The sequence below is a fragment of the Scyliorhinus canicula genome, chromosome 21, assembly GCF_902713615.1.
Source record: "Scyliorhinus canicula chromosome 21, sScyCan1.1, whole genome shotgun sequence".
NCBI classification, from domain to species: Eukaryota; Metazoa; Chordata; class Chondrichthyes; order Carcharhiniformes; family Scyliorhinidae; genus Scyliorhinus; species Scyliorhinus canicula.
This window is the reverse complement of record NC_052166.1, coordinates 12,081,672-12,205,378: the sequence shown is the minus strand read 5'-3', so window position 1 is coordinate 12,205,378 and position 123,707 is coordinate 12,081,672. Positions and strand designations below refer to the sequence as shown.

Sequence of the window (123,707 nt, the reverse complement as noted above, 5' to 3'; positions counted from 1 at the left end):
ATTGGTTTGGATAAGGCAGCACCAAACGGGGAAGGAGGACGGGCAGGCGGGTACTCCACCAAGCATTACGCCCGGCCCGACACCCTCACCAGTAGCACAGGGGGCAAAGCTGCTAACAGCCAAACTTGGGGACAGGGCGCAACACGGCATCGGACCAATCAACCCAAGGCCCATATTGGTGTGGCATGCCTTCCAGCCACAGAGGGAACAGCTGGGTGGGAACCTCGGACGACGTCCGCCTCAATGTCCCATAACTCCCAAACGCCGCTTAATTTAAATTAACAATTGGCCACTCTAAATTCTACCTAAAAATAAAGCAGCTACCAAAATGCCCAGGGAGCTGTCGCCCCGCCATTCTTACAGTAGCTCTACACAGGCAATAAAATAAACAGTAGGGCTCTGTGCAAGCTGCCACAGGACCAGAAGTCACATATAGAATGTCCAGTCAACTCAACACCAGAATCTCGAGGCACAAAACCTGCAGTCATACAATAACTGTCAGCTTGCAGGCGAAACATCACTGTTGTGAATCCCACAGTCCAAACAGAACAAAGAACAAAGAAAAGTACAGCATGGGAACAGGCCCTTCGGCCCTCCAAGCCTGTGCCAACCATGCTGCCCGTCTGAACTAAAATCTTCTACACTTCCTGTGTCTGTATCCCTCTATTCCCATCCTATTCACGTATTTGTTAAGATGCCCCTTAAATGTTATCATGCATGCTTCCACCACCTCCTCTGGCAGCGAGTTCCAGACATCCACGACCCCCTGTGTAAAAAACTTGACTCGTACATCGCCTCTACACTTTGCCATTCGCACCTTAAACCTATGCCCCCTAGTAATTGACCCCTCTACCCTTGGAAAAAGCCTCTGACGATCCACTCTGTCTATGCCCCTCATTTTGTGGACCGCCCCTCAACCTCCGTCGTTCCAGTGAGAACAAACCGAGTTTATTCAACCGCTCTCCATTGCTAATGCCCTCCATACCAGGCAATGTCCTGGTAAATCTCTTCTGTACTCTCTCTACAGCCTCCACATCCTTCTGGTAGTGTGACAACCAGAATTGAAGACTATACTCCAATTCTCCGCAAATGCGGCGAGTCGTAAAGGCTGCCATGAAACTGGCTGTGTTTCACGGCAGCCTCCGCGCCCCCTCCCGGGACCCGATTCTCCCCTCCGGGCGGGGCTAGCTGCGCGGCCCCGTGAAGCACGGCATCGCGGGCTTAGCGACCGTCGCTAAGCCCGCGCGCCAAGCGTTACGGCGGCTGACGCGCACGATGATGTCAGCCGCGCATGCGCGGGTTGGACGGCTCCAACCTGCGCATGCACGGATGACGTCATCGCGCATATGCATCAAACCCGCGCGTGCGCGGGCCGTCATGCCCTTCAGCCGCCCTGTGGGGCGGCAGAGGAACAAATAGTGCGCGGGTATTGGACCCGCTGCCCGCGATCGGTGCCCACCGATCGCAAGCCTATGCCACCCTTGGCACGGCCGTGGTGCGGCCGTGCCAATCGGTGCCATGGTTGTCCGGGACGGCACTTTGCGGCCGTTTTCACGAACGGTGAGAGCAGGTGTGTTTGCGTTCGTGAAAACGGCCGTAAAGGCCTGGGAACTCGGCTCATCGGCCTGGGGAGAATCGCTGTTCGCCGTAAAAAACGGCGAGCAGCGATTCGTGTCGTGGGGCGACGGGGGGGGGGGGGGGGGGGGGGGGGGGGGGTGGGAGAATAGCGGGAGGTCGGGAAAAATGTCGGGAAGGCCCTCCCGCTATTCACCGACCCGTCGTGGGCAGCGGAGAATCGCACCCCAAGTGTGGCCTAACTAAGGTTCTATACAGCTGCAACATGACTTGCCAATTTTTATACTCTATGCCAATGAAGGCAAGCATGCCGTATGCCTTCTTGACTACCTTCTCCACCTGTGGTGCCCCTTTTCAGTGACCTGTGGACTTGTACACCTAGATCTCTCTGACTGTCAATACTCCTGAGGGTTTTACCATTCACTGTATATTCCCTACCTGCATTAGACCTTCCAAAATGCATTACCCCACATTTGTCCGGATTAAACTCAATCTGCCATCTCTCTGCCCACGTCTTCAAACGATCTAAATCCTGTTGTATCCTCTCTGACAGTCCTCACTCTATCCACAATTCCACCAACTTTTGTGTTGTCTGCAAACTTACTAATCAGACCAGTTATATTTTCCTCCAAATCATTTATATATACTACGAACAGCAAAGGTCCCAGCACTGATCCTGCGGAACACCAGTAGTCACAGCCCTCCAATTAGAAAAGCACTCTTCCATTGCAATTCTCTGCCTTCTATGACCTAGCCAGTTCTGTATCCATCTTGCCAGCTCACCCCTGATTCCGTGTGACTTCACCTTTTGTACCAGTCTACCATGAGGGACCTTGTCAAAGGCCTTACTGAAGTCCATATAGACAACATCCACTGCCCTACCTGGATCAATCATCTTTGAGACCTAGAACATAGAACAGTACAGCACAGAACAGGCCCTTCGGCCCTCGATGTTGTGCCGAGCAATGATCACCCTACTTAAACCCACGTAACCCGTATACCCGTAACCCAACAATCCCCCCATTAACCTTACACTACGGGCAATTTAGCATGGCCAATCCACCTAACCCGCACATCTTTAGACTGTGGGAGGAAACCGGAGCACCCGGAGGAAACCCACACACACACAGGGAGGATGTGCAGACTCCACACAGACAGTGACCCAGCCGGGAATCGAACCTGGGACCCTGGAGCTGTGAAGCATTGATGCTAACCACCATGCTACCGTGAGGCCCCAGAAGAGACCTCTTCGAAAAACTCTATCAACTTAGTGAGACACGAACTCCCCTTCACAAAACCGTGCTGCCTCTCGCTAATACATCCATTTGCTTCCAAATGGAAGTAGATCCTGTCTGGAAGAATTCTCTCCAGTAATTTCCCTACCACTGACAGAAGGCTCACCGGCCTGTACTTCCCTGGATTATCCTTGCTACCCTTCTTAAACAAAGGAACAACACTGGCTATTCTCCAGTCCTCCGGGACATCATCTGAGGATCCAAAGATTTCTGTCAAAGCCTCAGCAATTTCCTCTCTAGCATCCTTCAGTATTCTGGGGTAGACCCCATCAGGCCCTGGGGACTTATCTACCTTAATATTTTTCAAGACTCCCAACACTTCGTCTTTTTGGATCTCAATGTGACCCAGGCTATCTACACACCCTTCTCCAGACTCAACATCCACCAATTCCTTCTCTTTGGTGAATACTGATGCAAAGTATTCATTTAGTTCCTCGCCCATTTCCTCTGGCTGTACACATAGATTCCCTTGCCTGTCCTTCAGTGGGCCAACCCTTTCCCTGCTACCCTCTTGCTTTTTATGTACGTGTAAAAGCCTTGGGATTTTCCTTAAACCTATTTGCCAATGACTTTTTGTGACCACTTTTAACCCTCCTGACTCCTTGCTCAAGTTCCTTCCTACTTTCCTTATATTCCACACAGGCTTCGTCTGTTCCCAGCCGTCTCGCCCTGACAAATGCCTCCTTTTTGTTTTTGACCAGCCTACAATATCTCTCGTTATCCAAGGTTCCCGAAATTTGCCGTATTTATCCTTCTTCCGCACAGGAACATGCTGGTCCTGAATTCCTTTCAACTGACATTTGAAAGCCTCCCACATGTCAGACTTTGATTTACCCTGGGTTCTTCAGTTGTCGCCTAATATTGTTATAATTAGCTGTCCCCCAATTTAGCACATTCACCCGAGGACCACTATTATCCTTGTCCACCAGAACTTTAAAACTTACTGAATTGTGGTCACGTTCCTGAAATGCTCCCTACTAAAACCTGGTTGCGCTCCCACCTGGCCAGGCTCATTCCACAATACCAGGTCCAGTATTCTCCCTAACCAGTAGCGCAACTCCGCCACCCCTTTTACATCCTCCTCTATCCCGCCTGAAACATCTAAATCCTGGAACATTTAGTTGCCAATCCTGTCCTTCCCTCAACCAGGTCTCTGTAATGGCAACAACATCATAGTTCCAAGTACTAATCCAAGCTCTAAGTTCATCTGCCTTACCCGTTATACTTGCATTAAAACATATGCACTTCAGGCCACCAGACCCGTTGTTTTCAGCAACATCTCCCTGTCTGCTGTTCCTCAGAACCATAGAGGCCCTATTCCCTAGTTCTCCTTCAATGTTTTCACCTTCTGACCTATTGCTCCGGTACCCACCCCCCTGCCCACCCGTTTGACACTAGCAAACCTCGCGGCCAGGATATTTATGCCTCTCCAGTTTAGAGGCAACCCGTCCTTCTTATACAGGTCACACCTGCCCCGGAAGAGCACCCAGTGGTCCAGATAATGGAAACCCTCCCTCCTACACCAGCTGTTCAGCCACGTGTTTAGCTGCTCTATCTTCTTATTTCTAGCCTCATTGGCATGTGGCACAGGGAGTAATCCCGAGATTGCATCCTGTCTTTTAACTTTCTACCTAGCTCCCTGAACTCCTGCTGCAGGACCTCATGCCCCTTCCTGCCTATGTCGTTAGTACCAATATGTACAACAATATATACTCAGGAATAAGGTGGGTGAACTTAATGCATGGATCGGTACTTGGGACTACGATGTGGTGGCCATCACGGAAACTTGGATAGAAATGGGGCAGAAATGGTTGTTGGAGGTCCCTGGTTATAGATGTTTCAACAAGATTAGGGAGGATGGTAAAAGAGGTGGGGGGGGGGGTGGCATTGTTAATTAGAGATAGTATAACAGCTGCAGAAAGGCAGTTCAAGGGGGATCTGCCGACTGAGGTAATATGGTTGAGGTCAGAAATAGGAAAGGAGCAGTCACCTTGTTGGGAGTTTTCTATAGGCCCCCCAATAGCATCAGAGATGTGGAGGAGCAGATTGGGAAACAGATTTTGGAAAGGTGCAGAAGTCACATGGGTGACTTCAACTTCCCAAACATTGAGTGGAAACTCTTTAGATCAAATAGTTTGGATGGGGTGGTGTTTGTGCAGTGTGTCCAGGAAGCTTTTCTAACATAGTATGGAGATTGTCCGACCAGAGGGGTGGCCATATTGGATTTGGTACTTGGTAATGAACCAGGACAGGTGATAGATTTGTTAGTGGGGAAGCATTTTGGAGGTAGTGACCACAATTCTGTGACTTTCACTTTAGTAATGGAGAGGGATAGGTGCGTGCAACAGGGCAAAGTTTACAATTGGGGGAAGGGTAAATACAATGCTGTCAGACAAGAATTGAAGTGCATAAATTGGGAACATAGGCTGTCAGGGAAGGACACAAGTGAAATATGGAACTTGTTCAAGGAACAGGTACTGCGTGTTTTTAATATGTATGTCCCTGTCAGGCAGGGAAGAGATGGTCGAGTGAGGGAACCATGGTTGACAAAAGAGGTTGAATGTCTTGTTAAGAGGAAGAAGGAGACTTATGTAAGGCTGAGGAAACAAGGTTCAGACAGGGCGCTGGAGGGATACAAGATAGCCAGGAGGTAACTGAAGAAAGGGATTAGGAGAGCTAAGAGAGGGCATGAAAAATCTTTGGCGGGTAGGATCAAGGAAAACCCCAAGGCCTTTCACACATATGTGAGAAATATGAGAATGACTAGAGCAAGGGTGGGTCTGATCAAGGACAGTAGCGGGAGATTGTGTATTGAGTCAGAAGAGATAAGAGAGGTCTTGAACGAGTACTTTTCTTCAGTATTTATGAATGAGAGGGGCCATATTGTTGGAGAGGACAATATGAAACAGACTGGGAAGCTCGAGGAGATACTTGTTAGGAAGGAAGATGTGTTGGCCGTTTTGAAAAACTTGAGGATAGACAAGTCCCCCAGGCCTGACGGGATATATCCAAGGATTCTATGGGAAGCAAGAGATTAAATTGCAGAGCCGTTGGCAATGATCTTTTCGTCCTCGCTGTCAACAGGGGTGGTACCAGAGGATTGGAGAGTGGTGAATGTCGTGCCCCTATTCAAAAAAAGGAATAGGGATAACCCTGGGAATTACAGTCTTACTTTGGTGGTAGGCAAAGTAATGGAAAGGGTTCTGAGGGATAGGATTTCTGAGCATGTGGAAAGACACTGCTTGATTAGGGATAGTCAGCACGGATTTGTGAGGGTGGGTCTTGCCTTACAAGTCTTATTGACTTATTTGAGGAGGTGACCAAGCATGTGGATGAAGGTAAAGCAGTGGATGTAGTGTACCTGGATTTTAGTAAGGCATTTGGTAAGGTTCCCCATAGTAGGCTTATGCAGAAAGTAAGGTGGCATGGGATAGTGGGAAATTTGGCCAGTTGGATAACGAACTGGCTAACCGATAGTAGACAGAGAGTGCTGGTGGATGGCAAATATTCAGCCTGGAGCCCAGTTACCAGTGGCGTACCGCAGGGAGTTGAATGGTGGGTCAGTAAATTTGCAGATGATACGAAGATTGGTGGAGTTGTGGATAGTGAGGAGGGCAGTTGTCGGCTTCAAAGAGACATAGATAGGATGCAGAGCTGGGCTGAGAAGTGGCAGATGGAGTTTAACCCTGACAAGTGTGAGGTTGTCCATTTTGGAAGGACAAATATGAATGCGGAATACAGGGTTAACGGTAGGGTTCTTGGAAATGTAGAGGAGCAGAGAGATCTTGGGGTCTATGTTCATAGATCTTTGAAAGTTGCCACTGAAGTGGATAGAGCTGTGAAGAAGGCCTATGGTGTGCTAGCGTTCATTAGCAGAGGGATTGAATTTAAGAGCCATGAGGTGGTGATGCAGCTGTACAAAACCTTGGTCAGGCCACATTTGGAGTACTGTGTGCAGTTCTGGTCACCTCATTTTAGGAAGGATGTGGAAGCTTTGGAAAAGGTGCAACGGAGATTTACCAGGATGTTGCCTGGAATGGAGAGTAGGTCTTACGAGGAAAGGTTGAGGGTGCTAGGTCTTTTCTCATTAGAATGGAGAAGGATGAGGGGCGACTTGATAGAGGTTTATAAGATGATCAGGGGAATAGATAGAGTAGACAGTCAGAGACTTTTCCCCCAGGTGGAACAAACCATTAAAATGGGACATAAAGTTAAGGTAAATGGTGGAAGATGTAGGGGGGATGTCAGAGGTAGGTTCTTTACCCAGAGAGTAGTGGGGGCATGGAATGCACTGCCTGTGGAAGTGGTTGAGTCGGAAACGTTAGGGACCTTCAAGCGGCTATTGGATAGGTACATGGATTATTGTAGAATAATGGAGTGTAGATTAATTTCTTCTGAAGGGCAGCACGGTAGCATTGTAGATAGCACAATTGCTTCACAGCTCCAGGGTCCCAGGTTCGATTTCGGCTTGGGTCACTGTCTGTGTGGAGTCTGCACATCCTCCCCGTGTGTGCATGGGTTTCCTCCGGGTACTCCGGTTTCCTCCCACAGTCCAAAGATGTGCAGGTTGGGTGCATTGGCCATGATAAATTGCCCTTAGTGTCCAAAATTCTATGATTAACCAAGGACAAAAGTTCGGTATAACATCGTGGGCCGAAGGGCCTGTTCTGTGCTGTATTTCTCTAAAAAAAAACCTCTGCCTGTTTGCCGTCCCCTTTCAGGATGTCTGCTACCCGTTCGTAGATATCCTGGCCCCTGGCACTAGGGAGGCAACATACCATCCTGGAGTCTCTTTCACGTCCACAGAAGCGTCTATCTGCCCCTGACTATTGCTCTTCTGCACTTTGACCCTCCCTGCTGAACATCAGAGCCAGCCGTGGTGCCACTGCTCTGCCTGCTGCTGTTTTCCCCTGATAGGCTATTCCCCCCAACAGTATCCAAAGCGGTATATCTGTTCGAGAGGGGGACAACCACAGGGGATTCCTGCACTGATTGCCTGCCCCTTCTGGTGGTCACCCATCTCTCTGCCTGCACCTTGGGTGTGAGCATGTCTCTATAACTCCTATCTATGATGCTTTCCGCCACCTGCATGCTCCTAAGTGCATCAAATTGCTGCTCCAACCGAACCACGTCGTCTATGAGGAGCTGTTATTGGTTACACTTGCTGCAGATGTTATCAACCGGAATGCTGGAAGCGTCACAGATCTGTGACATCTCACAATTGGAGCACTGCACCCCGCTGAGTGACATTTAAGCACTAATTAATTAATTTAAAATAAGCACTTGAATTATTGTTAGATTGAGTTACAATCGACTATGTGGCCCTGACGCTAGATGATTTTTACTGAAAAATTAAATGCTAAATACGGATCTCTGCCCTCAGGTTTAGTTACTCCACTATCTAGTTAATCAATTAGATTTGTTTGGCAAAATTTTTTTTTTAAATTTAACAGATTCCCAACCAGCCAATCAGATCACAGCTTTACTGTGATGTCACTTCAGTCCCCCCCCCCCCCCCCCACACACAATTTGAAAAGGTAATAAAAATCACTTACCTTCCCAGGATGCTTTCTGGTTCTCTCCCTGCAGATTAAGTTACAAGCCAGAAGAAAGAAAACAAAATAGTAGGCAAAAAGAACCTTCTCCCACTCTGCACTGAATTGAAATGAAATTAAATGAGAATCGCTTATTGTCACAAGTAGGCTTCAATACAATTACTGTGAAAAGCCCCTAGTCGCCACATTCCAGCACCTGTTCAGGGAGGCTGGTACGGGAACTGAATCGCGCTGCTGGCCTGCTTTAAAAGCCAGCGTTTAGCCCAGTGAGCTAAACCAGCCCCGTCACTGCACCAAATTACCAACTTCCAATTCCCACTAAGGATGCGTCTCCTTCACCTGCGCAAAGCTTAACGAGTGCGTCTTCTGTGTCTTTTATACAGACCTCAGCTAACCAGGGTGACTCAAACTACTTAAGCTTCAAACAGAAGAATACAATGTACACCCTTGTGATACTAAACAGGCCTCAGGTGACTGACAGATAACTGCCTCTCAGCAATTAGCCGGAGATTAGTTTTCCAAACACACCTCCACACTCGCAATCAGAATGACGTTCCAAAATGGTGGCGGCAACTCGAGAACGGAGGACCATTCTGCCAGCATCAGGAAACAACAGCAGGCAGAGACAGATGAAATGCTGCGCAACTCATACCAGACGTCGCTCAGAAGATAATGCATCTGGCACTGCCCGACACGTCAGACTCCAGATCATTCCCAGCGGACAACTTCATAAGCCGGCAGCAAAAAAAAACTCGACCCAGCGCTCACATTCCATGACATTACAGGCGCCGGAAAAAAAACACCACAGAAACAAACTCTGTACTGCAGTCCGCTCTTTAAAAAAAAAATTCCAGGGAGGTAGATCAGCCGAACAAGCAGCACACCGACAGCTCTAATTAATCCTCTTTGCCAATGTGGTAAAGCCAGGGGAGTCCAATGAGCTTTTTATAAGTCCTTTATTTCTGCAACTGCATCATACATTCACAGGGCCCGGTTACCCTTCACCAGGAGTATACACATCACCAGACCATCCAAGAAGTGAACGAAGGGGGAATGAGTCAGCAAAACTAGCTGACAAGATCACACGGAGGAACCATAGGAGAGACAATGGAAATGGTAATGAGTTTTCCCCCAGCTATGTAGGATAATGCCTCCACTTTAGTATTCCCACAAACCACCTTGGGACACTTTGCAACACCTCCCAAAATATTTTGGGCTCTTTGCCATTGAAACTGATCAATATCAGTTTCATCCTGGATGTGGTTCATCCATTTGTCTGAAACTGACCGATGGGAGGAGTCAGCTAATTTGAGTCAGGTAAACTGCCTTTAAAATATGGAACTCTGGCCAAGGGAGAAGAGTTGATTTCCAGCAGTTAATTCAGAGGCAGTCCACTGGAAAGTTCTTTGAAGGAGCAGCCTGAGTGGATGCGAGTCAATTTCAAGTTAATTCCAGGGCAGTGAATTCGGAGAGCAGTTAATTCAGCAGTTTAACACAGAAAGGAGTTGTGTGAGGAGTTCAGTTCGGTGCAGGAGAGGTGTGTAAAGTCGGAAATCAGTGTCCAGCCAGACAACTACTTTGTGGGCAGAGGAAGAAACAAGGCAGATCCAGCAGCAAAACTAAGAGACAGCAGCAAGCAAGACAGATCAACTATTTTTCTCAGCAGCAGCAAAGACCTTTGTTTTTAAAACGGTCTGAGGAGTGGTAGAACATAGAACAGTACAGCACAGAACAGGCCCTTCGGCCCTCGATGTTGTGCCGAGCAATGATCACCCTACTCAAACCCACGTATCCACCCTGTACCCGTAACCCAACAACCCCCCGTTAACCTTACTTTTTAGGACACTACGGGCAATTTAGCATGGCCAATCCACCTAACCCGCACATCTTTGGACTGTGGGAGGAAACCGGAGCACCCGGAGGAAACCCACGCACACACGGGGAGGACGTGCAGACTCCGCACAGACAGTGACCCAGCCGGGAACCGAACCTGGGACCCTGGAGCTGTGAAGCATTTATGCTAACCACCATGCTACCGTGCTGCCCACGGTGACGATATTCTCTCAGCCTTCAGAAATCCATAATTAGCTGGAGATTGAGGAGGGGTCCAGGATCTTTGTAAATTGTGTAATCGTGACTTCACATTGTGCCGTTATAGTTTCTTTCCACAACAGAGTATTGTGGTGTCTGTTTTATTGACTGAGTTCAGTTCAATTTATTCTTGAATAAATTATATTTAAATTAACTTTGACGAAGCACACATAAGCATATATCCCAGGGGATTGGGAATTGTTGCTCCAGTACACAAAAAGCTGAGAGTAGTGAGGTCATGAGTAAGGTTTCAAAGTTGCAGGAGTGTACCTGCAGGAAGGAAGGTGGTTTAAAGTGCATCTACTTCAACGCCAGGAGCATCCGGAATAAGGTGGGTGAGCTTGCGGCATGGGTTAGTACCTGGGACTTCGATTTTGTGGCCATTTCGGAGACATGGATAGCGCAGGGCGAGGAATGATTGTTGCAGGTGTCGGGGTTTAGATATTTCAGTAAGCTCAGGGAAGGTGGCTGAGAGGACATTTGATGAGGACTCGAATACTGAGGTAGTATGGGCTGAGTTAAGAAACAGGAAAGTAGAGGTCACCCTGTTAGGGCTTTTCTATAGGCCTCCGAAAAGTTCCAGAGATGTAGAGGAAAGGATTGCAAAGATGATTCTGGATAGGAGCGAAAATAACAGGGTAGTTGTTATGGGGGACTTTAACTTTCCAAATATTGACTGGAAACACTATAGTTCGAGTACTTTAGATGGGTCCGTTTTTGTCCAATGTGTGCAGGAGGGTTTCCTGATGCAGTATGTAGATAGGCCAACAAGAGGCTAGGCCGTATTGGATTTAGTACTGGGTAATGAACCAGGACAGGTGTTAGATTTGGAGGTAGGTGAGCATTTTGGTGATAGTGACCACAATTCAATTACGTTTACTTTAGCGATTGAAAGGGATAGGTATACACCACAGGGCAAGAGTTATAGCTGGGGGAAAGGCAATTATGATGCGATGAAGCAAGGCTTAGGATGCATCGACTGGACAGGAAAACTGCAGGGGATGGACACAATGGAAATGTGGAGCATGTTCAAGGAACAGCTACTGCATGTCCTTGATAAGTATATACCTGTTAGGCAGGGAGGAAGTCGTCGAGCGAGGGAACCATGGGTTACTAAAGCAGTTGAAACACTTGTCAAGAGGAAGAAGGAGGCTTATGTGAAGATGAGACGTGATGGTTCAGTTGGATCGGAAGGCTCGAAAGAGAGAGCTAAGAAGAGCCAAGCGAGGATATGAGAAGTCTTTGGCAGGTAGGATCAAGGATAACCCTAAAGCTTTCTACAGGTATGTCAGGAAAGGAGTGTTTTTCGTCTGTATTCACACAGGAAACAGACAAAGTTGTCAAGGAGAATACTGAGATGAGGCTACTAGACTAGAAGGGATTGAGGTTCATAAGGAGGAGGTGTTAGCGATTCTGGAAAGTGTGAAAATAGATAAGTCCCCTGGGCCAGATGGGATTTATCCTCGAATTCTCTGGGAAGCTAGGGAGGAGATTGGTGAGCCTTTGGCTTTGATCTTTAAGTCATCTTTGTCCACAGGAATAGTGCCAGAGGACTGGAGGATAGCAAATGTTGTCCCCTTGTTCAAGAAGGGAAGTAGAGATAACACCGGTAACTATAGACCAGTGAGCCTTACTTCTGTTGTGGGAAAAGTCTTGGAAAGGTTTTAAGAGATAGGATGTATAATCATCTGGAAAGGAATAATTTGATTAGATAGTCAACATGGTTTTGTGAAGGGTAGGTCATGCCTCACAAACCTCATTGAGTTCTTTGAGAAGGTGACCAAACAGGTGAATGAGGGTAAAGCAGTTGATGTGGTGTATATGGATTTCAGTAAAGCGTTTGATAAGGTTCCCCACGGTAGGCTATTGCAGAAAATACAGAGGCATGGGATTCAGGGTGATTTAGCAGTTTGGATCAGTTTTGGTTGATGGGAAATGTTCTGACTGGTGTCCAGTTACTAGTGGTGTTCCACAAGGATCTGTTTTGGGGCCGCTGCTGTTTGTCATTTTTATTAATGAGCTGGAGGAGGGCGTAGAAGGATGGGTGAGTAAATTTGCAGATGACACTAAAGTTGGTTGAGTTGTGGACAGTGCATAAAAGTGAGAGGTAATTCATTTTGGAAGGAATAACAGGAAGACAGAGTACTGGGCTAATGGTAAGATTTGTGGTAGTGTGGACGAGCAGAGAGATCTCGGTGTCCATGTCCATAGATCCCTGAAAGTTGCCACCCAGGTTGAGAGGGTTGTTAAGAAGGCGGACGGTGTGTTAGCTTTTATTGGTAGAGGAATTGAGGTTCGGAGCCATGAGGTCATGTTGCAGTTGTACAAAACTCTGGTGCGCCCGCATTTGGAGTATTGCGTGCAGTTCTGGTCGCCACATTATAGGAAGGATGTGGAAGCATTGGAAAGGGTACAGAGGGTACAAGGATGTTGCCTGGTATGGAGAGAAGATCATATGAGGAAAGACTGAAGGACTTGAGGCTGTTTTTGTTAAGAGAGAAGGTTAAGAAGTGACTTAATTGAGGCATACAAGATGATCAGAGGATTAGATAGGGTGGACATTGAGAGCCTTTTTCCTAGGATGGTGATGTCCAGCACGAGGGGACATAGCTTTAAATTGAGGGGAGATAGATATAGGACAGATGTCAGAGGTAGGTTCTTTACTCAGAGAGTAGTAAGGGCTTGGAATGCCCTGCCTGCAACAGTAGTGGACTCGCCAACACTAAACGCATTCAAATGGTCATTGGATAGGCATATGGACGATAAGGGAATAGCGTAGAGGCACTTTAGAGGGGATTCACAGGACGGCGCAACATCGAGGGCCGAAGGGCCTGTACTGCGCTGTAATGTTCTATGTTCTATAAGATCTAGGCAACTTAAAACTGATAAAGCTTTGGAGCAATATCGGGAAAGTACGACAAATCTCAAACACGCAATAAATAGGGCTAAAAGGGGTCATGAAATATCTTTGGCTAACAGAGTTAAGGAAAATCCCAAAGTCTTTTATTCGTATATAAAGAGCAAGAGGGTAACTAGGGAAAAGATTGGATAGTAGTGGAAAGTTGTGTGTGGAATCAGAGGAGATAGGGGAAGCGTTAAATGGATATTTTTCGTCAGTATTTACACTGGGGAAAGACAATGTTGAGAATACTCAGGTACAGTCAACCAGGCTAGATGGGATTGAGGTTCACAAGGAGGTGTTAGCAATTTTGGAAAGTGTAAAAATAATAGATAAGTCCCCTGGGCCAGATGGGATTTATCCTAGGATTCTCTGGGAAGCCAGGGAGGAGATTGTAGAGCCTTTGTCCTTGATCTTTATGTTGTCTTTGTCGACAGGAATAGTGCCGGAAGACTGGAGGATAGCAAATGTTGTCCCCTTGTTCAAGAAGGGGAGTAGAGACAACCCTGGTAATTATAGACCTGTGAGCCTTACCTCGGTTGTGGGTAAAATGTTGGAAAAGGTTACAAGAGATAGGGTTTATAATCATCTTGAAAAGAACAAGTTGATTAGCGATACTCAACACGGTTTTGTGAAGGGTAGGTTATGCCTCACAAACCTTATTGAGTTTTTTGAGGTGACCAAACAGGTGGATGAGGGTAAAGCGGTTGATGTGGTGTGTATGAATTTCAGTAAGGCGTTTGATAAGGTTCCCCACGGTAGGCTATTGCAGAAAATACGGAAGTATGGGATTGAAGGTGATTTAGCGGTTTGGATCAGTAATTGGCTAGCTGAAAGAAGACAGAGGGTGGTGGTTGATGGCAAATGTTCATCCTGGAGTTCGGTTACTAGTGGTGTACCGCAAGGATGTTTTGGGGCCACTGCTGTTTGTCATTTTTATAAATGACCTGGAAGAGGGTGCAGAAGGATGGGTTAGCAAATTTGCAGATGGCACGAAGGGCGGTGGAGTTGTGGATAGTGCTGAAGGATGTTACAGGTTACAGAGGGACATAGATAAGCTGCAGAGCTGGGCTGAGAGGTGGCAGATGGAGTTTAATGCGGAAAAGTGTGAGGTGGTTCACTTTGGAAGGGGTAACAGGAATGCAGAGTACTGGGCTAATGGCAAGATTCTTGGTAGTGTAGATGAACAGAGAGATCTCGGCATCCAGGTACATAAATCCCTGAAAGTTGCCACCCAGGTTAATATGGCTGTTAAGAAGGCATATGGTGTGCTAGCCTTTATCAGTAGGGGGATTGACTTTCGGAGCCACGAGGTCACGCTGCAGCTGTACAAAACTCTGGTGCGGCCGCACCTGGAGTACTGCGTGCAGTTCTGGTCACCACATTATAGGAAGGATGTGGAAGCTTTGGAAAGGGTTCAGAGATTTACTAGGATGTTGCCTGGTAGGGAGGGAAGGTCTTACGAGGAAAGGCTTAGGGACTTGAGGTTGTTTTTGTTAGAGAGGAGAAGGCTGAGAGGTGACTTAATAGAGACATATAAGATAATCAGAGGGTTAGATCGGGTGGACAGTGAGAGTCTTTTTCCTCAGATGGTGATGACCAACACGAGGGGACATAGCTTTAAATTGAGGGGTGGTAGATATAGGACAGATATCAGAGGCAGTTTCTTTACTCCGAGAGTAGTAGGGCTGTGGAACGCCCTGCCTGCAACAGTAGTAGACTCGCCAAATTTAAGGGCATTTAAGTGGTCACTGGATAGACATATGGATGAAAATGGAAGTGTAGGTCAGATAGGCTTCAGATGGTTTCACGGGTTAGCGCAACATCGAGGGCCGAAGGGCCTGTACTGCGCTGTAATGTTCTATGTTCACTCAAAAATCAAAAGTGGGAATTTATGCGTGGAGTCAGAGGAAATGGGTGAGATTCTTGATGAGTATTTTGCATCGGTATTTACCAAGGAGAGGGACATGACGGATATTGAGGTTAGGGATGGATGTTTAAATACTCTAGGTCAAGTCGGCATCAGAGGGAAGTTTTGAGTATTCTAAAAGGCATTAAGGTGGACAAGTCCCCAGGTCCGGATGGGATCTATCCCAGGTTGCTGAGGGAAAAGAGGGACGAAATAGCTGGAGTCTTAACAGATATCTTTGCAGCATCCTTGAGCACGGGTGAGGTCCCGGAGGACTGGAGAATTGCTAACGTTGTCCCTTTGTTTAAGAAGGGTAGCAGGGATAATCCAGGGAATTATAGAACTCTGAGCTTGACGTAAGTGGTAGGCAAATTGTTGGAGAAGATACTGAGGGATAATATCTATTCACATTTGGAAGAAAATAGACTTATCAGTGATAGGCAGCATGGTTTTGTGCAGGGAAGGTCATGTCTTACAAACCTAATAGAATTCTTTGAGGAAGTGACAAAGTTAATTGATGAGGGAAGGGCTGTAGATGTCATGTACATGGACTTCAGTAAGGCGTTTGATAAAGTTTCCCATGGCAGGTTGATGGAAAAAGTGAAATCGTATGGCGTTCAGGGTGTACTAGCTAGATGGATAAAGAACTGGCTGGGCAACAGGAGACGGAGAGTAGTGGTGGAAGGGAGTGTCTCAAAATGTAGAAAGATGACTAGTGGTGTTCCACAGGGATCTGTGCTCGGACCACTGTTTGTGATCTACATAAATGATCTGGAGGAAGGTATAGTCTGATTAGCAAGTTTGCAGATGATACTAAGGTTGGCGGAGTTGCAGACAGCGAGGGGGACTGTCAGAGAATGCAGCAAAATATAGATAGATTGGAGAGTTGGGCAGAGAAATGGCAGATGGAGTTCAATCCAGGCAAATGCAAGATGATGCATTTTGGAAGATCCAATTCAAGGACGGACTATACGGTCAATGGAAGAGTCCTGGGGAAAATTGATGTACAGAAAGATCTAGGAGTTCAGGTCAATTGTACTCTGAAGGTGGCAACACAGGTCGATAGAGTGGTCATAGAGGCATACAGCATGCTTGCCTTCATCGGAATGGTTATTGAGTACAAGAGTCGGCAGGTCATGTTACAGTTGTGTAGGACTTTGGTTAGGCCACATTTGGAATACTGCGTGCAGTTCTGGTCGCCATATTACCAGAAGGATGTGTATGCTTTAGAGAGGGTGCAGAGGAGGTTCACCAGGATGTTGCCTGTTATGGAGGATGCTAGCTATGAAGAAAGGTTGAGTCGATTAGGATTGTTTTCGTTGGAAAGACGGAGGTTGAGGGAGGACCTGATTGAGGTCTACAAAATCATGAGAGGTATGGACCGGGTGGATAGCAACAAGCTTTTTCCAAGAGTGGGGGTGTCAATTACAAAGGGTCACGATTTCAAGGTGAGGGGGAAAATTTAAGGGAGATGCGCGTGGAAAGTTTTTTACGCAGAGGGTGGTGCGTGACTGGATCGCTTTGCCAGCGGACATGGGAGAGGCGGGCACGATAGCATCATTTAAGATGCATCTGGACAGATATATACGGGCGGGGAACAGAGGGAAGTAAATCCTTGGAAAATAGGCAACAGGTTTAGATAAAGAATCTGGATCGGTGCAGGCTGGGACGGCCGAAGGGCCTGTTCCTGTGCTGTAATTTTCTTTGTTCTTTTCTTTGAGTCTCTCTCTCTCTCTCATCTTCCATACTGGTGAGTCACTAAAAAGCCAGAACATAATTCCGGGGTACAGAACCGTAAAGGGTCCAAGCACTTCAAAAACGTTAATTCAAGGGGGTCTACTGGTTAGCAATAAACAGTGGTCCCTCTCCCTCTTGTGAAGCTGTCCCATTGTGGCACTTCTGGGTTGTATTTTACTGCCTACAAGAGAGAGACTCACATGGTCGTGGGTAGCAGCCAGGGTAACTCATGTGGCATAAGGGCAAGCTCACCGATCAAAAATAAACAGCAGGTCTTTCTCTCTTTCTCTTGCAAAGCTGTCCTAGCGCGACACTTCCTGGTTGTGGTTTCAACATCTGCAGGAGAGGCACCCACAGTTATCAGTGGCATCCGAAACCAGTCTGTCATGTGTAAAAGAAGTTTTACACCCCGTGCTGTACCTGTCCTGGGAGTGTTTGATGGAGACAGTAAAGAGGGAGCTTTACTCTATATCTAACCCATGTTGTATCTGTCCTGGGAGTTTTTGATGGGAGCTTTCCCCTTTATGTAACCTCATGCTGTCCCTGTCCTTGAATTGTTTGAAGGGGACAATGTGTGCCCACCCAAGGCCATTACCACCCATTGTGCCTTGCTATTTCTGTTAATAGTTTGATTTCATAATTATTTGAATTATCTCAGAGATTATAAAACTGGGAAGAGATATGACACTGGGTGTTATGGCTGAACAATTTCAATACAACCTGACAGTGAGGAAAAGCTGTGTTGGTTTTGACTCGATCAGCTTGCTTGGATTAACACTCAGCCTCTCACTTCAAAATGTCATTTTCAAATGCCAAAGAAAATATTCTGCATTTTTATTATAATTTGTGACATGAGGGAATTGTTTAAATATCTTCTGCTCTTTGCCCACTCTCCCTGCTTTGCACCCGTCTCGAGCTTGGCATTAAACACCCACAATGTCTGTCCACCAGTCAATCTTGTTCTGGAAGATGAGGGGAGTCAACAAGCTCTGGTTCCCTCTCTCCCCCACTTCCCCTGCTGTGAGAGACGTTTCCCAAGTCCTCTGTGCAAGTCCCAGTGACAATGGAGAGAGGCTGCCTTCCCCAGTGGTCATACCCCTTCACCGCCCTGGAATCTCAGCTTCACACAATGACTCGGGAAGCTGCAGACAAAGGGATAGGGGAAGAGGCACATTCCAATCACGAGCAGCAGAACACAAAACATTGCTTCTTGCTGGTGTGCCTGGAAGTGGAAACCCCAACGAAGCCTGCTCCAGGGGAGGGGCACAGAGGATACAGAGGAAGGTGATGGCAGCAGGAGGTTAGGCGATAGGAATAAAGACTTTGTTTGGAATTTGGGAATGGTTTAAACCGAGCTAAAGGAAGTGAGCAGAGGTCCAGCGGGAACAAGCGTGCAATGATTTTCTGGCGGACTGCACACCCTCCACAGTCCATTCACCAGCACAGTTGCCCTAGCAGCCATGGGGTCTTCACTGCTCGTTGCTCCCACTCTGCTTCTAGCTCTTGTCCTGTCCTTGCTTGTGTTGGATGTGGCCTTTACTGATCAGCTCTGGGATCTCCACAGCGAGCCATGGTCCTAACTGTGAGGGAAACAAAGAAACAATTGTAAGTACAACCCTAACAGCCAGAACCTATCCTACTCTCCCCACAGCCTGAACAAACCTGGCCTGACTGTAATGGCATGCAGCTTCAAACCTGGACAGCCAGCCCACAAGCAGGCACATGATTTACCGAGAAGGGGAACTGGGTCCAATTTCAGAATAAATGGATAGCGGAATTCCAGTGATGGGGATATTCTGAGTAGGAGCACATCAGGTGGCTCACGTTCTCTGAAAATAGGCTCTTTTCCTCAAAATGGCCTGCTGAAACAGGAAAGTATCCCCATATTAACAACAATATGAACAACAGCAACTCCAGAGGCCGTAAACAGACGAGAAATGGAGCAGCCAAGAGAAGCAAGTTGCAGAGCTAGCTGACGCACAAAGCGCTGGCCATGCCAGAACGAGAAGGACTGGCTCACCGCACATCACCTTCCTCACCAGAGGGTGGATCGAGGATGTTTCTCTCCAAGGGTCTAAGAGAGCTAGGAGACAAAGACTGATATCCAGGCTGCGGTCAGGGTGGCAATCGTGGCGACCATGCAGGTGGCCCTGGACAAGGCAGAGAGGCGATTGGAGGCCCAGGGGAACACCATCAAAGAATTAGAAAAACCTCAACAGACCAGAGCGACTGGATCGCCGCCCTGGGGAAGGAAATTGCGAGGTTGATCGCAATGCAGGGGAGTCCGAAGAGAAGATAGAGGATCAGAAGAACCAGTCACGGTGGTGGAACTTACGGATAGTGGGCCGCCCGGAAGCGATCAAAGGCAGGGACCCCACGGACAATGTGGCCCAGATGCTGGGCAATCTGGTGGGAAGGGATAGCTTCCCCAAACCGGCAGAAGTAGACAGAGCTCATCGGTCGCTCTGCCTAAGACCCAAGGCTGGAGAGCAGCCGAGGGCGATAATCGCCAAAATGCACCAGAACCAAGACAGTGAAAGAATCCTGTGCTGGGCAAGACAGACAACAAACTGCATCTGGGAAGGTCAGTGGATGAGAATCTCCTCAGACATTTAGCCTGATCTGGCCTAGCATTGGGCAGAGTTCAACAGAGGCAACCCTGTACAAAACCAAGATAAAATTTGAGATGCTGTACCTGGCCAAACTCTGGGTCACATTTCAGAGCAAGGAACAGTTCTTCACGGCCCCTGCGGATGTGGGCAAATTTGTCCTGAAGAACGGGCTGGAAAAACAGCAGCAGGGTCAGTGCTGAGGAAACTTTATTTATATGACCACCTCGAAAGACACTTTGCGTAGGACTGCGTGGCCTTGCTTCTGAGGACGGGAGCGACAGCGTAGGAGGGAAGGGGGTGAGGGCAACAGAACGCAGGAAAGGATAAAGATTAGCCATTATCTCATTGAAGGGTGGAGCAGGCTCGAGGGGCCATATGGCCTACTCCTACTCCTAGTTCTTATGTCCTTTATGTCTTATGAGGAGAACGGCAGGAGGGGAAGATAGCGGGCGAAGGGTACATAAATAGCCAACCCCGGGAGGGGTACCACCACACTAGCGGGAAAGTTAACACCAGGAAGCACGAGCAGGAGGGGGGCCGAAGTGCATTTCCCGCAAGGATACGCATCACTAACGGAGGACAGCTAGGGGAAGTAACGGGGGGGGGGGGGGGGGGGGCACACACATGGGTGGAGGGGGAGCAACAGGAAAGGGAGCAATGACTTCAACTGTGTACAGGACCCAGGTCGAACCCCGAAACGGAGAAGACCTCTAACATGGCGAAATAATTCAGCATATTCATTGAGCAGATGGAACTAGTGAACCCATGGCAGTTCACCCAGCCAGGGGAGAAGGAATTTTCCTTCTTCTCCAAGGTACACAACGTATACACACGGATCGACTTCTTTGTAGTGGGGGAAATCAGTGCTTCCAGAGATAATAAGAGCGGAATATTCAGCAATTATAATCTCCAACCACGCTCCACATTGGAGACGGGTGTGCCCAACGCCTCACATGGAACACCGCCCTCCTGGCCGATAAGGCTTTCGGCAAGAAAATATCACAGGCCATAGATGACCTGCTGGATGACCAGCTCCTCTACATCTTGGACCTGCAAAGCAGCATGGAGGGAATCATGGCCCTCTTGAAAGAGTTTGGAACTTTCTCGGGCTGCAAACTCAACCTGAGCAAAAGTGAGATTTTCCTGGTGAACCCGCAGGGGGAGGGACAGAGCTGGAGGGGCTGCCACTCAAACGGGCCTGACACAAATTCTGCTACCTGGGGATCCAAATTGGCCTTGACTGGACAGGGATCCACAAGTGGAACCTGACCAGTCTGGTGGAAGACGTTAAAAAGGACCCGCAGGACTTCCGGGTGTGCATTATGGAGTGAGTGTGCACACAGAGGCAGCTCCTGCCTGAGATTGCAGAAAAGAGCTCTTTTTTGGGCAGCACGGGTTGGAATTTCGATGAAAAGGCGTGGGGGAAGGTTCAAGGAGTATTTCCCCCCAGGAATAGGATGTTTCTTGGTTATCAGACCCTTAGAAACAGTGCAGGATTTGTCTGAACAGCAACAAACAAAAGCAAGCATGCTAGCGGGGGAAGGGCCAGCTTATAGGTCTCAAGCTGACCTGAGGGCCTTTATGAAAGCTGAATTCCAGCAGCAGAGGGAAGAACTGTGAAAAGATCTCACCAAGGCCATTAAAGAAGCGGAGACGGACTTCCGGTAGCGGTGATGCGGAGCTAAGCCGCACGTTCAGTGGCTCCCACTATTTTCGGACTTTGGGGCTCTTTTAAGGGCTCGCAGCGGTGCTGTTTGGGCTTTTCCCCGTGGGGGAACACTCCTTCTCAGATTCTCCACCGGTGGATGGCCTGAACTAGGAGTGGAGCGGTCAGAAAATCGGCTTTGTAGGTGCGGCACCGCAGCTCCCGCTACTTAAGGACTTTTGGGCCGATTTGAGGGCCTCAAACAGTGCTGTCGCAACGAATCCCGGTGGGGGAAGGTGTCTAGAGGCGCATTCCCCATAATTTATGGTGCTCACCCGGAGTGGGGCAAAGGAAAAAGCTGCAGCAGCTCCCCAAGAAAAGCGGAGGAAGCAGGACAAAATGGTGGCCGGCGGAACACCCAAGGACTGGTGGAAGTGGGCGCAGGAGCAGCAGGCCTCTCTTCTGCGCTGTTTTGCGGAGCTGAAGGCTGAGTTGCTGGACTCCCTGAATGCGACTACCAACAAGCTGCTTGGGACCCAGGCGGCCCAGGAGGCGTCTATTCGGGAATTGCAGCAGCAGGCCGCTGAGAGGGAGGAGGAGGCCGTGGTCCTCGCGGGGAAAGTGGAGTTGCACGAGGCACTTCACAAAAAGTGGCAAGACCGCTTGGAGGAGCTGGACGTTCGCACGAGGCGAAAGAATTTGAGGATCCTGGGCCTGGCGGAGGGGCTGGAAGGGTCGGATCTCCCGTCGTACGTGACCACGATGTTGAGCTCGTTGATGGGAGCGGGGTCCTTCCATTTGCCCCTGGAGCTGGAGGGAGCTCACAGAGTGCTGGCCAGGAGGCCTAAGGCAAATGAACCCCCGCGGGCGGTGCTGGTGCGGTTCCATCGGTTTAGTGACCGGGAGTGTGTGCTGCGCTGGGCCAAGAAAGAGAGGAGCAGCAAGTGGGAGAATTCGATAGTGCGAATCTACCAGGACTGGAGTGCGGAGGTGGCAAAGCGGCGGGCCGGGTTCAACCGGACGAAGGCGGTGCTGCATGCCAAGCAGGTCAGATTTGGAATGCTGCAGCCTGCGCGTCTGTGGGTGACATATAAGGACCGGCACCACTACTTCGAGTCCCCGGAGGAGGCGTGGGCCTTTGTACAGGCGGAGAAGCTGGACTCGAACTAGGGTCTGGGGACACGCTATGGCCGTTGCTGTTTTTGCTGTTGCTGTTCTTCAATTTTGACACGTGTTTTTTTTATGCTGGTTTTCTTTTTGCTCTGTTTCCGGGTGGGTTTGTCTGTTGGGTATGGGTGTGGGGTAAGTGGGGAACATTGGGGGCATGTGCTTTATATGTTCTCTTCGGTACGGGGCTGGGGGTTGGGGTGAAACTGGATTTTGAGGAGCTGCGTCAGAAGGGTGGGGTGTGGCAGTGTGAAAGCGCGGGCTTTCCTCTGGTTGTCCGCGCTGCGGGGCAGGGGGGGCGGAGCTGGAGGTGGGGGCGTGGCCTCTACTGGTTTTCTTTCCCGCGCTGAAGCGGGGCCAAGGAGGTGTGGCAAGAGGGGGATGACCCCATGCCGGGAGGAGATGGGTTTTGGCAGGAGCAGCCGGGTCAGCAGAAGTCAGCTGACTCACGGAAGTACCATGGAGGGTGCGTCGCGGCTAGGAGGGGTCCTAGCCTGGGGGGGTGGGGGGGGATACCGGGTTGCTGCTGGAATGGCCAGGAAGGAGCTGGCATGGGCCGGGGGGGGTAGAGGAGAGGCGTTATCGCCATGGGGAACGGGTCAGGCGGGGCGAGCTGGCCTGGGACGAGCAGTCGATAAGCTATGGCTAGCCGGCGGGGGAGAGGGGCAGGTTGCCCTCTGATCCGTCTGATTACCTGGAACGTGAGGGGGCTGAATGGGCCGGTTAAGAGAACTAGGGTAATTTCTCATCTGAAGGGGCTGAAGGCGGACGTGGCTATGCTCCAGGAGACCCACTTGAAGGTGGCGGACCAGGTTCGTCTGAGGAAGGGGTGGGTGGGGCAGGTTTTTCACTCAGGATTGGACGCGAAGAACCGGGGGGTGGCGATTCTGGTGGGGAAGAGGGTGGCGTTCGAGGCGGCTGAGGTGGTGTCGGACAAGGAGGGCAGATATATTATGGTGAAGGGTAGGCTGCAGGGAGAGAAGGTGGTGCTGGTTAATGTATATGCCCCGAATTGGGATGATGCCGGCTTCATGAGGCGCTTGTTGGGCCGCATTCCGGACCTAGAGGCAGGGGGCCTGATCATGGGGGGAGACTTTAACACAGTGCTGGATCCCCCACTGGACCGGTCCAGTTCAAGGACGGGTAGGAGACCGGCGGCGGCCAAAGTACTGAGGGGGTTTATGGACCAGATGGGAGGGGTGGATCCCTGGAGGTTTGGGAGGCCGAGAGCGCGGGAGTATTCCTTTTTCTCCCATATCCATAGGGTCTATTCCCGAATAGATTTTTTCATCCTGAGCAGGGGATTGATCCCGAAGGTGCAGGATGCAGAGTATTCGGCCATAGCAATTTCAGACCATGCTCCGCACTGGGTTGATCTGGAGATGGGGGAGGCGCGGGACCAGCGCCCGCTCTGGCGCCTGGATGTGGGGCTGCTGGCTGATGAGGAGGTGTGTAGGAGGGTCCGGGGAAGTATTGAGGGGTATCTTGATACCAACGACACGGGGGAGGTCCGGGTGGGGATGGTCTGGGAGGCTCTGAAAGCAGTGATCCGGGGGGAGCTGATCTCCATACGGACCCATAGGGAAAGGAGGGAGAGGAAGGAGAGGGAGAGACTGGTGAGGGAGCTCCTGGATGTGGACAGGAGATACGCGGAGGCACCGGAGGAGGGGTTGCTGGGGGAACGGCGTAGTTTGCAGGCCAAATTTGACTTGTTGACCACCAGAAAGGCAGAGACACAGTGGAGGAGGTCGCAGGGCGCGGTATATGAGTATGGGGAGAAGGCGAGCAGGATGTTGGCGCATCAGCTCCGCAGGCGGGATGCGGCTAGGGAAATTGGTGGTGTGACGGATAGGGGTGGGAATGTAATGCAGAAGGGGACAGAAGTAAATGGGGTCTTTAGGGACTTCTACGAGGAACTGTACCGGTCAGAACCTCCGATGGGGAGAGGGGGGATGGAGAGCTTCATGAACAGGCTATGCTTCCCAAGGGTTCAAGAGGAGCTGGTAGAGGGGCTGGGGGCGCCGATAGAGTTGGAGGAGCTAGTCAGGTAAGGCGCCGGGGCCGGACGGGTTCCCGGTGGAATTTTATAAAAAGTATGCGGATCTGGTGGGCCCCCTGTTGTTGCGAGCCTTCAATGAGGCATGGGAGGGGGGGGGGCTTTGCCCCCGACGATGTCGCGGGCACTGATCTCTCTGATCCTGAAGCGGGATAAGGACCCCTTGCAGTGTGGATCATACAGGCCTATCTCGCTCCTCAATGTTGACGCTAAGTTGCTGGCGAAGATCCTGGCCACCAGGATAGAGGACTGTGTGCCAGGGGTGATACATGAGGATCAGACAGGATTTGTCAAGGGACGGCAGCTCAACACGAATGTGCGGAGACTACTAAATGTTATTATGATGCCGGCAGTGGAGGGGGAGGCTGAGATAGTGGTGGCGCTGGATGCGGAGAAAGCATTTGATAGAGTTGAGTGGGGGTACCTGTGGGAGGTGCTGGAGCGGTTCGGATTCGGGGAGGGATTCATCAAATGGGTGAGGCTGCTCTACGCGGCTCCGATGGCGAGTGTAGTTACCAATGGAAGGAGATCGGAGTACTTTAGGCTCTACCGTGGGACCAGGCAGATTGCACTGGCGATTGAACCTTTGGCTATGGCGTTGAGGGAGTCAGGGAGATGGAGGGGTCTGGTGCGGGGTGGGGAGGAACATCGTGTATCGCTGTATGCGGACGACCTGCTGTTGTATGTGGCGGATCCAGAAGGGGGAATGCCGGGGGTGATGGAGCTGTTAGCGGAATTTGGGGGCTTCTCGGGCTATAAGTTAAATTTAGGCAAGAGTAAGGTATTTGTAGTACACCCGGGTGATCAGGAGGAGGGAATCGGGAGACTCCCACTTAAGAGGGCAGTGAAGAGTTTCAGATACCTGGGGGTGCAGGCTTAATTTTACCAGGCTGGTGGAGCAGATGGAAGAGGAATTTAAAAGGTGGGACATGGTGCCGCTATCGTTGGCGGGTAGAGTGCAGTCCGTCAAAATGACGGTTCTCCCGAGGTTCTTGTTCCTTTTTCAGTGTTTGCCCATCTTTATCCCTAGGGCCTTTTTTAGAAGGGTGACTAGCAGCATCATGAGCTTTGTTTGGGCGCATGGGACCCCGAGAGTGAAGAGGGTCTTCTTGGAGCGGGGTAGAGATGGTGGGGGGCTGGCGTTACCCAATCTCTCGGGGTATTATTGGGCGGCCAATGTGTCGATGGTGCGCAAGTGGGTAATGGAGGGGGAGGGGGCAGCATGGAAACGGATGGAGAGGGCGTCCTGTGGCGATACAAGCCTGGGGGCCCTGGTAACGGCGCCGTGGCCGTTCCCTCCTACGAGGTATACCACAAGTCCGGTGGTGGCGGCTACCCTCAAGATTTGGGGGCAGTGGAGGCGACATAGGGGAGAAGTGGGGGGCTCGATGGAGGCTCCGTTAAGGGGAAACCATAGGTTCGTCCCGGGGAACATTGATGGGGGATTTCAGGGTTGGCACAGAGCGGGCATCAGACAGCTGAGGGACCTGTTTATTGATGGGAGGTTTGCGAGCCTGGGGGAGTTGGAGGAGAAATTTGGGCTCGCCCCGGGGAACATGTTCAGGTATCTGCAGGTAAAGGCATTTGCTAGGCGGCAGGTGGAGTGATTCCCTTCGCTTCCCGCGAGGGGGGTGAGCGACAGGGTGCTTTCGGGGGTCTGGGTCGGAGAGGGGAAGATATCTGATATCTACAAGGTTATGCAGGAGGCGGAGGAGGCGTCAGTAGAGGAGCTGAAAACGAAGTGGGAGGGGGAACTGGGGGAACAGATCGAAGACGGGACATGGGCTGATGCCCTGGAGAGGGTTAATTCTTCCTCCTCGTGTGCGCGGCTTAGGCTCATCCAATTCAAGGTGCTGCACCGGACCCACATGACTGGGACGAGGATGAGTAGGTTCTTTGGGGGTGAGGACAGGTGTGCCAGGTGCTCGGGGAGTCCAGCGAACCATGCCCATATGTTCTGGGCATGCCCGGCACTGGAGGAGTTCTGGAAGGGGGTGGCGAGGACGGTGTCGAGGGTGGTGGGATCCAGAGTCAAGCCAGGATGGGGACTCGCGATTTTTGGGGTTGGGGTGGAGCCGGGAGTGCAGGAGGCGAAAGAGGCCGGTGTGCTGGCTTTTGCGTCCCTAGCAGCCCGGCGAAGGATCTTGCTACAATGGAAGGATGCGAGGCCCCCAAGCGTGGAGACCTGGATCAATGACATGGCGGGTTTCATTAAGCTAGAGAAGGTCAAATTCGCCCTGAGAGGGTCGGTACAGGGGTTCTTTAGGCGGTGGCAGCCTTTTCTCGACTTTCTGGCTCAACGATAGGGTACGGGGACAGCAGCAGCAGCAACCCGGGGAAAAGGGGAGGGAAAAGGGGGGGGGCCGACAATGACTATGTTTGTTTATTTAATTTTAATATTTTTAAAGTTCTTTTGTTGTTCATTAGGGTTGGGGGGGGGGGGGGTGGGGGGATGTGATACATGCGCCGATACGGTCTGGGGGTGTCACAGTTATTATGGGTTATTTTGTTGCATTTCATTGTTTGTCGTTATGTTTTATATTTTCTGTAAAAAATTCCAATAAAAATTATATTAAAAAAAAAAGGACCCGCAGAAGTGGGAAACTCTCCCACTCTCCCTGACAGGGAGAGTGCAGATGACCGAGATGAACGCACTGCTCAGGTTCCTCTTCCGTTCAGATCCAGACCGTCTTTACATCCCTAAGGCCTTTTTCAACTCAGTGGGAAAATTGATCATGGCATTTGAGTGTTGGGGGGGTGGGGGTGGATCCTAGGATCCCCCAAAAAGTCCTGTAGTGAACGAGAAGCATGGGGGGCCCTCCCAAACTACAATATTACCATCGGGCAGCAACAGCGGCAAGGGGTAAAAGGGTGGATAAAGGAACCAGAAGCTGAATGGGTGAGAATGGAGGAGGGCTCACGTACGGGACCTCCCTCCTGGCCCTGGCTACGGCAGCGCTCCCATCCTCATTGACCAAACACTCAACGAGCCCAGTCATGACAGCCACATTATGGTCGTGGAACCAACTACGACAGCACTTTGGTTTAACCAAAATTTCCATTAAGGCCCACATCGGCAACAACCACAGGTTCGAGCAAACCAAAATGGACGTCACCTTCAAAAGGTGGAGACAGGATGGGGGTGGGGGCAACAGTTAGGGACTGACAACATTAGAGGAACTGACAGAGAAGGGGGAACGAGCTAAGATACATGCAGGTCAAAAAACATCTTACACAGGGAAACAAGGACATACGCATAACTATCGCTGTTAAGAGGACATCTGAGGGAGATGGAACTGCAGCGACCTGTACTGGCAACTACTGGGAAGGACACACACCATCTGACAAGACAAGAGAGCAAGTGGGAGGAAGACCTTGGGTTTGGAATAGGTTGGGAACTCTGGAACGAAGCACTGCACATGATCAACTCCACCTCCACTTGCGCAAGGCTAAGCCTAATGCAGCTGAAAGTGGTACACAGAGCTCACTTATCCAGAACCCGAATGAGCAGGTTTTCCCGAAGGTCGAGGACAAATGTGAACGGTGCCAAAGAGGCCTGGCCAACCATGCCCACATGTTCTGGTCTTGCCCCAGACTAGTCGGGTACTGGACAGCCTTCTTCAAGGCAATGCCCAAAGTGGTGGGGATGAGGGTGGAGCCATGCCGAAGAGCGGCAGTCTTTGGGGTATCAGAACAGCCAGATCTCTTCATGGGAAGGAGGGCGGATGCCCGCTGGAGAATTCTGCTCGGCTGGCGGTCAGCAGCACCGCCTAAAGCTGCAGACTGGCTGTCCGACCTATCGGCATTTCTCCAGATGGAGAAAATTAAATTCCCCATCCGGGGGTCATAAAAGGGCCTCCACAAAACGTCGTAGCCATTCACCCAATTGTTCAAAGACCTGTTTTTATCCAATCGCTCATAAGCCAGAGGGACGAAGGGGGGAGCCACAGTAAAACAATGGGCACAAATTGAAATAAAGTGGGGCGGTGGAGAAGAGGAGGGGGGAAGGGGGGATAAATAGGCATGGAGCCAACCATGCTCAACACATAAAAAGGTACATGCCACCCCAACAGGAACAGGTTAAAAGACCCAATGAGGGAGAGGGCATGCCAGATGCCTAGAAAGGGTGGGGGGGGGATCAGGAGGATAGGGGGCAGAGGGAAGCAGGGGATCCAAATAAAACTAAGCATTGTAACCAAGGTAAATAACCATGATGTGGAGATGCCAGCGTTGGACTGGGGTGAGGACAGTAAGAAGTCTTACATCACCAGGTTAAAGTCCAACAGGTTTGTTTCAAATCACTAGCTTTCAGAGCACAGCTCCTTCCTCAAGTGAATGAAGAGGTGGGTTCCAAAAACATAAAGGTAAATAACGATAGACAACCGATGTATATTATTTCTGTATATGTTCACGCTCATCTTTGCCCTGCATAATATGACAAACCCCTTAATTAAAACATTTAAAGAAAAAGAATAAATGGATGGCCTTTCATCATCATTGTAGCTCACACAACCGGCTTGATTGAGATAGTTTGCCACAACGGGAGGTGCTTTTGGCTATTTGGCACCCAGCTATCAGCAGGCAGAGCATTCACATTGCCAGATAACACAGGGTTAGACAGAGAATAAAGCTCCCTCTACATTGTCCCCATTAAACACTCCCAGGACAGGGTTAGATAGAGAATAAAGCTCCCTCTACACTGTCCCCATCAAACACTCCCAGGAAAGGTACAGCACCGGGTTAGATAGATAACAAAACTCCATCTACACTGTCCCCATCAAACACTCCAAGGACAGGGTACAGCACAGGGTTAGATACAGAGTAAAGCTCCCTCTACACTGTCCCCATCAAACACTCCAAGGACAGGGTACAGCACAGGGTTAGATACAGAGTAAAGCTCCATCTACACTGTCCCCATCAAACACTCCAAGGACAGGGTACAGCACAGGGTTAGATACAGAATAAAGCTGGCTCTACACGGTCCCCAACAAACACTAAAATATTGGTGAAGACAATGTCGGTCCTTTACAGTCAGAAACAGGGGAATGTATAATAGGGGACAAGGGAATGACTGAGCAACTAGACCATAGAATAGAACCATAGAATCCCTACATGCAGAAGGCAGCCATTCAGTCCACTGTGTACCCCACCCTATTCCTATAACCCTTTAACCTAACCGACACAAAGGGGTACTTCAGCATGGCCAATCCACCTAACCTGCACACCTTTGGACTGTGGGAGGAAACCGGAGCACCTGGAGGCGACTAATGCAAACACGGGGAGAAAATGGAAACTCCATAAAGTCAGCCAAGCCGGAATTGAACCAGGGTCCCTGGCGCTGTGAGGCAGCAATGCTAACCATTGATTCTGCCTTCACAAATGAGAACACAGATAAGATACCAGAAATGTTGGGGATCGCAAGGTCTATTGATAGGGAGGAACTGAAGGAGATCAATATTAGTAAAGAAATGTTGTTGGGGAAATTGATGGTATTGAAGGTTGTTAATTCCCAAGACCTGATAATCTACATTCAAGAGTGCTTAAGGATGTGGTTCTAGAAATAGTGGATGCATTGGTAATCATCTTCCAGGATTCTATAGACTCTGGAACAGTTCCTGGCAGGTAGCTAATGTAACTCTACTATTTAAAAACAGAGGTAGAGAGAAAACAGGGAATTATAGACCAGTAAGCCTGACATCAGCAGTGGGGAAAATTCTAGAATCTATTATCAAAACATTTATAGCAAAGCACTTAGAAAGCAGTGGCAGGATCTGACAGAGTCAGCATGGATTTATGAAGGGGAAATCCTCCTTGACAAATTTATTGGAATTGTTCGAGGATGTAACGAGTAACGTTGATGAGGGTTTGTTGGGACTTTCAGAAGGCTTTTAAGTCTCCCACGAGAAATTAGAGTGCAAAATGAAAGTGAATGATATTAGGGGTAGTGCATCGAGATGGATAGAAAACTGGTTGGCAGGGGATGTGCTTGAGAGCTTTGTTGCTGGCACCTCTTGCCGTTCACGCCGGCCAACTATTCCATTAATCCAGTAGTGGTGTTGGCTCCGAGTGTGTGGGGGGGCAGTGTAGGCAGCACTCAGGGTTAGAACATAATAAGAACTAGGAGCAGGAGTAGGCCATCTGGCCCCTAGAGCCTGCTCCGCCATTCAATGAGATCATGGCTGATCTTTTGTGGACTCAGCTCCACTTTCCGGCCCGAACACCATAACCCTTAATCCCTTTATTCTTCAAAAAACTACCTATCTTTACCTTAAAAACATGTAATGAAGGAGCCTCAACTGCTTCACTGGGCAAGGAATTCCATAGATTCACAACCCTTTGGGTGAAGAAGTTCCTCCTAAACTCAGTCCTAAATCTACTTCCCCTTATTTTGAGGCTATGCCCCCAAGTTCTGCTTTCACCCGCCAGTGGAAACAACCTGCCTGCATTTATCCTATCTATTCCCTTCATAATTTTAAATGTTTCGATAAGATCTCCCCCTCATCCTTCTAAATTCCAACGAGTACAGTCCCAGTCTACTCAACCTCTCCTTGTAATCCAACCCCTTCAGCTCTGGGATTAACCTTGTGAATCTCCTCTGCACACCCTCCAGCGCCAGTATGTCCTTTCTCAAGTAAGGAGACCAAAACTGAACACAATACTCCAGGTGTGGCCTCACGAACACCTTATACAATTGCAGCATAACCTCCCTAGTCTTAAATTCCATCCCTCTAGCAATGAAGGACAAAATTCCATTTGCCTTCTTAATCACCTGTTGCACCTGTAAACCAACTTTCTGTGACTCATGCACTAGCACACCCAGGTCTCTCTGCACAGCAGCATGCTTTAATATTTTATTGTTTAAATAATAATCCCGTTTGCTGTTATTTCTACCAAAATGGATAACCTCACATTTGTCAACATTATATTCCATTTGCCAGACCCTAGCCCATTCACTTAACCTATCCAAATCCCTCTGCAGACTTCCAGTGTCCTCTGCACTTTTCGCTTTATCACTTATCTTAGTGTCATCTGCAAACTTGGACACATTGCCCTTGGTCCCCAACTCCAAATCATCTATGTAGATTGTGAACAATTGTGGGCCCAACACGGATCCCTGAGGGACACCACTAGCTACTGATCGCCAACCAGAGAAGCACCCATTAATCCCCACTCTTTGCTTTCTATTAATTAACCAATCCTCTATCCATGCTACTACTTTACCCTTAATGCCATGCATCTTTATCTTATGCAGCAGCCTTTTGTGTGGCACCTTGTCAAAAGCTTTCTGGAAATCCAGATATACCACATCTATTGGCTCCCCGTTATCCACTGCACTGGTAATGTCCTCAAAAAATTCCACTAAATTAGTTAGGCACGACCTGCCCTTTATGAACCCATGCTGCGTCTGCCCAATGGGACAATTTCTATCCAGATGCCTCGCTATTTCTTCCTTGATGATAGATTCCAGCATCTTCCCTACTACCGACGTTAAGCTCACTGGCCTATAATTTCCTGCTCTCTGCCTACCTCCTTTTTTAAACAGTGGTGTCACGTTTGCTAATTTCCAATCCACCGGGACCACCCCAGAGTCTAGTGAATTTTGGTAAATCATCACTAGAGCATCTGCAATTTCCCTAGCACTCTTTGAGCACTCTGGGATGCAGTCCATCAGGGCCAGGAGACTTGTCTACCTTTAGCCCCATTAGCTTGCCCATCACTACCTCCTTAGTGATAACAATCCTTGGAGGGCATGTCGTTGTCGGTATCAATCTGCAATAACCATAGGTTTGGCCGGCAAGGCTGAATGCCAGGTCCCGGAGGTGGCAGCGGGCAGGGGTTGAGTGCTTTAGGGACCTGTTTATAGAGCTGGAGGAATTGTTTGAGTTACCCAAGGGGTTTTGTGAGGAGAGAAGTGTCTTTCTCAGGGATGCCGCTTCCCGTGCTACAACATAAGCTTCTGTCAGAGGGTTTGAATATTTCTAAGGAACTGATGGAGTGGAGGGAGTGCCCAGGTGGAGAATGTCAAGTGCAAGTGGAAGGAGGAGTTAGGAGAGGAACTGGGGGCTGGGGCATGGCCTGACGCTTTATGGAGGATAAATGTGCCCTCGTCGTGTGAAGGCTTAAGCCTAATCTAGTTTAAAATGCCAGTGGCGAGGATGAGCAGACGTTTTGAGGGTGTGGAGGATAGGTGTGGGTGGTGCACTGGGGGGAGGGGACAGAGGGGGGCACGAATCATGTCCACATGTTTTGGGCCTGTCCAAGTCTGAGGGGGTTCTGGCAGGGGTTTTTGGATGTTATGACTGAGGTTCTTTGGGTGAGGGTGGCCCCAAGTCCCGAGGTGCCGATATTTGGGAAATCGAAAGACCCGGGAGTGGGGGTTGGTGGGGAGGGTCAAGTTTGCTCTGTGGGGGTCGGGAGAAGGGTTCACTTGAATGTGGAACCATCAAGGAGGATTGAGTGGTCAGCATGGGGAAGGCGGGACGTTGGGGGTCGGTGTTAGAAGGGCTCCAGGGTTGGAGTTGTTGGGTGGGTTTTTGGGCCCTGGAGAGTGTCGTGATCTCTGTATATGTATATACATGTAGTTAGTACAGACAGATGATCACTCGAGGGCAACACGAACAGGGAGCATAAATACAAGCTCAATCTGCTTTCCCGCTCTCTTCGGGTGTGTTGTGGCTAGAGAACAGAAGTACAGTTAGCTCAGAGTGCAAAGAATATTATTCATAGTTAATCTAATTCTATCTTGTTTAATTTGACTACTAGTAAAAGTATTGAAGAATCAAAATCACAAGTTAATTGATTAGTTACTCAATAAATTATTTGTTATCACTGGAGGACCTTGAGTATTCAACATCATCAAAGTTTTTTTTTAATAAAGGTTTTTATTGGGTTTTTTTGAGCAAGGTATAATTACCGTTATGTACAAAGAATAAGAAACACACATATATATACACACATTTAGAGGAGAAGGGCACACCCCAACATAAAAAAAAATACAATAACATATGCAATGGAATAACTGGTGGGGCATTGTGCACCAGCTCGACAGCGGCATCTCTGTACATCTGTCAAAATTACCCACCCCACAGAAGTAGGCGACTGCCTGCGGGGGGGGGGGGGGGGCAGGGACTGGGGGGGGCAAGCACACCTTTGGGTGCCGGGGAGAAAATCACAGCGTGCGATATTTGGCTGTGCTGTGTGTTGCTGTCGCCTGCCCTTCCCGGACGAGTCTCGCTGCCGTCCCACGCTCGCCCCCGTCCTCCATCTCTAGTTTCCTCGTTCCCCGCTCCTGGAGATGTCACGCACGTTTTGGCATCCCATGTCATCCCTCCGGCTCCCGCTTCCCTGCACCCCCCCCCCTCCATGGTTCGCCTCCCTCTCCCCAGGTTTAGCTATCTTCCCCCCTCCCTCCTCAGGTTTAGCCGTCCCAGTCCACCCCCTCCCAGTCGATCTCTCCCCTCCATGCCCCGGCTACCTTCTCCCGATTCCCGTCCATTTTCCCCTGATTCTTGGCCACCCGACTATTCTTCCTCTTGTTCGTTGGCCACAAACAGGTCCCGGAACAGTTCCATGAATGGCTCCCACGTTCTGTGGAAGCCGTCGTCTGACCCTCGGATGGCGAATTTGATTTTCTCCATTTGGAGAGATTCCGAGAGGTCGGACAGCCACTCTGCAGCTCTGGGTGGTGTTGCTGACCGCCAGCCAAACAGGATTCTATTACGGGCGATCAGGGAGGCAAAGGCAAGGGCGTCCGCCCTCCTCTCCAGGAATAGATCTGGCTGGTCTGAAACCCCGAAGACCGCCACAATCGGGCATGGCTCCACCCTCACCACTTTGGACATAGCCTCGAAGAAGGCTGTCCAGTACTCCACAAGTCTGGGGCAAGACCAGAACATGTGGGCGTGGTTGGCCAGGCCTCTTTGGCACCGTTCACATCTGTCCTCCACCTACGGGAAGAACCTACTCATAGGGGTTTTTGTTAAGTGGGCTCTATGTACCACTTTTAGTTGCGTCAGGCTGAGCCTTGCGCACGTGGAGGTGGAGTTGACCCTATGCAGTGCCTCGCTCCAGAGTCCCCACCCTATCTCAATCCCCAGGTCCTCCTCCCATTACTTTCTTGTTGCGTCCAGTACAGTGTCGGCCCTTTCTACCAGTCGGTCATACATGTCGCTACAGTTTCCTTTATCTAGGATGCTTGCGTCCAGTAGGTCTTCCAGTAGTGTCTGTCGTGGCGGTTGTGGGTACGTCCTTGTCTCCTTTCGTAAGACGTTTTTGAGCTGCAGATACCGTAGCTCGTTCCTCTTGGCTAGCCGAAATTTCTCTGTCAGTTCGTCCAGTGTTGCGATCCTGCCGTCCCTGACTGTCAGTGTCCCTCCGTCCTGCCTCCACCTTTTGAAGGTGGCGTCAGCCAGTGCTGGTGTGAACCTATGGTTGTTGCAGATGGGAGCCTGGTCCGACATTTTGGTCAGGCCAAATTGCTGCCGCAGTTGGTTCCAGGATTGGAGGGTGGCTGTCACCACTGGGCTGCTGGAGTGTTTTTTGGGTGTGGATGGGAGCGCTGCCATGGCGAGGGCCCGGAGGAAGGTCCCCACGACTCCTTCCTCCTGCCTCCTCCGCGCGCACCGACTCGGCCTCTGGCTCCTGGATCCATCCCCTTACACGCTCGGCTGTTGCCGCCCAGTGGTAGAATTGTAGGTTTGGGAGGGCTAGCCCCCCCCCTGGATTTTGTTTTTTGTAGGACTTTCTTTGGGATCCTAGCATTTTTACCCCTCCATACGATCGCCATGATTAGTTTGTCCAGCGCTTTGAAAAAGGCCTTGGGGATGTAGATCGGAATGGATCTAAACAGGAAGAGGAACCTGGGTAGTACGTTCATTTTGATCGTCTGGACTCTCCCCGCGAGGGAGAGTGGGAGTGTGTTCCATCTTTGCAGGTCCTTTTTTACTTCCTCCGTCAGACTGGTGAAGTTCCATTTGTGGATCCCTTTCCAGTCATGGGCTATTTGGATCCCCAGGTAGTGGAATTTGTGTCGGGCTTGTTTGAACGGCAGCCCCTTTAGTGCTGCCCCCCCCCCCCCCCCCCTCTTGCGGGTGTACTGGGAAGATCTCGCTTTTGCTCATGTTGAGTTTGCAGCCCGAGAAGGCTCCAAACTCTTTCAGGAGCGCGATGATTCCGTCCATGCTGCTCTGTGGGTCCGAGATGTAGAGGAGCAGGTCATCTGCATAGAGTGAGACTCTGTGCACTCTGCCTCCCCTTCGGATCCCGCTCCAATTTTTTGCTGCGCTGAGCGCGATTGCTAGCAGTTCGATTGCTAGTGCGAACAGCAGCGGGGACAGTGGGCATCCATATCTGGTGCCCCTGTGTAGCTGGAAGTATTGGGAGATGGTATTGTTGGTCCGTCGCTCGCCATGGGAGCGTTGTATAGGAGCTTTACCCAAGCGGTGAACCCTGTTCCAAGCCCGGACCACTCCTGTACCTCTATGAGGTATTTCCATTCGACTCTGTCGAAGGCCTTTTCTGCATCCAGGGAGATGATCACCTCTTGTGTTCTCTCCCCGGAGGGGGTCATTATCACATTCAGCAGGCGCCTGATGTTCGAGGTAAGCTGTCTACTTCATCATCAAAGTTAAGTTCAATTCGGCATAAACAAATGAGTAACATATATTACTCCAAGTAATATAACAGAGTTTCTCACCAGTTCAGCACACAATTTTTTTTGGCACTGAAGAGCTGAACTCAGATCGGGCTACCATTTTGAAATGGTGCCCCTATCTCTTGTTTGTCCCACACCCATGAGCAATGTCGCCCCCCACACACTTAGACACTACCCCACATCCTCCCAAGTAAGGACAACCCGCTAATGGGGCACCAGCCCGCTTTAGGCCCCTCCCTTTCAGAACCCCCACCAGTCAGACCCCCAACCTCGCAGAGGCCCCTACGTACCTGCCCTGCACACTCCCACCCTTCAAACCATCCACTGCACCCTCCTTTCACAGAACATAGAACACAGAAAAATACAGCACAGAACAAGCCTTTCGGCCCACAATGTTGTGCCGAACTTTTGTCCTAGATTAAGAACAAATTAATCTACACCCCATCATTCTACCGTAATCCATGTACCTATCCAATAGCTGCTTTAAGGTCCCTAATTTTCCGACTCAACTACTTCCACAGGCAGTGCATTGCATGCCCCCACTACTCTCTGGGTAAAGAAACTACCTCTGACATCCCCCCTATATCTTCCACCATTCACCTTAAATTTATGTCCCCTTGTAATGGTTTGTTCCACCCAGGGAAAAAGTCACTGACTGTCTACTCTATCTATTCCCCTAATCATCTTATAAACCTCTATCAAGTCGCCCCTCATCCTTCTCCGTTCTAATGAGGAAAGGCCTACCATCCTCAACCTTTCCTCGTAAGACCTACTCTCCATTCCAGGCAACATCTTGGTAAATCTCCTTTGCACCTTTTCCAAAGCTTCCACATCCTTCCGAAAGTGAGGCAGCCAGAACTGAACACAGTACTCCAAATGTGGCCTTACCAAGGTTTTATACAGCTGCATCATCACCTCACGGCTCTTAAATTCAATCCCTCTGCTAATGAACGCTAGCACACCATAGGCCTTCTTCACAGCTCTATCCACTTGAGTGGCAACTTTCAAAGATCTATGAACATAGATCTCTCTGCCAAGAACCCTACCGTTAACCCTGTATTCCGCATTCAAATTTGTCCTTCCAAAATGGACAACCTCACACTTTTCAGGGTTAAACTCCATCTGCCACTTCTCAGCCCAGCTCTGCATCCGATCTATGTCTCTTTGCAGCCTACAACTACCCTCCTCACTATCCACAACTCCACCAATCTTCGTATCGTCTGCAAATTTACTGACCCACCCTTCAACGCCTTCATCCAGGTCATTAATGAAAATCACAAACAGCAGAGGACCCAGAACCGATCCCTGCGGTACGCCACTGGTAATTGGGCTCCAGGCTGAATATTTGCAATCCACCACCACTCTCTGACTTCTATCAGTTAGCCAGTTCGTTATCCAACTGGCCTAACTTCCCACTATCCCATGCCTCCTTATTTTCTGCATAAGCCTACCATGGGGAACCTTATCAAATGTTTTACTAAAATCCATGTACAGCACATCCACTGCTTTACCTTCATCCATGTGCTTGGTCACCTCCTCAAATAATTCAATAAGACTTGTAAGGCAAGACCCACCCCTCACAAATCTGTGCTGACTATCCCTAATCAAGCAGTGTCTTTCCAGATGCTCAGAAATCCTGTACCTCAGTACTCTTTCCATTACTTTGCCTTGCACCGAAGAAAGACTAACTGGCCTGTAATTCCCTTTTTTGAACAGGGGCACGACATTCGCCACTCTCCAATCCTCTGGTCCCACCCATTGACAGGGAGGACGAAAAGATCATTGCCAACGGCTCTGCAACTTCATATCTTGCTTCCCACAGAACCCTTGGATACATTCCGTCAGGCCCGGGGGACTCGCCTATCCTCAAGTTTTTCAAAATGCCCAACGTATCTTCCTTCCTAACAAGTATCTCCTCGAGCTTACCAGTCTGTTTCACACAGTCCTCTCCAACAATATGGCCCCTCTCATTCGTAAATACTGAAGAAAAGTACTCGTTCAAGACCTCTCTTATCTCTTCTCACTCAATGAAAAAAAAAAGAAAATCGCTTATTGTCACGAGTAGGCTTCAATTAAGTTACTGTGAAAAGCCCCGAGTTGCCACATTCCGGCGCCTGTCCGGGGAGGCTGGTACGGGAATCGAACCGTGCTGCTGGCCTGCCTTGGTCTGCTTTAAAAGCCAGCGATTTAGCCGAGAGAGCTAAACTAGCCCCCACAATCTCCCGCTACTGTCCTTGATCGGACCCACCCTCGCTCTAGTCATTCTCATATTTCTCACATATGTGTTAAAAGGCGTTGGGGTTTTTCTTGATTCTACCCGCCAAAGATTTTTCATGCCCTCGCTTAGCTTTTATAATCCCTGTCTTCAATTCCCTCCTGGCTATCTTGCTGTCATGGGCAGTGTCAAGGTGCCCACATTCTTGGGGGAGGACCAGGGAGGCACCCTGCACTGACCAGGGGTCGCCGATGGCCCAGGGGTCCGCCCCGTGTGCTGTTCCACCTGGTCTATGTTCTTGTGGACCAGCACTGATCGGCGCCCGACTGCAGCCTCCCTGGTGGGCTGGAGAATCGAGGGAGGCTGGTGTATCTTGGGTGAGTAGGTTTTAAATTGGTTTATGACCTACTTCCGGGAGTGCCGTTTGGTTACATCTCATTTGGGCGGAATTCTGACTCCGACGCCTCGTGGGACTTAGGTGAATCTTGCGGAGTGTGGTGGCTGGCAGGAGGCTGTGAAAGGGATCTCCCAAGATTCTCCAGCCGCATTGTGCTCTTGCATGATGCGCAACGCAACGCTGCCAGAGAATGGCACCCTTTTTCGCTCTGTTCAGACGTGAGTATAATCTCCATTTCAGGCTTAAGGAAACAGCGCTACTGATTTGAATGTTTGAACACATTTGGAAGCAAATGAACATATTAGCGAGAGGCAGCTTCATTTTGTGAAGGGGGGGTCGTGTCTCACGAACTTGATCAAGTTTTTCAAGTAAGTGACAAAGATGTTGATGAAGGTAGGGCAGTGGGTGTTGTCTACATAGACTTCAGTAAGGCCTTTGACAAGGTCCCTCATGGCAGACTAATACAGAAGGTAAAATCACACGATCTCAGAGGTGAGCTGGCAAGATGGATGGCAAGATATAGGAGCAGAATTAGGCCACACGGCCCATCAAGTCTACTCCGCTATTCAATCATGCCTGATATTTTTCTCATCCCCATTCTCCTGCCTTCTCCCCATAACCCCTAATCCCCTTCTTGATCAAGAACCTTATCTATCTCTGTCTTAAAGACACTCAGTGATTTGGCCTCCACAACCTTCTGCGGCAAAGATTTCTACAGATTCACCACCCTCTGGCTGAAGAAATTCGGACTCATCTCTGTTTTAAAGGATCGTCCCTTTAGTCTGAGATTGTGTCCTCTGCTTCTAGTTTTTTCGACAAGTGGAAACATCCTCTCCATGTCCACTCTATCAAGGCCTTGCAGTATCCTGCAAGTTTCAATAAGATCCCCCCTCATCCTTCTAAACTCCGAGTACAGACCCAGAGTCCTCAGCCGTTCCTCATACAATAAGCTCTTCATTCCAGGGATTATTCTTGTGAACCTCCTCTGGACCCTTTGCAAGGCCAGCACATCCTTCCTTAGATACAGGGCGCAAAACTGCTCACAATACTCCAAATGGGGTCTGACCAGAGCCTAATATAGCCTCAGAAGTACATTCCTGGTCTTGTATTCTAGCCCTCTCGACATGACTGCTAACATTGCATTTGCCTTCTTAACTGCCGACTGAACCTGCACATTAACCTTAAGAGAATTATGAACAAGGACTCCCAAGTCCCATTGTGATTCTGATTTCCTAAGCATCTCCCCATTTAGAAAATAGTCTATGCCTCCATTTCTCCTTCCAAAGTGCATAACCTCACACCTTCTGCAGCCCGTCTGCTTCCTCAATACTACCTGTCCCTCTATAGATCTTTGTATCATCTGCAAACTTAGTAGCAGTGCCTTAAATTCCTTCTTCCAGAGGGGGGAGGGTGAACAGCCAGCTGTCGTGGTGCACATAGGCAAAAAACGGGATGAGGTCCTACAAGCGGAATTCAGGGAGTTAGGAGTTAAACTAAAAAGTAGGACCTCAAAAGGTAGTAATCTCAGGATTGCTACCAGTGCCACGAGCTAGTCAGAGTAGGAATGTCAGGATAGATAGGATGAATGCGTGGCTCGAGAGATGGTGCAAGAGGGAGGGATTCAAATTCCTGGGGCATTGGGACCGGTTCTGGGGGAGGTGGGACCAGTACAAACCGGACGGTCTGCACTTGGGCAGGACTGGAACCGATGTCCTAGGGGGGGGGGTGTTTTCTAGAGCTGTTGGGGAGGGTTTTAAACTAATGTGGCAGGGGGATGGGAACCAATGCTGGAAGTTGGAAGGTAGTAAAACAGGGACAGAAACAAAAGGAAGTAAGGGGAAAAGTGCAAGGCAGAGAAGACATAGTCAGAAATCCATAAGGGCGACAGTACAAGGTACAGTGACTGAGGGGAGCACAGTGAATAGGCCCAGTAATAACAAAAGGAATAAAACTGGAGATGTTAAGATTCAAAACAGAGGTAAAAAAACCAACATAAGTGTACTTTACCTGAATGCTCGTAGTATTCGGAATAAAGTAAATGAGTTGGTGGCACAAATCATCGTAAATGACTATGATTTAGTGGCCATTACTGAAACATGGTTAAAGGATGGTCACGACTGGGAGTTAAATATCCGAGGGTATCAAACTATTCGGAAGGACAGAATGGATGGTAAGGGAGGTGGTGTTGCTCTGTTATTTAAGGATGACATCCGGGCAATAGTAAGGGATGACATCGGTGCTATGGAGGATAAGGTTGAATCCATTTGGGTGGAAATCAGGAATAGTAAGGCGAAAAAAGTCACTGATAGGAGTAGTCTATCGGCCACCAAATAGTAACGAGATGGTGGGGCAGGCAATAAACAAAGAAATAACTGATGCATGTAGAAATGGTACAGCAGTTATCATGGGGGATTTTAATCTACATGTCGATTGGTTTAACCAGGTCGGTCAAGGCAACCGTGAGGAGGAGTTTATAGAATGTATCCACGATAGTTTCCTAGAACAGTATGTAATGGAACCTACGAGGGAACAAGCGGTCCTAGATCTTGTCCTGTGTAATGAGACAGGATTGATTCATGATCTCATAGTTAGGGATCCTCTCGGAAGGAGCGATCACAATATGGTGGAATTTAAAATACAGATGGAGGGTGAGAAAGTAAAATCAAATACTAGTGTTTTGTGTTTAAACAAAGGAGATTACAAGGGGATGAGAGAAGAACTAGCTAAGGTAGACTGGGAGCTAAGACTTTATGGTGGAACAGTGGAGAACCTTCCAAGCGATTTTTCACAGTGCTCAGCAAAGGTTTATACCAACAAAAAGGAAGGACGGAAGAAAGAGGGAAAATCGACCGTGGATATCTAAGGAAATAAGGGAGAGTATCAAATTGAAGGAAAAAGCATATAAAGTGGCAAAGATTGCTGGGAGATTAGAGGACTGGGAAATCTTTAGGGGGCAACAGAAAGCTACTAAAAAAGCTATAAAGAAGAGTAAGATACAGTATGAGAGTAAACTTGCTCAGAATATAAAAACAGACAGTAAAAGTTTTTACAAATATATAAGACAAAAAAGAGTGGCTAAGGTAAATATTGGTCCTTTAGAGGATGAGAAGGGAGTTTTAATAATGGGAAATGAGGAAATGGCTGAGGAACTGAACAGGTGTTTTGGGTCGGTCTTCACAGTGGAAGACACAAATAACATGCCAGCGACTGATAGAAATGAGGCTATGACAGGTGAGGACCTTGAGAGGATTGTTATCACTAAGGAGGGAGTGATGGGCAAGCTAATGGGGCTAAAGGTAGACAAGTCTCCTGGCCCTGATGGAATGCATCCCAGAGTGCTAAAAGAGATGGCTAGGGAAATTGCAGATGCACTAGTGATAATTTACCGAAATTCACTAGACTCTGGGGTGGTCCCGGTGGATTGGAAATTAGCAAACGTGACGCCACTGTTTAAAAAGGAGGTAGGCAGAAAGCAGGAAATTATAGGCCAGTGAGTTTAACTTCGGTAATAGGGAAGATGCTGGAATCTATCATCAAGGAAGAAATAGCGAGGCATCTGGATAGAAATTGTCCCATTGGGCAGACGCAGCATGGGTTCGTAAAAGGGTCATGCCTAACTAATTTAGTGGAATTTTTTGAGGACATTACCAGTGCAGTAGATAACGGGGAGCCGATGGATGTGGTATATCTGGATTTCCAGAAAGCCTTTGACAAGGTGCCACACAAAAGGTTGCTGCATAAGATAAAGATGCATGGCATTAAGGGTAAAGTAGTAGCATGGATAGAGGATTGGTTAATTAATAGAAAGCAAAGAGTTGGGATAAATGGGTGTTTCTCTGGTTGGCAATCAGTAGCTAGTGGTGTCCCTCAGGGATCCGTGTTGGGCCCACAATTGTTCACAATTTACATTGATGATTTGGAGTTGGGGACCAAGGGCAATGTGTCCAAGTTTGCAGATGACACTAAGATGAGTGGTAAAGCGAAAAGTGCAGAGGATACTGGAAGTCTGCAGAGGGATTTGGATAGGTTAAGTGAATGGGCTCGGGTCTGGCAGATGGAATACAATGTTGACAAATGTGAGGTTATCCATTTTGGTAGGAATAATAGCAAACGGGATTATTATTTAAACGATAAAATATTAAAGCATGCCGCTGTTCAGAGAGACTTGGGTGTGCTAGTGCATGAGTCACAGAAGGTTGGTTTACAAGTGCAACAGGTGATTAAGAAGGCAAATGGAATTTTGTCCTTCATTGCTAGAGGGATGGAGTTTAAGACTAGGGAGGTTATGTTGCAATTGTATAAGGTGTTAGTGCGGCCACACCTGGAGTATTGTGTTCAGTTTTGGTCTCCTTACTTGAGAAAGGACATACTGGCGCTGGAGGGTGTGCAGAGGAGATTCACTAGGTTAATCCCAGAGCTGAAGGGGTTGGATTATGAGGAGAGGTTGAGTAGACTGGGACTGTACTCGTTGGAATTTAGAAGGATGAGGGGGGATCTTATAGAAACATTTAAAATTATGAAGGGAATAGATAGGATAGATGCGGGCAGGTTGTTTCCACTGGCGGGTGACAGCAGAACTAGGGGGCATAGCCTCAAAATAAGGGGAAGTAGATTTAGGACTGAGTTTAGGAGGAACTTCTTCACCCAAAGGGTTGTGAATCTATGGAATTCCTTTCCCAGTGAAGCAGTTGAGGCTCCTTCATTACATGTTTTTAAGGCAAAGATAGATAGTTTTTTGAAGAATAAAGGGATTAAGGGTTATGGTGTTCGGGCCGGAAAGTGGAGCTGAGTCCACAAAAGGTCAGCCATGATCTAATTGAATGGCGGAGCAGGCTCGAGGGGCCAGATGGCCTACTCCTGCTCCTAGTTCTTATATTAATGTACATTATGAAAAGTTGTGGTCCCAGCACTGATCCCTGAGGCACACCACTAGTCACCGGCTGCCATCCTGAAAAATACCCCTTTATCCCCACTCTCTGCGTTCTGCCAGTCAGCCAATCCTCTATCCGTGCCAGGATCTTACCCTTAACACCATGGGCTCTTAACTTATTTAACAGTCTCCTATGCGACACCTTGTCAAAGGCCTTCTGGAAATCTAAATAAATCACATCCACTGGTTCTCCTTTGTCTAACTATCTTGTTACTTCCTCAAAGGACTGCAACAGATTTGTCTGACATGACCTCCCCTTGATGAAGCCATGCTGACTCAGTCCTATTTTATCATGCACTTCCAAGTAATCTGCGATCTCATCTTTCATAATGGACTCGAAAATCTTACCGATGACCGAAGTCAGGCTAACCGGCCGATAATTTCCCATCTTCTGCCTCCCTCCCTTCTTAAACAGCGGTGTTACATTAGCCACTTTACAATGCTCCGGGACCCTTCCTGCCTCCAGTAATTCCTGAAAGATCACCACCAATGCCTCCACAATCTCCTCAGCTATCTCTTTTAGAAACTTGGGGAGATGTCCATCCGGTCCAGGTGATTTATCCTTTATATTATCCTTTATATTACTAGCTAGCTTGCACTCATATTTCATCTTCTCCCTCCTTATTGCTTTATCTGCTCATTTTTAAAGGCTTCCCAATCCTCTGGATTCCCACTAATCCTTGCCACTTGTGTGTTTTCTCTTTTGCTTTTATGCTATTCTTGACTTCCTTCGTCAGCCATGGATGCCTTGTCCTCCCTTCAGGGAATTCAGCTGTTGGAGTGGGCGGAGCGACAGAGTCGAGCGGTGAGTATTTAAACTAGCTGCTTTGCGGATTCGAGTCTTTTCGGCGGGAATTCAGCTGTTGGAGAGGGTGGAGCTGCTTCGCTGCTTGGACAGCGGCCACAGGGTCTTTGGGAATGAATTTGAAGAGTCACATCACAGCAAAGCAGTGACCCAATTGGCTGGTAAGGAAGTGCTCCAATTAGCAGTAGCTGGGAGACATTTAACTCTTTGTGTGTTGGCAAGTATTGTGATTGGTAAGCAAAATCTTTATTCCTTTCACTTATTCATTATTTGATATCGTATTTGTAATCAGTGAAGGTAAAGTGTAAAAATGGCAGGAGATCCCAGACCCGTGTTATGCTCCTTGTGCTCAATGTGGGAGTTCAGGGACCCGGTCGATGCCCCTGACTCCTTCATGTGCGGGAAGTGTGCCCAGATGCAGCTCTTGTTAGACCGCACGACGGCTCTGGAGCTGCGGATGGACTCACTTTGGAGCACAAGGGCAGCACAGTAGCATTGTGGATAACACAATCGCTTCACAGCTCCAGGGTCCCAGGTTCGATTCCGGCTTGGGTCACTGACTGTGCGGAGTCTGCACATCCTCCCCGTGTGTGCGTGGGTTTCCTCCGGCTGCTCCGGTTTCCTCCCACAGTCCAAAGATGTGCAGATTAGGTGGATTGGCCATGATAAATTGCCCTTAGTGTCCAAAATTGCACTTAGTGTTGGGTGGGGTTACTGGGTTATGGGGATAGGGTGGAGGTGTTGACCTTGGGTAGGGTGCTCTTTCCAAGAGCCGGTGCAGACTCGATGGGCCAAATGGCCTCCTTCTGCACTGTAAATTCTATGATTATCTGCGATGCTGAGGAGGTCGTGGATAGCACGTTCAGTGAGTTGGTCACACCGCAGATTAGGAATGTTGAGGGAGATAGGGAATGGGTGACCAGAAGGCAGTGCAGGTGTCCCCTGCGGTCATTTCCCTCCAAAACAGGTATACCGTTTTGGATACTGTTGGAGGAGATGACTCACCAGGGGAAGGCAGTAGTAGCCAGGTTAATGGCACTGTGGCTGGCTCTGCTGCACAGAAGGGCGGGAAAAAGACTGGCAGGGCTATCGTCATAGGGGATTCAATCGTAAGGGGAGTAGACAGGCGTTTCTATGGTCGGAAACGAGACTCCCGAATGGTATGTTGCCTCCCAGGTGCATAGGTCAAGGATGTCTCAGATTGGCTGCAAAACATTCTGAAGGGGGGAAGGTGAACAGCCAGTTGTCGTGGTGCATATAGGATATAGGTAAAAAATGGAATGAGGTCCTACAATAAGAATTTAGGGAGTTAGGAGATAAGTTAAAAAGTAGGACTTCAAAGGTAGTAATCTCAGGATTGCTACCAGTGTCACGAGACAGTCAGAGTAGAAATTCAAGAATAGTCAGAATGAATACGTGGAACCAGTTCTGGGGGCGGTGGGACCATTATAAATCGGATGGTCTACACTTGGGCAGGACTGGAGCCAATGTCCGAGGGCATGCTTTTGCTAACATTGTTGGGGACGTTTTAAACTAATGTGGCAGGAGGATGGGAACCAAATTAGGAAGTTCGAGGTCAGTAAAGAGGCAGCAACTAAAGCCAGTAAGGTACTAGATAATAAACTCATTGTGACTAAGGAGAAGAGTAGGCAGGGAAGATATGATGAACGCAAAGGGACAGGTGGTCTGAGGAGCATTTGTTTTAATGCGAGAAGTGTAAGGCAGATGAACTTAGGGCTTCGATTAGTACCTGGGAATATGATGTTATTGGTATTACTGAGATTTGGTTGAAGGAAGGGCAAGATTGGCAATTAAATATCCCAGGGTATAGGTGCTTCAGGAGGGATAGAGAGGGAGGTAAAAAGGGTGGAGGAGTTGCATTACTGGTCAGAGATGATATCACAGCTGTGATTAAGGAGGGCACAATGGAGGATTTGAGCACTGAGGCAATATGGGTAGAGCTAAGAAATAGGAAGGGTGCAGTAACATTGTTGAGACTTTACTACAGGCCTCCCAAAAGCGAGCGTGAAGTAGAGGTACAAATATGTAGACAGATTATCGAAAAATGTCAGAGCAATAGGGTGGTCATAGAACATAGAACAGTACAGCACAGAACAGGCCCTTCGGCCCTCAATGTTGTGCCGAGCCACGATCACCCTACTCAAACCCACATATCCACCCTATACCCGTAACCCAACAACCCCCCCCCCTTAACCTTACTTTTATTAGGACACTACGGGCAATTTAGCATGGCCAATCCACCTAACCCGCACATCTTTGGACTGTGGGAGGAAACCGGAGCACCCGGAGGAAACCCACGCACACAGGGGGAGGACGTGCAGACTCCACACAGACAGTGACCCAGCCGGGAATCGAACCTGGGACCCTGGAGCTGTGAAGCATTTATGCTAACCACCATGCTACCCTGCTGCCCCTAACATGATGGGAGATTTTAACTTCCCCAACATTGAATGGGACTCATGTAATGTTGGAGGCGTAGACGGAGCAGAATTTGTGAAGAGCATCCAGGAGAGTTTTTTAGAGCAGTATGTAAATAGTCCAACTCGGGAAGGGGCCATACTGGACCTGGTATTGGGGAATGATCCCGGCCAGGTGGTTGAAGTTTCAGTCAGTGATTACTTTGGGAATATCGATCACAATTCCTTATTTTTACAATATTCATGGATAAAGATGAGAGTGGTCCTAAAGGAAGAGTGCTAAATTGGGGAAAGGCCAAGTATAATAAAATTCAGCAGGAGCTAGGGAATGTGGATTGGGAGCAGCTGTTTAAGGGGAAATCCACATTTGAAATGTGGGAGTCTTTTAAAGAAAGGTTGATTAGAGTGCAGGACAGACATGTTCCTGTGAAATGAGGGATAGAAATGGCAAGATTAGGGAACCATGGATTACGGGTGGAATTGTGAGACTAGCTAAGATGAAAAAGGAAGCATACATAAGGTCTAGGCGACTTAAAACTGATGAAGCTTTGGGGGAACATCAGGAAAGTAGGACAAATCTCAAGGGCTAAAAGGGGTCATGAAATATCTTTGGCGAATAGGGTTAAGGAAAATCCCAAAGCCTTTTATTCGTATACAAGGAGCAAGAGGGTAACTAGAGAAAGGATTGGTCCACTCAGACAAAGTGGAGTCAGAGGAAATGGGTGAGATTCTTAATCAGTACTTTGCATCGGTATTCACCAAGGAGAGGGACATGACGGATGTTGAGGTCAGGGATGGATGTTTAAATACTCTCCGTCAAGTCGGCAAAAGGAAGGGGGAAGTTTTGGGTATTCTAAAAGGCATTAAGGTGGACAAGTCCCCAGGTCCGGATGGGATCTATCCCAGGTTACTGAGGGAAACGAGGGACAAATTAGCTGGGGCCTTAACAGGTATATTTGCAGCATCCTTGAGCACGGCGGAGATCCCGGAGGACTGGAGAATTGCTAATGTTGTCCCTTTGTTTCAGAAGGGTAGTAGGGATAATCCTGTGACCTGTGAGCTTGATGTCAGTGGTAGGCAAATTGTTGGAGAAGATACTGAGGGATAGGATCTATTCATATTTGGAAGAAAAAGGACTTATCAGAGATAGGCAGTATGGTTTTGTTCAGGGAAGGTCATGTCTTACAAACCTAAAGGAATACTTTGAGTAAGTGACAAAGTTGACTAATGAGGGAAGGGCTGCAGATGTCATATACATGGACTTTAGTAAGGCGTTTGATAAGGTTTCCCATGGCAGGTTGATGGAAAAAGTGAAGTTGCATGGGGTTCAGGCTAGATGGATAACAGGAGACAGAGGAGTAGGGGCGGAAGGGAGTGTCTCAAAATGGAGAAAGGTGACTAGTGGTGTTCCACAGGGATCCGTGCTTGGACCACTGTTGTTTGTGATATACATAAATGATCTGGACAAAGGTAAAGGTGGTCTGATTAGCAAGTTTGCAGATGATACTAAGATTGGTGAAGTTGCAGATAGTGAGGGGGACTGTCAGAGAATACAGCAAAATATCTCTCCAAAATGGAGAGTTGGGAAGAGATTTGGCAGATGGAGTTCAATCCATGCAAATGTGAGATGATGCATTTTGAAGATCCAATTCAAGAGCGGATGGAAGTCAATGGAAGAGTCCTGTGGAAAATTGTTGTACAGAGATCTGGGAGTTCAGGTCCATTGTACTCTGAAGGTGGCAACACAGGTCGATAGAGTGGTCAAGAAGGCATACAACATGCTTGCCTTCATCGGTATTGAGTATTGAGTATATGAGTCTGCAGGTCATGTTACAGTTGTATAAGACTTTGGTTAGGCCACATTTGGAATACTGCGTGCAGTTCTGGTCACCACATTTCCAGAAGGATGTGGATGCTTCAGAGAGGGTGCAGAGGAGGTTCACCAGGATGTTTCCTGGTATGGAGGGTGCTAGCTATGAAGAAAGGTTGAGTAGATTAGGATTGTTTTCATTGGAAAGACGGAGGTTAAGGGGGGGGGGGGAGGGGCCTGATTGAGGTCTACAAAATTATGAGAGGTATGGACAGGGTGGATAGCAACAAGCTTTTTCTAAGAGTGGGGGTATCCATTACAAGGGGTCACGATTTCAAGGTGAGAGGGGGAAAGTTTAAAGGAGATGTGCGTGGAAAGTTTTTTACGCAGAGGGTGGTGGGTGCCTGGAACGCTTTGCCAGCGGAGGTGGTAGAGGTGGGCACGACAGCATCATTTAAGATGCATCTAGACAGATACATGAATGGGCAGGGAACAGAGGGAAGTAGATCCTTGGAAAATAGGCGACAGGTTTAGATAAAGGATCGGCGCAGGCTGGGAGGGCCGAAGGGTCTGTTCCTGAGCTGTAGTTTTCTTTGTTCTTTAGCATGTTTCCTCATACTTGGGATGAATTTCTGTTGCGCCTCCCGAATAACCCCCAAAACCCCTGCCATTGCTGTTCCACTGTCTTCCCTGCTCAGCTCCGTCAAAGAAGACAGAGGGTAGCAGTGGAAGGGTGCCTTTCTGAATGGAGGGCTGTGAATAATGCCGTTCCGCAGGGATCAGTGCTGATATCTTTGCTGTAGATATCTTTGTAGTATAGATAAATGATTTGGAGGAAAATGTAATTGTTTTGATTTGTACGTTTGTGGATGACACAAAGGTGGTGGAATTGCGGATCGCGATGAGGACTGTCAAAAGTAACAGCAGGATATTGATTGGTTGGAGACGTTGGGCGGATCAATGCCAGATGGGAGTTAAATCCAGACTAAAGTCAGGTAATGCATTTTGGAAGGTCAAATAGAGGTGGTAATTATAGTTAGTAGCAGAACCCCGAAGAGCATTGACAGGCAGAGGGATCTGGGTGTACAGGTCCACAGGTCACAAGGTGGAAATGCAGGTGGAGAAGGTAGTAATGAAGGCATATGGCACTTCATCGGCATGGGCACTGAGTATAAAAATTGGCAAGTCATGCTGCAGCTATGCAGAACCGTAGTTAGGCCACACTTGGAATATCACGTTCAATTCTGGTCGCCACACTATCAGAGAGGTGTGGTGGCTTTGGAGAGGGCACAGAAGAGGTTTACCAGGATGTTGCCTGGTATGGAGGGCATTAGCTATGAGCAGAGGTTGGATAAACTCACTGGAACGACCGAGGTTGAGGGGCGCCCTGATAGAGGTCTACAAGATTATGAGGAGCATGGAGAGTGTGGATAGTTAGAAGCTTTTTCCCAAGGTGGAAGAGTCAATTAATGGGGCACATAGGTTTAAGGAGCGAGTGGCAAAGATTAAAGGAGATGTGTGAGGAAGTTTTTTTTATACAAAGGGTAGTAAGTGCCTGGAACTCTGCTGGAGGAGGTGATGGAAGCAGTACGATAGGGACATTTAAGGAGCGCCTTCACAAATACATAAATAGAACGGGAATAGAGGGTTATGGGCCCCAGGAGAATAGAAGGTTTTAAGTTAGATGGGAAACATGGTCGGCGCAGGCTTGAAGGGCTGAACGGCCTGTTTCTGTGCTGTACGTTTCTTTGTTATCTGACCATCAGGAACTTACCCCCAGTGCCATCAGGTGTCCCAGGCCAAACTTGGGGATATTGCGTGCCCACAATGGTTTGAAGTGATCTGTTAGACAAATCTTTCCACCTCTGAGAAAACATAAGTACAATGTGAACGTACTAGACAACATAAAGAAGTAACAGGCATGCGCTCTGACACAGCCAGGCCCTCGGTAACAGCCCAGCAAGAGCCAGGCCCTCGGCAAGGGACAGGCCCTGTTAGGGGCAGGCCCTCGGTAACATCCAGGAGGGCCTCAGTCTCTCTCTATTTTAACCAACCCTCTCTCGCCCCCGTCCCTCTCTCTGCCCGACAGTCACTCTCTCTCTCAGAGACATTCTCTCTCTCTCACACAGACAGTCTCTCTCTCACACAGACAGTCTCTCTCTCTCTCTGTCTCACACAGAGACAGTGTCTCTCCCTCTCTCTCTGTCTGTCTCACACAGAGACAGTCTCTCTCTCTCAGTCTCTCTCTCTCTCAGAGACATTCCCTCTCTCTCTCTCTCTCTGTCTCACACAGAGCCAGTGGGCGCGATTCTCCGCTCCCCATGCCGGGTGGGAGAATCGCGGGAGGGCCCGACAAAATTCATGTCCCCCTCGATTCTCTCCCCTCCCCACCATCTCCACCGCTCGGAAGAATCGCCGTTCTCCGACCCGGATGAGCCGAGCGGCCTGCCGTTTCGCGACCGTTTCACGACGGCGGCAACCACACCTGGTCGCCGCCGTCGTGAAATGGGTGTGGAGATGCCCGTTTGGGGCTTTTCACTGGCCTTTTGGGAAATGAGCACCACGACTGTGCTCGGGAGGGGACAGGCCCGCGATCGGTGCCCACCAATCGCCGGGCCGGCGTCCAAATCGGACGCACTATATCCCCTCCGCCGCCCCGCAAGACCAAGCCGCCACGTCTTGCGGGGCGGCTGAGGGGAAAGACGGCACCGCGCATGCGCTGGTTCGTGCCGTCAGCCCCGCATGCGCGGGTTGGAGACGGTGAATCTGCGCATGCGCGGCTGACGTCACATAGGCGCCGCCGTCGCGTCATTCTCGGCGCGACGCCTTGACGCCAGCGTTAAGGCCCCGCCGCCGAGAATAATGGAGCGGCGCTCCTAGCCCCCGGGTGGGGGTGAATTAGGTGCTGGGAGCGGGTTCCGAGGCCGTCGTGACAGTCGGCGCCCAGTCTCTCTCTCTGTCTCACCCAGAGGCAGTCCCTCTCTCTGTGTCTCACGCAGAGGCAGTCCCTCCCTCTGTGTCTCACCCAGAGGCAGTCCCTCTCTCTGTGTCTCACCCAGAGGCAGTCCCTCCCTCTGTGTCTCACCCAGAGGCAGTCCCTCCCTCTGTGTCTCACCCAGAGACAGTCCCTCTCTCCCTCTCTGTCTCACCCAGAGACAGTCTCTCTCTCCCTCTCTGTCTCACCCAGAGACAGTCTCTCTCTCCCTCTCTGTCTCACCCAGAGACAGTCTCTCTCTCCCTCTCTGTCTCAACCAGAGACAGTCTCTCTCTCCCTCTGTGTCTCACCCAGAGGCAGTCCCTCCCTCTGTGTCTCACCCAGAGACAGTCCCTCTCTCCCTCTCTGTCTCACCCAGAGACAGTCTCTCTCTCCCTCTCTGTCTCACCCAGAGACAGTCTCTCTCTCCCTCTCTGTCTCAACCAGAGACAGTCTCTCTCTCCCTCTCTGTCTCACCCAGAGACAGTCTCTCTCTCCCTCTCTGTCTCAACCAGAGACAGTCTCTCTCTCCCTCTCTGTCTCACCCAGAGACAGTCTCTCTCTCCCTCTCTGTCTCACCCAGAGACAGTCTCTCTCTCCCTCTCTGTCTCACCCAGAGACAGTCTCTCTCTCCCTCTCTGTCTCACCCAGAGACAGTCTCTCTCTCTCGCACAGTCTCTCTCTCTCGCGCACAGTCTCTCTCTCTCTCGCGCACAGTCTCTCTCTCTCTCGCGCACAGTCTCTCTCTCTCGCGCACAGTCTCTCTCTCTCTCTCGCGCACAGTCTCTCTCTCTCTCGCGCACAGTCTCTCTCTCTCGCGCACAGTCTCTCTCTCTCTCGCGCACAGTCTCTCTCGCGCGCACAGTCTCTCTCTCGCGCACAGTCTCTCTCTCGCGCACAGTCTCTCTCTCTCTCTCTCTCGCACACAGTCTCTCTCTCTCTCTCGCACACAGTCTCTCTCTCTCTCTCGCACACAGTCTCTCTCTCTCTCTCGCACACAGTCTCTCTCTCTCTCTCGCACACAGTCTCTCTCTCTCTCTCGCACACAGTCTCTCTCTCTCTCTCGCACAGTCTCTCTCTCTCTCTCGCACACAGTCTCTCTCTCTCTCGCACACACAGTCTCTCTCTCTCTCTCGCACACAGTCTCTCTCTCTCTCTCTCGCACACAGTCTCTCTCTGTCTCTCGCACACAGTCTCTCTCTGTCTCTCGCGCAGTCTCTCTCTCTGTTGCACTGAATTAAGTCCGGTGCTGGTCAAGAGATGTGGAAACACTTGGCCTCAGTGAGACAGAGGTCGCTGCGATGAGATGAAGGGAGAGATGAGTAATGATGGCCCTCAATCGTCTCAGGATGAGAGATTCTTTCATTGCATCACAACCCATATCTATCTCGCATTCTCCCTACCTACCCCACCTCCACATTCCTACCTGTACATTTTGGCAGTCTTTCCATCCAGTTCTGGAATGGCAACCTCGGGTGCTGTCGTGGGGTATGTGACGGGAATCTGCAGAAAGAGCAAGGCAATCAGTCCTGGTCTTGTTTACAACAGACTGTCCTGATTCCTCTTTCCCTCCAAGGCCGGCAGACAGATCATGTCTTCACCGAACCTCTGGGACCTCGCACGAAGGAACATTCTTCACTGAGGGTCCAGCTGGGCAAGTTCTCAACGTAGGGATGAGAGAGAAAAAAAAATCCTCCTCAAAATCCACAGCTTTGGCTGCAGGAGACATTGACCAGTACGATCCCAGGAATCAGAGGCTGCAGTTACAAGGAAATGAACGAGGAGAATGCGCCTTTTCGCCTTCCAATATGGAACAAAGAACAATACAGCACAGCAACAGGCCGTTCAGCCCGAAAAGCCTGTACCGGTCATGATATCAACCTTGGCCAAAACCCTCAGCACTTCCTAGTGCCATATGCCTCTATACCCATCCTATCCATGTATTTGTCAAGATGCCTTTTGGATTGGATTTGTTTATTGCGTCAGTTGGATGTACCTTTAAGAAATGTGTTATTTTCAAATAGCTGCAACGATCTCAGTATATGGGTGGAGCTGGGCTGTCCATCTGTCTTTTTACTTCTGTTTTGAGCTGGGAGCTGCAGTGTGTCTTAGTTCCGTTTTCAGTTGGAGAGCTGTATTTGAAACAGGCAGATGTATTTTGGACTCTCTTCATGAAAAAGAATGTCTCCAGATCATTTGATGATTTCAAAGTAATACCTGTTTCTGTAAGGAATGTAAACCTTTGTAAAAAAGTGTTTTTTGACTTCTGGACGTTGTTAGGAAAGTTATTAAGGGTTATCTCTGGGGCCACACGGTAGCATGGTGGTTAGCATCAATGCTTCACAGCTCCAGGGTTCCAGGTTCGATTCCCGGCTGGGTCACTGTCTGTGTGGAGTCTGCACGTCCTCCCCGTGTGTGCGTGGGTTTCCTCCGGGTGCTCCGGTTTCCTCCCACAGTCCAAAGATGTGCGGGTTAGGTGGATTGGCTATGCTAAATTGCCCGTAGTGTAAGGTTAATGGGGGGATTGTTGGGTTACGGGTATACGGGTTACGTGGGTTTAAGTAGGGTGATCATTGCTCGGCACAACATCGAGGGCCGAACGGCCTGTTCTGTGCTGTACTGTTCTATGTTCTATCTATAGAGTACTGTATCTGTGGGGATTATCAGGGTTGGTAGTTGATAAACTGTTTCCTGTGTGTTTCTAAAATGTTCATTGGATTCATTCAATAAACATTGTTTTTGTTTAAAAGTGCTTTTAGTTCTCTGCTGCATCTTACCTGTAAAGTGGGCCCTTGTGCACCCCATAACCAAAGTCTATTAAAAGTTGTGGGTCAGGTGAACGCCATAATATACTTTGATGTTCTCTAAACCCTGACCGATAATAAATTGGGGGCTCGTGGGATAAAAGTCCATCTTTAGTGATTTACTTGGCTTAGTGAACTTAAAGACAGTGAGGGGTGACCATGTTTGTGTTTGCTTTTCAGGTGTGGTATTCCATTTCAAGTAGCGAGTGTGTTATGGACAATTGTTCTTTCAGAGGCTCGGAGGTTTTTGGGGGTGGAGAAGATCACACGCAGTATCGTACGAATAGAGACTAAAAAAAGGCTTTTAGATTCGGCAAAAACATTACAGCTAGCATTACCTGACAGCACAAGAAAAGAAGAGGTACTTCCGGCAGCAGCTGAGCATTTAAAATTACCTGAGATACAGTCTGACTCATTAGAAATGGCAAAAATGTAGTTATGATTTAAACAACTGGAACATGAAAAAGAATTAAAGCAGCTTGAATACGAAATGAGGGAAAAAGAAAGAATAACTAGCAGAACAACAAGAAAGAGAAAGGGAGGTACAGATAGGGTACAAGTAAAAGAGAGAGAGGAAAAAGAAACAGAGAGAGGGGATAGGGAAAAAGAGAGAGAGTTTGAACTTTAGAAAATGGCCATGAAACATGACAGTCAGTAAAAATAGGCGGACGTAAAGGGAAACATACAGTTTGATGAGGATAAAGAGAAAGCGCGTAATAGTCAAAGGCTTGATGGGGATCTATTAAAATATGTCCAAGTATTGCCAAGGTTTGATGAGGAGGAGGTCAAAGCCTTTTTCATTTCATTTGAGAAGGTGGCTAAACAAATGAAATGGCCACAAGACATGTGGATATTACTGATTCAAACAAAGCTGGTAGGTCGGGCAAGTAAATTGTTTGCATCATATCAGAGGAGCTATCTGGGACGTATCAGGAGGTGGAAAAATCCATCTTAGGTGCATATGAAGCAGTGCCTGAAGCCTACAGACAAAGGTTTAGAAATTTAAAGAAAGAACCTGGTCAAACATACATGGAGTTTGAAAGGATCAAACAGAGTAATTTTGATAGGTAGATAAGGGCGTTGAAAATAGACCAATTTCTCAGAGAAATTATACTTTTGAAGGAGTTTAAAAATTCAATTCCTGATGTAGCGAGAACTCATGTGGAAGAGCAGAGGGTTAAAACTGCGAGGTTAGCAGCAGAAATGGCAGATGATAATGAATTATTTCATAAATCAAAGCTTGCTTTCCGACATCAGTTTCATCCTACGATGGATCGAAACTGGGGAAAAGAGAAATACTCAATTGGTAGAGGTAAAGGAGATCTGATGGGAGATAATAAGGACAGTGTACCTCAGATTAAAAAGGAAATCCAGGAGGGTGGAAGAGACATGAAAAGTTTCAAATGTTTTCACTGTAATAAACTAGGCCATGTAAAGTCACAGTACTGGTGGTTGAAAAAAAGCACTGGGAAGGCTGATGTGATAAAACAGGATAAGACAGTGGGGTTTGTTAAAGTGGTAAAGGAAAGCCCAAGTGACGCGAAGGAGGTGCAAATGATTATACAGCCTGATCAAGAGGTGATTGATAAGATGCCAGATCTCTTTAAAGAATTTATTTGTGTGGGTAAAGTTTACTTGTGTATCAGAAGGAGTTGGTAAAGAAGTCATGATTCTAAGAGATACGGCAGCTAGTCAATCTTTGATGGTAAGAGATGAGGAGTTATGTAGTTTGGGAGGAATATTGCCAGAAAAGGTGGAATTCAGGGTGAGAGGAGTAGTGTTCCATTATATAAGGTAAGGTTGGAAAGTCCAGTGAAGAGTGGTGAAGTGGTAGTAGGAATAATAGAGAAATTATCTTGTTCAGGAATACAGTTTATCTTGGGTAAACAATTTAATCGGATCAAGGATCAAATTTTACCTCAAGCTTATTCAAAGAAGTTATGGATAGTTTAGGAATAAAACAATTTAAATCAACTGCGTACTATCCAGAATCGCAGGGAGCGTTAGAAAGGTGGCATCAGACATTAAAGACAATGTTGAGGGCTTATTGTCAAGATTATCCAGAGGATTGGGATAAAGGAATTCCATTCATACGGTTTGCAATTAGGGATGCACCTGATGAGTCAGCCAAATTCAGTCATTTTGAACTAATTTTTGGTCATGAGGTAAGGGGACCACTTAAATTGATGTAGGAAAAATTGGTGAGTGAACAGTCGGAACTTCCATTATTGGATTATGGGTCAAATTTTAGGAAATGAATAAATAGAGCAAAGGAATTAGCTAGACAACATTTAAAAGTTGCACAACATGTGATGAAATGAGTAGCGGACAAAAAAGCAAAAGTTTGTAGTTTTGTCAGTGGAGGTAAAGTTTTAGTATTGTTACCAGTCGTTGGTGAATCTTTAAAAGCAAGGGGCGCGATTCTCCCAAAACGGGAGAAATCGTAAGGCTGGCGTCAAACCCGCCTGGGTTTGACGCCAGCGCGCCCCTTCCCGACCGGGAACCGATTCTGGTCCCCGGTCGGGGCTAGCAGCCCGACGCCGCAAGCTCCGGCATCACGGGCTTAACGAATTTCGTTAAGCCCGCTTGCCGGAGTTAGCGCCGGCTGACGCGTCATATGACGTCAGCCGCGCATGCGCGGATTGGAAGACTCCAACCTGCGCATGCGCGGATGACGTCATCGCGTATTTGCGCGAAACCCGCGCATGCGCGGGCCGGGATGCCCCTCAGCCGCCCCGCATGGATACTGCGGGGCGGCGGAAGGACAAATAGTGTGCGGGCATCGGGCCCGCGATCGGTGCCCACCGATCGCGGGTCCATGGCACCCTTGGCACGGCCGTGGTACTGCCGTGCCAATCGGTGCCATGGTTATAAAAAGCGAGTTGTTCCCGCCGTTTTTACGAACGGCCAGACCAGGTCTGTTTGCCGTTCGTAAAAACAGCGTAAAGGGCTGGGACTTCGGCCCATCGAACATCTGTGAATCGCTGCCGGCCGTAAAAAAACGGCGGCAGCGATTCGTGTCGGGAGTTGGGCGGGGGGAGGGGGAGAATAGCGGGAGGGCAGGAAAAATGTCGGGAAGGCCCTCCCGCTATTCTCCGACCCGTCGTGGGGGTCGGAGAATTTCGCCCAAGGTTTTGTGGACCTCATCAGATTGAAAGGAAATTAAGTGAGGTGAATTATGTGGTAAAAATGCCAGAAGGAAAACTCACCGAGTGTGTCATGTGAATATGCTTAGAAGGTACTTTGAAAGGAAAGGAGAGCAAACGGAGGAGGTTTTAATGATTCTAACTCAAAGTGAAGAACCGAATCCAGATGACTTTGAATTTGAAATACTTCAAATTAAATTCGAAAACGAGGATGTTCTTAAAAATTGGGATAAATTGTCGAGTTACCTTCCAGAGGAAAAACGAACTGACCTGAAAGAGTTATTGATATCACATGGGCAAATTTGTGGAGATAAGTTGGGAAGCACTAAAATTGCTATACAGGATGTAGATGTGGGAAATGCTTATCCAATTAAACAACACCCACATAGACTTAACCCTTTAAAATTGGCACAGGTTAACATGGAAATTGAAAATATTCTTTAAAATTGCATAATTGAAGTGGGTTGCAGCCAATGCGCCCACCCATAGTGATGGTACCGAAACCAGGCGGTACCCAATGGTTGTGTGTGGACTATAGAAAGGTTAATGCAGTTACAAGAACGGACTCTTATCCTATCCCACGCTTGGAGGATTGCATTGAGAAAGTGGGACAATCAGCTTTTATTTCCAAACTGGATTTACTTAAAAGTTACTGGCAGGTACCTTTATCCGAAAGGGAGAAGGAAATTTCAGCTTTGTGACTCCAGATGGTATCACAATTATGCCATTTGGTATGAAAAACACCCCCGCCACATTTCAACGGTTAACTAACAAAGTTGTTTTCAGAATTAATTGTGCGGTATATATCAACGATCTGGTAATTTTTAGCCAGACATGGAAAGAACATTTGAAGCATCTGATGGAGTTATTCGATTGACTTCAGAAGGTGGGTTTGGTAGTAAACCTAGCCAAAAGTGAATTTGGAAAAGCCCAAGTCACTTTCCTTGGCCATACAATGGGACAGGGTCGAATGGTCCCACGGGATGTGAAAACAAAAGTTATTAAGGAGTTTCCAATACCCTCGACACAAAGGGAAATAATGCGATTTCTTGGCATGAGTGGATTTTACCGGAAAGTTGTGCTGAACTTTAGCAGTTTGGTTGCTCCACTGACGGACTTGCTAAGGAAGCGCAACAAATTTCAGTGGACAGCGGAGTGTCACCAGGCATTTGACGGCCTGAAGGCTGTGTTAACCATCCCAAACTATACAAAACCATTCAAAGTGGCTGTTGATGCGAGTGATGTGGGTGTAGGTGCGGTGCTTCTACAAGACGACAATGAAGGACCAGAGCGGACTATTGGTTATTTTTCTAAGAAATTAAATATGCACCAGAAGAAGTATTCAACGATTGAGAAGGAGACTTTCAGCTTGATGCTACCTTTGCAACATTTTCACATTTGTGACCAGCAATCCACCTGGCATAATTATATGTACCGATCATAATCCATTTGACGTTTTTGGAGCGATTTCGGAATAACAATGCCAGACTGTTCTGATGGAGTTTATTGTTGCAGCCGTTTCATATATAAATAATACATGTGGCAGGACAAGAAACCTTGATAGCCGATGCTTTGTCACAAATGTGATTAAGAGAAGCAGGTTCGGTGGAGAAGAAGAACTAATGGACTATGTTGTTATACTTGTTTGCGTGTTTTGTTTTGTGAAATGAAAAAGTATTTTACGGTCAGTATTTCTTAAAGGAAAGTGAAAAGGTGAAAAACGAAACCATCTTGAAGTTGATGTTTTTTTTCCTGTAGGGAGGAGTCAGGTGGATGTACCTTTAAGAAATGGGTGTTTATCAAATAGCTGCAGCGATCTCAGTATATGGGTGGAGCTGGGCTGTCCATCTGTCTTTTTACTTTTGTTTTGAGCTGGGAGCTGCAGTGTGTCTTAGTTCTGTTTTTAGTTGGAGAGCTGCATTTGAACCAAGCAGATGTATTTTGGCCTCTCTCTCTTCATGAAAAAGAATGTCTCCAGATCACGTGATGATTTCAAAGTAATACCCGTTTCTTTAAGGAATGCAGATCTACTGTCTTTGTAAAAAAGGTTTTTTTGACTTATGGATGTTGTTAGGACAGTTATTAAGAGTTACCGATAGAGAACTGTATCTGTGGGGATTATAAGGGTTGGTAGTTGATAAACTGTTTACGGTGTGTTTATAAAATGTTAATTGGATTCATAGAATAAACATTGTTTCTGTTTTAAAATACTAAAAGTTCTCTGTTACATCACACCTGTAAAGTGGGCCCTTGTGCTCCCCACAACCAAAATCTATTCAAAGTTGTGGGTCAGGTGAACTCCATGGTACACTTTGGGGTTCTCCAAACCCTGGCCCATAATAATTGTCACGTGTACCAAGGTACAGTAAAAAGTATTGTTCTGCGAGCAGCTCAACAGATCGTTAAGTTCATGAAACGAAAAGGAAATACATAATAGGATAACACAAGGTACACAATGTAACTAGATAACACCGGTATTGGGTGAAGCATACAGGGGTGTAGTGGTAATCAGGTCAGTCCATAAGAGGATCTTTTAGGAGTCTGGTAACAGTGGGGAAGAAGCTGTTTTTGAGTCTGTTGGTATGTGTTCTCAGACTGTTGTATCTCCTGCCCGATGGGAGATGATAGAAGAGTGAGTAGTACGGGTGGGAGGGGTCTTTGATTAAGAACGCCTTTTGAACGCCGTTAATCAATCTGCTTCCACAACCTCCCCTGGCAACGCGTTCCAAGCACTCACCACCCTCTGCGTATAAAACCTGCCTTGCACATTGCCTCATGAACCTTAAACCTATGCCCCCTCGTGACTGACCCTGGGAAAGAGTGTCTGCCCATCCACTCGATCCGTGCCCCTCAAAATCTTGTAGACCTCTATCAGGTCACCCCTCAAACTCCATCGTTCTCATGAAAACAGTCCAAGTATATTCAGCCTCTCCATATAGGTAATACCCTCCAGACCAGGCAACATCCTGGTAAACCTTCCCCGCCTTCTCTCCAAAGCCTCCACATCCTTCTGGTAGTGTGGCGACCAGAATTGTGCGCAATATTCCAAGTGCGGCCTTACCAAGGTTCTATACAACTGTAGCATGACTTGCCAGTTTTTATACTTGATGCCCCGTCCAATGAAGGCAAGCATTTCATATGCGTTCTTGACTACTTTGCCCATTTGAGTTGCCACTTTCAAAGATTTGTGGACCTGTCCGCCCAGCTCTCTCTGACTTTTGAGATTCCTGAGAGTTTTGCCATCCATTGTATATTTCCCGTCTGTGCGAGATCTACCAAAATGCATTACCTCGCATTTGTCTGGATTAAACTCTATTTGCCATTTCTCTGCCCAAGTCTCCACCCTATCTATGTCTAGTTGTATCCTCCGACAATCCTCAACACTATCTGCCACACCACCAACATTGGTGTCATCCGCGAACTTACTAATCAGACCAACTACATTTTCCTCCAAATCGTTTATGTATACTACAAACAAGAGGTTCCGGCACCGATCCCATGGAACACCACTTGTCACAATGTTCCATTCAGAAAAACATTCATCCACTGCTGCACTCTGCCTTCTTTGACCCAGCCAGTTCTGTATCCGTCTTGCCACCTCAACTCTGATCCCGTGTGACTTCACCTTTTGTACCAGTCTGCCATGAGGCACCTTGTCAAAGGTTTTACTGAAGTCCATGGAAACAACATCCACCACCCTCCCCATATCAATCACCTTTGTCACCTCCTCAAAAAACTAAATCAAGTTAGTGAGGCACAACCTCCCTTTCACAAAATCATTATCTATCGCTGATGAGTCCATTTGTTTCCAAGTGGGTATAAATCCTGTCCCCGAGAATTCTCTCCAATAATTTACTGACGTGAGGTTCACCGGCCTATAGTTTCCAGGTTATCCCTGCTACCTTTCTTAAACAGCGGTACCACATTAGCTATTCTCCAGTCCTCTGGGATCTTACTTGCAGTCAATCAGGATACAAATATGTCAGTCAAGGCCCCAGCAATTTCCTCCCTTGTTTCACTCAGTATTCTGGTATAAATCCCATCCGGTCCAGGAGACTTATCTACCAGAATGTCTTTTAAAACACCCAATACCTCCTCCTTTTGGGGCTGGTTTTGCACACTGGGCTAAATCGCTGGCTTTTTAAAAAAGCAGACCAAGGCAGGCCAGCAGCGCGGTTCAATTCCCATACCAGCCTTCCCAAACAGGCGCCGGAATGTAGCGACTAGGGGCTTTTCACAGTAACTTCATTTGAAGCCTACTTGTGACAATAAGCGATTTTCATTTTTTTTGATGTCAACAAGATGAGAAGAGATTGGTGACCGCAGCATTCCGCATTTAAATAATACTCTGCTGCTCTATTTTTCCTGCCAAAATGGACAACCTCTCATTTCCACACGTTAAAGTCCAGCTGCTATTTCTTTTACCCACTCAGTCACCTATCCAGCTCCCTTTTTTTTGTCTTTTACTATTAAAAGATGGGATCTCAGAGTACTTGGAAGTGCATGATAAAATAGGACTGAGTCAGCTCGGCTTCGTCAAAGGGAGGTCATGTCTGAAAAATCTGTTAAGAGTTCTTCTTGTCTAACAAGGAAGTTAGACAAAGGAGAACCAGTGGACGTGATTTATTTAGATTTCCAGAAGGCCTTTGACAAGGTGCCGCAAAGGAGACTCAAATAAGTTAAGAGCCCATCGTGTTAAGGGTAAATCCTGGCATGGATAGAGGATTGGCCGACTGGCAGAAGGCAGAGAGTGGGAATAAAGGATGGCAGCCAGTGACTAGTGGTGTGCTTCAGAGGTCTGTGCGGAGACCCCAACTTTTCACAATATACATTAATGATCTGGAAGAAGGAACTGAAGACATTGTTGCTAGGTTTGCAGATGATAAAAAGAGGTGTAGAGGGACAGGTAGCATTGAGGAAGCAGGGGGGGCTGCACAAGGACTTGCATAGGTTAGGAGAGTGGTCAAAGAAGTGGCAGATGGAATACAATGTGGAAAAGTGTGAGGTTATGCACTTTGGAAAGCGGAATGGAGGCATCGACTATTTTCTAAATGGGGAAATGCTTCGGAAATCAGAAGAACAAAGTTCTTGTTCACAATTCTCTTAAGGCTAACGTGTTCAGGTTCAGTCGGCAGTTAGGAAGGCAAATGCAATGTTAGCATTCATGTTGAGAGGGCTAAAATACAACAGGGATGTACTTCTGAGGCAGTATAAGTCTCTGGTCAGACCCGATTTGGAGTATTGGGAGCAGTTTTGGGCCCTGTATCTAAGGAAGGATGTGCTGGCTTTGGAAAAGATCCAGAGGACGTTCACAAGAACGATGCCTGGAATGAAGAGCTTGTCGTATGAGGAATGATTGAGGACTCTAGGTCTGTACCCGTTGGGAGTTTAGAAGGATGAGGGGGGATCTTATTGAAACTTACAGGATACTGCAAGGCCTGGATAGTGTGGGCGTGGAGAGGATGTTCTACTTGTAGGAAAAACTAGAACCAGAGGACACAATCTCAGACTAAAGGGACGATCCTTTAAAACAGAGATGAGGACGAATTTCTTCAGCCAGAGGGTGGTGAATCTGTGGAACTCTTTGCCGCAGAAGGCTGTGGAGGCCAAATCATTGAGTGTCTTTAAGACAGAGATAAACAGGTTCTTGGTTAATAAAGGGATCAGGGGTTATGGGGAGAAGGCAGAAGAATGAGGATGAGAAAAATATCAGCCATGATTGAATGGCGTAGCAGATGCAATGGGTCAAGTGGCATAATTCTGCTCCTATGTCTTATAGTATATGGTCTTTTAAAAAAATTTAGAGTACATGACTCTTTTTTCCAATTAAGGGGCAATTTAGCGTTGCCAATTCACCGACCCAAAATTCTTTGAGGAAGTGACAAAGTTAATTGATGAGGGAAGGGCTGTAGATGTCATTTACATGGACTTCAGTAAAGCATTTGATAAAGTTTCCCATGGCAGGTTGATGGAAAAAGTGAAGTCGTATGGGGTTCAGGATGTACTGGCTGGATGGATAAAGAACTGGCTGGGCAACAGGAGACAGAGAGTAGTGGTGGAAGGGAGTGTCTCAAAATGGAGAAAGGTGACTAGTGGTGTTCCACAGGGATCCGTGCTCGGACCACTGTTGTTTGTGATATACATAAATGATCTGGACGAAGGTATAAGTGGTCTGATGAGCAAGTTTGCAGATGAAATGAATGAAATGAAAATCGCTTAGTGTCACGAGCAGACTTCAATTAAGTTACTGTGAAAAGCCCCTAGTCACCACATTCCGGCGCCTGTTCGGGGAGGCTGGTACGGGAATTGAACCGTGCTGCTGGCCTGCCTTGGTCTGCTTTAAAAGCCAGCGATTTAGCCCAGTGTGCTAAACCAGCCCCTAATACTAAGATTGGTGGAGTTGCAGATAGCGAGGCGGACTGTCAGAGAATACAGCAAAATATAGATAGATTGGAGAGTTGGGCAGAGAAATGGCAGATGGAGTTCAATCCAGGCAAATACGAGGTGGTGCATTTGGGGAAGATCTAACTCAAGAGCAGACTAAATGGTCAATGGAAGAGTCCTGGGGAAAATTGATGTACAGAGAGATCTGGGAATTCAGGTCCATTGTACCCTGAAGGTGGCAACGCAGGTCGATAGAGTGGTCAAGAAGGCATACGTGATGTGGAGATGCCGGCGTTGGACTGGGGTGAGCACAGTAAGAAGTCTTACAACACCAGGTTAAAGTCCAACAGGTTTGTTTCAAACACGAGCTTTCGGAGCACGGCTCCTTCTTCAGGTGAATGGAAAGGCTTGTTCCAGAAATGTTTATATAGACACAGTCAGAGATGCCCCGGAATGCGAGCACCTGCAGGCAATCAAATCATCAAAGATGCAGAGAGAGAGGTAACTCCAGGTTAAAGAGGTGTGAATTGTCCCAAGCCAGTTCAGTCGGTAGGCCTCTGCAAGTCCAGGCTTGTTGGTGGGGGCCGAATGTAATGCGACAAGAAGGCATACAGCATGCTTGCCGTGCGAACGGGGTATTGAGTACAAGAGTCGGCAGGTCATGTTACAGTTGTATCGGACTTTGTTTAGGCCACATTTGGAATATTGCGCGCAGTTCTGGTCGCCACATTACCAGAAGGATGTGGATACTTTAGAGGAGGTTCACCAGGATGTTGCCTGGTATGGAGGGGGCTAGCTATGCAGAAAGGTTGAGTAGATTAGGATTGTTTTCGTTGGAAAGACGGAGGTTGAGGGGAGACCTGATTGAAGTCTACAAAATTATGAGAGGTATGGACAGGGTGGATAGCAACAAGCTTTTTCCAAGAGTGGGGGTGTCAGTTACAAGGGGTCACGATTTCAAGGTGAGAGGTGAAAAGTTTAAGGGAGATGTGCGTGGAAAGTTTTTAACGCAGAGGGTGGTGGGTGCCTGCAATGCTTTGCCAGCGGAGGTGGAAGAGGCGGGTACGATAGCATCATTTAAGATGCATCTGGACAGATATATGAACGAGTGGGGAACAGAGAGAAGTAGACCTTCGTAAATAGGCAACAGGATAGAGGATCTGGATCGAGCAGGCTGGGAGGGCCGAAGGGCCTGTTCCTCTGCTGTAATTTTCTTTGTTGTTCTTTGTACCCTGCACATCTTTGGATTGTAGAGGTGAGACCCATGCAAACATGGGGAGAATGTGCAAACTCCACACGGATGGTGACCAGGGTCCGGGATTGAACCTAGTCCTCGGTACCATGAGGCAGCAGTGCTAACCACTATGCCACCGTGCCATCCAACCTATCTATTTCTATTCAGAGTCTTGGTATCCTCCTTACAACTTGCTTCCTTACCTATCTTCACACCATCAGCAAATCTGGCCTCAGGACTGTCATCCAAGTTGCTAATACAGATTGCAAATAGTCGAAGTTCCAGTACTCAACCCTGTAGCACTGCACATACAGTAGTCCCCCGTTATACCGCGCTCCGCAATACCGCGGTTCGCGATATACCGCGGGGGGGATTATGGACCCCAACTGTCAGTAGTGTCAATTTCAGCGGCCGGCTGATTGCTTCAGTGAGAGAGCAGCTTCCCTCTCCGGATCAAAGTGAGCCGGCCGCTGAAATTGACACTGCCGGCTGCTCTCTCCCTCCAATCAGAAACATTAAAACTTAAAAGTTGGATTGGAGGGAGAGAGCAGCCGGCAGTGTCAATTTCAGCGGCCGGCTCACTTTGATCCAGAGAGGGAAGCTGCTCTCACTGAAATAATCAGCCGGCCGCTGAAATTGACACTGCCGAGGGGGGGGTGGGTGTTGGGGGGGAGCGGGTGTTGGGGGGGGGGGGCGGGTGTTGGGGGGGGGGGGGGCGGGTGTTGGGGGGGGCGGGTGTTGGGGGGGGCGGGTGTTGGGGGGGCGGGTGTTGGGGGGGCGGGTGTTGGGGGGGCGGGTGTTGGGGGGGCGGGTGTTGGGGGGGCGGGTGTTGGGGGGGGCGGGTGTTGGGGGGGCGGGGTGTTGGGGGGGCGGGTGTTGGGGGGGCGGGTGGGGGGGGGGGGGGGGGGGGTGGGGGGGGGGGGGGGGGGGGGGTGGGGGGGGGAGGGGGCGGGGGGTGGGGGTGGGGGGGGGGGGGGGGGGGGGGGGGGGGGGGGGGGGGGGGGGGTGGGGGGGGGGGGGGGGGGGGGGGGGGGGGTGGGCCGGGGGGGGGGGGTGGGGGGGGTGGGGGGGGGGGGGGGGGGGGGGGGGGGGGGGGGGGGGGGGGGGGGGGGGGGTGGGGGGGGGGGGGGGGGGGGGGGGGGGGGGGGGGGGGGGGGGGGGGGGGGGGGGGGGGGGGTGGGGGGGGGGGGGGGGGGGGGGGGGGGGGGGGGGGGGGGGGGGGGGGTGGGGGGGGGGGGGGGGGGGGGGGGGGGGGGGGGGGGGGGGGGGGGGGGGGGGGGGGGGGGGGGGGGGGGGGGGGGGGGGGGGGGGGGGTGGGGGGGGGGGGGGGGGGGGGGGGGGGGGGGTTGGGGGGGGGGGGTGGGGGGGGGGGGGGGGGGGGGGGGGGGGGGGGGGGTGGGGGGGGGGGGGGGGGTGGGGGGGGGGGGGGGGTGGGGGGGGGGGGGGGGGGGGGGGGGGGTGGGGGGGGGGGGGTGGGGGGGGGGGGGGGGGGGGGGGGGGGGGGGGGGGGGGGGTGGGGGGGGGGGGGGTGGGGGGGGGGGTGGGGGGGGGGCGGGGGTGGGGGGGGGGGGGTGGGGGGGGGGGGGTTGGGGGGGGGGGGGTGGGGGGGGGGGGGGGGGGGGGGTGGGGGGGGGGGGGGGGGGGGGGGGGGGGGGGGGGGGGGGGGGGGGGGTGTGGGGGGGGGGGGGGGGGGGGTGGGGGGGGGGGGGGGGGGGGGGGGGGGGGGGGGAGGGGGGGGGTGTGGGGGGGGAGAGGAGGGGGGGGCGGGTGTGTGGGGGGGGGAGAGGAGGGGGGCGGGTGTTGGGGGGGGGGGGGAAGAGGAGGGGGGCGGGTGTTGGGGGGGAGCGGGTGTGGGGGAGACCCCCCTGTGGGTGTGGGGGAGACCCCCCTGGGGGTGTGGGGGAGAGAGGGTGGACCTGCGGGTGTTGGGGGAGAGAGGAGGGCCCTGCGGGTGTTGGGGGAGAGAGGGGGGCCCTGCGGGTGTTGGGGGACGGGGGAGGAGAGGGGGGGAGGGGGCGAGCCGGAGGGTGTGGGGAGGGGGCGAGCCGGAGGGTGTGGGGGGACAGGGGGCAAGCTGGACGCTGTGGGGGAGAGCAGGAGGGTGTGGGGGAGAGGGGGAGAGGGGGCGAGCCGGAAGGTGTGGGGGGAGAGGGGGCGAGCTGGACGCTGTGGGGGAGAGGGGGCGAGCCGGAGGGTGTGGGGAGGGGGCGAGCCGGAGGGTGTGGGGGGACAGGGGGCAAGCTGGACGCTGTGGGGGAGAGCAGGAGGGTGTGGGGGAGAGGGGGAGAGGGAGCGAGCCGGAAGGTGTGGGGGGAGAGGGGGCGAGCTGGACGCTGTGGGGGAGAGCAGGAGGGTGTGGGGGAGAGGGAGCGAGCCGGAAGGTGTGGGGGAGAGGGGGCGAGCTGGACGCTGTGGGGGGAGAGGGGGCGAGCCGGAGGGTGTGGGGAGGGGGCGAGCCGGAGGATGTGGGGGGAGAGGGGGCGAGCCGGAGGGTGTGGGGGGAGAGGGGGCGAGCTGGAGGGTGTTGGGGGGGGAGAGGGGGCGAGTCGGAGGGTGTGGGGGGAGAGGGGTCTAGTTGGAGGATGTGGGGGGAGAGGGGGCAAGCCGGAGGAAAAAAAAAGAAATTGACACTGCCGGCTGCTCTCTCCCTCCAATCAGAAACATTAAAACTTAAAAGTTGGATTGGAGGGAGAGAGCAGCCGGCAGTGTCAATTTCAGTGGCGGCTGATTGTTTCAGTGAGAGCAGCTTCCCTCTCCGGATCAAAGTGAGCCGGCCGCTGAAATTTTAATTGGATCCACGATGGGGGTTTTAAATTTATTTTAAAATCTATGCTAGCGCTTCCCATTGTGAGTCTACGGGGGTCTGACCTCTCCCCCCGCCCCCCGTAGACTCTCAATGGGAAGCGCTAGCATAGATTTTTAAATAAATTTAAAACCCCCATCGTGGATATCCGCGGCTCGGTTGCAACGCGGGTGGCTGTCTTGGACCCCAACACCCGCGTTATAAAGGGGGACTACTGTATTACAGTATGCCAACCTGAAAATGATCCTTTTCTCCCGAATGCCTGTTTCCTGTGACTTGGCCAATTCCCCATCCATGCTGATATATCACAACAAACTTGATAAGCTTGTGACTTTTTAGTGTGGCAGAAATCTAAATACGACACATAGATTGGTTCCCCTTTCTCCACCCTGCATTCACATCCTCAATGAATTCTAATCAATTAATTCAACATGATTTCCCTTTCACAAAAACATGTTGACTCTGTCTGATTGGTTTATGCATGGTTTATGCAGGCAATGTGGATGATAAGTTGCTTGAGTGACAGGAAGCAGAGAGTGGTGAAAAATGGTTGTTTTTCAGCGTGGAGGAAGGTTTGTCTTGGTGTGCGCAGTTTCCTCCTACAAGTCCTAAAAGACGTGCTGATAAGTAATTTGGACATTCTGAATTCTGCCTATGGATCCAAACAGGAGCCGGAAATGTGGCAACTAGGGGTTTTTCATAGTAACTTCATTGCAGTGTTAATGTAAGCCTATTTGTGACAAGAAAGATTATTATTTATTATTAAATGAGTGTGTGTAAATGTGTGTATATGTGTAAATGAGTGTGTGCATGTTTAAATGAGTGTGTTTGTGGGTTTCTGTATGTGTTCAATTATATGTATGTATATCTGCCTGCGTGTTGATGTATCAATACACATGTGAGTTGAGATAAAGAGCCAGCCTTGCAGCGCGGTAAAAAAAAGAGCTGTTACTCACATCAAACTCAATGTCAAATTCATATTTCAGAAGCTCGTGAATGTACCAGCATTTTCCAAACCACCTGGGAGAGAGGGAGAGAGACGATAAAAAAATTCCCAAAAGCTGATCAAATGCAGTTCCTCAGGCCTCCCTCCCTCTTCCAACAAGCACTGCGGTGGGTGAAGCCACGACAATGTTTCCAGAAGTACCTCAACCATAACAGAGCAGTTTGATTGATCACCACTGGATTCAGCATCCATTACCTCGCACGAGCTCTCTGTGGCTGCCGCACAGCACTGCCATAACTGACCAATCTTCCTGAAAATACCTCCCTTTTCTTTGAGCCCCATTGATGAGGTCATGACCAGCAATGCCATGAGATCCATCCCTCCTCTGGTGTCCCTTAAGTTTATAATTGGCTCCCTCCTTTTTCTCGAATATGGCTGTCATCGGTACCATCTGAACCACAGTGTTGGTGTTCACATCTACACTGCAGTCACCCAACCACACATCTCTAACTCAGCAATCTGCCTATCTCAAATCTAGAACTGGAAGAGCAGACGCTTCCTCCAATTACATATTGGGCTCAAGCCATCGTCTCCAATGGTTAGTTCCTGACTCGACCTCTCTCCATGTCAACAGTCTGCAATGAAGAATCATACCACCACAAAAACAGTCGATTCCACTTTGGTAACATCACCCATTTCACCTGGGTAATATCATTGTCCGTAACATCACTCCCAGTAATATCGCCCTCGCTAAGGTCACTCATTTCCACCTCACTAACAATGCCATCGTAACATAACTTTTTTCCACCTCGATAACATCACCCACATGACCAATTCCATATCGATAACATCACCATTTTCACCTTGGTAACATCGCTCATTTCCACCTCACTAACAATGCCCTCGGTAACATCACCCACATCACCAATTCCATCTCGTTAACATCGCCGTTTTCCACCTCAGTAACATCGCCGTTTCCCACCTCGGTAACATCGCCCCTTTCCACCTCGGTAACCCACCTCGGTAACTTAGTTCATTTTCACCTCAGTAACATCACCCTAGGTAACATCGCCCATTTCCACCTCAGTAACATCACCCTCGGTAACATTACCCATTTCCACCTCAGTAACATAGCCCTTGGTATCATCATCCTCGATAACATTACCCATTTGCACCTCGGTAACATCGCTCTCGGTAACATCACCCATATTCCCCTCAGTATCATCCTTGGTAACGTCATTCATATCAACCATAGTAACACCACCATCAGTAACATTACCCATTTCCACCTCAGTAGCAATGCTCTCGGTAACATCGTCCTCGACAACATTACCCAATTCCACCTTGGGAACATCGCCATGGTAACATTACCCATTTCCACCTCGGTAACATCATCCTTGCTACATTACCCATTTCCACCTCGGTAACATCGTCCTAGGTAACATTACCCATTTCCACCTTGGCAACGTTATCCTCGGTAACATTGCCCATTTCCACCTCGGTAACATCACCCATTCCCATCTCGGTAACATCACCCATTTCCACCTCGGTAACATCACCCATTCCCATCTCGGTAACATCGCCCATTTCCACCTTGGTAACATCACCCATTTCCACCTCGGTAACATCACCCATTCCCATCTCGGTAACATCACCCATTCCCATCTCGGTAACATCACCCATTTCCACCTTGGTAACATCGCCCATTTCCACCTTGGTAACATCACCCATTCCCATCTCGGTAACATCGCCCATTTCCACCTTGGTAACATCACCCTCGATAACAACACACATTTCCACCTTGGTAACATCACCCTCAGTAACATCACCCATTCCCATCTCGGTAACATCACCCATTCCCATCTCGGTAACATCGCCCATTTCCACCTTGGTAACATCACCCTCGGTAACATCACCCATTTCCACCTCGGTAACATTACCCATTTCCACCTTGGTAACATCACCCTTGGTAACATCGTCCATTTCCACCTCGATAACATCGCCCTCAATAACATCAGCGATTTCCACCTTAGCAAGATCGGCATTGGTAATATCACCCATTTCCACCTCAGTAACATCGCCCATTTCCACCTCGGTAACATCGCCCATTTCCACCTCGGTAACATCGCCCATTTCCACCTCGGTAACATCGCCCATTTCCACCTCGGTAACATCGCCCATTTCCACCTCGGTAACATCGCCCATTCCAGTCTGTAACATCGCCCATTTCCACCTCGGTAACATCGCCCATTTCCACCTCGGTAACATCGCCCATTTCCACCTCTGTAACATCGCCCATTTCCACCTCGGTAACATCGCCCATTTCCACCTCGATAACATTACCCATTTCCATGACAGTAACATCACCCATTTCCACCTCGGTAACATCGCCCATTTCCACCTCGGTAACATCACCTATTTTCACCTCGGTAACATCGCCCATTTCCACCTCGGTAACATCGCCCATTTCCACCTCGGTAACATCACCCATTTCCACCTCGGTAACATCACCCATTTCCACCTCGGTAACATCACCCATTTCCACCTCGGTAACATCACCCATTTCCACCTCGGTAACATCACCCATTTCCACCTCGGTAACATCACCCTCGGTAACATCGCCCATTTCCACCTCGGTAACATCACCCATTTCCACCTTGGTAACATCACCCATTTCCACCTCGGTAACATCACCCATTTCCACCTTGGTAACATCACCCTCGGTAACATCGCCCATTTCCACCTCGGTAACATCACCCATTTTCACGTCGGTAACATCGCCCATTTCCACCTCGGTAACATCACCCATTTCCACCTCGGTAACATCACCCATTTCCACCTTGGTAACATCACCCTCGGTAACATCACCCATTTCCACCTCGGTAACATCGCCCATTTCCACCTCAGTAACATCGTCCTCGATAACATTACCCATTTCCATGACAGTAACATCACCCATTTCCACCTCGGTAACATCACCCATTTCCAGCTCGGTAACGATCACCCATTTACCCTTTAACATTATCTTCGGTGACACCCAAGGTTGGAATTGAACCTGGGTCCCTGGCGCTGGTTGGAATTGAACCTGGGTCCCTGGAGCTGTGCAGCAGCAGCGCTAACCACCCCAGTCTTTTGGCTGCCTGACGTGTGGCACACAGCACCCTGGCTACACGACCTTTAATCAGACTGACAGGCTCTTAGAGATTACCTTTCTGATGTTTACAGTCACTCACCGTGTCCCATCTTTGTTTGACTCCAGTCTGAACCAATCATTGTCTGCCTGCTTGTTATTTTCCACATACTGTAAAGAGAATGAATATTTCAAAATGAAAAGGAGTGCAACATTAAACAACTCTAAAGCACCCTGGTCTGCTCCATCCCCTCCTGAAGAGCCAGACTAAGGATTGTGGGATAGGCAACAGTCCTCAGCCAGTAGTAATCAGGCAGGTTAGAACAGTCTGATCAGTAAGTTTGCAGGTGACATGAAGATTGGCGGAGTTGCTGATAGTGCCGAGGATTGTCAGAGGTTACAACAGTATATGGATAAATTGGAGACTTGGGCACAGAAATGACAGATGGAGTTTAATCCGGATGAATGCGAGGTGATGCATTTTGGAGGATCAAATCTAGATATGAATTATAATGTAAATGGCATAACCCTGAGGAACATTAGCATACAGATGGATCATAGAATTTATAGTGCAGAAGGAGGCCATTCGGCCCATTGAGTCTGCACCGGCCCTTGGAAAGAGCACCGTATCCAATCTCACACCTTCACCATATCTCCGTAACACAGTAACCCCACCCAATCTTCTTAGCACTAGGGCAATTTAGCATGGCCAATCCACCTAACCTGCACATCTTTGGACTGTGGGAGGAAACCGGAGCACCCGGAGGAAACCCACGTAGACACGGGGAGAACGTGCAGACTCCACACAGATAGTACGCAATCCGGGAATCGAACCTGGGACCCTGGAGCTGTGAAGCAACTGTGCTAACCACTATGGTACCGTGTTGCCCCTGATCTGGGCATGCAGGTCCACAGTTCCCTAAAAGTGACAACACAGGTGCCAAGGTGATTAAGAAGGCATATGGCATGCTTGCATTCATTAGCCGGACCATTGAATACAGGAGTTGGGAAATCATGTTGCAGCTATATAAATTCTTGGTTAGGCCACATTTGGAGTATTGCGTGCACTTCTGATCATCACATTATCAGGAGGACGCGGAAGTTTGGAGAGAGTGCAAAGAAGGTTCACCAGGATGTTACCTGGTCTCGAGGGTGTTGGCTATGAAGAGAGGTTGAATAAACTAGGACTCTCTTTACTGGAAAGACGGCGACTGAGGGGAGACCTGATAGAGGCCTACAAAATTACAAGAGGCATAGACAGGGTGGATAATCAGAGGCTATTTCCAGATGTGGAAGTGTCAATTACAAGGGGGCTCAGGTTCAAGGTGAGGGGAGAAAAGTTTAAGGAGGAAGGTGCAGGATACATTTTTCCACACAGAGGTGCCTGGAACGCGCTGCTGGAGGCCATGGCGGAAACAGGCACATTAGCAGCATTTAAGAGGATGGATACATGAATAGGGAGGAGATAGAGGAATACAAACCAAGTAAGGGCAGAAGGTTTTTCTTTTAGTTAGGGCATCAAAGAAAGAACAAAGAAAAATTACAGCACAGGAACAGGCCCTTCTGCCCTCCAAGCCTGCGTCGATCCAAATCCTCTATCTAAAACTGTCGCCTAATTTCTATCCCTCTGCTCCCTGCCCATTCATGTATCTGTCTAGATACATCTTAAATGATGCTATCGTGCCCGCCTCTACCACCTCCGCCGGCAATGTGTTCCAGGCATCCACCACCCTCTGCGTAAAGAACTTTCCACGCATATTTCCCTTAAACTTTTCCCCTCTCACCTTCAACTCGTGACCCCTAGTAATAGAGTCCCCACTCTGGGGAAAAAGCTTCTTGCTGGCCACAGCTCTCATGATTTTGTAGACCTCAATGAGGTCCCCCCTCAACCTCCGTCTTTCTAATGAAAATAATCCTAATCTACTCAACCTCTCTTCACAGCGAGCGCCCTCCATACCAGGCAACATCCTGGTGAACCTCCTCCGCACCTTCGCCAAAGCATCCACATCCTTTTGGTAATGTGGCGACCAGAACTGTACGCAGTATTCCAAATGTCTTATACAACAGTAACATGACCTGCCAACTCTTGTACTCAATACCCATTCCGATGAAGGAAAGCATGCAAATATGCCTTCTTGACCACTCAATCGACCTGCGCAGCCACCTTCAGGGTACAATGGACCTGAACACCCAGATCTCTCTGCACATCAATTTTCCCCAGGACTTTTTCATTTAACGTATAGTTCGCTCTTAAATTGGATCTTCCAAAATGCATCACCTCGCATTTGCCCGGATTGAACTCCATCTGCCATTTCTCCGCCCAACTCTCCAATCTATCTATGTTCTGCTGTATTCTCTGACAGCCCCCTTCACTATCTGCTACTCTACCAATCTTAGTGCCATCTGCAAACTTGCTAATCAGACCACCTAGACCTTCCTCCAGATCATTTATGTATATCACAAACAACAGTGGTCCCAGCACTGTGGAGCACCACTGGTCACAGTTCTTCATTTTGAGAAACTCCCTTCCACTACTTCTATGTCTCCTGTTGCCCAGCCAGTTCTTTATCCATCTAGCCAGTACACCCTGGACCCCATGAGACTTCACTTTCTTCATCAGCCTACCACGGGGAACCTTATCAAATGCCTTACTGAAGTCCACGTATGTGACATCTACAACCCTTCCCTCATTAATCAACTTTGTCACTTCCTCAAAGAATTCTATTAAGTTGGTAAGATATGACCTTCCCTGCACAAAACCATGTTGCCTATCGCTAATAAGCACATTTTCTTCCAAATGGGAATAGATCCTATCCCTCAGTATCTTCTCCAGCAACTTCCCTACCACTGATGTCAGGCTCACCGGTCTATAATTACCTGGATTATCCCTGCTATCCTTCTTAAACAAGGGGACAACATTAGCAATTCTCCAGTACTCCGGTACCTCACCCGTGTTCAAGGATACTGCAAGGATATCTGTTCAGGCCCCAGCTATTTCCTCTCTCACCTCCCTCAGTAGCCTGGGATAGATCCCATCCGGACCTGGGGACTTGTCCACCTTAATGCCTTTTAGAATACCCAACACATCCTCCCTCCTTCTGCCAACTTGACCTAGAGTATTTAAACATCTATCCCTAACCTCAACATCCGTCATGTCCCTCTCCTCGGTGAATACCGATGCAAAGTACTCATTAAGAATCTGACTACACACATAACTTTCCTCCTTTGTCCTCGAGTGGGCCAACCCTTTCTCTAGTTACCCTGTTGCTCCTTATATATGAATAAAAGGCTTTGGGATTTTCCTTAACCCTATTTGCTTCCTCGTTTAACCCCTCTTGATTCCTCGTTTCAGATTGGTCCGACATTCCCGATATTCTTCCAAAGCTTTGTCAGTCTTCAGTTGCCTCGACCTTATGAATGCTTCCTTTTTCCCTTTTAGCTAGTCTCACAAATTCACCTATTATCCATGGTTCCCTAATCTTGCCATTTCTATCCCTCATTTTCACAGGGACATGTCTGTCCTGCACTCTAATCAACCTCTCTTTAAAATCTTCCCACATATCAAATGTGGATTTACCTTCAAACAGCTGCTCCCAATCAACATTCCCCAGCTCCTGCCGAATTTTGGTATAGTTGGCCATCCCCCAATTTAGCACTCTTCCTTTAGGACCATTCTCGTCTTTGTCCAGGAGTATTCTAAAACTTACGGAATTGTGATCACTATTCCCAAAGTAATCCCTGACTGAAACTTCAACCACCTGGCCGGGCTCATTCCCCAACACCAGGTCCACTATGGCCCCTTCCCGGGTTGGACTATTTACATACGGCTCTAGAAAGCCCTCCTGGATGTTCCTGACAAATTCTGCACCATCTAGACTTCTGACACTGTGTATCCCAGTCAATGTTGGGAAAATTAAAATTGCCTATCACCACCAACCTGTTGCTCCTACATCTTCCCACAATCTGTTTACATATTTGTACTCTATCTCACTGTTGGAAGGTCTGTAGTACAGCCCCAACATTGTTACCGCACCCTTTCTATTTCTGAGCTCTGCCCATATCACCTACCTGCTCGAGTCCTCCATCATGCCCTCCTTCAGCACAGCTGTGATATCCTCTCTGACCAGTAATGCAACTCCTCCACCCCTTTTACCTCCCTCTCTATCCCACCTGAAGGATCGATATCCTGGGATATTTTGTTGCCAATCATGTCCTTCCCTCAAACAAGTCTCAGTAATAGCAATATCATACTCCCAGGTACTAATCCAAGCCCTAAGTTCATCTGCTTACCTGCTACACTTCTTGCATTAAAACAAATGCACCTTAGACCACCAGTACGTTTGCGTTTATCACCTGCTTCCTGCCTACTCTTCCTCTTAGTCACGCTGACATCATGATCTAGTTCCTTACAGGCTTTAGTTACTACCTCCTTACTGTCCACTAACCTCCTCATTTGGTTCCCATCCCCCGCCACATTAATTTAAACCCTCCCCAACAGCGTTAGCAAAAGCACCCCCAAGGACATTGGTTCCAGTCCGGCCCAGGTGTAGTCGGCCAATTTGTAGTATCCAGAGTCGAAAGGACGCCATTCGGCCCATCGAGTCTGTACCAGCTCTTGGAAAGAGCACCCTACCCAAACCCACCCTCCCCCCTATCCCCTTAACCAAGTAACTCCACCCAACACTAAGGGCAATTTTGGACACTAAGGGCAATTTAATGGGGCCAATCTGCCTAACCTGCACATCTTTGGACTGTGGGAAGAAACCGGAGCACCCGGAGGAAACCCACGCACACACGGGGAGGACATGCAGACTCCGCACAGACAGTGACCCAAGCCGGGAATCAAACCTGGGACCCTGGAGCTGTGAAGCAACAGTGCTAACCACTATGCCACCGTCAGGGTTTGCCCTGTTCTCTGTCCAGATACTGTCAGACTGGCTGAGATTATCCAGCAAGTTGTTTTTCTCCCCTCCCACTCTATTTTCATTCAACATTATTTATATTTGGTAAAATTAAATATTCAAAGAAAATTACAAAAAAATCCAATCTTTTGGAATGTGTTCATTGTTCTTTGCACAATAATTGGGAACTCCAGGCCTACCCAGGAGAGTTGACAACCCCTGGTCTAAGCAGCAGTCAGCGCCCGGATATATTGCACGGTGACAACCAGCCGGCTCCACCAGAACAGGAAGTCGTTCCGGCGAACGCCTTTCACATTGACACCCGGTTCCAGTCGCCCCGCTCCAGGTAACCATGGTGCGGGTCAGACATTACCTTAATCAGCGCCTGGTACTCCTCCTTGAGCCGCTCTCGCCAGCGCTCGCCGTCTCGCGGGCCAGCATTGGCTCGCAGCAGCGGGATTCCGCTCAGAATGCTGCGGGTGGCCTCATCCGCCATCTTCCCCCGTCAGTCAAGCAGGGCTGAGGGCAGTTCGCAGACACGGGATGAAGGGGACGTGGCGGCACTGCGCAGACGTGGGGATGTGAGAGCAATGCGCAGCCGCGGGTAGGATGTTACTACGCAGGCGCGAGGTTTGGATAGCGGACGTGGCCTTCCCGGTGGATTGTGGGAAATGTAGTATTTCTCAGTGCTCTGTCTTTCCAATGACAGTCTCAAGGTCCAGGGAGATGGTTCACACACAACCATGGATGGCTGGGACACCAGTCCCATCCCTAATTGTTCTTGAGGAGGAGGCACAAGACCCACTTCTTGACCCACTGCACTCCATGTGGTGAAAGTACAGCTATTATAGGGAGGGAGTTCCAGGATTTTGACCCACCAAAGGAACAGAACATACAGTGCAGAAGGAAGCCGTTCAGCCCATCGAGTCTGCACCGACCCACTTCCACCCTATCCCCATAAACCAATAACCCCTCCTAACCTTTTTGGTCACTCAGGGTAATTTATCATGGCCAATCCACCTAACCTGCACGTCTTTGGACTGTGGGAGAAAACCGGAGCACCCGGAGGAAACCCACGCAGACACGAGGAGAACGTGCAGAATCCGCACAGACAGTGACCCAGCGGGGAATTGAACCTGGGACCTTGGCGTTGTGAGGCCACAGTGCTACCTTGTGCTACCGTGCTGCCCAAACGATGACATATTTCCAAGTTGGGATGGTGAGGGACGTTCCGGATGGTGGAGGTCCAAGGTATCTGCTGCCCTTGTCCTTCTAGATGCTAATGGCCATGGGTTTGGAAGGTCACAGATCAGCCATTATCCCATTGAAGGATGGAGGGGTTAAGTTATTTCCTGTCCGTTAAGGTTCTGTCAGAGGAGGCTTGGAGATGCAGGATTTTTTGATTTGATTTTATTGTCACATATACCGAAGTACAGTGAAAAGTATTTTTTGCTGGATAGAAGGAGGACAGAAGGCGGCCATTCAACCCATCTTGCCCGTGCAAAAGATTCCCCCGCTTTTAAGCATGTATTCAATTCACTCTTGAAATTCTATGAAATCTATGTCCCCTCCCTATTACAGATTAGAAGATGATGTGGAGATGTTGGCGTTAGACTGGGGTGGGCACAGTAAGAAGTCTTACAACACCAGGTTCAAGTCCAACAGGTTGGAGAGGATCTCCAAGTAGATTACGCATATAGACACTGACATTCACCTGATGAAGGAGCTGTGCCCCGAAAGCTAGTGATTCGAAACAAGCCTGATGGACTTTAACCTAGTTTTGTAAGACTTCTTACAGATTAGAAGAATGGGAGAAGAATTTGCAGCTCCTCTCTGCTCCTTTTGACAATTATCTAAAATCCATATCCTCTGGTCAACATCACTCATGCAGTGAAACAGTTTCTCTATTTACTCGCTCAAAACTCCTCTGAAATCTCTGCTTAATATCTCCGCTTGAAGGAAGACAATCTCGGCTTCTCTCACCTCGCGCAAAACTGAAGTCTTTCCACCCCTTATTGCAAGAAGGGTTATTGGAAGCACAGGAGAGAGGACATTATGCTGCAGCTTCAAAGGGGTCGATGTGATCACACCTGAAGTACAGTCTGAAATTTCTCTCTCCAAATATAACTGTATTGTACAAAAGTAAGGAAGGATATGGGCTGTTATTATAACCTGCCAGATTATTATTGGCTGGGGAACGAATGGCAATATATTTTAGTTTATTGGCAACAACACAGCAACATGCAGAAACAGCATAGTAAAGAAAAGAACAAGTAACATGCCAAAAAGAACAGAACTGCCAAAAGAAGTTACAAGATACAAAAACCACTAGCACACACACAACCACCCCCTTTTTCCAATGGCAGCCCCACATCAGTGGAAAGGTGCCCAACGAGCAGCACAGACCACCAGAAAAGGACACAACGATATAGGGCACAGTATGAGAGAGAGGACGAAAACCCCTCTTCTGCACTATCAATTACGACTAGATGAGAGTAGAATATAATCGAGGCTTTATTACACAAGATGTGTGGTCTCCTACAGCAGCTGACGAAATGGCTGCCGTACGGAGAGCACACATTTATACTCCGCCTACTGGGCGGAGCCAACAGGCAGGGATCTACCCCCGTACCTGTAGTACAGAGGCCTTACCGTAAAACCCATATATACACACACACAATATAATACATCAGTGGTGACTACCACATTCACCCCCTGTTAAAAATGAGTCCCGCGGGGGTGGTGGTGAACTATATACAATAAAGTTGCTTTTACAAATCACAGAGAATATTACAAATTTAGGCAGTTCGGTGCCTTGATCTGTCGTCGAGAGCGCCGCAGTGCTGGTGGTGACTCAGGCATCGGCTTGGTCTTCGGTGACTCCGGGAGCGTGTCGAAATCCTCTTCATCCCCGGGTGGAAGCAAGTGGAGGAGGGATTGTCCTGGAGCGGGGCTGCGGTGGGGTGCGCTGGGGGAAGGGAGGGTGGCGCCGGGATGGGGGAGGGGGGGGGGAGTGTGAGGGGAACCAGCTGGTGCCAGGTCCCTGAGGGAGACTGTGTCTTGGCGGCCATCGGGATACACTACGTAAGCATACTGCGGGTTGGCGTGGAGTAGCTGTACCCTCTCAACCAATGGGTTCGCCTTGTAGAGTCGCACATGTCTACGGAGAACGGGTCCTGGAGCTGCCAGCCACGTTGGGAGCGAAACCCCGGAGGTGGACTTCCTGGGGAAGGCAAAGAGATGTTCATGGGGGGTTTCATTAGTGGCGGTGCACAGGAGCGACCAAATGGAGTGAAGTGCGTCAGGGAGGACCTCCTGCCAGCGGGAGGCCGGGAGATTTCTGGACCGTAGGGCCAGCTGGTCAGCCCTCCAGATTGTCCCATTCTCCCGCTCTACCTGCCCGTTGCCCCTGGTGTTGTTGCTGGTCGTCCTGCTTGAGGCAATGCTTCTGTTGAGCAGGAACTGGTGCAGCTCATCGGTCATAAATGAGGATCCCTGGTTGCTGTGGACGTAGGCAGGGAAACCGAACGGAGCGAAGATGGTGTTGAGGGCTTTGATGACGGTGGCAGACGTCATATCAGGGCATGGGACGGCAAAGGGAATCGGGAATATTCGTCGACCACACTGAGGAAGTACGTGTTTCGGTTAGTGGTGGGGAAGGGCCCTTTGAAGTTCACGCTGAGGCAAAAGAAGTCTTCAGGCACGCAGGGTCTGGCCGGTAGAAGTGCGGTTTACACTCAGCACAGACCTGGCAGTCTCGATGAAGTAGGGAAGTTTGCGGGCCTTAATGAAGTGGTAAAAACGGGTGACTCCTGGGTGACAGAGATTGTTGCGCAGGATCCGGAGTCGGTCCACTTGTGCGCTGGCACATGTACCTCGGGATAGGGCATCGGGGGGCTCGTTGAGCTTACTACTAAATCTAGTAATTGTAGGTGGAGAGCTCGATCCTCCACCTCAAGATTTTATCATTTTTGATCATTCTCCACTGTGTTATTGAACATGAAGGCAACTGACCGTTGGTCAGTGAGGAGAGTGAATCTCCTGCCGGCCAGGTAATGCCTCCAATGTCGCACAGCAACAATGTCTTGGGCCTCCTTTTCGACGGAGGAGTGCCAAATTTCGGAGGCATAGAGGGTGCGGGAAAAGAATGCCACGGGCCTGCTTGCCTGGTTGAGGGTGGCAGTCAGAGCGACGTCTGATGCATCGCTCTTGACTTGGAAGGGGAGCATCCCGTCGACCGCGTGCATTGCGACCTTGGCGATGTTGGCCTTGATACGGTTAAAGGCCTGGTGAGCCTCGGCCGTCAGTGGGAAAACGTTGGACTAAATGAGTGGGCAGGCCTTGTTTGCATAGTTTGGGACCCACTGGGTGAAATACGCAAAGAACCCCAGGCATCGTTTGAGGGCCTTGGGGGAGGGGGAGTTCCATGAGGGGGTGCATGCGATCTGGGTCAGGCCCGCGAACTCCGTTATGGACCACATAGCCGAGGATGGCTGATCGGTCCGTGCTGAACACACACTTCACCTTGTTGTAAGTGAGGTTGAGGAGAGTGGCGGTGTAGAGAAATTTGGAAAGGTTAACTTCATGGTCCTGCTGGTCGTGGCCGCAGATGGTGACGTTGTCCAGGTACGGGAAAGTTGCCCGCAGTCCGTACCGGTCAACCATTCGGTCCATCTCCCATTGGAAGACCGAGACCCCGTCGGTGACGCCGAAAGGAACCCTAAGGAAATGGTAAAGGCGGCCGTCTGCTTCGAACGCTGTTTATGGGGGGTCCACTTTATGGATGGGGAGCTGGTGGTCGGCAGATTTCAGGTCCACTGTTGAGAGGACCCAGTATTGTGCAATCTGATTGACCATATCAGATATGCGAGGGAGGGAGTAAGCCTCTAGCTGCGTGTACCGATTGATGGTCTGACTGTAGTCAATGACCATCCTGTTTTTCTCCCCGGTTTTCACCACTACCACTTGGGCCCTCCAGGGGCTGTTGCTGGCTTCGATGATGCCTGACCGCATCAGCCGCTGGACCTCAGACCTGATGAAGGTCCGGTCCTGGGCACTGTACCACCTGCTCCTGGTGGTGACGGGTTTCCAATCCGGGGTTACGTTCGCAAAAAAGGGAACGTGAGGCCGCAAACGGTAAGGGGTAGTAAGGGCCCGCCAAATTTCAGGGTTAGGCTCTGGAGGTTGCACTGGAAGTCCAGGCCGAGTAGCAAGGCAGTGCAGAGGTTGGGGAGGAGGACGTAGAGGCGGATGCCGCTGAACTCTACGCCCTGGGCAGTAAGGGTGGCGATGCAGTACCCCCGGATCGCCACGGAGTGGGATCTGGAGGCCAGGGAGATTCTCTGAATAGCGGGGTGTACCGCGAGGGAGCAGCGCCTTACCGTATCGGGGTGGATGAAGCGCTCAGTGCTCCCGGAGTCCAGAAGGCAGGAGATCTCGTGCCCGTCGAACTTCATCTTTGTTGAAGCAGTTGCGAAGTTGCGCGGTTGAGACTGGTCAATCGTGACCGAGGTGCGACGCGGCTGGTCGTTAGCGGTTGCAGGCGATGAGCGGCCTGATGAGGTCCTGAGGCGGGTAGGATGGCGGCGTCCTTGGGCCGCACGTTTTCTGGGGCAGGCAAGATAGCGGCGCCCATTGGTTCTGAGACAGGCAAGATGGCGGCGCCCACGGGCCGCACGTGGTCCGAGAAGAGGAAGATGGTGGCACCCACTGGCCGCACATGGGGGGTGCCGGGACAATCGCGGCGATTGAGCAGGCCTGGCACACTGCAGCGAGATGTCCCTTCTTGCCACAGCCCTTGCAGAGCGCGCTCCGCGGCGGGCCGCGCTGTCGGGGGTGTTTTGACTGTCCGCAGAAGTAGCATTTGGGTTCCCCGGGGTTGGTTGGCTGGGGGTGGTCGCTGATGGGGTCCATGATGGGGTGGCCATCCACGATGCACATGGGGGATGAGCCGTGCGGTCGGGGGCATAAGCCTGTACGTTGCGTGAGGCGATCGTCAGCGAGAGCGCTAATTATTTGGCCGACGCGAGGTCAAGCGTAGCCCCTTCTAAGAGGCGCTGGAGAATTTAGTCAGACCCTATGCCTGTAAAGAACGCGTCTCTCATCAGCAGGTTTGAATGTTCAGTGGCCGCAATGGCCTGGCAGTCACAGTCTCTCACTAGGGGGAGCAGGGCACGCCAGAAATCTTCCACAGACTACCGGGAAGTTGGCGCCGCGTGGAGAGGAGATGCCTGGCGTTGACTTTGTTGTCCCGCTGAGCGTAATTCTTCTTCAGTAGCGCCATGGCTTCTGCATAGGTCGGCGCGTCCTGGACGAGGGGAAAACGTTGGAGCTCAGCCACGTGTACAGAATCTGGAGCTTCTGTGCTTGGGTCTGGTGCAGACCCGATGTACGCTTCAAAACAGGCTAGCCAATGTTCGAAGTCTTTTTTGACCCCACATTAGTGGAGAGGCACCCAAACGAGTAGCGCAGACCACCGGGGAACAAAAACATCAATACAGGACATGGCAGGAGAGAGAGGGATCTCCCTTTACAAAACCAAATACAGAGCAGCCACAAGAAACCCAACAAAAAGTTAAAGACAAGGCAAAGCCGCCAGCACCCAAGCCAACGCATGCTCCCCTCCTCCGGCCCAGCACCAGCCCCACATCATTGAAGAGGCGCCCGCAGGCAGCTCAGTTCGTCGGAAAATGGCAGGCAGCATGCGGTTGAGGAGAGAGAGGGAACACCCCTCCCCCTCACTAGCACCAGTATGGCCCCCTCAACCCCCAGTGCACAGAAGCAGGAGGGTTGCAACTGGCAAGCACCCAGCACTAAACCCAAAATAACAATACATAACAAAAATACAATAATAACTGTAGTAATCCACGGGAGGCAGGAGTTCCGTCACCACACCAATATTTATTTACAATAACGATATTACAGGAGCAGCTACAAACAGTGCTGCTAGCAGTCCAGTCAACTTAAGACTGCTCACAAAGCCTACACAGGTGATTATATGGGCCCCCTCAATGAGCTATCATTGAGGGAGCTCATACTCCAATTGGCCAACCAATAAAGCCAATTGGAGTTCATTACAATAACTATGCACCCCCCAACAATAAAACAATCAATATCAGTACATGATGCAACCATCAATTCACTCAAAGACACGAGTAGGAGCAAACTGAGGTTTAAATCAGCTAAGAACAGTGCCTGCCTGCGACTGGTACAATACTGTGAACCTCCTACAGGTCAACTGCTCTTTATACTTCCTTTCAAGGGGAGGAGCCATAGGCGGAGCCCGTACATGCCCCAACATATCCCCCTGTGGGTGAAGCCACACAATGGCCCATAGGTGGAGCCCACAAGGTCAACAACATAACATAGCAGTAACACAATGGCAGAACATGATACTAATACACTGGTGAATTACTAGTACTATACATTCACCACAGTACAAACAGTACACATACAATTGGGCCACCGCCCTACTGCTCTCACAGTCCTGGCATTTGGTCTCCCGACACCATCCAGTCCAAAACTGTAAAAAAGAGTCCAACCCACTCCTCTTTCAGCCCGACAGCTGGCCAACCAAAATCCACTTCTTGCTTCACTCCAAGCCGACAAGCAGAAAGGCAGCCAGCAACAAGCATGAGTTCCAGGCAAGGCAAATGCATCCTCTCTTTCCCCTGCAGTGAAAAGTGAAAATCGCTTATTGTCACGAGTAGGCTTCAATGAAATTACTGTGAAAAGCCCCTAGTCGCCACATTTCGGCGCCTGTTTGTGGAGGCTGGTACGGGAATTGAACCGTGCTGCTGGCCTTGGTCTGCTTTAAAATCCAGCGATTTAGCCCAGTGTGCTAAAACAGCCCCTCTTCTCCAAGCAACCTCTTCTCCATCCAACTGGCTGCAGCACCGTTCCCCCTTGCCATAGTCCAGGCTTCAAAGTCCTGATAAGGCAGCCGGTACAGCACACCAGATCCAGAAACAGTGCTACAAATAGAGGCAGTAGGAGCTCAGAGACAAATTCCCCTCCTGCACCTCCACAGTCCTTCGTGAGTAGTATTTTGGTTTATTAATAAATCAACAGTGACATATCAAAACCTTTCACAATATACAAAAATCTTCAATAAACACAGACAACCACCCCCTGTCCTCAGTGGCAGCCCCACATTGGCAGAAAGGTGCCCGAAGAGCAGCACAGACCGCCGGAAAAGGACAGACCAACGTAGGGCACAGTGTGACAGAGTGAGTGGGAAAACCCCTCCTCTCCCACAAAGGTTCAAATCAAAACAACACTCCTTGAAACAGGCCATCGGCTACAAAGCCAGCACACGGCCACCTTTCTCCACCCCCACCCCCACGTCGGTGGCCCCACGTCGGTAGAAAGGTGCTCCAACAAGCAGCTCAGCCCACCGGAAAAGGACACACTGATGGCCTTCCCCCAACGGCAGCCCCACATCGGTAGAAATCACCGCAGAAGGAACAGCGACACAGGACATGGCAGTAGCGAGAGGGATCTCCCGTTATATTTTTAGTCCGTCAAAAACTTAACAATACAGCAACAGGCAGAAACAACATAGGCGAAGAAAAATAAAACAACAATAAAATGCCAAAAAAAAAATTACCTAATACAAAAACCACCAGGATGCATACACAACCACCCCCTGCCCCCAACGGCAGCCCCACATCGGCGGAAAGATGCCCAACGAGGCCCAGTGAGCAACACAGACCACCGAAAAAGGACAGACCAATGCCCTACCCCAATGGCAGCCCCATATTGGCAGGAAGGTGCCCGACGAGCAGCACAGACCATCGGAAAAGGACAGACCAATTTAGGGCACAGTGTGACAGAGAGAGAGAGAGAGGACCACGCCCCTCCTGAAGGGGTCCCAATTCAATCCAAAACAACAGTTCCAAGCCACCAGCTACAAAGCCCCCCCCCCCCCCCCCGCCCCCTCCCCTGTCCTCAGTGGCAGCCCCACATCGGCAGAAAGGTGCCCGAAGAGCAGCACAGACCGCCGGAAAAGGACAGACCAACGTAGGGCACAGTGTGACAGAGAAACAAATCAAGCAACAAATCCGCTCCAGCTTCCCCTCCTCCTCTCCTCTCTCATCTAGAAATTGCAGTGCAGAAGGAGGCCATTCGGCCCATCGAGTCTGCAACTGCTCTCAGAAAGAGCACCCCACTTAATTCACCCACATCCACCCTATCCAGTAACCTCACCCAAGGGCAATTTTGGACACTAAGGGCAATTTATCATGGCCAATCCATCTAACCTGCACATCTTTGGACTGTGGGAGGAAACCGGAGGACCCGGAGGAAACCCACGCTGATATTGGGAGAACATGCAGACTCCACACACCAGTGACCCAAGTCGGGAATCGAACCTGGAACCCTGGAGCTGTGAAGCAATTGTGCTATCCACAATAGTACCGTGCTGCCCATCCTTCCTCCATGCAGCTCAACACTGGAAACAGTAGCAGCACAGAGACAGCGAGAGTAGTATTTTGGTTTATTAACAACTCGACAGTTACATATCAAAAACAGTCACAAGGCACAAAGCCTCAACACACTTCCAACAATTTCATATCAAAAACAGTCACACGAATACAAAAGCTTCAGGACATACATACTACCATCCCCGCCCCTAATGGCAGCCCCACAATGGCAGAAAGGAGCTCCAGTGAGCAACGCAGACCACCAAAAAGGGGCAGGCCAACATAGGGCACAGTACGAGAGAGAGAGTAAGAGAACCCCTTCACTCTCACAAAGGACCACAATGCAACTCAAAACAATGAGTTGTGAAACTGGCCACCAGCTAAAAGCCAGCATTTAGCCAATTTTCCTCCTCCTCCACCTCCCCCAGAGAGAGAGGGATCTCTCCTTACCACACATGTATCAACATCTAAACAATTCATCAACATATAGAGGCAGTATAGTCAAAGAGAATAGAAAACAGTAACATGCCAAAAACATCCACTAAATACAGTGAACCGCCAGCATACGTACACAATCACCCCCTGTCCCCAACAGCAGCCCTACAACGGGGGAACGGTGCCCGATGAGGCCAGACGAGCAGCACAGCCCACCGGAAAAGGGGCACTGATGCACTATTAATTGACCACAGAAGTGAAGTTGTAGACTGAAACTGAAGGCTTTAATAGACAAAACATTTCCCCAGCAGCTCAGGTACAGAAAGGAAGCTGTGGGGAACACACGGGCTCTCATACCCCGCCTTACAGGGCGGAGCTACCTTACAGCTCTAACCAATGGGTGACTAGTGTTACATACCATTGGGCCACTGAGCAGCGAGTCTTCCCCATCAATGGTGTCTCGGCATTGCTAGTTACCGTAATACCTCTAGTCATACTACCACATTCACCCCCTGTTGAAAAAGAATCCGGCGGGGGGGCGGGGGGGGGGGGGGGGGTGGCGACTTGGTCGCCCAACCATAACTGGTGGTCCGCCCGGGTTGAATAGCATACTGGTAGTATGACTATTGAGATACTGCGCTACTTTCATACTGCGTCTGCCTACTGGCCCATAACTATTTACAAAGACATAATACAGTTTCGCAATTACACAAGTGGCCATGTACATGTCACATTAAAAGGTCTATATACAGTTCATAGCGACACAATCAGACAGTCGGGGGCCTTGGTTGTCCTTTGTGATCGACGGGGCTTCGGCGGAGACATTGGTGGAGGTGGAGGTGCAGGTGTCTGTGACTCTGGGAGCGTGGATCCATTCCCCGTAGCGGCTTCAACACCCCTAGATGGCGCTGGTGAGGGTGGCTGACCCAGGGAGGGGGCACCTCTAGATGGCGCTGGTGGGGAGGTTAACTAGCCAGTGAAGGGAGTGTCTGTAGAGTGCTGCGGCGGCAAAAACGGTTGTCCTGGGGAGGGGGCGACAATGAGGTGCGCCGGTGGGGGGGACGGTGGGGCTGGTTGCGAGGGCGAGGATGGGGATCCAGTGAGTGCCAGGTCCTGTAGGGAGACCGTGTCTTGTCGGCTGTCGGGGTATTCCACGTACGCGTACTAGGGGTTAGTGTGGAGTAAACGGACCCTCTCAACCAACGGGTCCGACTTGTGCGCCCGCACGTGTTTCCGGAGCAGGATGGCTGCCAGCCAGGTCGGGAGCGAGGTCCCGGAGGAGGACTTCCTAGGGAAGACAAGGAGACGTTCATGAGGCGTTTGGTTAGTTGAAGTGCAGAGCAGAGACCGGATGGAGTGGAGGGCGTCTGGGAGGACCTCCTGCCAGCAGGGGACTGGGAGGTTCCTGGACCGTAGGGCCAGCAGGACGGTCTTCCAGACCGTTCCGTTCTCCCTCTCAACCTGTCCGTTACCCCGGGGGTTGTAACTGGCCGTCCTGCTTGAGGCAATGCCCTTGCTGAGCAGGAATTGACGCAGTTTGTCACTCATAAAAGAGGACCCCCCTATCACTGTGTATGTAGGCAGGGAATCCGAACAGGGAAAAAATGCTGTGGAGTGCTTTGATGATGGTGGTTGTGGTCATGTCGGGGCAGGGGATGGCGAACGGGAAGTGGGAGTACTCGTCAATCACATTGAGGAAGTACGTGTTGCGGTTGGTAGAGGGGAGGGAACCTTTGAAGTCCATGCTGACGTGGTCAAAGGGACGGGAAGCCTTTGTCAGATGCGCTTTCTCCGGACGGTAGAAGTGCGGCTTGCACTCCGTGCAGATGTGTCAGTTCCTAGTGACTGTCCTGACCTTCTCGATGGAGTAGGGCAGGTTGCGGGTCTTTACAAAATGGAAGAAACGAGTGACCCCCAGTTGGCAGAGGTCCTCGTGAAGGGCTTGGAGGCGGTCCACTTGTGCGTTGGCACATGTGCCGCGGGACAGGGCATCAGGAGGCTCGTTTAGCTTCCTGGGACAATACAGGATCTCGTAGTTATAGTTGGATAATTCGATCCGCCACCGCAAGATCTTATCGTTCTTTATCTTGCCCCGCTGTGCATTGTCGAACATGAAGGCAGCCGAACGTTGGTCTGTGAGGAGGGTAAACCTCCTGCCAGCCAGGTAATACCTCCAATGTTGCACAGCTTCTACTATGGCCTGTGCTTGCTTCTCGACCAAGGAGTGGCGGATTTCGGGAGCATGGAGGGTACGCGAGAAGAAGGCCACGGGTCTGCCCGCTTGGTTGAGGGTGCCCGCCAGAGCTACTTCGGACGCGTCGCTCTCGACTTGGAAGGGGAGGGACTCGTCGATGGCGCGCATTGTGGCCTTTGCAATGTCTGCTTTGATGCGGCTGAAGGCCTGGCGGGCCTCCGTTGACAGGGGGAAAGTAGTTGTTTAGATGATAGGACGGGCTTTGTCGGCGTAGTTGGGGACCCACTGAGCGTAATGAGAGAAGAACCTGAGGCAGCGCTTCAGGGCCTTGGAGCAGTGAGGGAGGGGGAACTCCATAAGGGGGCGCATGCATTCCGGGTCGGGGCCTATCGCTCCATTTCACACTACGTAGCCGAGGATGGCTAGGCAGTCGGCGCTAAACACACATTTATCCTTGTTATATGTGAGGTTAAGGATTTTCACGGTATGGAGGAATTTTCGGAGATTGGTGTCATGGTCCTGCTGGTCGTGGCCGCAGATGGTGACATTATCGAAATACGGGAATGTTGCCCGTAAACCGTAGCGGTCAACCATTCGGTCCATCTCTCGCTGGAAGACCGAGACCCCATTAGTGATACCGAAAGGAACCCTTAAAAAGAGGTAGAGCCGCCCATCTGCCTCGAAGGCAGTGTACTTGCGGTCACTCGTGCGGATGGGGAGCTGGTGGTAGGCGGACTTAAGGTCCACCGTGGAGCAGACCTTGTATTGCGTGATCCTGTTTACCAGGTCGGATATGCGGGGGAGAGGTAACGCGTCCAGCTGCATAAACCTGTTGATGGTCTGACTGTAGTCGATGACCATCCTATGCTTCTCCCCGGTCTTTACCACAACTACTTGAGCTCTCCAGGGACTGTTGCTAGCCTTGATGACCCCTTCCCTCAGGAGCCGCTGGACCTCGGACCTAATGAACGTCCGATCCTGGGCACTGTACCGTCTGCTCCTAGTGGCGACGGGTTTGCGATCAGGGAGGGGGGATCGACCTTGAGGGTCGCGAGGCTACAGACAGTGAGAGGGGGTATAGGGCCGCCAAATATGAAAGTTAGACTTTGGAGGTTGCACTGGAAGTCTCACCCTAGGAGTATGGCCGCGCAGAGATGGGGAAAGACGTAGAGCCAGTAATTTTTGAACTCCCTTCCCTGGACCGTGAGGTTTGTTACACAGAACCCCTTTATCTCTACTGAGTGGGAACCGGGCACAGGGAGATTTTTTGATTAACAGGATGGACGGGGAGAGAACAGCGCCTTACCGTGTCGGTGTGTATGAAGCTCTCCGTGCTCCCAGAGTCGATTAAGCAGGATGTCTCGTGTCTGTTGATTAGCACCGTTGTAGTAGCAGTTGAGAGTGTTCGAGGCCGAGACTGGTCCAGGGTCACCGAGGCTAATCGTGGCAGCAGCTGGGTGTTCTCGTCGGGCAATGTGTGGTCATCTGCACCGAGGTCCTGGGAGTCCATCCAAGGTGGCGGCGCCCACTGGTCGCACGTGGCTGTGGGTGCGCAAAATGGCGGTGCCCATCCATCACACGCGGCGTCAGCAGAACAAGATGGCGGCGCCCGGAGGCCACACGTGGCCCTGGAGGAGGAAGATGGCGGTGCTCGCTGGCCGCACGGGGCCCGTGGAGAGGGTTGTAGTGGCGGTCCGCATTCGCTTCCGGAGACCGCAGCAACCGCCTGGGCCTGGCATACCGCCACAAAGTGGCCCTTTTTTGCCACACCCTTTACAGGTGGATGAACGGGCTGGGCAGCGCTGCCGGGGGTGTTTGGCTTGCCTGCAAAAATAGCAGCGGGGCCCCCCAGGGTTGCCGGGCCGTCTTGCAGCGCAAGCTTGTGGGGGGATGTGGGGCATTGCCTCGGAGTCGGCTGCAGAGGGTTTCCACGCTGCCCAGGGGGCTGCCACGCGGTCGGGGGCGTAGGCGCGGACATTTCGGGAGGCCACATCCAGGGAGCCGGCAAGGGCCCGTGCCTCCTTGAGGCCTCGAGTTTCTTTCTCCAGCAAAAGCTGGCGGATTTGAGAGGACAGCATACCTGCAACGAAAGCGTCCCGAATCAACAGTTCAGTGTGGTCATTTGCTGAAACTTGCGAGCAGCTGCAGTTTCTCCCCAACACTAGGAGCGCACGGTAGAATCCTTCCAGTGACTCACCAGGAATTTGTCGCCTCGTTGCTAGTAGATGCCGGGCATAGACCTGATTTACAGGGCGAATGTAATGTCCTTTCAGCAACTCCATCAAAGTCGTTCGTGTCCTCGATGAGGGTGTAGACCTCTGGGCTCACCCTCTGCAGTTTCTGTTCTCTTGTGGGTGTGTTTTCTGCCGTTCTGAGGTAGCCGTTGAAGCACGCCAGCCAGTGCTTGAAAGTCGCCGCCGAGTTTACTGCGTGGGGGCTCAGACTGTGACCCCTGGTTTTGGACACACAGACTGTTATAACCTGCCTGCTTACCATTGGCTGGGGACTAATGGCAACCCCACAATCCTTAGAGAGTATTAGCTTCCCCAGTGAGGGGGCACGGAGAAATCATTAGCAGAGTCCCTGCATAAGTAGAGCTGGCCAGTAAGGAGTTGCAGACACTCCGGCTTGATTCAGAGCCCCATTCTTTAAATCTAGCTTATTAAATTGATGCACAATCAATGACTACCAAGGCGAGGTTGTAGTCCAACTGAAGGCTTTAATAAGCTAGATGTTTCCCCCAGCAGCTCAGGTACAGAAAGGGAGCTGCTAGGGCGGCACGGACTCTTATACCCCGCCTTGCAGGGCGGAGCTACCATGCAGGCTCGATCAATGGAAAACATACATTATCTACCAGCAAATGGTGTTCCAGCGTTCCTAGGTACCGTAATACCTCTACACAGCCTACCACACTGACCCCTTCTTAACACAGATGTTAAACTACTGACTCAGATCCTGCCGCCCTAGCTGGAGTCCTGTCTCCCGGTTATAGTATCTGAGGATCTGACAAGAATTTTTAAGTTGTCGGCCAGTGTTCAACACCTATTAAACATTGTTCTCTCCCCATCCACTGTTCTGGAACCTGAAGTTATCATATCTTTGGATGCAGAAAAAGCATTTGACAGGGTGCAATGGAACCATCTTTTTGAGATTTTGGGGATATTCGGTTTCAATCCTAAATTTACCTCCTGGATTTGTCTGATGTGCAATGCCACTGAGGCCAACATTCACACGAATATGGTATCTTCAGAATAATTTCCTAGGCACGGGCAGTAGACAGGGCTGCCCCCTTTCCTGCTGCTCTTTGCATTAGCTATTGAACCCCTTTTGATAGTGTTGAGGTCATCCAATGGGTGGAGGGGTATTTGGCAGGAGTGGAGCACCGGGTATCGTTCCAGGCAGATGATATGCTTCTGTACATTACAGACCCGGCCTCCTCAGTAAACAACATAATGAGGATACTCACAACATTTGGTACCTTCTCGGGTTACAAATTAAATGAGAGTAAAAGTGAGTCTTTCATGGTGAATCCATCTGCCACGAATACTGAACTTAGCTCTTTGCCATTTTGTCCCTCGTCCTCTAATTTCCGAAACCTGGGAATCCGCGTGGCCCATAGATACATAGAAGGTAGGAGCAGGAAGAGGCCTTTTGGCCCATCGAGCCTGCTCCGCCATTTATCACGATCATGGCTGATTATCAAACCCAATAGCCTAATCCTGCTTTCTCCCCATAACCTTTGATCCCATTCTCCTCAAGTGCTATATCCAGCCACCTCTTGAATATATTCAATGTTTTTCCATCAACTACTTCCTGTGCTAATGAATTCCACAGGCTCACAACTGTTTGGGTGAAGAAATGTCTCCTTATCTCTGTCCGAAATGGTTTACCCTGGATCCTCAGACTGTGACCCCTGGTTTTGGACACACAGACTGTTATAACCTGCCTGCTTACCATTGGCTGGGGACTAATGGCAACCCCACAATCCTTAGAGAGTATTAGCTTCCCCAGTGAGGGGGCACGGAGAAATCATTAGCAGAGTCCCTGCATAAGTAGAGCTGGCCAGTAAGTAACCAGCTAGAGAGGAGTGAGCAACAAGAGTACTGCTACTGTTGGGTATATATATGTAATTGTAAATAAATGTTATTTCTTTCTATCCTAAAACTCATGCTGGATTCTTTGTGGCCCTCACAAAACTGGCGACGAGGGTTAAAAAGTGGATAGCTGTCGACGCTGCTGAAGCCACCTCCCTGGACTTTGTTGGATACAGGTTGGAAGTTTTTTTTCTGTTGTACCATGCTTCTTTATGGACGTTTGGATGTCTTTGATGCTGCGCTGGAAAGTTGGAACCAGTATGCACACGGATGCGTTACTATTTCCGGGAAAACAAATCACCGAAAACGAGCGCCAGGTGGTCATTTTGCTCACTGCCTGTGGTCTGCATACATTTGAGGTAATTAGGAGCCTTACGTACCCAGCTGCGCCGGACACCAAGACGTTTGATGAACTTGCGATCTTAGTGGGCAACATTTTAACCCAACCCCCTGTCCACGATAGTCCAACATTACCGGTTTAATACCGCAGAGAGGACCCCAGGAGAATCCCTTGCAGAGTTTCTATCCAGACTATGCAGGATTGCAGAGTACTGTGACCTTGTCAGAAATATTACGCGACTATTTGCTTTGCGGTATTAACAACGGGCCACCCAGAGAAAGTTGTTAGCCGAGCCAACATTGACTTTTCAACAGGACATTCAAATAGTATTGTCCTGAGAGAGTGCAGAACGGGGAGCACAGGAGCTACAGGGAATGGACGTGCATGCCTTGGGGCGCAACCCCTTCTATCCAAAAGTGTCTCCCGCACCCCTGCGGTACCATGGGCAGGGTGGCGTCCGGATCGATACCAGTGGCCGCCAGACGTTCCTCCCCGAAGGGAGCCTTCTCCAGAACTGATGGATGAGGAGCCATGTCAGTGTCAGACTTGTGGGTGCCGACCCCGTTGCGGACGCCGGTCCTGGGGGCGCCAGAGGCGCCGTCATTTCAACAGAAATGGGGGCCAGCCCAGGGGCCGTACCTTCCATTTGGATGAACCTGCGGTGACTACTCCCGAGGACATGGAGACAGAGGACAACTGCCTGCAGCTGCATTGTGTGACAGCTCCCCGTGTGGCCCCATTAAGGTGACAGTACACGTCAATGGTCACCCGCTTGAGATGGAGTTAGCCACTGGCGCAGCAGTCTCTCTGATCGCCCAGAGGACATTCGACCACATCAAGCAGGGTATACAGACCTTACATTAACCGATACACAGGCCAGGTTGGCCACCTACCTGGAGCCATTTGACATTGCAATAACTACAATGGCCCCTGTTGTTTATGGACGCCAGGTGGGACGTTTTCCACTTATCCTGGTGCGCGGCCATGGGCCCAGCCTGTTGGGTCAGGACTGGTTGCGCCATTTGCAGCTGCAGTGGCAGCACATCCTCCAAACAGGTTCTGGAGGGTTGACAGAGGTACTAGGACCGTACCCAGATGTATTCCAGCCTGGTTTGGGGAAAATGAAAGGGGCCGTAGCCCGATTTCAAGTTGAACCATGAGCCACGCCGCGCTATTTCCGGCCGCCTGGTGTCTTACGCCTTGCTCGAGAATCTAGAATGGGAGCTCACGCATTTCCTTGGGTATTATCAGGCCCGTCCGTTTCGCTGACTGGGCAGCACCAATTGTACCTGTAACGAAGCCAGATGCGCTTGTGCGGCGACCAGAAACTTACAGTGAATACGGCTTCCTGGCTCGATCGATATCCAATGCCCCGCATAGAAAATCTCTACGCGAAGCTTAAGGCGGACTCTCATTTACAAAATTAGATATGGATTGGATTTGTTTATTGTCACGTGTACCGAGGTACAGTGAAAAGTATTTTTCTGCAAGCAGCTCAACAGATCATTCAGTACATGGAAGAAAAGGGAATTAAACAAAATTCAAGAAAATACATGAGAATACATAATAGGGCAACACAAGATATACAATGTAACTACATAAGCATTGGCATCGGTTGAAGCATGCAGAGTGTAGTGTTAATGAGGTCAGTCAATAAGAGGGTCATTTAGGAGTCTGGTGACAGTGGGAAAGAAGCTTTTTTTGAGTCTGTTCGTTCGTGTTCTCAGACTTCTGAATCTCCTGCCCGATGGAAGAAGTTGGAAAAGTGAGTAAGCCGGGTGGGAGGGATCCTTGATTATGCTGCCCGCTTTCCCCCGGCAGCGGGAGGTGTAGATGGAATCAATGGATGGGAGGCAGGTTCGTGTGATGGACTGGGCGGTATTCATGACTCTCTGAAGTTCCTTGCGGTCCTGGGCCGAGCAGTTGCCATACCAGGCTGTGATGCAGCCCGATAGGATGCTTTCTATAGTGCATCTGTAAAAGTTGGTAAGGGTTAATGTGGACATGCCAAATTTCCTTAGTTTCCTGAGGAAGTATAGGCGCTGTTGTGCTTTCTTGGTGATAGCGTCGACGTGAGTGGACCAGGATAGATTTTTGGTGATGTGCACCCCTAGGAATTTGAACCTGCTAACCATCTCCACCTCGGCTCCGTTGATACTGACAGGGGTGTGTACAGTACTTTGCTTCCTGGTCGATGACCAGCTCTTTAGTTTTGCTGGCATTGAGGGAGAGATTGTTGTCGTTACACCACTCCACTAGGTTCTCTATCTCCCTCCTGTATTCGGACTCGTCGTTATTCGAGATCCGGCCCACTATGGTCGTATCGTCAGCAAACTTGTAGATGGAGTTGGAACCAAGTTTTGCCACGCAGTCGTGTGTGTACAGGGAGTAGAGTAGGGGACTAAGTACGCAGCCTTGTGGGGCACTGGTATTGAGGACTATTGTGGAGGAGGTGTTGGTGTTCATTCTTACTGTGATGTGGAGATGCCGGCGTTGGACTGGGGTGAGCACAGTAAGAAGTCTTACAACACCAGGTTAAAGTCCAACAGGTTTGTTTCAAACACGAGCTTCTTACTGACTGTGGTCTGTTGGTCAGAAAGTCAAGGATCCAGTTGCAGAGTGGAGAGCCAAGTCCTAGGTTTTGGAGCTTTGATATGAGCTTGGCTGGGATTATGGTGTTGAAGGCGGAGCTGCAGTCAATAAATAGGAGTCTGATGTAGGAGTCCTTGTTTTCGAGATGCTCTAGGGATGAGTGTCGGGACAGGGAAATGACCGGTTGCGACGGTATGCGAATTGAAGTGGGTCAAGGCGTTCTGGGAGTATGGAGGCGATGCGCTTCATGATCAGCCTCTCGAAGCACTTCATTACAACTGACGTCAGGGCCACCAGACGGTAGTCATTGAGGCATGTTGCCTGGTTCTTCTTTGGTAATGATATGATGGTGGTCTTCTTGAAGGAGGTGGGGACCTCGGAGTGGAGTAGGGATAGGTTAAAGATGTCTGTGAATACCTCTGCCAGCTGGTATGCGCAGGCTCTGAGTGCAGGGCCAGGGATCCCGTCCGGGCCCATCGCCTTCCGTGGGTCACTTTCAGGAAACCGATCTGACTTCGGAAACTGTGATGGTGGGTATGGGTGAATTATGGGCTGCTGGGGCACTCGACAGCGGATTGTTGGTTACCTGCTCAAACCGAGCATAGAATGCATTAAGTTCATCGGGGAGGGGTGCGCTGCTGCCTGCCAGAGATACTGCTCGGCTTCGCTTCGTAGCCTGTTATGTTGTTTAGTCCTTGCCACAACCGCCGAGAGTCTGTCTGTGAGTCTAGTTTAGTTTGATATTCTCTCTTGACATCTCGGAATGGCTTTGCAGAGGTCGTACCTGGATTTCTTGTGTAGGACAGGGTCGTCTGCTTTGAACGCCTCAGATCTGTCCTTCAGTAGGGAGTCAATCTCGCGGTTCAGCCATGGTTTCCGGTTGGGGAACGTACGTACTGCTTTCTTTGGCACGCAGTCGTCCACACATTTGCTATCCCGGATTGTACATGGAGATTCTATCCCAGATTGTACATGGAGGTTCTATCCCAGATTGGACATGGAGGTTCTATCCCGGATTGTACATGGAGATTCTATCCCAGATTGTACATGGAGATTCTATCCCAGATTGTACATGGAGGTTCTATCCCGGATTGCACATGGAGGTTCTATCCCAGATTGTACATGGAGGTTCTATTCCAGATTGTACATGGTGATTCTATCCCGGATTGTACATGGAGGTTCTATCCCGGATTGTACATGGAGGTTCTATCCCAGATTGTACATGGAGGTTCTATCCCAGATTGTAAATGGAGATTCTATCCCGGGATTGTACATGGAGGTTCTATTCCAGATTGACATGGAGATTCTATCCCGGGATTGTACATGGAGATCCTATGCCAGATTGTACATGGAGGTTCTATCCCGGACTGTACATGTGGTTCTATCCCGGGATTGTACATGGAGATTCTATCCCGGGATTGTACATGGAGATTCTATCCCGGATTGTACATGATGGTTCTATCCCGGGATTGTACATGCAGATTCTATCCTGGGATTGTACATGGAGATTCTATCCCAGATTGTACATGGAGGTTCTATCCCGGATTGTACAAGAAGATCCTATCCCAGATTGTACAAGGAGGTTCTATCCCAGATTGTACATGGAGGTTCTATCCCGGATTGTACAAGAAGATCCTATCCCAGATTGTACAAGGAGATTCTATCCCAGATTGTACATGGAGGTTCTATCCCGGATTGTACATGGAAATTTTATCCTGGATTGTACATGGAGGTTCTATCCCAGATTGTACATGGAGGTTCTATCCCGGATTGTACATGGAGATTCTATCCCGGATTGTACATGGAGATTCGATCCCAGATTGTACATGGAGATTCTATCCCAGATTGCACATGGAGATTCTATCCTGGGATTGTAGATGGAGGTTCTATCCCAGATTGTCCATGAAGATTCTATCCCGGATTGTACATGGAGATTCTATCCCGGATTGTACATGGAGATTCTATCCTGGGATTGCACATGGAGGTTCTATCCCAGATTGTATATGGAGATTCTATCCCGGATTGTACATGGAGATTCTATCCTAGGATTGCACATGGAGGTTCTATCCCAGAGTGTACATGGAGGTTCTATCCCAGATTGTACATGGAGGTTCTATCCTGGGATTGCACATGGAGGTTCGATCCCAGAGTGTACATGGAGGTTCTATCCCAGATTGTACATGGAGATTCTATCCCGGATTGTACATGGAGATTTAATCCTGGATTGTACATGGAGATTCTATCCTGGGATTGCACATGAAGGTTCTATCCCAGATTGTACATGATGATTCTATCCCGGATTGTACATGGATCTTCTATCCCGGATTGTACATGGAGATTCTATCCTGGGATTGTACATGGATGTTCTATCCCAGATTGTACAAGGAGTTTCTCTCCCGGATTGTACATGGAGATTCTATCCCGGATTGTACATGGAGATTCTATCCCAGATTGTACATGGAGATTCTATCCCAGATTGCACATGGAGATTCTATCCTGGGATTGTAGATGGAGGTTCTATCCCAGATTGTCCATGAAGATTCTATCCCGGATTGTACATGGAGATTCTATCCCGGATTGTACATGGAGATTCTATCCTGGGATTGCACATGGAGGTTCTATCCCAGATTGTATATGGAGATTCTATCCCGGATTGTACATGGAGATTCTATCCTAGGATTGCACATGGAGGTTCTATCCCAGAGTGTACATGGAGGTTCTATCCCAGATTGTACATGGAGGTTCTATCCTGGGATTGCACATGGAGGTTCGATCCCAGAGTGTACATGGAGGTTCTATCCCAGATTGTACATGGAGATTCTATCCCGGATTGTACATGGAGATTTAATCCTGGATTGTACATGGAGATTCTATCCTGGGATTGCACATGAAGGTTCTATCCCAGATTGTACATGATGATTCTATCCCGGATTGTACATGGATCTTCTATCCCAGATTGTACACGGAGGTTTTATCCCGGATTGTACATGGAGATTCTATCCCTGATTGTACAAGGAGTTTCTATCCCGGATTGTACATGGAGGTTCTATCCTGGATTGTACATGGAGGTTCTATCCCGGATTGTACATGAAGATTTTATCCCGGATTGTACAAGGAGATTCTATCCCAGATTGTACATGGAGGTTCTATCCCGGATTGTACATGGAGGTTCTATCCCGGATTGTACATGGAGGTTCTATCCTGGATTGGACATGGAGATTTTATCACTGATTGTACATGGAGATTCTATCCCAGATTGTACATGGAGGTTCTATCCCAGATTGTACATGGAGATTCTATCCCAGATTGTACATGGAGGTTCTATCCCGGGTTGTACATGGAGATTCTATCCCGGATTGTACATGAAGGTTCTATCCCAGATTGTACATGGAGGTTCGATCCCGGATTGTACATGGAGATTCTGCAAATGGGAAACAGACCTGCATATTAATGAGGTGATCCTGGCTCAGGCTCAGGTACAATAGAAACATTTAAGTATCAATGGATACTTTTCCATAGACGCCCAGACAGAATGGCGCCAAAGCAACCAAAACAAAGAGCCGTAGGGACCGCCCCAAACATCGAGAAACGACCCCAGGATAGGGGAATTCGAATGATATCGATTGGGAAAGATCCAATCGATACCTAGCAGGTGAAAGAGCCCGCCCCAAGGGGCACAGACTTCTAGGACCTATAAAGAGAAGGTCAAGCACATGACTCGGTCTGTTGCTTCCAGACTCCGGCCCAGACCTGTTCCATCGCATCCTGACTCCAGTTTCATCACCGGCCGTTGAGCATCAGCCATCGAACTGTAAGTGCCAACACAACGATCGCTACGTGATCCAGACCTTGCTAGCCCTTGACAACTTTGCCAGTCAGAAAGTTACAGACCAAGAACGGGACGAAGGCCTTGCTCCCTGACCTTGCCTGTTCCTGTCTAGATAAGTATTTAGTTGTTTAGTATTAGAAGTAAGTTAGTCTCTTTAGCGTATGCATGTGTATTTATTATATTTGTTATAATAAACACTAATCGTTTGGACTTACTAATCGGTGTATGGATTTATTACTTTGAACCTGACCTTGATATACTTGTGACGGTGTCTCAATACGACACCTGCCGACTCCGAGCATAATTACACATACAGAGCCATAGTAGTGTTAAGCACACGGCCTTTAAATGCAGGCGTGTTAATCACACTCCAGTAAAACGAGCAACAGTACATGGAGATTCTATCCCGGGATTGTACATGGAGATTCTATCCCGGGATTGTACATGGAGATTCTATCCTAGGATTGTACATGGAGATTCTATCCCAGTATTGTACATGGAGGTTCTATCCCGGATTGTACAAGGAGATTCTATCCCAGAGTGTACATGGAGGTTCTATCCCAGATTGTACATGGAGGTTCTATCCTGGGATTGCACATGGAGGTTCGATCCCAGAGTGTACATGGAGGTTCTATCCCAGATTGTACATGGAGATTCTATCCCGGATTGTACATGGAGATTTAATCCTGGATTGTACATGGAGATTCTATCCTGGGATTGCACATGAAGGTTCTATCCCAGATTGTACATGATGATTCTATCCCGGATTGTACATGGATCTTCTATCCCAGATTGTACACGGAGGTTTTATCCCGGATTGTACATGGAGATTCTATCCCTGATTGTACAAGGAGTTTCTATCCCGGATTGTACATGGAGGTTCTATCCTGGATTGTACATGGAGGTTCTATCCCGGATTGTACATGAAGATTTTATCCCGGATTGTACAAGGAGATTCTATCCCAGATTGTACATGGAGGTTCTATCCCGGATTGTACATGGAGGTTCTATCCCGGATTGTACATGGAGGTTCTATCCTGGATTGGACATGGAGATTTTATCACTGATTGTACATGGAGATTCTATCCCAGATTGTACATGGAAGTTCTATCCCAGATTGTACATGGAGGTTCGATCCCGGATTGTACATGGAGATTCTGCAAATGGGAAACAGACCTGCATATTAATGAGGTGATCCTGGCTCAGGCTCAGGTACAATAGAAACATTTAAGTATCAATGGATACTTTTCCATAGACGCCCAGACAGAATGGCGCCAAAGCAACCAAAACAAAGAGCCGTAGGGACCGCCCCAAACATCGAGAAACGACCCCAGGATAGGGGAATTCGAATGATATTGATTGGGAAAGATCCAATCGATACCTAGCAGGTGAAAGAGCCCGCCCCAAGGGGCACAGACTTCTAGGACCTATAAAGAGAAGGTCAAGCACATGACTCGGTCTGTTGCTTCCAGACTCCGGCCCAGACCTGTTCCATCGCATCCTGACTCCAGTTTCATCACCGGCCGTTGAGCATCAGCCATCGAACTGTAAGTGCCAACACAACGATCGCTACGTGATCCAGACCTTGCTAGCCCTTGACAACTTTGCCAGTCAGAAAGTTACAGACCAAGAACGGGACGAAGGCCTTGCTCCCTGACCTTGCCTGTTCCTGTCTAGATAAGTATTTAGTTGTTTAGTATTAGAAGTAAGTTAGTCTCTTTAGCGTATGCATGTGTATTTATTATATTTGTTATAATAAACACTAATCGTTTGGACTTACTAATCGGTGTATGGATTTATTACTTTGAACCTGACCTTGATATACTTGTGACGGTGTCTCAATACGACACCTGCCGACTCCGAGCATAATTACACATACAGAGCCATAGTAGTGTTAAGCACACGGCCTTTAAATGCAGGCGTGTTAATCACACTCCAGTAAAACGAGCAACAGTACATGGAGATTCTATCCCGGGATTGTACATGGAGATTCTATCCCGGGATTGTACATGGAGATTCTATCCTAGGATTGTACATGGAGATTCTATCCCAGTATTGTACATGGAGGTTCTATCCCGGATTGTACAAGGAGATTCTATCCCAGAGTGTACATGGAGGTTCTATCCCAGATTGTACATGGAGGTTCTATCCTGGGATTGCACATGGAGGTTCGATCCCAGAGTGTACATGGAGGTTCTATCCCAGATTGTACATGGAGATTCTATCCCGGATTGTACATGGAGATTTAATCCTGGATTGTACATGGAGATTCTATCCTGGGATTGCACATGAAGGTTCTATCCCAGATTGTACATGATGATTCTATCCCGGATTGTACATGGATCTTCTATCCCAGATTGTACACGGAGGTTTTATCCCGGATTGTACATGGAGATTCTATCCCTGATTGTACAAGGAGTTTCTATCCCGGATTGTACATGGAGGTTCTATCCTGGATTGTACATGGAGGTTCTATCCCGGATTGTACATGAAGATTTTATCCCGGATTGTACAAGGAGATTCTATCCCAGATTGTACATGGAGGTTCTATCCCGGATTGTACATGGAGGTTCTATCCCGGATTGTACATGGAGGTTCTATCCTGGATTGGACATGGAGATTTTATCACTGATTGTACATGGAGATTCTATCCCAGATTGTACATGGAGGTTCTATCCCAGATTGTACATGGAGATTCTATCCCAGATTGTACATGGAGGTTCTATCCCGGGTTGTACATGGAGATTCTATCCCGGATTGTACATGAAGGTTCTATCCCAGATTGTACATGGAGGTTCGATCCCGGATTGTACATGGAGATTCTGCAAATGGGAAACAGACCTGCATATTAATGAGGTGATCCTAGCTCAGGCTCAGGTACAATAGAAACATTTAAGTATCAATGGATACTTTTCCATAGACGCCCAGACAGAATGGCGCCAAAGCAACCAAAACAAAGAGCCGTAGGGACCGCCCCAAACATCGAGAAACGACCCCAGGATAGGGGAATTCGAATGATATCGATTGGGAAAGATCCAATCGATACCTAGCAGGTGAAAGAGCCCGCCCCAAGGGGCACAGACTTCTAGGACCTATAAAGAGAAGGTCAAGCACATGACTCGGTCTGTTGCTTCCAGACTCCGGCCCAGACCTGTTCCATCGCATCCTGACTCCAGTTTCATCACCGGCCGTTGAGCATCAGCCATCGAACTGTAAGTGCCAACACAACGATCGCTACGTGATCCAGACCTTGCTAGCCCTTGACAACTTTGCCAGTCAGAAAGTTACAGACCAAGAACGGGACGAAGGCCTTGCTCCCTGACCTTGCCTGTTCCTGTCTAGATAAGTATTTAGTTGTTTAGTATTAGAAGTAAGTTAGTCTCTTTAGCGTATGCATGTGTATTTATTATATTTGTTATAATAAACACTAATCGTTTGGACTTACTAATCGGTGTATGGATTTATTACTTTGAACCTGACCTTGATATACTTGTGACGGTGTCTCAATACGACACCTGCCGACTCCGAGCATAATTACACATACAGAGCCATAGTAGTGTTAAGCACACGGCCTTTAAATGCAGGCGTGTTAATCACACTCCAGTAAAACGAGCAACAGTACATGGAGATTCTATCCCGGGATTGTACATGGAGATTCTATCCCGGGATTGTACATGGAGATTCTATCCTAGGATTGTACATGGAGATTCTATCCCAGTATTGTACATGGAGGTTCTATCCCGGATTGTACAAGGAGATTCTATCCCAGATTGTACATGGAGGTTCTATCCCGGATTGTACATGGAGATTTTATCCCGGATTGCACATGAATGTTCTATCCTGGATTGTCCAAGGAGATTCTATCCCAGATTGTACATAGAGGTTCTATCCCGGATTGTACAAGGAGATCCTATCCCAGATTGTACAAGGAGATTCTATCCCAGATTGTACATGGAGGTTCTCTCCTGGATTGTACATGGAGGTTCTATCACGGATTGTACATGGAGATTTGATCCCGGATTGTACATGGAGATTCTATCCCTGATTGTACATGGAGATTCTATCACGGATTGCACATGGAGATTCTATCCTGGGATTGTAGATGGAGGTTCTATCCCAGATTGTACATGGAGGTTCTATCCCGGATTGTACATGGAGATTCTATCCTGGATTGTACATGGAGATTCTATCCCAGATTGTACATGGAGGTTCTATCCCGGACTGTACAAGGAGATTCTATCCCAGATTGTACATGGAGGTACTATCCCGGATTGCACATAAAGGTTCTATCCCGGATTCTACAAGGAGATTCTATCCCAGATTGTACATGGAGGTTCTATCCCGGATTGTACAAGGAGATCCTATCACAGATTGTACAAGGAGGTTCTATCCCGGATTGTACATGGAGATTCTATCCCAGATTGTACATGGAGGTTCTATCCCGGATTGTACATGGAGATGCTATCCCGGATTGTACATGAAGGTTCTATCCCAGATTGTACCCGCTCCAGCGCCGATCCCGCCCCATCCCCGCTCCAGCACGGATCTCGTCCCATCTCCCCTCCAACTCCGATCCCGCCCCAGCGCCGATCTCGTCCCATCTCCACTCCAACTCCGATCCCGCCCCATCCCTGTTCCAGCGCCGATCCCGCCCCATCCCTGCTCCAGCGCCGATCCCGCCCCATCCCCGCTCCGGCGCCGATCCCGCCCCATCCCCGCTCCAGCACCGTTTCCGCCCATCCCCGCTCCAGCCACGATCCCGCTCCAACGCCGATCCCTGCCCCATCCCCGCTCCAGCTCCGTTCTTGACCCATCCCCGCTCCAGCTCCGATCCCGCCCCATCGCCGCTTCTGCTCTGATCCCGCCCCACCCCGCTCCAGCGCCGCTTCCAACCCAACCCCGCTCCAGCGCCGCTTCCACCCAATCCCCGCTCCAGCTCCGTTCTTGCCCCATCCCCGCTCGAGCTCCGATCCCACCCCATCCCCGCTGCAGCGCCGAACCCGCCCCATCCCCGCTCCAGCTCCGTTCTTGCCCCATCCCCGCTCCAACTCCGCTTCCGCCCCATCCCCGCTCCAGAGCCGATCCCGCCCCATCCCCGCTCCAGCGCCGATCTCGTCCCATCCCCGCTCCAGCACCGATCTCGTCCCCACTCCAGCGCCGATCCCGCCCCATCCCCGCTCCAGCGCCGATCTCGCTCCAGCGGCGATCCCACCCCATCCCCGCTCCAGCGCCGATCCTGCCACATCCCCGCTCCAGCGCCGATCCCGCCCCATCCCCGCTCCAGCGCCGATCTCGTCCCATCCCCGCTCCAGCACGGATCTCGTCCCATCTCCCCTCCAACTCCGATCCCGCCCCAGCGCCGATCTCGTCCCATCTCCACTCCAACTCCGATCCCGCCCCATCCCTGCTCCAGCGCCGATCCCGCCCCATCCCCGCTCCAGCGCCGATCCCGCCCCATCCCCGCTCCAGCGCCGATCCCTCCCCATCCCCGCTCCAGCACCGCTTCCGCCCATCCCCGCTCCAGCGCCGATCCCGCTCCAACGCCGATCCCTGCCCCATCCCCGCTCCAGCTCCGTTCTTGACCCATCCCCGCTCCAGCTCCGATCCCGCCCCATCGCCGCTTCTGCTCTGATCCCGCCCCACCCCGCTCCAGCGCCGCTTCCACCCCAACCCCGCTCCAGCGCCGCTTCCACCCCATCCCCGCTCCAGCTCCGTTCTTGCCCCATCCCCGCTCGAGCTCCGATCCCACCCCATCCCCGCTGCAGCGCCGAACCCGCCCCATCCCCGCTCCAGCTCCGTTCTTGCCCCATCCCCGCTCCAACTCCGCTTCCGCCCCATCCCCGCTCCAGAGCCGATCCCGCCCCATCCCCGCTCCAGCGCCGATCTCGTCCCATCCCCGCTCCAGCACCGATCTCGTCCCCACTCCAGCGCCGATCCCGCCCCATCCCCGCTCCAGCGCCGATCTCGCTCCAGCGCCGATCCCACCCCATCCCCGCTCCAGCGCCGATCCCGCCACATCCCCGCTCCATCGCCGATCCCACCCCATCCCCGCTCCAGCACCGATCCCGCCCCATCCCCGCTCCAGCGCCGATCTTGTCCCATCCCCGCTCCAGCACGGATCTCGTCCCATCTCCCCTCCAACTCCGATCCCGCCCCAGCGCCGATCTCGTCCCATCTCCACTCCAACTCCGACCCCGCCCCATCCCTGCTCCAGCGCCGATCCCGCCCCATCCCTGCTCCAGCGCCGATCCCGCCCCATCCCCGCTCCAGCGCCGATCCCGCCCCATCCCCGCTCCAGCACCGCTTCCGCCCATCCCCGCTCCAGCGCCGATCCCGCTCCAACGCCGATCCCTGCCCCATCCCCGCTCCAGCTCCGTTCTTGGCCCATCCCCACTCCAGCTCCGATCCCGCCCCATCGCCGCTTCTGCTCTGATCCCGCCCCCACCCCGCTCCAGCGCCGCTTCCACCCCAACCCCGCTCCAGCGCCACTTCCACCCAATCCCCGCTCCAACTCCGTTCTTGCCCCATCCCGCTCGAGCTCCGATCCCACCCCATCCCCGCTGCAGCGCCGAACCCGCCCCATCCCCGCTCCAGCTCCGTTCTTGCCCCATCCCCGCTCCAACTCCGCTTCCGCCCCATCCCCGCTCCAGAGCCGATCCCGCCCCATCCCCGCTCCAGCGCCGATCTCGTCCCATCCCCGCTCCAGCACCGATCTCGTCCCCACTCCAGCGCCGATCCCGCCCCATCCCCGCTCCAGCGCCGATCCCGCTCCAGCGCCGATCCCACCCCATCCCCGCTCCAGCGCCGATCCCGCCACATCCCCGCTCCAGCGCCGATCCCACCCCATCCCCGCTCCAGCACCGATCCCGCCCCATCCCCGCTCCAGCGCCGATCTCGTCCCATCCCCGCTCCAGCACCGATCCCGCCCCATCCCCGCTCCAGCGCCGATCCCGCCCCATCCCCGCTCCAGCGCCGATCTCGCTCCAGCGCCGATCCCACCCCATCCCCGCTCCAGCGCCGATCCCGCCACATCCCCGCTCCATCGCCGATCCCACCCCATCCCCGCTCCAGCACCGATCCCGCCCCATCCCCGCTCCAGCGCCGATCTCGTCCCATCCCCGCTCCAGCACGGATCTCGTCCATCTCCCCTCCAACTCCGATCCCGCCCCAGCGCCGATCTCGTCCCATCTCCACTCCAACTCCGACCCCGCCCCATCCCTGCTCCAGCGCCGATCCCGCCCCATCCCTGCTCCAGCGCCGATCCCGCCCCATCCCCGCTCCAGCGCCGATCCCGCCCCATCCCCGCTCCAGCACCGCTTCCGCCCATCCCCGCTCCAGCGCCGATCCCTGCCCCATCCCGCTCCAGCTCCGTTCTTGACCCATCCCCGCTCCAGCTCCGATCCCGCCCCATCGCCGCTTCTGCTCTGATCCCGCCCCACCCCGCTCCAGCGCCGCTTCCACCCCAACCCCGCTCCAGCGCCGCTTCCACCCAATCCCCGCTCCAGCTCCGTTCTTGCCCCATCCCCGCTCGAGCTCCGATCCCACCCCATCCCCGCTGCAGCGCCGAACCCGCCCCATCCCCGCTCCAGCTCCGTTCTTGCCCCATCCCCGCTCCAACTCCGCTTCCGCCCCATCCCCGCTCCAGAGCCGATCCCGCCCCATCCCCGCTCCAGCGCCGATCTCGTCCCATCCCCGCTCCAGCACCGATCTCGTCCCCACTCCAGCGCCGATCCCGCCCCATCCCCGCTCCAGCGCCGATCCCGCTCCAGCGCCGATCCCACCCCATCCCCGCTCCAGCGCCGATCCCGCCACATCCCCGCTCCAGCGCCGATCCCACCCCATCCCCGCTCCAGCACCGATCCCGACCCATCCCCGCTCCAGCGCCGATCTCGTCCCATCCCCGCTCCAGCACCGATCCCGCCCCATCCCCACTCCAGCGCCGATCCCGCTCCATCCCCGCCCTAGCGCCGATCCCGCCCCATCCCCACTCCAATGCCAATCCCGCTCCAACTCCGCTTACGCCCCATCCCCGCTCCAGCGCCGATCCCGCTCCATCCCCTCTCCAGCGCCGATCCTGCCCCATCCCCACTCCAACTCTGCTTCCGCCCCATCCCTGCTCCAGCGCTGCTTCGGCCCCATCCCCGCTCCAACTCTGCTTTCACCCCATCGCCGATCACACCCCATCCCCGCTCCAGCGCCGATCCCACCCCATCCCCGCTCCAGCGCCGATCCAGCCCCATCCCCGCTCCAGCTCCATTCTTGCCCCATCCCCGCTCCAGCTCCAATCCCGCCACATCCCCGCTCCAGCTCCGTTCTTGCCCCATCCCCGCTCCAGCTCCAATCCCGCCACATCCCCGCTCCACCGCCGATCCCGCCCCAGCGCCGATTCCGCCCCAACTCCGCTTCCGCCCCGTCCCTGCTCCAGCGCCGATCCCACCCCATCGCCGCTCCAACTCCGCTTCCGCCCCATCCCCGCTCCAGCGCCGATCCCACCCCATCCCCGCTCCAGCGCCGTTCCTGCCCCATATCCGCTCCAGCGCCGATCCCGCCCCATCCCCGCTCCAGCTCCGTTCTTGCCCCATCCCCGCTCCAGCACCGATCCCGCCCCGCTCCAGCGCCGATCCCGCCCCATCCATGCTCCAGCACCGATCCCGCCCCATCCCCGCTCCAGCGCCGATCCCGCCCCATCCATGCTCCAGCACCGATCCCGCCCCATCCCCGCTCCAGCGTCGATCCCGCCCCATCCATGCTCCAGCGCAGATCCCGCCCCATCCATGCTCCAGCGCTGATCCCGCCCCACCCCCACGCCAGCACCGATCCCGCCCCATCCCGCTCCAGCGCCGATCCCGCCCCATCCCCGCTCCAGCTCCGTTCTTGCCCCATCCCCGCTCCAGCTCCGTTCTTGCCCCATCCCCGCTCCAGCTCCGTTCTTGCCCCATCCCCGCTCCAGCACCGATCCCGCCCCATCCCCGCTCCAGCGCCGATCCCGCCCCATCCATGCTCCAGCGCCGATCCCGCCCGACCCCCCCTCCAGCACCGATCCCGCCCCATCCCCGCTCCAGCTCCGTTCTTGCCCCATCCCCGCTCCAGCGCCGATCCCACCCCATCCCCGCTCCAGCTCCGTTCTTGCCCCATCCCCGCTCCAGCGCCGATCCCGCCCCATCCCCGCTCCAGCACCGATCCCGCCCCATCCCCGCTCCAGCTCCGTTCTTGCCCCATCCCCGCTCCAGCGCCGATCCCACCCCATCCCCGCTCCAGCTCCGTTCTTGCCCCATCCCCGCTCCAGCTCCGTTCTTGCCCCATTCCCGCTCCAGCTCCGTTCTTGCCCCATCCCCGCTCCAGCTCCGTTCTTGCCCCATCCCCGCTCCAGCACCAATCCCGCTCCAGCGCCGATCCCGCCCCATCCATGCTCCAGCGCTGATCCCGCCCCACCCCCACTCCAGCGCCGATCCTGCCCCATCCCCGCTCCAGCGCCGATCCCGCCCCACCCCCACTCCAGCACCGATCCCGCCCCCATCCCTGCTCCAGCGCCGATCACGCCCCATCCCGCTCCAGCTCCGTTCTTGCCCCATCCCCGCTCCAGCTCCGTTCTTGCCCCATCCCCGCTCCAGCTCCGTTCTTGCCCCATCCCCGCTCCAGCTCCGTTCTTGCCCCATCCCCGCTCCAGCTCCGTTCTTGCCCCATCCCCGCTCCAGGTCCGTTCTTGCCTCATCCCCGCTCCAGCACCGATCCTGCCCCATCCCCGCTCCAGCGCCGATCCCGCCCCATCCATGCTCCAGCGCCGATCCCGCCCCACCCCCACTCCAGCACCGATCCCGCCCCATCCCCGCTCCAGCTCCGTTCTTGCCCCATCCCCGCTCCAGCGCCGATCCCGCCCCATCCCCGCTCCAGCGCCGATCCCGCCCCATCCCCGCTCCAGCTCCGTTCTTGCCTCATCCCCGCTCCAGGTCCGTTCTTGCTCCAGCTCCGTTCTTGCCCCATCCCCGCTCCAGGTCCGTTCTTGCCCCATCCCCGCTCCAGCGCCGATCCCGCCCCATCCCCGCTCCAGCGCCGATCCCGCCCCATCCCCGCTCCAGCTCCGTTCTTGCCCCATCCCCGCTCCAGGTCCGTTCTTGCCCCATCCCCGCTCCAGCGCCGATCCCGCCCCATCCCCGCTCTGCCGCTTTGGACCTCACGGCGTGGCGGCGGCTGTGACGTCACTATGTTGACGTCACTTAGCCAATAAGAAGCGCCGGGCGGGCTCGATCGCAGCAGCGGCTCCGGATGCTTAGCCAATGGCAGCGCAGGAGGAGGCGGGAGCGAGAATCTGCCTCCCTTTGTCCGGGGGAACCGGAGTCAAAGTGGGAAAAACTGCAGCAACCTGGAATGTCCTGGAATAGACGCACCCCAGCCTTGACTATCCTGAAATATATACAGCCTAGCCTGGAATATCCTGCAATAGACACAACCTACCTTGGAATATCCTGGAATCGAGGCATCCCATCCTGGAATAGACATTTACCAGCTTGGAATCTCCAGGAATATCCTGTAATAGATACAGCCCGTGGAATATCCTGAAATAGACATCCCAGCCTGGAATATCCTGGGATAGAGACATCCCAGCCTGGAAGATCTTGGAATAGACATTTTACAGTTTGGAATCTCCTGCAATAGATACAGCACACCTGCAATATCCTGGAATAGACACATAACACTCTGGAATATCCTGTAATAGATACAGCCACCTGCAATATCCTGGAATAGACACATCCCAGCCTGGGATAGACATATACCATCTTGGAATCTCCTGGAATAGATTCAGCACACCTGGAATATCCTGGAATAGACACATCCCAGCCTGGGATAGACATATACCATCTTGGAATCTCCTGGAATAGATTCAGCACACCTGGAATATCCTGCAATAAACACATCCCAGCCTGGGATAGACATATACCAGCTTGGAATAGATACAGCACACCTGGAATATCCCGGAATAGACACATCCCAGTGTGGAATATCCAGGTTTATACACAACCCAGCCTGGAATATCCCAGAATAGACACAACCCTTCCTAAATTATTCTGGAAAAGACATTCCAGCCTTGAATATCTTGGAATAGACACATCCCAGCCTGGAATATGCTGAAGTGGACACAACCCAGCCTGGAAAATCGTGGAATAGACACATCCCAGCCTGGAATGTCCTGAAATAGACACATCCCAGCCTGGAATATCCTGAAATAGACACACTTGAGCGTGGAATATTGAGACCTGAACCTGCAATATACCCACCACTGCCTGGAGTAGGCTGCAATGGACCAACCCAGCCTGGAATAGGTCGACCCTTGCCTGAAATATCTTGGAATGGATACAATCTATTAATCCAGCACCATCTCTAACTCAGCTTCAATTCATCTTCAATTTGAATTCAGATTCATTCCGTCGCCAGCTGTAACCCATCCAGTTGCACACTTGATTTGTTAACCGGAGATTTCAGTTCACAGCGTGGACCCAATCCTGAAGCTTTGTGCTTGGAACAAAGCTGTGAGTGAAATTATTTTTCTTTTACTCTTTGGCCTGGACTTGGAATTTTACACAACCCCCACTGGGATGTTAAAGGGGCAGGCTGCGTCCTTCCTTGGGCTATAGGTGATTACCTTCCCTGGATTTTTGAGTGAAGTGACAAAGCGATTTGAGGAGTCTCTTCAAATTCCATTTTCTATCTTCTAGGTCATCTAACCAAAACAAATTCACTGATTAAAATGGATGAACTAAACTTCAAATCAGTAGAGGTAGGAGCAAGAGTAGGCCATTCAGTCCCTAAGTCCTTCTCCACTGTTCGGCACGGTGACACAGTGGTTAGCACCACTGTCTCACAGCACCAGGGAACCGTGTTTAATTGCGGCTTCGAGTGACTGTGTGTGTGGAGTTTACATGCCCTCCCCATATCTGCGTGGGTTTCCTTCGGGTGCTCTGGTTTCCTCTCACATTCTAAAGACGTGAAGGTTAGGTAGATTGGCCATGCTAAATTGTTTTCATGTCCAAAGATGTGTAGATTAGGTAGATTGGCCATGCTAAATTGTCCCTTCATGTTCAAAAGATTAGGTGGGGGTGTGGGCCTGGGTAGGGTGCTCTTTCAGAGGGTAAGTGCAGACTCGTTGGGCCAAATAGCCTCCTTCTGCAATGTCGGGATCTTATGGGAATAGAATGCCTGACATAAACTGATGCTCTGAGGGGAAAAAGATCCCATGGGTGGAATTTTCCCTAAATTCGGCAAAAGCTGATGGCGGGATGGGAGAAGTGACATTGAACACGATGATCACGGGGGGCAGGTTTTCATGTCATATTGTGCAGCACTTAGATTTAAAAAAAAGTGAGGCCAGGGTATTCACACCGGCTCGCTGGTGGGCAGCCTCTGATTCGCCTGCCCTGCTGTTTCCTCAGCACTCCATTTAAAGTCTGCCCTAATGCTCGGCAGCCACCACTCCTTGGTCGATGGCAATAGATGGCAGCAAGGGAGGCTTCCACCAAGGCAGACTGCCGAGGTGTGGAGTGACGCCCTCTAACCTTGGACAGGGTACCCACCGAGATATGAAACCAACCTTCCTGGGAGGCGTGGCCACCGTGGTCAGTGCCAACTTCCTGCATAAGAGGACTGGCATCCAGTGACCATAAAGGATAATCTCCTCCTTCTTGCCAGGGTGAGTCTCTCTTCTCATCACTCTCATCACTCATGCACCATAACACATCCACAGGGAGCTCACTTACTGCCAGCTCAAAAGACACCACCCCTCGCTCTCTCCCACACACATCTTCATTTCCCCTGTGGGCCGGCTCCTCAACACCTCCCTGTGTCCTGCTCACATTCGCAGCCTCCGTTTTCATGCAGGACAAGTCAGCACAAAATGAACGGGAAAGAACGCAATCAGGTGGAGGGATGCCAAGGAACGAAAATCCTCACAGAATGCAAGGAGGGAGCCCTGTGTCGATGGCAATCAAGGTGAGGGTGTGGCACAGCATCAGCGATCACACAACACTTAGGTGAGACATGCGCCCTGTATCCAGAGGCCCCTGCCACGCACTAATGAAAGCTCCCTTCTCTCGTAGCCACATCGGGAGAGGGGGGGGGGGGGGGTGTGGGGGTGCATCCCAGGGAGTCCACCAGCCAGGCCTGATACAGCTCCGAGACCAGCGTGGATGATTTCTCTGACATGGGTGGAATCGTCCCAACGTCTTTCAAAGTCAGTCTCCCTCTGATAACCGTATGTAGCTCTCCAGCAGCACAGCTGAGCTTTCTCTCCAGATTCTCTGGGGATATGGTTTGCACTGTTATTTTGGCGGGGTGGGGTCTGATAGAGCCGGTACCTGGATCAACGCTGAAAATAAATTTGCCCCACAACCCTACAGTCACGGAGGAACTACCCCCACCCCGCACTCCACAAGCATCGGGGTGCCCCCCCCCCCACCGCTTCCCACCACCCACACATAAGGGACCCCCCCCACCCATTGGGCTCAACTGAGTGCCCACCTCTGGCACTGCCACCTGGGACTGCCAGAGATCGTAATCCGACATCTCATTGGCACAAATCTCGTTTTCGGCCACTTGCAGGATTTAGCGGGATTTGCAGCCGCAAAATCACAGCCCTGGGGATCAAAGAACAATCCCAGCTTTCACCCATACCCTCCACCAGCTTTCACCTATACTCTCCACCAGCTTTCGCTCGTATCCTCCACCAGCTTTCACCCATACCCTCCACCAGCTTTCACCTATACTCTCCACCAGCTTTCGCCCATAACCTCCACCAGCTTTCACCCATACCCTCCACCAGCTTTCACCCATACCCTCCACCAGCTTTCACCTATACTCTCCACCAGCTTTCACCCATACCCTCCACCAGCTTTCACCCATACCCTCCACCAGCTTTCACCCATACCCTCCACCAGCTTTCACCTATACTCTCCACCAGCTTTCTCCCATATCCTCCACCAGCTTTCACCCATACCCTCCACCAGCTTTCACCAATATCCTCCACCAGCTTTTATCCAGACCCTCCATCAGCTTTCACCCATAACCTCCACCAGCTTTCACCCATACCCTCCACCAGCTTTCACCCATACCCTCCACCAGCTTTCACCCATACCCTCCACCAGCTTTCACCCATACCCTCCATCAGCTTTCACCCATACCCTCCACCAGTGCGGAGACATGGGCGTCAATTGGACCCCGTTTTAAATCAGCCTCGAGGGTGGAGTTCACAATCTGGTGAGCACATCACACTGTATGATCCACAGCAGGCAGAGGAAGGGATGTCCCAGGCTGCTGGCAAGCAGAGGATTGCTGGAGGTCATGAAGCTGGGCTGAGGCCCAGTCAGGTGACAAGCTTCTGGACTCGGTCATACCTCAATTGCAGGAGCTCCAAAGGCAAAGCGGGGAACATCAGGAAGGTATATCAGATTCACACAACCTGGTTAAAATAGCAAGGGTGGCACAAGACCTCTCTCCTGCACTGCTGCAGGACACGCACTACATTGTTCAGGTAGTTACAGGGATCCACATGTGCCAGCACCAGATGCCAGTTGGGCTTCCGATGCTCACACCAGCCGCCCCTCTATCCCAAGGAGGAAGCCAGGGACACTCGAGCATCCATAAGGAGGAGGAGCAGCTGGTCCACAGCCGGGGCCATCCGCCCAGGTGACTCTCGGAGAGTTCCATCTATCTTCCTGCGACCGCCTAGCTCCAGCTATACAGGCTGAGGAGGGTGACGTTGCCACACATCAGGACCCGAAGTAGGCCGGGCCTTCCAGGACTTGGCTCTCCAGAGGACGCATGCCAAGTCCAACCTGAGCTATCATCTCAGGCGCAGGCATTGTCACAAGCTCCACTCCAAGGCCCAGTCAATGGCACCTCATTAGGCATCTGAAGGGTTGGAGCGCTCTCCTCAGCCTGTGTTCCCTTGCTCAATATCAAAGAGAATGCAGGTGCTTGCCCAGTCACTGAATGTGGAGGCTAACACGCCAGAACGGCAATTAGTGGCACTCACACATCATCAGTGGTGATTTAGTGGGCATAATTGAGGTGAGCAGTCAGGCTTAAGGTATGTGAGTTGAGTTGAACGATACCACCTGCAACTGTGTTCCTTATTGACATGCCGTGCCATTAGACTGGCCCTTGTCAGTAATGAGCCTGCAGACCCCCACTCCCCCTTCTGCCCCCAACAACATTTGAGTGGATCCGTACGTCCATAATGACTAGCCACCCTCACACCACAATGGCCCAGACTTCCCTTCTGAGTATCAGGGCCCTGCAAGAAAGCCACGGCCCAGGAGCAGATGGCAGCCTCAGGAACGGTGATTTTAACACTTGGCTGCCTTCCCCCTTCTAGTCCCAACTATTCATCCCTCAACAGCAGTACCTCGTCCCCTCTTGTTCTGAAGTGGTTTTTCTGACAACTACATGTCCTCCAACAGGTCTCTCTCCGGTTACCCCCGGGTCTCTCCTCCGGTACCCTCGGGTCTCTCCTCCGGTACCCCCGGGTCTCTCCTCCGGTACCCCCGAGTCTCTCCTCCAGTACCCCCGGGCCTCTCCTCCGGTACCTTCTGGTCTCTCATCCGGTACCCATGAGTCTCTCCCCTAGTTCCTCTGAGTCTTTCCCCCGGTACCCTCAAGCCCCCGCCCTCACTCCCGAGTATCTCCCACGGTACCTGGGTACACATGAGTCTCTATCCGATACCCTTGAATCTCTCCCCAATACCCCCGGGTCTCTCCCTGATACCCCCAAGTCTCTCCCCGGTACCCCCGACTCTCTCCCCGGGTACCGATGAGTCTCTCCCCGGTTACCCCCCCCCCCCCGAGTCTCTCCCCGGTACCCCGTCTCTCTCCCTGGTACCGATGAGTCTCTCCCTGTACCCCCCCCGAATCTCTCCCCCTCCCCCCCCCCGAGTCTCTCCCCGGTACCGATGGTCTCTCCCGGTTACCAATGAGTCTCTCCCGGTACCACGTCTATCCCCGGGTACCCCCCCCCCCCCAGTCTCTCCCCGGTACCCCGTCTCTCTCCCTGGTACCGATGAGTCTCTCCCCGGTACCCCGTCTCTCTCCCCGGTACCCCGTCTCTCTCCCCGGTACCGATGAGTCTCTCCCCGGTACCGATGAGTCTCTCCCCGGTACCCCGTCTCTCCCCGGTACCCCCCAGTCTCTCCCCGGTACCCCGTCTCTCTCCCTGGTACCGATGAGTCTCTCCCCGGTACCCCGTCTCTCCCGGTACCCCGTCTCTCTCCCCGGTACCTATGAGTCTCCTCCACGGTACCGATGAGTCTCTCCCCGGTACCCCGTCTCTCCCCGGTACCCCCCCCCCAGTCTCTCCCCGGGTACCGATGAATCTCTCCCTGGTACCCCGTCTCTCTCCCCGGTACCCCCCTGAGTTTCTCCCCCCCCCCCCCCGAGTCTCTCCCCGGTACCCCCCCCCCCGAGTCTCTCTCCCCCCCCCCCCGAGTCTCTCCCCGATACCCAGTCTCTCTCCCGGTACCGATGAGTCTCTCCCCGGTACTCCGTCTCTCTCCCCGGTATCCCCCCCAGTCTCTCCTCGGTACCCCGTCTCTCTCTCCCCGGTACCGATGAGTCTCTCCCCGGTACCCCGTCTCTCTCCCCGGTACCGATGAGTCTCTCCCTGGTACTCCGTCTCTCTCCCCGGAGCATCTACTAGTCTTAGAGCATCGTGGATAGCATGTTTAGAAAGGTGGTCACACTACAACTGAAGGGACTTGAGAAGGAAGGGAATGGGTGACCACCAGGCAATCCAGAGAAACAGACTGGTAGTTCAGGAGTCTCCTGGGCTCCCACTCACAAACCGGTATTCCACCTTGGGGCTGATGAGGCTGGTTCCTCCAGGAATGTAGACAAGCTTCTGGCACCAGAAGAAGCCTGTCTTTACAGGAGGGGAGAAAGAGAGGATGAGCAATAGTAATAGGGGTTTCTACAGTCAGGGGAATAGATAGGTGCTACTGTGTCCATCAACGTGATTCCAGGATGGTGTGTTGCCTCCCTGGTGACTCCGAATGGCATCCTGAAGGGGAAGGGTGAAAAGGCAGAGGTCATGGTACATGTTGGTACCAATGACTTAAGTAGGAAGAGGGATGAGGGCTTGCATCAACATTTAATGGACTAAAAAGCAGGACCTCTCTGGTTGTAATCTCTGGATTACTCCCAGTGTCACGTGCTAGCGAGTCCAGAAATAGTAGAATAATGCAGATGAATGTGTGGCTTAAGAGTTGGTGCAGGAGGGAGGGCTTTAGATTCCTGAACCACTGGGACAGTTTCTGGGACCTGTACAAGCGGGATGGTCCACACCTGAACCAGAGCAGGGCTAACATCCTTGCTGGCGGGTTTGCTAGTGCTGTTGGGAGTTTAATCTAATTCAGCAAGGGAAGCAGAATGTTAACAGAATAGGAACACAGCATAGCACGGAAAGACAATCAAGTCAGAGGGAATACAGCGGTAGGTAGTTTCAAGGGAGTCAGACAAGGCTCTACTTTCATGCCAGAAAGATTCAGGTAAAATGGATGAGTTAAGAACGAGGATTGACATGTGGAATTGTGATATAGTAGCCATCATGGAAACGTGGTTGAGGGAAGGGCAGGATTGACAGCTCAACATCCTGGAATATAGAATCATCAGGTGAGAAAAAGGAGGTGCAGTTCTGGACCTAACTCTGGGGAATTAAGGTGGACAGGTGATGGTGTGTTGGTAGGGGGAGCATTTTGGTGATAGCGACCAGAGCATGGCACAATTTAAGTTTGTTATGGACAAAGAAATAGGCAAGTTGCTGTAATGTTCTTTGATTGCGCTGATGTGAATCTTGATATTGTAGTTTGAACAAAGAACGTTAGGATTTGTTTTATGCACAAAGTTACTTATTATTAACACCACTAACAAATTACTAACACTGTCTAAGATTAATACAGTTGGAAATAATGGTCCAACACTAACTTACACTAAGATACTGCAGAGCTACTCTAATATGCGACTGCTACAAAATCCTTACTAACACCTTCCCCGGGAACACATGGTGTTTCTGGGTCATGTACCTGCATATTCGCACATCTGCTGGTCGGATGCTGGAACTACAACAGTTGTACATATATCATTATTTACATACAGATGATAATACAGATGACAATCTACTATCACCACATCACCTTCCTTTGTAAATGTTTTTTTTTCTTTTTTGACACATTTGTAGCTTCAAAGTATTACATTTTACTAACAGTGTTGATATATCTCTACAAAATTCAAATAATCGGGTTGGTAATGTTCATAAATTAAGTCGATCAGGTTGTCTTCGAACCCTGGTGGACTGTTACAGTGCTTGAGGTGAAGATGAGGTAGTCTGGTTATTTTCAGGTAAGCTAACTTATCATGGTTGCTTCAATGTTCGGCATTTCTATAGCCGTGTGCATCATCTCAGCATACAAGGAGGAGCAACTCCATCATCCAGTCTTGATTGAAGAGTAACGGTTGATTCGCTTTGAGTTTTAGCAGCGCCATGCGATTGCGTCTCAATAGTGAGCCTTGATCCGTGAGAACGACAAAGGAGTTGGGGCCTGCCTGTCTTATGATTTTGGCAGTCATGGACCATCCTTGAGGTGTCTTAACCCTGACGGTATCATCTGGTCCCAAACTGTCCAGCATTCTTCTGGAGCGGTTGTAAGAGTGTGTTAATTTCTGCTTTTGAGCAGTGATTTTTTTGCATTATGGGCTTATTATGGATTTTTTCAGGAATGCTGGGAAATGTCTGCAGGTTCCTACCTATTAGCAGTTAAACTGGAGCTAATCCACTATTCAGCGGTGTGGTATGGTACACCAACAGGGCTAGATGTGGGTCACTGTGTGAAGCAATGGCCTTCTTGAGCAGATGTGGACCCCTTTTTCTGCTTGCCCATTGGACTGAGGTTAGTGTGGACTGAAGCTGTGTGGACTCGACCTGTCCCTGCTTGAAATCATATCTCCGAGTGAAATCCTGACACTTCCAACTGTCAAAGCAGGAACCCTTGTCACTCATGATAATTTGCGGTATGCCATGACGCGCAAATACTTCATTTGGTAGTTTCATTACCTCCGGGTAGCTGGAGTAGGAATCAATTTGCAATATGTATTCAGTGTCATCCAGGTAAAAAAAGGTCAACCCCGATCTTCATCCATGGTTTGTTGACTAACTCACTTTCAGTCACGGGGTGCTTGCATTGATGATTCTGATATCTTTGACATTTCACAGTGTTCCACTGTTCACTGAATGTCCTGATTGATCCCTGGCCAATAAATTGATTATCTGGCCTGCCTCTTGCACTTCTCAATCCCAAAGTGCCCTTTGTGAATCGAGGATCATGTGCCGAGGATTGTGGAATAACTATTCTATTTTTCCTGAGCACAAAGCCATCGATGTAGCTCAGTTCGTGCCTGACATTCCAGAATTTGGAGCATGAGTTGTAGGTCAACCTTGACTCTTATGCTGGATTTCTGCAAGGTTTCATCTTTCTCTGTCTCAGCCTTTATCAATTTGGACTTGTTGGCCGATGCAGGAAAGGTTTGCATCACAGATACAGCATGGTAGCACAGTGGTTAGCCACAGTTGCTTCACAGCTCCAGGGTCCCAATTTCGATTCCCGGCCCTGGGTGACTGTCTATTTGGATGTCTGCACGTTCTCCCCGTGTTTGCGTGGGTTTCCTCCGGGTGCTCTGGTTTCCTCCACAGTCTAAAGATGTGCGTGTTAGGTGGATTGGCCATGATAAAATTGCCCTTGGTGTCTAAAAGGTTGGGTGGGGTTACTGGGATAGGGTGGAGGTGTGGGCTTGGGTTGAGTGCTCTTTCCAAGGGCCGGTTCAGACTCGATGGGCTGAATGTCCTTCTTCTGCACTGTAAATTCTATGATTCTATGACTCAAATTTACCTGTCCCTGTAATATTTCAGAGATGTCTGTCTGCTCCTTATTGTCGGTTGCTCTGGAAAGGGCATCCGCAACTACTATGTATTTGCGCAAATACACTAGATTGAAGTCGTACCTCTGTACCTTCATGATTAGCCTCTGGATTCGAGGCGGCACCTCATTTAGGTTCTTTCAATAATGACACTAGTGGTCTATGATCGGTCTTCACAGTGAATGTTGGTAGGCCGTAAATTTTTCAATTCCCACTCTTTAATCCGAGGCATTCTTTCTCGATTTGGGCAGACTGTTTTTCATTTTCTGTATGCTACCGATTGCCATGTCTTGTCAGCGTTTTCTTGCAGTAAAACTGCTCCTAGCCCATTCTGGCTGGCATCAGTCGATATAATAGCAACCAGGGGCACCTTTAAACGAGGAAGGTTTCATAAGACCATTAAGACATAGGAGCAGAATTAGGCCAAGCGGCCCATCGGGTCTGCTCTGCCATTCAATCATGGCTGATATTTTCTCATCCCCATTCTCTTGCCTCTCCCATAACCCCTGATCCCCGTATTAATCAAGAAACTATCTATCTCTGTCTTAAAGACACTTGAGTGATTTGACCTCACTGCCTTCTGCGGCAAAGAGTTCCACAGATTCACCATCCTCTGGCTGAAGAAATTTCCTCCTCATCTCTGTTTTAAAGGATCGTCCCTTTTAGTCTGAGATTCTGTCCTCTGGTTCTAGTTTCTCCTACAAGTGGAAACATCCTCTCACGTCTACTCTATCCAGGCCTCGCAGTTATCCTGTAAGTTTCAATAAGATCCCCTCTCATCCTTCTGAACTCCAAGTACAGACGCCAGAGTTCTCAACCTTTCATCATACGACAAGCTCTTCATTCCAGGGATCATTCTAATGAACCTCATCAGGACCCTCTCCAAGGCCAACACATCCGTCCTCAGATACGGCGTCAAAAACGCTCACAATACTCCAAATAGGGTCTGACCAGAACCTTATCCAGCCTTAAAGTACATCCCTGCTCTTGTATTCTAGCCCTGTCGACATGAATGCTAACTTTGCCTTTGCTTCCTAACTCCAGACTGAACCTGCACGTTAACCTTAAGAGAATCTTGAACAAGGATTCTTGTGCTTCTGATTTCCCAAGCATTTCTCCATTTAGAAATAGTCTATGCCTCCATTCCTCCTTCCAAAGTGTAACCTCACACTTTTCCACATTGTATTTCATCTGCCACTTCTTTGCCCATTCTCCTAGCCTTTCCAAGTCCTCCTGCAGCCCCTCTGCTTCTCAATACTACCTGTCCCTCTAAAGATCTTTGTATCATCTGCAAACTTAGGAACAGTGCCTTCAGTTCCTCCTTCCAGATCATTAATGCCTTTGTGAAACGTTGTGGTCCCAGCATAGACCCTGAGGCGCATCACTAGTCACTGGCTGCCGTCCTGAACAATGGCCCTTAGAGAAGAATCAAAATCCACCGCTGCCCATCCTATCTTTGAACGCCTCCATCAAGCATCTTCTGAATTCTCCCTGCTCCAGCCTCTCCCCAAACCTGAGATTCCTGAAACTGAGGAATATCCAGATAGACCTCTTCTGCAGTCTCGCTGGGGATTAGACAATCCACTGTGATTGTCCCTGGGGATCAGGTCACGGGACAATAATCATACGGAAGCTGGGCAAGTCTAGATTTAGAGAAGGGTGGGGGAGGGGCAACGCTGGGAATGAGGGATGAAGGAGGGTTGGACCCTTGGAGACATTAGGACAGAATGTTCCCCCTCCCACCTACTTGTCCTAACCTTTATAAACTCGTTTTACAGGCCGTTGGAAATGGACCATTTACAGCCCTCAGGGAGCTCACGAGATTCGCGAGAGGACCTGAAGGAGCACACGGTTTGCGTTGGGATTTGACAAGTGCAGGCCTCTGGCAGTGGGCGGACACGCAGTATGGAACGGGCATACCAGTGCCGGGGACTGCGGGAAAGGTTTTGCCCGGCCATCCTACCTCGAGATACACCGGCGGAGTCACACTGGGGAGCGACCATTTACCTGCGCGGTGTGTGGGAAAGCATTCAGCCAGTCCTCCAACCTGCAGACTCACCAGCGGGTTCACAGTGGTGAACGGTCACTGCCTTGCTCCGTGTGCGGAGAGCCCCTAGGCCGCACTCCTGGCAGGCCCCTCTACGCCCAAGGCTGCTGCTCCCGGTGTGGGCAGGGGCCACCGAGTCAACCCCAGTCCCGTAGCTAGGCCATTCCCTTGCTCGCAATGCGAGAAGCGCTTTACCAGCCTGTCCCACCTCAAGACTCACCAGCGAAGCCACACCGGTGAGAGGCCTTTCACCTGCTCCAGTGTGGGAAGGGCTTTGCCTGTTCTTCACACCTGCTGAAGCACCAGCGGAGCCACACTGGCGAGAGGCCATTTGCCTGCTCCCAGTGCCCCAAGCGTTTCGCCTGCCCATCCTACCTGGAGATTCACCGGCGGCTACACACTGGCGAGCGGCCCTTTCAGTGCTCGGTGTGTGGCAAGCGGTTTGCCTGCTCCTCCAACCTGCTGACCCACCGGCGGTCCACACCGGTGAGGGCCCCTTCATCTGTACCCACTGTGGCCGGGGTTCAAGTACATGTCCAAGCTACTGGCACACCAGCCCACCCATGGTGCTGAGCGGCCATTCACCTGCTCTGAGTGCGGAAAGCAGTTCAACTACCCGTCTCAGTTGGAAACCCACCGTCGGGTTCACACCGGGGAGAGACCATTCGCATGCCCGCAGTGCGGGAGGGGCTTCACCCGTTCTTACCACCTGCGGGTACACCAGCGAGTGCACACCGGGAGAGACCCTACAATGCTCGCAATGCGAGAAGGCCTCACCTGCTCCTCCTACTTACTGAAGCATCAGAGTGCTCATTCCTGACGCGGGACCGTGGCTACCTCCTGTCGCAGGCCAGGGCTTTTTCTGTGATATCCTGTTGTTGGGTTCAGAGGGTGGGCTCGCACGGAGAGGGGGTTGGAAGTGGGTATCATTTTTACTGCTGATGTTATGGTCTCCCGTAACTAGATTGGAGTTCAACCATGTGCATATATATATGTAAAAATTTCAAATAAACCATCATCATTGCAAACATTGTGTGTCCAGTCTCATTATGAAGTTTCCTGGTCAGGTTTTGCTGGGTTGCAGTGGCTGCATTAATTGCTGTATCTGGTTAGACGGCCGGGACTCTCTTTTATGGGTCCTTCCTGCTACAGCTGCTAGTGAGGTCGGAGACATTTGGCTGCGCTGTTCACTCTCTTCTCCCGCCGCTTGTCAATGGAATTTCCCATTGGAGCTATCCCACGCCGCCGGGAAACCACAGATGCGCTCTTGACAGGACCAGAGAATTCTGCTGCCAGCGAATGGTCGTAGAATCATAGCCAGACACGGCAGCAAATTATCAGAGCCATGAGGGAAAGGCTGGAGGTTTAGGTCGCTGAGGGTGGGGAGGTATCAGACAGGAATGGCTCAGATTTTTCCCTCTGCCCAATCTGACCTGGAATTTTTAACCTGGTTTTTTCAGCCTTGGGCAAATTTCGGGTGTTAAGCAGAGCGGGTCTATTCCGCTACACAAGGCATTATGGCATTATGGACCTTTCCTGTCCAGCATCACGTCAAGTGTCTGCACCTCAAGAGGTACAGGCAACAGCTGACCCAGCTTTCTCCCAGATGTAGTGCAAACCCTTTATTATTGCCGACATATTGAGCCTCAGAAGGATTGCAGTAGCTGATTGGCTGAATATTATCAGGCTGCCC

The 123,707-nt window shown here is 50.6% G+C and overlaps 2 protein-coding genes across 2 annotated transcripts; one reads left to right on the top strand and one right to left on the bottom strand.

Annotated features, from left to right (window-relative positions):
* Window positions 1–17,860: 17,860 nt before the first annotated feature.
* Window positions 17,861–77,700, bottom strand: ufc1 (ubiquitin-fold modifier conjugating enzyme 1). The gene is made up of 6 exons (XM_038782221.1): window positions 77,485–77,700; window positions 72,314–72,381; window positions 69,091–69,154; window positions 53,190–53,266; window positions 50,564–50,654; window positions 17,861–18,641 (listed from the first exon to the last, which is right to left on the bottom strand). Exons 1-6 carry the CDS (start codon window positions 77,605–77,607, stop codon window positions 18,558–18,560), a joined length of 507 nt encoding a protein of 168 aa, XP_038638149.1. The 5' UTR covers window positions 77,608–77,700; the 3' UTR covers window positions 17,861–18,557.
* Window positions 77,701–112,903: 35,203 nt separating this feature from the next.
* LOC119955926 (gastrula zinc finger protein XlCGF49.1-like) lies at window positions 112,904–123,042 on the top strand. The gene is made up of 4 exons (XM_038782583.1): window positions 112,904–112,998; window positions 121,810–122,049; window positions 122,174–122,310; window positions 122,506–123,042. Exons 1-4 carry the CDS (start codon window positions 112,904–112,906, stop codon window positions 122,832–122,834), a joined length of 801 nt encoding a protein of 266 aa, XP_038638511.1. The 3' UTR covers window positions 122,835–123,042.
* The last annotated feature ends 665 nt before the right edge of the window (window positions 123,043–123,707 follow it).

Excerpts from the sequence above, each read along its gene's own strand:
- ufc1 (XM_038782221.1), bottom strand. The coding sequence starts at position 77,607 with ATGGCGGATGAGGCCACCCGCAGCATTCTGAGCGGAATCCCGCTGCTG. Across the intron at positions 72,382-77,484 it reads AGTACCAGGCGCTGATTAAG|TATGTGGAAAATAACAAGCA; the intron begins GTAATGTCTGAC and ends TTCTCTTTACAG. Across the intron at positions 53,267-69,090 it reads AATTTGACATTGAGTTTGAT|ATTCCCGTCACATACCCCAC; the intron begins GTGAGTAACAGC and ends CTCTTTCTGCAG.
- LOC119955926 (XM_038782583.1), top strand. The coding sequence starts at position 112,904 with ATGAACGGGAAAGAACGCAATCAGGTGGAGGGATGCCAAGGAACGAAA. Across the intron at positions 112,999-121,809 it reads CTGTGTCGATGGCAATCAAG|GAGCACACGGTTTGCGTTGG; the intron begins GTGAGGGTGTGG and ends GAGGACCTGAAG. Across the intron at positions 122,050-122,173 it reads CGGGTTCACAGTGGTGAACG|GCCATTCCCTTGCTCGCAAT; the intron begins GTCACTGCCTTG and ends TCCCGTAGCTAG.